Source organism: Notolabrus celidotus, chromosome 5 (assembly GCF_009762535.1).
Source record: "Notolabrus celidotus isolate fNotCel1 chromosome 5, fNotCel1.pri, whole genome shotgun sequence".
In the NCBI taxonomy this organism is placed as follows: domain Eukaryota; kingdom Metazoa; phylum Chordata; class Actinopteri; order Labriformes; family Labridae; genus Notolabrus; species Notolabrus celidotus.
Genome location: NC_048276.1, coordinates 29,338,745 through 29,459,111, shown reverse-complemented (window position 1 = coordinate 29,459,111; position 120,367 = coordinate 29,338,745). Strand labels below are relative to the sequence as shown.

Genomic DNA, 120,367 nt, shown 5'->3' with positions numbered 1-120,367 from the left:
CCTCTCTCTCTCTCTCTCATTCTCTCTCTCAGATTGCCCATGAAGCATCACACAGCAGCTGAAACACAACAACAACAAAAAGGACTGCATACAAAATCATCGTCACTTTGCTAACAGCAGAGCATTGAGCAGTACAGAGAGTGTATTCTGCACACTCTGCAGAGGTGTGTTTTCACTGAGCTGCATGTTTTACCTGACCCTGGACCTGTGGGTGTTTTAGCAGGTAAGAACAATGTGGAAGCCCGAACCGGTGTGTACAGAAAGGACCAATCCCGTAAGAGAACACAGAGAGCTGCACCCTGACCTAAAGGCAGCCAATGAGAGAGAAGCTTCAGGTCAGTTGACTGCCACAAGTTTCAAGACTCAGGGTGCATCTCAAAGCTCTTAACTTCAAGCCTCGTGTCATTCACTCGCGTCGTTCACTCGTGTCTTAGCCCACCTACCAGAGATGCAAGGAAATGAAACGAGAGGAGAGGAAACGATCACATCAAACACTTTTCCATCTCAGCACATACAGACCGTTTAAAAACCGACGTATGTTTATGATCTGTTTCAGGGCACCCTTAGTGACTGTTTTAAGGTCTGTTTCAGGGCACCCTTAGTGACTGTTTTAAGGTCCGTCTTTTCACTATTATTAAACTCAGCTGCAGTTCCAGAGAAGTCTGAGCCGCTGCAGCGTCCAATCAGTGAGTAGTATTCGATAAGGGGGCGTGTCTGTCAGAGAAAAGACTTCCGCAAAGTGTGCTCTAGTGTTTCCTTGATTATGGCTCCTCCGATCAGTCTCCTCCTTCCTCTCTCCTCTCTCCTCCAGCAGTGTTCAGAGCTTTGGGACGCAACTTAAAATGGCGGGTCAGTAACTACTTCCGGTTCAGCGGAGGAGCGAGGAGAGAGGAGACTGAAGTTAAGAGCTTTGAGATGCACCCTCACACACCCTGGTGCCCTTTGACCTGAAAGTATATCACCAAATATAAACTAATAGACTGCACTGAGAAAACAATACATTTCAAAAGAAGGCTGACGGGCAAACTGTCAAAAAGTGAACTACTTTAATTGAAGCATCTCACATTCTCTGCTTAGTGTATGTTGCATCAGGCATTCTTCTTCTGTAAATGTATGGATTAATTGCTCTAATTTTACTTTAGTTTCTTATCTGTGGGTCCAAACTTTGAAATAAAAATTATCTTCAGCATCCACAGAGGACGGATATAAACTTGCAGGATGCTCCATTTATCCTAGAAGAAGAAATTTCAGTGTTGAGTCATAGAGTTACAGGAGACAATCGTCCCTCACAGAACTGTTTGTTAAAAAATAATTAATTCATTGTTCATTTATTTAGAGAGAATGTTCCCCACTATTTCCTCCAGACAGCTGCAGGATGAATGCATGACGGAGCACTTTAAAAGCAGGAGAATTTGAAGGAGAACCTCAGAGCGAGTGGTTTTCTGAGTGCTGTTTAGTCTGTTAACTTTAGTCAAACCTGATTCACAAGTTGTTCAGCAACCACAGCGCAGGACTCCTTCTCTCAGACTGAGACTCTGTGTGGTTTACATGGAAATCCACTTCCTGCTGAACTCCTGTCGGCTCCTTGTCAGTGCCCTCGCTCTCTGCTCCGACAGACGCTGCAGAAAATTCCTCTCTCGCCTCAGGAGCGGCACTTAGACCATATGACGGTAGATTTCTCCAGAGGTTTGGGTCTCATGTCGCCGGAGGGTTTGTTACATTGTGACAGCAGAAAACATGTTTTCATCACAACATGCAACAGGCTCCATCTGTCTGGATCTACAGATTCTGTTTATAAATCACAATGGAGGTTTTGCATGAAGCCTAAATTCTATATCTTTTTATTTTTTGAGATGAATAATCTCTCTTTCACTCTGTCTCTTTGTTAAATCTGACAAACCCGGGACAACCACCCTTATTGAATTCATTTTTTGTATTAAGCAGCAGTTAGAGTTTACAGAATATTTTTGCAATAATTGATAAATAACCTTTATTTGCGTTAATAAAACAAATCCATTCAAAGGTTCAGTGTGAAGTAATCAGCGGCATTAAGTAGATTAGACTTGGTAGAACAATATACATGCATGTAAGTATGTTTAGGTTTTTGGTGTCTGCAGGAAAAAAACAGTCTGTATGGAGAGCAAAAGCAGGAGGAACACAATCCAGCATTATGACGGCTCCCATGGTTGGTAATCTGAGGAGGATTTCTTTCTCTCTATAAACAGATATCTGCATGAAGAGCAGCTAACCATCTGTTCTAGATCAATCATTTACACTGAGACACAAATCTGCTTGATGCTGTGTCACTAAAGACAATCAGCGTTTAGATTTCCTGACTTCCTGGACTACAAAAGAAATGATGGATCCCAGCTCCATTCAACAAAGAAAAATTGTAGAAGTAGTTTTCTTCTCCTCTTATTAATAATAATGATAATAATAATAATAATAATAATAATAATAATAATAATAATAATAATAATAATAATAATAATAATAATGTATTTTATTTATCACGCACTTTACATTTGGAGCAAATCTCAAAGTGCTACAGGACAGAAACGTGGACAGACCTGATAAAGCTTTTTACTTTCAGCTACAACTAACCTGTAGTTGCAAGAAAAACAGTCTGTGTGGAGAGCAACAGCAGGTGTTCTAGAATTCTGAAATCAAAGACGGACTTCCAGAATTTTGTCTTTGATCTCAGAATCAGTGTCAGATCGGATCAGTGACTCTTATCCTTTTTCATAGACCTCCATTCAACAAACAAACATTGTAAAAGTAGTTTCCTTCTCTTCTTGAGGACAGACCAGACCAAGCTTGATTTTTGACTAATCTGCATCATGATGTTGTTATTTCAGCAAACTTAAGACCCATTAATTACAACACACAAGAACATCAGTTTCTGTTTCAGGTTCATACTGCTGAACGAAGCCAGAGTGAAGCCTCTGAGGAATTAAGTGTTAACAGTTAAGGCTGATTTACACTTCTGCGTCTCCCCTACGCAGCAGGGGCTGACGCGGACATGAGCACCACATACCTGTGCGTCGCTGTGTCTGTGTCGCGCAGCAATTCTCCGCCGAAACGCATGAGGGCAGTGCGGTCTCTCTGATAGCCGGCCGCCTGCTTCCGGTCCCGCTACGATCTCTGTTTACTTTTCCACAGCGATTCAGAGCGTGTTATGTTAATCTACAGCTGATACATGTTGCTGTTTATCATACAGATATGATTACATGAAGAATAGAGAGAAGGAGATGAAATACACGGCGATGTCCGGGATCCCGGAAGTATTGTAAATGCGGGAAAGACAAAGCCGCCGAGCGGACCAATCACAGGGCTTGCTGTCCGCGTCGGCTCTACGGGGAGTTACATTTTGGAGGAGGTGCACGTCAGCTACGTGTGTTGGCCTCGGCGTAGGTACGGGAGCTACACGGACCCCCGGCGTAGGGTACGCCGTTGATTCAACGCAGAAGTATAAATCAGCCTTTAAACTGAGACTCACCACAAACAGATGAACGGGTGCTCCTCTGGGGGATGGATTACTAAAGAAATGTCAGTGTTTATTTGGCAAATGTAATTTCTCATGGAAAGGGAAGTCTTGGCTGGAAGCGATTCATTAAGTAATGCCTTAAAGCTGCATTCTCACTGATTGCCAGCAGGGGTGACTCCACTGGTTGCTACAAGGAGACTGGTAGTACTGGGGTTTCGTGAAAAAGAGCCTACTGTTAACTTACTTCAGTTAACATTCCCGTTTCCCTGAACCCAAAACAACTGGAACATATTTAATCCCACTGCGACCTGTTTACCTCGATAAACGTGGTAATAAATCAACCCTCTTACTATAGGGTCACTTTTCGCTTAAAGATACAAGATGGCTATAGGGGTGAATTTCAGGCATGCTTAACACTTAAGTAAGCCAGGGTGAAGCCTTGGTGTAACTTACTATCTACAGTGAAACTGAGACTCACTAGAAACAGATGAAAGGATGCTTCTTGTGGTATATAAATCAACATTAAAACAACAGTGTTTTTGTTTTGTTTGTTGAAAGTAATTGCATCTAGCTGCTGACTTCATCTTAGGAGTATTTTCCAGTGGTGTATAATGTTTTCAGAAAACAGGTAATTGGTCCTGAGATGTTTTCATGTGTAAAAAGCAATCACCAGTCCCCATAAACTACAGTAGATTAACCCCAGAATACAGCCTGATGTGATATGACATCAACTCCCCTATCATACAGAGTCTGTTAAGAGTCTTTCAGGGTAATTAAGCAGCTGACAGCCAGTAACAAAAAATCAAGACTCAACAAGGTGTCTTTAAATTATTATTAAGGTTTACTTTTTCATGTATTTGTCCTCTCTCATGTGTAAAAGTGTGTGAATGAACGTGTTTCCAGGTCTCTGTTTACTTTCAGGTGCTTGGAAGTGTGTTAGTTTGTGAGTGTGTGTGTGTGTGTGTGTGTGTGTGTGTGTGTGTGTGTGTGTGTGTGTGTGTGTGTGTGTGTGTGTGTGCGTGCTTGCGTGCGTGCGTGCATGCGTGCGTGCGTGCGTGTGTGTGTGTGTGTGTGTGTCAAACATCTTTTCCGCTGCTCCTTAATGTTTGATAGGTGGGGAGTGGCGGGCCCTGCCTCATGTATTTTTAAAGGAAAAGTTACCCAGGCGTTCTCCAAGCTTTGTTCTGCCTTTTAGCTGGCCTACTTTAAACTTTGCCACAGCAGCAGTAGCAGAAGACGAGAATCAGATGTCAAATCCACCGGCTGCTGTAAACAACATTTTCACACCTTTGCAACAAAAAGGAGCTCCCTCACATCGCAGTAAACAACATACAGAATCTATTCTGAACATTTACTGCTGTCAGGAGATACAATAGGTGCTAAAGGGAACTGTGTTCAGGGCAAGTTAGGACCGTTCAGAGCGTCTGTGGGTGATCATAAATGTCATAAATAGAATCTTTTCAGCAGAGTGTAACAATAAAACTGTTTGTTTATTTCACTTCCTTTGTTAATGTTTACAGTTTAACATGAAGAGAGAGTCCATGATGTACAATAAAATGAAGTCCAAAACTTTGGAAGATCATTTCAACCAGGTTAAAAAAAAGAAGAGGGAGACTTGGCACTGATGAAAAAAACAAATGTTAAATCTAGATGAAGGGATAAAAAGTCAAATTATGAGGAAAAGTAATAATAATAAGATAAAGAGTCACGACTGTGAGATAAACATGTTAAATTATGGGACCGTCAGTCTTAATAATGAGATAAAAAGTTGAACTTATGAAGTAAGGTAAGTCAGTCAGTAACTTATCTCATAATTATGACTTTTTGTCTTATTGTTATTATTATTATCATTATTATTATTATTATTATTATTATTATTATTATAACTTGTTCTCATATTATTCACTTTTAACTAAAAATGATAACATTTTGATTCATATTTCTTTTAGTATTTCATAATTATGAGTAACTATCTCATAATTCCAACTTTTAATTTCATCATTAACACTTCTTGTCATTATTATGAATTTTTTTTCTCATAATTCAGACTTTTTAATCCTACAGTTATAACTTTTTAACCTAAAATATGTCTTAGTATCTCATATTTATGACTTACCGTTTCCTAACTTTGACTTTAACTCTTAATTATGACTTCTATCTGGTAATTTCAACTAATGAGCTCACAATGACGATCTAATAATTACTATACATTTTCATGGTTTCCACTTCTTATAACATAATTTGAACTTTTAATTTTATCATTTTGACTTTCAAATAATTTTGACTTTATATTGTATCATTTTAAATTTTCATCTCATAATTTCAATATCTCAAAATTTCGCCTTTTTATCTCGTTGTTATGACTCACTAGCTCATGATTTCAATTATATCTAATCATTTTAACTTTTTATCTTATAATGAGTTTTCTTACAATTTGACTTTTTTCAAAAAAAATTATAATACTCTTTTTTATTGATTTTCCAATTTTATAAACAAAAACATAATTTGACTTTTAATCCCATAACTATTCATTTTAGCTCATAACATAGTCAGAAACTGACTTTCAAGCAAAAACCTCATGGGTTAAAAAATGTAAGCCAACCTTAAAGTTCTAAAAACTGCAGTTCCGAAAGTGGCCACTTGAGGCTGGCTGCAGAAACACCTTAAACCACATACACACCAATTCAAAAAAACTATCTCTACAGCAGAAATAAACATGTTTACAGCCTGGTTCAAAAATGGTTTAGGTCTGTATAGCTCATTTCTCTATTGGCACACACTGTAAGGGAGATAATATTTTAATAACTCATTATTTTTGAAGATACTAAACGTACGAGTTTTGCCTATATAAAGGCATGCCTGACTTGACTGACAGTTAGTCACCCTGTAGCTGTTAGTGAAAAGGCTAAAGGCCTGTATCTTTACCTCACACTAGCTCGTACGTAGTTAGGTTGTGTTCAGTGTTTCCAAAATGGCACCCGCCAAGGATTGGCTTCAAAACAGCGCTTCAGGAACGTCATGAATACTACATCCATTAATTATACACATCTATAGTTTAAATACACACAATTGTGTTCATAATGAAAAGAGCTGTGTTGCACTTTTATGACGGGCCCAACTTTATCTGTGGTGGACAGACATTTGGTTCATGCATGCAGCTCTCAACTTCCATTCATATATTTTCTCTTTGAAAGGATCAAAACATTTATCAGAGTTTATATTATCAATGATGTATTTTTAGCCCTTGAACATCTTGTCTTTGTCATTGAAAAAAAGGTTGTTGATGAATATTTAAACGTCATAATCTCTGTTAACTAAATTAACAATGGTTGGTTGAGGTGGAGAGACACAGACGCCTGAACTAAAAGTTTTTTGTGTTTCATAGAAATCTTGTAGAGATGTGAAAGACACGGTCTTGTTCTTCAAACTCAACATTTGAGGAATTACAGAATGTAAACCTGTGGGAGCCTCTCTGAGAAGTGAAGCAGGGTTTGTGAGCTTGTTTTCTCATGGACTCTGGGGGCGTTTTAGAAAAACAACAAAGAACTCCTCTCCTGTAAATCTGCAGTGTGTTGAGGAGGAAACATGGACATCAGCAGGATTCTGATCGTGGAGCTTCAGATGTGATATGAATGCTGTGTCAGACATCTGTAATGCAGAAACTCAAATACACACCAAACACTGCCGAGTTGTGTACTTTCACTTGTGAGTGTATGATTAGTGTGTATAAGCACCTCTCTCTGCTCAAACCGCTAGTACAGGCAGAGATTTATTTATGAGAGTTTTTCTAACGTGTGTGTTCACTTTCTCGTGGTTAATGTGATATAAATGATTAAACCGTACACATGTATGTTCTTTAGTATACGTCTTTGTGTGTGTGTGTTTCTAAGTGAATGAGCAACATTACTGTTAATAACGTTGTGCCAGTTTTTCACCCCATGTATAAATTATTCAAGCACAAACACACACACAAATCCATGCCTGTGTATTTCAATGCATGTACAAGTCTGAGAGTGCGACAGTGTGTGTGGCCCGCCTCCTTCCATCGCTCCTGAACCTGCAGCTCTTCTGTGAAAAAACAGCCGGTTTGATCCATATAAAACTGTTATGGTTTATTGATCAGAGATATTAATTATGAACGCTGTGTTTAAAGATTCCCTGAGCTGCTGGAACTTCCTTGGATGATGAAATATTAACGTGCAGCACACAAAAGATATGTACGTTGTTTGTGTGATAAAGCAGGTTTGAATCGACTGCAGAGGTCAGCCTGAGATGTGTTTGTTAGCTCACAGGTTGGGTTTGGTCCTGATACTGCAGCAGGTCGAGCTCACAAGATCATTTTATATGTTATTCTGCATAATGACTCAAATCATCTCTCTGTATGGAGCCACTTATAGTCATAGAGAGTTTAAGTGTAAGTCAAGGCAATGCACTTGAGTCCTAAACCTGCATTTCTTTACATGACCAGCAGGGGGGCAAGCTGTAGGAAAAGTCAGATTGAATAGAAATCAACACATCGAGATATCTGTCCAACTTCTACCTTGATTTAGACATATTTTAACATATCCCAAAAGAAAAACAGCACAATGTTCAATGTGTGTCTTGTACTCTTACTTTTAGCCAAACAGAATATTAAGGAGGATCTGCGTGAAGGCTATAGATTGTATAAAACAATGGACTTAGTATCCGTGACATCACCCATCTGTTGCTGAGGAGCTGTTTTGAAGCCAATCGTCAGCAGGTGCCATATTGGAAATACTGACTCAACCTAACTTCATCGAGCTAGTGTGAGGAAAAGAGGCAGGCCTTAAGCCTTTTCGCTGATAGCTACAGGGTGCCCACCTGTCAATCAACTTCAGCAGAAGTTTGTTTTCAATTTTTTTTCTTTTTAATGTAGCTAAGTAAGCATGAAAGTTGCAAAAAAGTAATGTATAGATACTCCCAAAACCTACTTATGTACTGTTACCAAGTGCTTTTACTTTGTTCCTTTACACCACTGCCGATTAGCACCAAACACACAAAAACACCAACGACTCTGAGCTAACTCCGAACACCGCTCATTGCTACTGAAGTCTGTCCTCTATAAGGTGATGGTACGAGAGGGAGGGGCTATGACGTCATCTGACAGGGAGCCATTTTTCAACAAATACATAAACACATGTCACATGGACTTAGACTTAGTTACATGGACTTTTTTTTTATCTATTAAGGAATCCCCCTGGGCTGCATTGGCCATTTCAGGGGGAGGAAGCACCTGTGACAGGATCGACTGCAAAGAAGAGCCATCTTGTTGCTGCTTGGCCAGCTATGACAGACTTACAGCAAAGGTTGTGATTGGCTGCATCAAAATCAGGGTGGATGAAAAATTTAACAGGAGGAGGATTAGATGTTTTGTGATGAGCTTGCAGATTTATGAGTTACAAGGCTAGTTACAGAGATGGACAGAGCTAACTGATGTTCCCTGGAAAACCAAAATACTCTGTTGAAATGAAGATTCAAACTTCCAACGTCAAAAAAGTGAATCATGTTTAGTGCACAGTAACAAGAAGCCTCTTTGTTTCATCCATACATGGAGGAATGTAAAATGTCTCCTATAAGATGACCTCATCTGAAGTCTCTTTGTCTATCAGCATACATCTGCTCCCGTAAGGTCAGCAGATCATATGACGCATAAGTGTGTGCATAATGAAGCTCAAAGTAACCTTACAGGTTTTTAATAGCTTTAAAGACGTTGATCAGTGTGCTAATAAAACGCTCTGCTGCTACTGCACCTCTGAGCCCAATATTCAGAAGCACTAATAAAACTAGCCTCTCAGTGATTGGTGGAGTAGGTAGGTCACAGTAGATGCTTACTGTTCATGATGATCTCATTGATTTACTGGTTTCATTAACCGCTTATTAACAAAGCAGCTGACAGCAGAGGTGGTGCCCAACAACTGTTCCAAACTTCATAATGAAACAGAGAGTTTAGCAAAGTATTCGGATTCTATGAGTGTCATCCACCATCAGTTCAAACAAATGAACAATACTTGTAAATATTTGTGAATAACTTTGGTCAAAAGCTGCAACTGTTTGTTTTAAGACTCATAAAAACTGAAGCTGCAATATTTTGAGTGTTTGCATGTTTCAATTTGTCAAGGAAACTTCAACCAAATCCGTGTGCGGTCTGTCTTCTATCCACCATGGCAGCAAAAGTGTCAATGTGTTTGTCTGTCTCAGCTCTGATGATCCTGAGCCCTCCACAGTAGATTCGAAAGTTAGATTATTCAGATTCAACAGTAAGATTCAACTTTCCGTTGCTTAGCGCTGCTCGAGTGGCTGCTTGTTGCAGCAGCTCTCTCTTCGTTGTTCTTTTTTTCAACCTTTTTCATATCTGTTTAGTTATCTTTGTATTTGGAGCCTGTCGTGTCTTTTAATGACTCATTTGTTAGCCATAGACACCAAACTGGCTATGTTTGCAGTGGTATTTTTGCTATTTTTGTTCCTGTCTGGGTCTGGAGATCCTGCGTGTATCCATGGTAACATTGTTTACATACGAGATCAGCTATTAGCTGTCTGTAGCATGTTGATGCTAAACGATACTAGGCCAGATGTTCCCTGCAAGCTGAGGAGAAGGAGGCAAGGACGACATGCTGGTATTGAGGTGCAAGCTAAGAAAAGACGACATCGACCTGTCCTTCCACCCACCATTACGGGGAATGTAAGATCTATCTACGATAAGGTGGACGAGCTAACCCAGCACCAGAGGGAATACTGGCAGAGTAGCATCATGCTTACAGAGCTAACACTGGACATGAACGCCACATTGGAAGGATTTCACCTGCTGTGGGCGGACAGGATACAGGAGAGCAAGACTGAACACACTGGTGAAGAAGGCCAGCTCAGTCCTGGACCCTGTGGAGGTGGTGGCTGAGAGGAGGATTATGGCCAATCTGTCATCTTTGATGAACATTTCTTTTTTAGATATATATTCTGATAGATTAGATATATATTGACATAGAGTGGTCTAGACCTCCTATGTTTGTAAAAGCATCTAGAGATAACGTTTGTTGTGATTTGGCGCTATACAAATAAAGATTGATTGATTGATTGATTGATTGATTGATTGATTGATTGATTGATTGATTGATTGATTGATTGATTGATTGATTGATTGATTGATTGATTGATTGATTGAAAGACTTATATTTTTGCAGGATCCTGGAGCACTACGTATCGATTCCAGCAGGACAGGAAGTCAGACACCGAAACAACAATGAAACATCTTTTAGTTTTCGGAATTAAATGTATTTCATGTAACTACTGTACATCAACAAACCATCAGTCAGGCCTGGAGTCAACATGTCAGTAGCTCATTATGGAGGTAGAAAACCATTGATTCTGTAATTACTTTGAAAAATCCTCGGTCTTGGGACTCAAGCGATTCAGTGTTGAAGCGTACATACATGCGCTAGAAGTGCTGGGTTACCAGACGACCATATGCTAAACTGACTAATTGATCTCTATTAAGTCTTTCCTTTATGGAAACCCAAAAAGTGCTTTTAAAACAGTTCGGATAAACAATGAAGTTGAACATTTTCCTACTTTGGGAGTGTACTTGGCTCTTTGTTGCCCCCTTTTGGTAACAAAGTAGAAAAACAACCTCTGTTCCTGCTTTTGACTATCCCACATAGCAAAATTGGTCTGGCCCGGTTCTGGCCTACAATACAATTAGACTCGCCCAACATACCGCAAAGAATAACAGCCCTTTAGTGGCCCAGATATAGTTTGCCAGAGACGGCCCACGCATGGGCCAGGTTAATCACAAGCTCAACCGTGTTTTTGGCACAGAAGCTAAGCAAAGGTGTTCCTTTTCTCCCTGAATGTGCTTTTCATTGAGCTACATTTGATAGAGCTGTGAAAAACAAAACAAAGCTGAGATTCTGATTCAACAGATCTTTGTCTGCACTTGCCCTCTAACTCAACATAGGCTTATCAGGAGCCCCTGAACGTGGCTTACATGTCAGCAGGGTTTCAGACTCAGATACAGAAGCTTATTTCTGTACTACTTTGAGTTCTTTAGTTTTTTTTTGGATGGTTTCTAATGTTTGCTGACTGTATTAATGTAAGAAACGTCAGAGAAATATTTTTTACCTTTAGTTCTTTCATAAAAATAAAACACATGATCGTCAGGTAAAACACGGAGTCTGTGATGTTACCCCCAAGACTTCAAACTGAACCTCCTTCTCTTAATGCTCTAATATCCATGTCAGAGCTGGGCACACGTCCCTTAATCCGTAAATCATTAATTATTATCCTTACTAATCACCTAGCTGCGCTGAATACTTGATTGTGATTGTTCAAAACCTTTTGGCATCCCCTTGACAACAGTTATTAACTCTGCATAGCAAGGGCAACGCAAGAGACAACAAGATCCCACACGTCATACAAATCCACTGAAGAGACTTTTAGCCCATTTTACTTCTGCTTATTGAAACTGATGCAAAAACCTTATTTTTTGTTAGCATGCTAGCAAAGGCTAATTAGGCTAATGCTGCGTTCACAACAAATGAGAATAATTGCTTAATTTGCTAAATACAACCGCCAGAAGGAGGACCAGAGGATCTGCATGCTGATTGGATATCTCAACACGAAAGATTTCCTTGAGATTAGATATTTCAACTCTCGTGAATTAAAACTTGAGCCATTCATGTGTATCTTTTGCGTTCATTCACATGCAACACTCAATTTGTGCCACCCATTTGCTTCATTTGCACTGCCCGACCAGAACTAGCATCTTTACATGTAATTCACTCACAGGAACGGTGTATTTGTGTTAGGTGAGAACACCACATTAGGATTTCAATCTGTTGTTAGCACTACCAACGATGGATATGGAGAGAATATTTTTAGAATTCGTGTCTATATCATGTTTGAATCAATTAAATTGTCTATAAATCAATATTTGGAGTCAATTTGTTTACGACTTCAGTCGGTAAGTGGGTGATAAAATGGATAATGCATTGTGAACAGGTAGCTAGGTGAACTCAAATTGCTCTGAACATCGTCGTCACCCTCCCCATGCTTCTGATTGGTCACATGGCACATAATTCGAGACAGCACTCAATCAGTGTGTGGTGTGCTTGTGACCGAGCAGTGTGGACAGATGATCATCTCTTTATTCTGTCATGTTTTAAATAACAACAAGGAAAGGGAAGCAGATCTAGAACAGGAGTCGGTTCGCTGAATTAGTCGCGACACGCTCATTAAGAGTGTCGAGTTAGCATTCTTTTTAAGGAAGCAACCATTGACCTGTGGTTACTACTCTGCATGCTTGGATGTTAAACTTAAATGGTGAACATGCCAGATGTTACACTTGCTACACATCATCATGTTAGCACTGTTGATATAAGCATGTGGCAAGCTGGTGGGAGAATTTAGCTCCATTTCCATGAAGAATAAACTTCCTATGGCAGTAAAACTAATGACAGAGAGGGTGAAACAAAGCCCATGTGATTTGACTCAGGCTGCGAGAGTACGTAACGAGCTGTGTGGCATAAAGTGTCATAACCTACATCCCTGTGGGGCATTAATCCAGCTTTTACTGTTTGACTCTACTGCTTTAAGAAACCGCTGACTGCTTAAACAGGCTCGCCCCGTCATTATAACATTTTTGTTTACCTGTCAGGTGTGTGTGTGTGTGTGTGTGTGTGTGTGTGTGTGTGTGTGTGTGTGTGTGTGTGTGTGTGTGTGTGTGTGTCACAGCAGGTGAGAGCAAACCAATTACAGCTGCCCCGGCCCTCGCCTGCCTCCGTCTCCGCTCTTACGGGGTGAATTTGCAGAGAAAGCAAACGTAAAAGGGAGCAAAACTCTTCCGAAGCGAAACGATTTTGCTGATTTCAGCATCTCAGCTCCAAGCACAACAAATTGTGTATTCCCCCTCCTCTGACGGTTTCCCTGACACACATTCTTTCTGGCTTTCCCCCCCATAGAAATCTCAATGTGTGTGTGTATAACAGCGCTGTATACACACTGGATAATCTCATCTCTTCTGTTCCTTTTTTTAATCCTGATGTTAAAAATCTGCAGATTTGAGTAAAACTCTGCAGCAGCTTTGTCAATATTCTGTTGATGCAACAATAAAAGTGATCCCCAGTCTGAATATTTGCTCCTCTCTTACTCTCCACACAGTGACTCGAGTATTTCATGAGAACAAGCTAAAACTTCTGCCACCATCTGTAGGATAGGGAAACGCATTGATTGTTAAACATTTGCATGAACACCTCAAATTCTACAAAGATGTAGCTGAGGTGACACCCTGCAGACAGCAGTCAACTCTCACCCATCACTCAGAGAGGCTTAAGGGCACAACTTTAAGACTTCATAACATTTAAACATTTCCCATGAATAAGCTAAAAGAACCAGGATGCACACATGTTTATTTCTGCAGTAAAGTTGGACATTTTAACATTGGGCTCTATGGGGACTGACTCAGTTCAGCATTGTTCAGCATTATATAAGAGAGTTTTAACCAAAGGGATTTACCTTTACATACTTACCTTACAGTAATTCATGACAGCTGTAAGGGCAGTGAGTTTTACCTGCCATACAAAGACTAAAAGACTATTTTTTTTCAGAATGTAAACAGATTTATTTCTGCTGTAAAGTTGGACATTTTAACATGGGGCTCTTTGGGGACTGACTCACTTTTGGGGCCACCCTCTTGTGGACATTTGAGGAAGTACATTCTTTGGGACTTGGCCTCACTTTCCTCTTTTTAGTGGGGTCTCTGCTCGAGTCAAGTACATGTATCATCGATGAAGGTAATCAAACTTGAATATACCTTATTCGTGACAATTCATTGTAAACATTTGGGAAGAACATTCATTTCTGTTTGTTTTTCTCCCTGTCCCATTAAAGTTACTAACCATAGACCTTTCTAGAGTTCCTGAGCTCCCTTGTCTCGTAGGTTCCTCTGGATCTCTGCTGCTATGGACGTGCCAGACTCCAGCTACTACAACTACTACTATCCTTCTCATCACTATCATCTCTCTCTCTCTCTCTTCATCTCCCTCTATCCCTCTCTCTAACACAGTCTCAGCAGATGTATGTCTAACATGAGTCTGGTCCTGTTGGTTGGTTGGTTGGTTGGTTGGGTGGGTAGGCGGTTGGTTGGTTGGTTGGTTGGTTGGTTGGTTGGTTGGTTGATTGATTGATTGATTGATTGATTGATTGATTGATTGATTGATTGATTGATTGATTGATTGATTGAAATGATATTTAGAGGCCAAAACAAGGTTGTTAGTTTTTTTTACCAGAATGTAAACAACATTTCCTTACTGCTGTAAAGTTGGACATGTTAACATTGGGCTCTTTGGGGAATGACTCACTTTTGGAGCCAGCCTCAGTGGACATTTGAGGAAGTGCATATTTTGGCCTTTTTTTTCTCTGTATCTGGTCCTTAAGGTATCATACGATAGAAATAATAGTAAAACAGTACGCAAACTTATTTATTTACTGTTATTAATATTCTATTTATGTGTCTGGACTGGACCCCTCCTTTATTTGGGAGCACTTTTGGATGCTACTCCCAAGTAGCAACTTTCAGTCTTGAGGGATTCAGCCAATGCATGCCGCCAGGATCAGTCAGAATCTGATGTTAACAAATGAAATGTGTTTTCTACTCATCCAAAAGGTCCCACACAGTCAGTTCAGGTTCCAACAGTGAGAGTCTGGAGTGAAACAGCAGCCCTTCATATCAACTTTGACTTGGACTCAGGTAATGTGGACTTGACTCGGACCTGAAAACCAGGGACTCAAGGTTTGGAGAATCAGCTACAACACTGCTCACAGGCAAATCGAAACTGATGAACTATTGAGTCTTCCGAGTACCCCAGGTGAACAAAGTGCAGAAAGGCAGGTACACATCCAGGTACCGGGTTTGTGGAGGATTTCAGTGTGAGTTCATCTTCTCCAAGAACGAACAAAACATCTCTGAGTCTCGCTTTCTTTTTTCCAGTACTCCTCCTGCGTCTGAGAGACGGTGAGAGGTAAAAACAGAGAAGCAGAGGGGTAGAGAGGAAGAGAGGGGGCGGGGGCAGAGAAGCCATTTTATAACTGAATGACCTGGAAATGTCAAACATGAGGAGCTAGAGTTTACACACACTAAAACACACCCTCATTCTCTAACAGACACACTTATATGAAGTGATACAGACACGTTGATGAACATACAGTTTTCAGGGAGAGACGGCCCTGCAGGTGCTTTTTCTGCTCCCTGGTTAAAGGACTTCTGCCTTTGAAGTAAGAGAAGCACAATCACAAAAAAGCGACGCAGGAAACTTACATTACATCAGCCGAGAGGAGCGTTCGTACAGCAGCAGCTATGTGCGCTGACCAGATGTAACTGCTGGACATGGTGTCATGCACTGATACGTATACATCATGATTTAAACTCTTTTTTAAAGTGATGACATTTTGAAATGTAGAACAGAAGCTCTTTTTTTTTTTACTACTGTCTTAATATGGGACCTCGAACTTCCGCTTCTAGTACTTTCACCAATGCCAAACCCCAAAACACTGGGGGAAAATACCCAAACGCTTCCATCTTTTACAATTCAAACCTTTATTTATAAGACAGAGAGCTTGTTCAGATAACGGTAGTGAAACAACAAAGTTGAGGTCGGAAAGTAAAAATCAAATCACAGAAACTTACAGTATAAGATATAAAAACTACAAAACGCCAAATGTCAACTTGGGGTCAGATTTTAAAATGCCATCAGAAAAAAAGAACTCAGATTCAGAAGATTTTGCAAATGTTTTTGTCAAAGGATTATTTTGTTGATAGCAATTAATTGCAAGTTAATAGCACATTTTTCATCTCTTGTTAATGAACCATATATTGATATTTTCAAGTTGTTATACTCTTATCAACATGGGAGTGGACAAATATGCTTGCTATTCAAAAGTATGTCTATTTTAGCAGGTTGAGGTGGTTCAGGCATTTGATTATCCTCCTGCCCGCCTCACTTAGGAGATTTTCCAGGCACAACCGACTGGAAAGAGACCCTGGGGTCGACCCAGAGCTCACTAGATAGATTAAATATCCCATCCGGCCTGGGAACACCAAGAGGAGCTGAGGAAAAGCTGCCGGCTTGTTTAACTTGCTGCCACCACGACCCGACACACCAGGATGAGGAAGAATGATGGAAGGAGAATAAGGACTGACTTTTTGTGCATCTCTCCAGGATTTGAGACCACAGTTACTGTATGATCAATCAGAGTCAGAGGAGCTGATAATGCTGCTGGCCTTTTGGCTTCATGTGTTAAATCCCTAACGTGCCGTACGGGCAAAGACAAACAGGAGCCTCACAAACAGAATGAACACTAAATCATTTAAAAGCTTTGGCCCAGAAAAATAACCACCACCGTACCAACGTTTCTGTGCCTCAGCCTTCACAATAAGAGCTCTCTTCCTTGAATGGCACAAAGCTTTTTATGACAGCAGGGACTCTCTTCAGAACCACGTCTACAAAGACCACAAGGACCACAAACAGGAGGGGTTATGTTTTTCAGACCTTAGTGAAGCAGCAACAAAAACGGCTGAAGCTTGATGGGATTCAGTAAAAACCTTCAACTGATGAGGGCACAAATTCACTTGGAGCTGGACCGTGCTTACAGTCTCTTTTAGAGTGTGTGAGCTGCTTCTCTGAACAACTGTCACCTGTGTAGTGCCTTTCCATCCATCTCCACGCATACGTCAGCTAAATCTGGTTTACTGCTGCGCTTTAAGCCCAAGATATATAATTGTGCCGCAGTTCAAGTGCAGAAATAAATTAACAGGGGCGCTGTTGTGGCCAAGCAGTTTAAACCATAGACTGTATAAACTATGGACGTAGTATCAGTGACATCACCCATCTGTTTCTGAAACGCTATTTTGAGGCCAATCGACGGAGGCAGCCATATCGCTGCTGTCGAGCGATTGTGACGTAAAAAGGCGGGCTTTTAGCCTCCTAGCCAACAGCTACAATGTTCCTGCAGGCAGCTGTGCCTCTCATTAGAAGACTCGTAATCTCAATATCTTCTAAATTGACTCGTTGTAAAAAAATTCACTCCCCGAACAGTGTGTGCCGATCGAGAAATGAGTTATCCAGACAACACTCATCTTTTGTACCAGGCTGTAAATATGTTTATCGTCTTTTTCCCATTCATGTGTATGTGACTTACGGTACTTCTGGAGCCATTCTCAAGCGGATCCTCGATGAACTGCAGTTTTTAGCACTTCCACAATGGACTCATCTTTTTAGACCGGAGGTTGCTGCTCCGTTTAAACATGCGCCCATGTACGTAGCAATCGTTCGTTCATTCCCTTTGCTGCAAAAATGCCCCAAAAAAGAACTTAATAAATATAATAATTCAAATAAACATGATACAAATGATCAAAATGCAAAACTAATTAAATTAAGTTATAAATGTTCAAAAAGTCTGACTGTCATTGTTTTGTTGGATCGGTTTCATAGAGGAAACATGCAGATCCTTTTTAACTGCTTGTTCTGGGTTCACTAGTTTGGCTGCAATCTCAGACCTTGTCCACACGTCTGTGGGTAATTTAAAAAAAACATTTTGGTCTTACATCTACAAGTACACAGAGTTTAGGTCAATGAAAACTGAGGTTATTTTCCAGATTGTCTGTTTTCGTGTGGACAGCTGAAAGGAAAGTTTTGGGGAATGCAGACGTCCCAACCTCAACTCTTGCATGGTAATTGTTCTTTGTACGTATTGCACATGTGCCAAGATGTAATTGGGTTTGATTGCATGTTTACATCATAGACTGTATAATAAATGTACTTATTATCTGTGATGTTACCCATCTGTTTCTGAAGCCCTGTTCTGAAGCCAATCGTCAGTGGGAGCCATATTTGGAATGCTGAACGCAACCAAACTGCTGGCAAGCTAGTGTGAGGTAAAGAGACGGGTGTTTGTGCCTCCTAGCCAAGAGCTACAGCATTCCCCCCTGTCAATCAAGGCACTCATTTCCTTAAATGGGCAAAACTCTTAATCATAATATTTTTGAAACACGTAATGAAAAAATTCACCCCTGTACAGTGTGTGCCGACAGAGAAATTAGCTACTCAGACCAAAGACATTTTTGGAACCAGGCTGTAAACATGTTTATTATTGCTGCAAAGATCATCTTTTATGAATTGTTGTGTACGTGGTTTCTGGTGTTTCTGCAGCTAGCCTCGAGTGGATGCTGGATGAACTGAAATTTATAGCACTTCTGCATGGGCTTCACATTTTGAGACCTGAGGTTGCCGCTTGGTTTACATAAAAACCTAGCTTTGCTTCGTCATTATGCCACGGCGCAGGCACAAATGATTATATCACGTTCAACAGTTTTTAATTCTCAATACAGAGCTTAAAGAAGATTGATCAAGGAAACGCCCAGTATGAATGCAAAAAATGTCTTCCTTGGTGTTTGACGGGACAGACTGATAAAACATTATCACCACCTGCTGGTCTGGCAAGCTTACGTTGTCGTGTGGACAGAAATGTTCTGAAAATCTGTTTTTTAATACGGAGAGGAAAAATCAGTCTGTATATGTGCTTATGTAGCCAAATCTCAATGCTCACTGGTCTTTGCAGCTAACATGTTGTCTTAACAGCATGTCAGATATTGTGCCACATCACATAGCAATTAATGCTAGCTGTTGTCATACACAAATCACACTGCCATCAGCTGCAGGAAACAATGTGATCTAACTGATTTAGCTGCTGACCCTGACAGCACATGCTGTTCGGATACAATGCGTGAAAATGTCACCTTGTAGGATAACAAGATGAAATTCATGTTTCATAATAATCTCTTGCATTGCCTGAATTACTACCTGGAATCCTTGCTGATTTAATGTAATAAGAAGACATATGATCAAAGTCAAAACATATGATCAGAATAAGACCCCGAAAGAATAATATAATTCCACTCTGAGAAACAAACACATGACATACAGTTTTAATACTGCTATGCAAATCTGCTGTGCCATAAGTTGGTCTAAAGTGGAGTGAAATTTGACAGCAGACGCGCTAATTCAGAGGAAACATGATCAAGCAGAGAGAGGACTTTAATCAACAGGGCGGACGGTTTTTAAAAAAGAATATCTCAGACGATTAAAAAAAACACCCTGAGGGCAGAATGAAGTCACAACACAATGTTCCCTCTCTACGTTTCATTTGGAATAAACACACTCTCTCACATGTTTGTGACAGCATGCCCACTTCAGTCATATCATTTTACTTTGTATTTATTCATCTATGTTTTCCTGCGTTTCTCCTCCTCACAGAGTCCAGAAATTATCTTTCCATTCAACAGGAGGAAGAGGAGGAAGACGAGTGGGGCTCCACGAGGCTGGAGTACCTCTACTGAATGTACACAGTGGGAAACAATTCATCCATTCATTTATTACATCATTCATCTATCCATCTATCTTGATCAATCAATCCATCCTACCGACAATCCATTTTTAATCCATACATCCATCCATTAAGACCATTCCTCCATGAATCCACCAATCCATCCATTAAGACCATCCATCCATCCATCCATCCATCCATCCAGTAAGACCATTCATCCATTTATTAAGAACATTCCTCCATCCATCAACCAACCAGCTTTGATGTCTCATCCATCCATCTCTCCGTCTGTACATTAACCAGTCCACCAAGCTTTGATCATTTCCCTATCACTCTTGTATTTACTCATCATTTCATTCATCCTTTTATTTATTCATTAATCTGTACCTCCCACACTGCCCCTATCATCCATCCATCCTCAAAAAGTCTGTCAACTCATGTCGTCGTTTTCTTCTCTTTATCTAACAAACCTCCTCCTCCTTCTGTTCTTCCATTCATTCATCCATTCTGAGACAACGACCCCCAGATCGAAGCGGGGCAGATAGAGACAGAAGAAAAAAAAGGGTCTCAGACGTTGCATCATATCACATCATCACGCCAAATTACCCACGAGCCTCTGCTCATTTGTCCCCCGTTGTGTCCAATCTGTCCGTCTTGCTCCAACGCTCCGCTGGGCAGCACTGTTAGGCCTGACCGGTTTCTGGATCCTCTTCTGAGAATTGGGTAAAAAACGGCTCTTCAGGGGACAGGGAGGAAGTGACACATAGAAGAGTGTCTACTGCTAAATCCCCGTTTGGATTTGTGGCAGTGTACAAACATGGACGAGTAACGCTAAGTATAGCTGGGAGGAGGAAAGACAAAGTGTGAAGAAATAGGCCGGTTATACTTAATCTAAACACCCTAACTAGGTCACATAGATGTCCTGAGTTTCTTTCAAAATAAACAAACTAATGAAAACTTTTTACAGCCCCCAGCAGAATATGCCACCCTACCCCACCATTATTAGAACCTCCTGCAGTTTTCAACCTTATTATTCAGGCGGTGGTCACCTGAGACAAAACTTTAATACTGCTATCATCAGTGAAGCTACGAAAGTTACTTTAGCCAAGCAGTGACTTTCAGACAAAGTTTCACTTCTTAAAACTTCATGAAGTTGATTTCTCATCCACTCCACCAAAGCACAAAACCTGTCCATATATCAGCTTGAAGTTATTACCAAACTACAAAATAAACCTGGTGTTCTTTTTAAATAAATTATTGTCATTTTGAGCACTCCGGGCCTGGAGCAAAGAAGAATGGTGAAATCTTGTTTGTGCAGGTGCCAGGTAAAAAAAAAAGAGGATAACATAAAAGTCAGACAGCTCTGACTTAAGCATCTACAAATGGACGAAGCTAATGCTGGGTTCAAAAATAAACCAAGCTCCATCTGGTGTCTTCCATCTAAGGATAAGTTATTCTATTTGTGATGCTCCTGGAGATAAACGTGCCAGATTTTCCTGTGGTGTGAGGTGCGTTAAAAGTGATCCCACTTCCCAAGATCTGCTCTGGGGAACTTCTTGGCTACACCAATTGGAAATCTGAAATATAACACATGTTCATTATTTGGGATCCAACATCCTGTGGAGTGGTGGGAACCCTGAACACAGTGTAATGTGTTCTCTGGATAATCTCTAATCCTTACATTGTCCACCGTGGTTGTTTTTCTCTAAAGTAGCGTGTGACCGCAAGACATTTCGGGAGATTTAAAGTTCAGAGTGTGATGTTTCCAGTTGTTGGTGAATTAATCTATCAGACTATAAGAAAAGCTATGAGTTAAATGTGTCATTATTTATCACCATGTGTGGAGTCTCTCACATTTGTAACATCTGTGAGGATTTTAAAAACTTTTATCAGTGCTGGGCAACCGGAAGCGTCAACACTGAGGCTGGCAGGCTATTTGTCGATCTGGTGGACGTAGGGTTTGGGGACCTGTTTGGCCCCGAAAAAGTCAGTCGTTTTATCCAGTGCAGATAACAACATGAAAAAGACACAAGCATGGGGCGCCGTTGGCCCATCGGTTTAAGCACTATGTAAAGAGGCTATAGTCATTGTTGCAGCAGTCTCTGGTTCAACTTCCGGCTTTGACCATTTGCTGCATGTCTTCACCCTCTCTACTCCCCACATTTCCTGTCTCTCTTATGCTGTCCTATCCAATAAAGGTGAAAATGCCCCAAAATAATGTCCTCAGTGCAAATGAACATAATGGCGAAGCAAAAGAAGAATAAACAGAGGGAAAGTTTGTCAAGCTCTGGCAACATCATCCTCTCCTTTATGATGCGTCATCGAGAGACGACCACGAGAGACCGAAATAAGAGAAATGTTCAGGAGAAAGAGCAGATGCACTTCAGCAACCCGGTGACAAATTTCTAGCATCATCTAGCTCCGCCTCTCTTCCTTTCGATTTCATCATGTTAGTCGTGATGATTGGTCGGGTACCACCATGTAGTCTATCATTTCTGTCTGTCAAGTCTCCACACAAATTTAGCTCTGTGATCATCTTATCTGACATGGTTACCATCACCTTGCCAACATTTATGCATCATAATTCATAACTCTTAGCCTTAATATGATCAAAATTGATGTATTTTAAGGTGTTTTACCCCTGTGTGGTTTTGTGAGCTGGAATATGTATATAAAAATTATTAGCACTCAGACCAACACCTCTGATCAAACTCACTCTATTAAACTTTGAGGTTTGGCTGGAACGAGCCGACACACTGCTTATCCATGCACAGAGATAACGACTGATCAATGACTGACACATTATTTATTGAGCAACAAACTTTGGTTAACTTTTCCTGAATGAAACAAACAACATCAGTAAGAAGTTTCTAAGGTAGAGTTTTCTTTGATGACAGTGTGGTCAGAAATCTGACGCTATCCGCCGCCCCATCCCCAAACTGACTCCTGGCTGAAGCCTCCGGCTGCTTTCTGGCAGGGATGTGAAATGTCTGTTAAGCAACAAAATCCACCAGCAAGCACCTCAAAGGCATACTGAAAAAAAAGTTTAGCTATATATAATAATCATTCATCTTTTAGCAGGATTATATGACTGTTTCTTCAGGAGGAAAGGCTTCTGGACAGCTCCAGGATCCTCACGTCTGGTGAGTATAACCGGACAGATCAGATTTAATCACGTGGACTGTAGATTTTAAGAGGGATCTGTGTTAGATTTGAGGTCTTAAATGAGCGTAATTTGACAAAAACTGAGAGGAAGAGCCAGTTTATCCTGATACACAACCGTTACTACCAGAGGAATTAATCGTAGCCCCTCACACTCTCCGTTCTCTGTCTTTACCGCCTCAGGTGGTGTGTTTAGATCTTCTGGATTAATGAAGCGAGTGCAGCTGGACTCGTTTTTTACTCCGTCTGCATTCCTCATCTTTTATTTTTCTGCTCGCTCCTCTCCTCCTGTCCTTCATCGTCTCCTCTTCCTCTGCTGATCCTTTTTATTTAATCAGCTCTTTATTCTCTCCCCTCAGGTCACATGTGTTCTGCAGTTATTCCAGCCTTCGCTTTCTGTTTCATGAACCTCCACATCATCATCCCCCTTCCTCCTTCTCTTCTTCCTCCTCCTCCTCATTGCCTGAGGCAGTGCAGCTGTGAATTAATAAGCATAATGACCTTTGACCTTAGGTCACTTATCAAACAACCACCTAGGAGCACAAAATAATGACATGTTCAGGAACTACTGTTATAGATATTCTATGAGCAAGGATGTTGTTCTCTCTCTCTTTATTTCTTTTAAATTAAGGCAACAGAACACATTAAACCATCCTGACCCGTCAGACTGAGTCTGGAGATAGTGAATTCAAGGGGGCAGCATTTGAAATATGGACTTTGTAGATTGAAAAAATATAAATCAGTGTATTTTTGTTATTATGTATTGCAAATTTGAGCTAATGTCAACTGCAGCACCCAAGAAAACTTGACTAACTTGACTTTGTTGTGTAACGACTGATCCATGCTGATCAACAACTCAAGAATAATGTCATTCTCCATTCATACCCTGACATGTTTAGACTTGTTTTTTCATCTTGTGGTCTTTAAAGTTAATGTAAAGAGTCATTAACCAGAGCTCAAACCCAAAATGTAATTAAAAGTTTAAATTTTCTTTATGCTGGTTGCCACCCACCACAAACAATAGGGAAGACAGGTTAGAAGCAGTTGCTGCAGTAAGAGGAGACTCCTTAACCCACTAGCCAGCCTTTACCGCTTCTGTTGGGCTAAAACTGGCACTGAATTTTTTTTGGGTTTGCGGGTAGAGCACCTTGCTCTCATCTGTCATCTCCTCCGACATGAGATGCACAGCAAAAACTGGAAGAAGGAGCGGTTCCTGGAATAGTATGAAGTGCTTTTTGGAAAGAGATACATGCAGTCAAAGAAAACCAAGGAAAAGACCATGATTCTATTTTCATGGTATACCTACAGGCCAAGTGGAACTTTCCTCATGGTAGAGTACCCATTCAAAAGGGCTGACTGTTTTCTTACATCTGTTCGACTTCCTGTTTGAGTGTTTGAACTGGGACATGTACCATGAAAATAAAGGCACTTTAACCCTTTAAAAGAGAGCACGTTGGACTTTCTCTTGGTTTCCTCAGTATACATGCTTCTCGTTCCAAAGAACACTTAAAACATGCATCTTTTTTAGTCCAGGAAGCGCTCATTTCTTCCCCAAAAAAGTTTCAGTGCCAGTTTGGGAGTTTTTTTTATCTTGTTAAAAAAGGCCAAGCTGGTAATAGGGATGAAATATAACTTCCAACATCATTAGAAATGGATAATGCCGTTCCTGAGCCTTTTATGATTCTACATTTTTCTTAAATAATGTGGATGAAATTAGTCTAAATGAATCTCTTTTCAACAAATCGTACAGACGGGCAGATTTATGGGAGGTTTTCCTTACTAAGTAATAGGTCCACATGACTTGATTTCTGGAGATTTTAAATCGCTTCAACAATCCCAGATGTTAATGTGGGATTGAGCTCTGTGAACTAACAAACTTTACCTGATCAAACACAGAGCTAGCTTGCTCTCTTTAAAATAAAAGTTCAGGGTCTGAGTCTTGTGAGATTAAAGAAACTGAGCACAGTTTGCAGAAAAAACACAACAAAACCTTTGTAAACCGGATCACAACTTTAAAACCATATGACTTTTTTACCTGAAATGTACAGTAGAGGAGTGAGGCTGAGCCTGCTGCTTTTCACATGCAATGCCTCCTGGGAAATGTAGGAGCTTTGGCACAGCTATGCAACCAGGAAAACTGACATCTATCTATCTATTAAAACAAAGTAGCTGAAACGATTTAGACTCTCTCACTCTCTCTCTGCAGTCAGATAAGCGGTGTATCTCTCTCTCCCTCTTTGCAGCAGTCAGTTTGAATCTGCTGATTAGCCTTCAACTAACCTGTTGGACGTCAGGATCCACTGGCTCACGTCTGTCTGGATTAGGGTTGCTTGCTAATTCATCCTGTTGCTTTTAGCCAAACACCAACTCTGAGGAGAGACGGGAGAAAAAATGAGGGAGAAACTGTAACTTTCAGGGAAGAGGAGAGTCTGCTGGTCATTATTTCTAAAGTTATCTGTTTCCTGTTTTTATTACCAAGCTATGTTAAATACTCGAGTCGATGGGTCAAACCTTGTACTGGTGGACAGGAACAACCTATTCACACGTCAGCAAGGAGTCCCTAATATTCCCCCTCTGCCTGTTGACACTGTGGTAAAAACATTAGAATGAAATGGAACAGAGCACATCAAAGCAGAATAGAATGCTCCAAAGCTTGAGACGACCTGATCACCTCAAATCAACCAGCATCAAGGAGAATAGAATGGAACGGAACAGATCAAAGCAGAATAGAATGTTCCGGTTGATCAAAGCCAAATAACAGCTGTGATTAATTATAGACATGAAAAGTGACACCAGGGCCAACCTGATCACACGTCATATGAAATCAATCCACAGAAAGTAGTCTGTCTAATATCCGCTCTGCCTGTTGACACTGTGGTAAAAACGTTCCTGTGGTCTCAGGCTGGTCTTGAGAGTGGGGAAATAATGACAGTTTAACCATCTCTGATGTCTTTCTTTTACATCCTCTTGCTGTCATCCTATTTCTTTTTCTTTTCTCTTTCTTTCTTCTCTGTCTTCCCCTTTTCTCTCTTAGGCCTTGAGTAGAGTTTAAAACAAAAAAATACTTCCTTTGCATTTGAAAAACAACATGTGTTTACATGACACAGTTTGTGAAAAGGATCCTCAGAGAACTTCAAAAACAACTGAAAACACTGCAGTGTGCATGCCAGGCCGTAGATGGTGGTATAACTTTGTAATGAAACACTACCAAAGAACAACAGAGGGGTGAGCACAAACAAACAAGACAATGATGCACAATCCAACACCAGAAACTTTGGGCAGACTGGCGATGAAGTGGGGTTATTACTCCGAGTGACCATGGACTGTTGGGTATCCAAAGATCTGAGCTTGTTAGTACACCATTGTTGTTATAACAGGATTCATGTATCACCAGTTAACTCAGCGACAGAAGGGGAGGCGTTTCCAGCCGGCCAAGAAGCTGTTTCTGTGTAAATGAACAGCCAAAACACAATAATAGTTTACCTTATTGTTATTTCTTCTTGTTTCCTTTCTTTCTTACTTTTCCATCCTCTCCTCCTTTGATTTCTATCCTTTCCATCCTTCCTTTCCATCCTCCCTCTCTCTCTTTTCTATATATTTTTTTCTCTTTTCGTCCTATAATTTATCTCCTTCTGCTACTTTCCTTCTCTCCTTTCCTTCCATCCTTTCGTTTCCTAACCCCTTAGCATGCTCTTATTCAAAACTGAATTTTAATGAAAGTCATGGGTGTGTTACTTTATGGCTTAGTCTGTGCTTGAGTGTGTTCCTACAACTGAGTTTGATTGTTAACGTAAGTATGTAATCTAAATGTGTGTGTGTGTGTGTGTGTGTGTGTGTGTGCGTGTGCGTGTGCGTGTGCGTGTGCGTGCGTGCGTGCATGTGTGCGTGCGTGTGTGTGTGCTTGTGTGTGCTTGTTGGCTGGTAAAGAGCTTAGTGAGCATGAAGCAGCTGGACTGAGCTGATAACTACCCACTACCTGCCACACACACACGTACGTTCATCCCTCCATTCTGTTAGATAACGGCAGCAAACACATCTACATCTTCTCCTCTTGCTTGTCTCTCCATCACAGGTTTTCAATCTGATTTTACAAAAATAAGTCTCTCAGGTAGAGAAGTTTTATTGGTTGATTCTAATCCGAGTCTGAATCTGTGGGGTAAAGAGCAGCAGGTGTAAATTATACCACATTAAGCTGCTGACACAGCTCAGCAAAAAGTCTGTGCAAAAGAAAAGATAAAGGGAGTGAAGGTCATTTTTTACATGTAACCAACAGGCCCACTGTACAGATATTCTCTGTACATCCATTTAACCAACACAGCATGGTCAGGTGTATGTGTTTTCATTTTTCAGGACATGAACACTGTATTGAGCCAAAAACAGATTAAATGATGGTTTATTATAATGGCTGTCTTGGTTAACGAGTTAATCATGATGCAATTAGGTTTTTTTTTGTTTTATTGCATGCCTTCTGTCTTACCACTGCACTTTGAAATGGAACATTTCACCTTAAAAATCTCTGCAGCTCACTCAAATCAAAAGTAATAAGCAATCAGGCTGTCAAACAGATTTAAAACATCACCACAGTACTTTATGTTTGAGCCAACACCTTCGAGCTGAGCATGCAGCAAATCAGACTGATGTCAGTGGGGAACAGCATCACAAAAGCCAACAGAGCACTATTTTTCACACATACAATAATAATATTTTAGCATCTAGAACCTTTAAGTACCAGAGAACACAACCAAACTGGAACTCCTGAAAAGTGAAAATGCTGTCACATTAACCAGGGATCCCTGGACGCCAATGAATGAGAATTATCTCAAAACATGTGCACACCTTACTGACACTGATTGGACATTTTGTACATGCACTGCATATGTCTTAATGTGTAAGAAATAATAAACCCTGTATTTGACAGAATAAACTCTCTGAAGCTCTTTGCTCCTCTAAGTACGGAGCCCCTAAAGTGACATGTGCAGAATTTTTTTTTTGGTAAGTATCTTGTGCACATGTGAAAGTAGTATCTTGTGCGCATGAGATACTACTTTCACGTGCGCACAAGATACTTTCAGGTGCGCACGAGAAAGTTTGTTGTGCGCACAGGAAACTTTCTCATGTGCATAACATACCAAGTAAGCACTGGAGATCAACCAGTTTCGATCTAAAAATGACAGTACGGCAGTTAGTTGAGATGTATTTCAACCTTGGGCTTCCTTATGAAGATATCACAGATTTGCTTGCACATCCTCACCGCTTGATTGTCTCAGAACGGCACCTAAAACAGATTTTGAAGTCTTACGGTCTGTTCAGGCGTAAGGGATACAGTCTCATAAATCACAAATGCACACAGAAAGATTCACAAATGTATTTCAACTCACACACAAATGTTTATCATTCTATATAAATGTAAAAACAAATCCACAAATAAAAATCAAGATTCACAAACATATTTTTGATTCACACACAAATATTTATTGTTTTATATATATATATGTAATAAAAATCCACAGATATACGATACATTTGTATCTTGTTACATTTATATACAAACTGTTCAGTCTACATTTACGAACTGTTTGTAATTTGTGAACCTCACTGTATTTGTGTGTGGAATTTTTGAGACTCTCCTGCCGTGGTCAGATTCACAAATGCATTTTTTTCAGCAGGGCAATGTCTGTAGCCAGATGTCTCCCTCCTATTCAGCCAATCACAGTAGCATAGATTCAAGGGTATGTGGTTGTAAAGCGATTCCTTTAGCCATGCCCGAGACCAAGACTAGTCGATATCTTGTTATCCCGCATTTAAGCAGTTATTTAGTGAGGAGTAACTTTGTTACAATGGGTGGCCTATCTGCTGACGTCTCACCCCATTTACAAACGTTGATCCTCACCCCGTTTCTGTATTATTGACAGTCTGACGTCAATAATAAAAAAAAATTCTGCACATCTCTCTTTAGGGGCTCCGTATCTAAGTCATGGTATCAGACTGAACTTGTGTCGCAGAGTAGCATTGATTTTATAATAAATCTAAAAGGTCAAGATCATAAAGTACATTTCATTACATTTATTTGATTCCCAAATGAAGACACTGGTAGGAATTCCTTTTTATTCTTGAAATGGATTTAAAAACTGTTTGAAAAGCACAATATTGGAATGTTACACAAATTATTAAAAATCGGATTAATCAGATTTAACAAAATTAATCATTTGATAGCCCTACTTCTTCAGGTCTCTTCAAGGTGAATGACAGGTGGAAATTAAGTTAAAGTGTATTACATGAATTCAGATGACATTTGGGGAGAATTTCATCAACTTTTAGATTTTACAACGTCTTAACTGTTTGCCTTAGTTATGGGGCGTTCGTACCAAATGCAAATAAAATCATACACGCAAATAAATTACATGAAAAGTCAATGAAAAGATGCAAATAGACACGAGTTCTGGTCCGGTAGCGAGAATGATGCGACTTTGGTGATACTCGCTTCAATCGCCAAACGGAATTTCTTCTGTTCAAATCGAGTGAATTATACACAATAATAATCGCAAGAGTTAAAAAAAAATCTGAACTCCGGCGCATCTATAGCGCCACGATAGCCAATCAGCATGCAGATCCTCCAGTGACTTATGATATGACGAACGGATCGGCAGAGGGTCATTCATCTGCAATAAAACAGACACACTGATTATATCTGTGTGCGGCTTCCCCGAACTTTGTGACTACCTGTTTTTATGGGATCAGGACTAAACAGAGCTCACTGTGAGGAAAGTGAGTGAGGAGGTCGGATTATCTGGTGAGTTGTGAAAGACTTTGTCACTTGAATCAAGCTATTAGTTGAACGAGGAAATTAGCTCTGCCACCTTTAGCATAACCCCATTCAATGTAGTCGAGCTCAACCTTGTTTAATATTGAGGGACTGGTGTTGCGTGGGAACCCCCCCTCCCCTCTCACAAAGATTTGCGTTTTTTAGCACTCATGTACACGCAATTTTGACGCACAAATTAAGTGAGTAAACACAAAACATTCTGGTGTGAATGCGACACATTGTACAAACTTTTAGGAAACTGAAGGCTGAAGCCAGCACTCAAGTGCCAAATACTGCAGTTCGTCAAGTGTCCATTTGAGGCTGTCTCCAGCAGTGAGTCACTCCTCATAGAGCCCCGAGTTAAAATGTCAAACCTTATATAGGCTAAAGCAGGAGTAAACATGTTTTCAACCTGGTACAGAAAATGTTTCAGTCTACTCATGAACTCTGATTGAATTTGAATAACTCACTGGCTAAATTACACAGATATTAGACAAAGGAGGAACGTCTGTCATGTCAAGAAAAGGAAATGTTGGCTCAAAAAATATTTAGTCACTTCTAGAAGTTAAAAAGTTGTCAGATGAGAGGTGATGGGTTTTAAATTGGTCACAGAACAGTTCTATTGAAGCAATGGCATTATCTCTACCGAAAGGTCTTTGTGCGGTCAAGACACAGCTCAGTGAGCAACTATTCTGACTTGACGAACTATCGTAGCATGAAAACAACAAGTTTTGAGTCCAGGTTATTTTTCCTGGGGCGACCAAATCGTGACTGAAGTCCTGCAGGAAAAGAGAGACCTCTACTACACTTCAGGATTCAAGAGAAGTCTGTGAGAGGGGACGAACGTCACCAACCTCAGACTCAGTCATGTGAAAAACCAAGTGTTTGTTCGCATTAGTGTGTGTGTGTGTGTTTGTGTGTGTGTGTTTGTGTGTTGGCGTTCCACAGGGAAATCTTTAAACTTTCCAACACACTGTATTCCCCCATCTCTCACACTCTCTCCCTCTATTCTCAAGTGTGTGTTGTGGTGTGTTTATGTTCCCAGAGCAGATTTGCTTTCCGCATCATTCAACACCCCACAACCATCCACCACACACACAGGCACACACACAGACAAACATACACACACACACATAGACACAGACACAGACACGCGGAGCAGAATAAAAGAACAACCTGGTAACTCTGTTTTTCCTCTTAAACTCACACATGAGCTGATATTTCAGATTTAGACCAGAATAATTCACTCCAGTCCGTCTCGTGAAGTTATTTCAGGTCATCTGTGTTTAGAAGATCTGAATTTTCAGCTGAGCCGAACCTCTCTGATGTAACTGCAGAACTAGTGATGTTACTATCAGGTGTGTTCCAGAAGTGTTGCATCTGTTTAGAGCAACTTTCTGTTACGCAATAGTGAGGTATTTTGTGCAAAATGTTATTATACTTTATTACCCAGCTATATTTAGTACTTGATTCTGATTGGCTCCTACAACTGTAATGAATTATATACGGCAAAAACAACACCAAAGACAGCCTGATCACACACGTCACGTCAAAGGAGAATGGAACGGAACGGAACTGAACACATCAAAGCAGAATGGAATGATCCGACAGATCAAAGCTGAATAACAGATGTGATTCATTCAAGACAGCAAAAGTGACGCCAGGGACAACCTGATCACATGACGTATCAAATAAATCCACAGAAAGTAGTCTGTGTCATTCCCCTCTGCCTGTTGACACTGTGGTAAAAACGTCAGTGTCGTCTCAGGCTGGTCCTGAGAGTGGGAAATAATGACAGTTGGCAGGTAAAGACGTGAGAGCAGCCTGAGGAGCTACTGGACCAAACCATCTCTACAGAAGAGTATTAAGGCCAGGGATAAAAAAAACGAGAGGAGGAAGGGTTTATTTGTTAGTTGTTTTTCAGTGTGCAGAGTCAAAATTTTGAGGAAAAAAAGTCTTCTTCTTGTTCCCATCACAAGTATATAGGAAAACAAATACTAATCAGTGTCTTTTAAAGGTGCAGTGTGTAGAAATGGGAATATTAGCAACATCCAGCGGTCAGATTCTAGAATGAACATCTCCGTTTCTAACTCTCTCCGGAAAATGACAATTAGTTATCCAACAATGTGCTGCGTTTCCGTCAGACAGAAGATTAAAAGATGTTATTAAACGGTATAAGCCGTTGGTGTAACCGTCTGCTCTGTGAGCATGCGGCACAAACTGAAACATTTCTTTCCAATTACATTACAATTTCAAGCTAAAACATATGTCCATTCCGAGCTGCTGTAGAGACATGATGGCGGTTCATGATGGCAGCCTCCATGAGGAGACCCGCTCCTTATGAAAACATACATACTTATTCTAAGTTAAAAACAAAACTATAGTTGTATATAGTTTACTATACACTTATTTCAACATACTTATAAATATTAAATCCCATTTCCACCAAATCTGTTCTGCTTAATGCTGCTAACAATACACAAAAGTAGCTTTGACCCAGTTTAATGTGAAAGTGACGTTGCCATTCAGCAACCGCTTCCTTTTTTAACATTAAACCTTTTCTCAATATTTCGACTGTAATCGTGAAGTTGTTTCTCAACTTTACTCAACATTTTTCTCAAGGCCAATAATAAAAAAAAACATTATGTATGCACACAACGTATGTCTTTGTACTGCATTGCAGCACAGTGCGAATTAGGTGACGTGTCCACTCCCGCCGTTTTTTTGCGCTCTGAAAGCCCACAACCTCAATTTCAGAGCGCTTCTCACCAGCGTATACTGCTGCTGGGTAATGAAAGTTGTCTTGCGGCACTTCTTCTTCCCTAAGTCGTGACAGTTGGGTCTGTTTTAAAATGCTCTGTATGCTTCATACATACATTCATTCAACGGCATTTTAACAAGAAACTGCAAAAACTATTAATAGAAACCGTGTCGCGACTCTAAACTCAGAAATTGTACCTCGAAAAAACAAGTGTGATGACTTTTCTCCTCCGGATGGACCTCTGCCATTCTTGCTGACAAAGTTGATATCAGAAGTCCCACCCCTGCTTGATTCTGATTGGTCGATGATCAAGAAGTGACATTGATGAGTGTGGCGGTGTTCCAAAAGTTGAACTTTTTCAACTGAGAGCACTGGGACAAAAATTAGCTGACCCTGAGGGCATTGAGCGCCAAATCACATAGTTTGAATAGAATACAGGCGCAAAAAAATGGCGGCTGTGGACACGCCACATAACTTATGCCAATCATGTCTTATCTTAGGTGAGAAGACTCCTACCTGTCTGCCCCCGTTCTGAGCTCTTCAAGATGCCTCCTCTCTCTTCGATCCTTGTCTCCTCCAGGTGCATTAGTAAAACTGGACAATCCTTCATCATGGTGGAGAGGGGATGATTTGTGGGTCGGTCTAGGAGAGAGGATGTGCAAATGAATTTGATCAAAAGCACCCACAGACTGCATTAAAGATGGACATGATAGCCCCCCAAAATACTTAGAGTTCTCCCTACTGACTGGCTGCAGCATGCATTATTTGACATTACCAAAGTACTGCTGAGGAGGGACAGGTGACCTTAACAGAGGATAATCGCACCATGCACACACAATGCATGATGGTTTTATCATGTACATGATACAATAAATCTACTTTCACATGTATTTGTTTCAGACTGTCGAGTCTTGCCCCCGACCAGCAGCTGTTTATCATCCTGTTGAGCAGTCATCTTGCCCGAGGCTTCAGACCTGTGCAGGTGCTGAAGAGGCAGATGGAGAGTGATGTGCATCTGCAACTTTAAAAGCCAAACACGTCACTTTTAAAATATTTGATTTGATTTGGCTGAAATTCTTCAGGCACATTTCACCGAACCCTGTGCAAAGAAATAATGAAACTCTGAAATGAACGTCAGAGGAGTTCTATTCTGCCTGAAGGCTCGACTGAGTCAAGTCTGGATGATCTCCTCGACCCTGAAAGAAAGGAGAGGAGAGAGGAATAAATTGAGGAAAGAGAGGAAAGAAAAATAAAAGGATATAAGAGCAGAGGAATACAGGAAATATTATATAAAGGTAGAACAAGGAGGGGTATAAAAGAAAAGAGAAGAGGTGAGAATGGAAGGTAAATATGAGAAGAGGAGAAAGTTGAGGGAATGATAGGAGATATAGGGATGAGTACAAATGGTGAAAAGGAGGCTCGAGAGGATGACAGAAGTGTAATATTAAGAAAGGAAATTAAAGGAAAGGAGAGGAGAACAAGTAAATGAGAAGACATGGTACGTCGAAGAGGAAAAAAATGATGAGGAAATGAGGTGAAAGAAAGAAGAACAAAAACAGGTCAAAAAGGGAGATTAAGAAAGACAAAGTAAGATAAATCAAGGTAGGCTGGTGAGATTTTAGGGGGGCAGTAAGTAACACAGACATTTGGTGTTGTGCAACAATAACTGGTGTTGATTTAATTATCTGATTGGTAAAAAACTCACAAGTATATACTCAACAGAATAAAAGACGCAAGAGATGACCTGATCACACACGTCATATCAAATCAACCCCCAGAAATGAGTCCAGCACTTTTCCCCTCTGCCTGTTGACACTGTGGTAAAATATATTACCGACCCTGGATTTGAAGGGACTACAATTGGAGCGCTGGTGATCTAGAGGTTTAGGCCCTCGTTGCAGCGGTTTCTGGTTTAACTCCTGGCTTCGAGCATGAGCTGCATGTCTTCCCCGACTCTTCATCTGTCCTTTCAATAAAAGCAAAAACAATTTTTAAAAATGAATCATTTGAAAATCAATAGGCATATTCTCAAATCGACATTTTGTGTCTATTTATTCATGTCTTCAGTATGGAACACGACCCTCTGCTTTGCCTCCCCATCCTTTGCATAACAACCTGTTTACCACACATTGTCCCTTTTACGGGAGTACAAATTCACACTGTGGTGTCATGTTGTACATCAGAGCTTTTCTATCACAACAAAACATTGCTGGGTAAGGCAAAACACCTTTCATGTTTCTCGTGGGTTTTGAAGGGAACCCCTCCCCTCTCATGAGATTCGTGTCTTTGGGTACTCGTGAATAGAGCGACTTATTCCTGTGAACACAAGACATTCTGGTATTCATATACGCACAACTGTATACGTGTAACAAAGGGTTCCTAGAAGTGGACCAGACTGCTCTTTCTGACCAAACATATGAAGAGGAAGGGTGGGACTGAGATTACAGTTTCCTTCTTCTTATTCATGCATTATCATTTTCCCCTTACTTTTCATTTGGTGGGTAAAAGACACATTTGAGTGGGCTGATTCCAACCTCGCCCAAAGCTGGCACCAGGCTTGCGGAAGAGGAAATAAATTAGGGAGGACAAGATGAGGACAGAAACAAAGAAGGGAAGATATAAAAGAAGGGAATATGGAGGCATGAAGGGATGAAAGAACTTCTTGGTTCAGCACATGACTCACCCACTCATATCATCTTCCATAATAAGTAAGTAAGAGTAAGAGTAAGATCTCTAACGCTCAGATTTTCGTAAATGACGGACTGCTCCTATAATTCTGAGACTCAGATGAAAGATTTTCTTCTTTCTCTGTTTCGCCTGAATTCCAAGTCCAACAAATCTAAAGATTAAGATGATAACAGTAAAAGAAAAACCCTCAGCCATGGAGCCGTGGCCTCAGTAACTAGCAGCCTGAGGACACAGAGACGCAGATTTAATGAGTCGAACCGTCAGATGAAGAACACTCGGCAGTCTCCTTTTTCTCTCTGAGGTTCCTCACTCTGAAATCAGCATCTGAGCATCTCTAGGAATACAGAGCGGTGACAGACTCTGACTCCTGACCTCCTTACAGGCTGCTCGCCGTGTTGCTGATCGAGGAAATGAAGCCGTCTCTGCTCCCTCGCTGCTCTTCATGTCAGTGTGGATGTTCGGGAGCTCGTTTCTCTGCGGATAGTCTCCAGTGAGTAACTCCAGGGGTCATCTGTGGTTTTAATCTGACAGTGTCTGTCAGGGCTGAGGTTCACTACATGATTTAAAAATAAACACTAATGTCAATATGAGTACTTTCTAAGAATTCATCTATAAAGTTTTTGTTTTATTCTTCATCATATCTGTGATGGAGGAAGTGGCTGAATTCTATCGTTAGCTGTGTTCTGCTGTTCGCTAACAGGTGTCAAATATGTTTTTTAAAGCCTCTGTGCCTCGACCTCTCTTCTGATTTTCACCATCTATTGTCTTTGTGACTGCTCATCCATCAGGGAGTAAAGAAATGACCATAACGTGTCAGATTGTTGACATTTACAAGACTTATGACCTCGAACACCTGATGATATTTGAGCTTTCCACCCTCAGTGACAGTGGGGTACTCAGGCTGCTTGAGGGGCAGGGGTGAAAAAAAATTAAAAGAGAGCCTCCTTTCAAACCTCTAATACTCACAGTTTAGCATGAATTTAATCATACTGAGGAAAATGTAATAAGAGTGAGGTCTGAGGATCCTTCCCATTAAATTTTGAGCATCTAACTCTTAAATTAAACAACACTTTTTTTTCCTATTTACCACCACATTCACTAAAAAAGGTGCTTTTCGACCGCAGGAACTTTCCCCAGGAACTAGGTACCTTTTAAGGAACTATGCCCATTTCCACAGCAGGAACCAGGGTTTAAATTTAGTTAATTGGTAGTTAATCTCTCCCTGCTCCAGGGTTAGTACTTTCCAAAGGTCCAGAACTTTGGGGGCAGTGCCTGCAAGGCTGAACGTTTCTGATTGGTAGAGTACCTGAAATGTTTTTATTTCACCCTCTGTCCACAATAACATCACACACACCTGTGATTTACTTGGTTTAATAACTCCTGAACATTTGTCTTCTCTGAGCCTGATAGTGTGGCTGCGTCTCTGTCAGCTCCCGTTGTTACAGTCTTTAGAGTGACCCTGTAAACTGGAGACCTTCAGCTGAACATGTCAGTGTTTGTGGAGTTTACAACTGCTGTTTAAACACAGAAGGAGTCCTCGGGAATGCATCCTAGTTTAGTTTTTATTAAAATGTCAATCATATATTTAATGATCAATCAATCAGACTTTATTTATAAAGCGCTTTTCACACAATGATATTGTAACACAAAGTGCTGTACATAAAAGATCCAAACCTCAGCCCGACTCCTAACCCACCCCACAATCCTAAGGTTAAGAACACAATATATGCAACAATAGTAATAAAAACAATAAAAATTTTAAAAATAAAAAAATAAAAAAAAAGAAGTTGCTGAACAAACTGAGGCTCTCATGATATCTTAATGAGGAAACACTTGAGGTAAAATAAGATGTTAAATCTTATCACAGGCAATTAAACTCACCAAAATAAAATACATTTCTAAGATAATATTACACTAAAATATTAAACCATTAAAAGGAAACAAGATGCTATACTTAAAAAAATAAAAAAGAAGTACACAAATAAATAAAATAGAATAAAAGTGACTAAAATTTGAACTAGATAATAAATAAATAAATGAATAAAACTGTTATAATGTTACAATGTTACAATGTCATTTAGCAGACACTTTTATCCAAAGCGACGTACATCCAAGATATATATTATAAGAATGAAAATCAGTTAAAAGTGGGACTAAAGTCATCTAAAGACGTTTGTGAGTGATACGTCTGGAAAGTCTCCAGTTAACAGGGTTGCTCTTTAAACTGAAACACCGGTCGATCTCTGCCATTGCTTTTAAAATCCCTTTAAGTTCAGTGTATACGGCTTTGCTACTCGCACTTGTCTCTCTCCAAGTGTTGATTCAGTGAATCATAAAGCACGATCAAAAACAGCACAAGAGTAATCTCCTCCATGCTAACAGGCTAAAAGGGGTGTCACTCTTGATGATGCTTGTCCGTCTCCTTCTATGGTGTCACCTTTATTATATGACCTTCATGTCTTTCTTACTGCCCTCTACTGATCTAGTGGTGCTGTGACATTACTTTTTTTCTCTATAAGCCGAAACGCAGAAAACAACAGGCCACAGGAACCATTTAGTTCCTCGAAGGGGAACACAACTTCTGGTTGAAAGGCACATAAAGGCATCCATCCAGAGGGCACTTTTTAACTAGGGGGGCAACACGAGGGCAGTTGTCAAACATTTGTTTCACTAAAGTGCATCCAAAGGGCACTCTTTTGCACTCAATCCCCTGGAGAGGCACCCAGAGAGCACTTTATCAGATATTATCCTCATCCAGAGAAGGCATTTTGACGTCGGTCGGGTAGTTTTCTGACATGAGGGCACCATGTCGGATATTTTTAGGGTTCTTTCAAACACTTTGTTGTTGAATGAAAAGAGACGTGCTCCTTCTTCAACTGAAAATGTGTTGAAAACAAATCCTCACAAATCTCACATCACCACAAACAGAAGTCTCTTTGCAGCTTCTCATGTTCCGTGTTGTCTTGGCGAGGATCCCTCGGCTTATCCATGCTTTTTCCCTCCTCCTCAGAGTCCAGACTCACAGAGGATGAGGAGAAAATGATGAATGAAAGCTTTGATAGCGTTTTGGAAGCAGATTCAGGAGGCTCGTCTTGGTTTTGATTGGCTGTCACTGTAAACTGGGATAAAGCAATAAAGCACATGTTGACTTTCATTCACGTCTGCAGATAATTCCCGGGATTAAAGTCTGTAAATTTGAGGGAAACACAGACATGGAGGGTAAAACTCTTAAATCCTGTGAGCTTTTCATGCAGGTAGCTGCGCGGCTCTGCGGGCTGTGTGAATAAAATATTTTTATTGAAATATTAGGATGAGCAGCGCTGACAGACATTGGTCCCTGCAGATTATGTCACAGCTCTGCAGAGTCCTGAGAGTCTCTGAGCAGATTACGAATCAGGCTGAAAATAAGTGGGAGATGTGTGGGAGAGCAGCTGGAGAGGTGACGAGCGTGTGTGCGTGTGTCCATATGTCAGCGCAGATGAGGCACTCTTGGGACCATGTGTGTTTGTGTTTGTGTGTGTGTGTGTGTGTGTGTGTGTGTGTGTGTGTGTGTGTGTGTGTGTGTGTGTGTCTGTGTGTGTGTGTGTGTGTGTGTGTGTGTGTGTGTGTGTGCGCGCCTGGGGAGTCAAGTTTTCTGTTTGTCAGTTGGGCCTACAGTGCACTTATAACCTTTCACGCTTACATCAACGACACACACGCACGAATGTATCGTATTCGTCACTAGATTTCACACAGGTGAGGAGAAGCCGTCACAACCAGGTGAGGTTTTTTATATCACTCCGTTGCACAAGTTTTCAGGGGTTAAAAAAGTAGAGAGAAAAGATATTTCTGCCTCGACTATTTGAAGACGATGATTTAATATTTATCCATGATCCTGATTGGTCAAACGATCATAATAATGCTAATTATTTCTGAACAGCAAGAGCAACTTCAAATAACACCAGGCGAAGAAGTCCGGTACATTTATAAAGTTCATCACTTCACCTCTTACTGTTGACACTGTGGTAAAAACTTTAGCTTCCGACAGCATCAGTAAACAACACGGAGGAAATTTCTATTATGTCTCTCAATTTATAAGGAGAGCACGAAACTTTAGATTCAGGGTTAATGTCTGACGGTGCGAGATGTTAAAACTCTTGAGGAGCTGCGTCAGAGAGATGTTTAAAAAAGTGTAGAAAATAGACCAAAAGAAAGTAAGAGAGAGGATAATGCCAACAAAGTAAAAACAGAATAAAATGAACAGCATTAATAGAAATATGACATTAAGCATCAAAATATAAAACATTGTTCAATATAAGATCAATAAGAGAGAAAGAAATAACAGATTCTGCAAAATTGAGAAATAGAAATGTTAAAAAGAAATTGAATATCTCAAAAAGGAGTATAATTTACAATTGCTGGTTTGTTCTGAATCTGTTAAGACTGCTAATTGAAAAACGCTGATGTTGAGACTTGGCTGATAAGAACACCTTCGACATGGACGTGCCACCAAGTGTCAAAACTGGGGGACTACTTTTTGTTTGGCTCCATTAATAATTCAGTGAATTCAGTCAACATGGAGCGGAGCAACCAAGTTTGGATCTGTTTTTTTAAAGTATCCCACTTTTATTTTGTGTTTTTACACGTGCAGTGGCGGATCTTCCGTGGGGGCACAGGGGGGCACCCGCCCCCTTCTGCGATCTGATTGGCCCCCCCATGTGCCCCCCCAAATTTCATTGGATCTTCATGCTGTCAATCAATGTCGCTACCTGCCATTCTGTGATCAAGCTGAAAAACAAAACCAAAACCCTATATCTGATTTTACAATGTTCATTCCATTAAGGGGCTCTTAATTTGAAATTCAAACAGGAAATAGCAGCAGCACACCAACGCTAACTTTATAACACCAACACAGTCGTGGACTTCAGTCGCGGAGCTCAGTCTGTTCCAGGTGAGATCACTAGATCCATGAATCTTCACTCCCTAGGTTTATAAGAACTTTTGCATGTTTCTCTCACTACAACGTTTAGCTTACTACTTTTATTGTTGATTTCTGTAAGTTTGCATTAGAAACAGTGAGCTACTGGTTTAATTTTGACATGCAGAGCAGCAGACACAGACCTCCAGGTGATGTGGAGAAAATGTTATACATCTGCTCTTTATGCTTTGCTGTAAAAAGTATGATAGAAGTTTAATTTAGAAATACAGTTAACAAAGTTTTGATGATGCGATTTAATTTTGTGTCAAAGATGCGGCCAGGAAAGACACCACTGACTCTGATACGGATTCAGATGACAGCATCAGTAGAAACACAAGCACCCAGTCAGCCATGTGCTGCACCTAGAGGTCCCAAATGCAGACTATGGATTATTAACCCACCATGTAGCAATATGTTATTTGCTCTTTTGTATTTCTCACCTGATAGAATGTAGTTTATATTAGTTCAGTTTTTCTGATAAAGGATCAGACTTGGCCACCTCAGGATGTTATTACATCATTTGCATTGCTTAGAGATCTGTTCACGAAATGCTTTGTAATCTACATAAGATACTTATGCTTTGAAAATAATTTGGTCTGATATGATATCTTATTTTTAAAAAGTTTAATTTTCTCAAGTCCTTATAATTACACTCACTTCCTCTACATCACAAAAATACAAGAGCATGAACAAACCAATACTTTTAATTTCTGCTGCACAAAATGTCAAACAGGTGATCATACAGCAGAATCTTACTTAACTGGTTGCAAAAAGTAAAACATGCAAATGAATTCATAAGATTGAGTCTATTGTGCATCACAGAATATCTACTCTGGGTAAGAGAGAAATGTTTGGGTTGCTTAGCAACAGTCCAGTCCAGTTGTGGAACTACAGCTCTAAGTTGTTTATCATTACTTTTTACTAAGCAGTCATAATAAATATTATTGCTCTCTCTGTGAGAATGCAATTTGTTCTGATTATTTTGTGAGCAATAATGTTTGGTATAGAAGCTTGTGGTATGGCTGTCTGGCAAAACTGGATTTACTTCCAGTGTGCATGAAGCAGAGAATATGTCTAGCCTTCATTCATTTGTGTAATTAAAGAAAGATGAAGACATCAAAACACTGTCTTCTGTACTATCTATGACAACTGAGTGTAAGTACTTAATGGTCGATAATGTTGAAGTCAGCGCTGCCTTCATTTCTGTTGTTTTTAGATGCCCCCCCTGATTTAACTGTTGTACCCCCCTGTGCCCCCCACCTTAAAATAATCTGGATCCGCCCCTGTACACGTGGACATCATGTCGTGATTCCAGAATCAGGGATAAAGAGATTAATGAGATTTGAGAAACCTAATTTTTCTTCCCAGATAAGAGGATACAGTAGCACGTGTGCGTCTTATCCCGGTTTCTGACGGCTGCAGAATACCTGTACAGCGGAGTGACATATCAGCAGAACAAACATGGCGCCAGCTACAATCTGTCCATGCAAACGCATGTTTTTATCCAAGTATCAACTTTAATCTTCCTCTCAGCTGCTTCTAAAATGCTTAGTTATTGATATCCATCTGTGCGTGCACAAGGACTTCAATTTCCCCGTTATGAGCCTCATCCTGGATTTGATCATACTCAGGATGTGGTGTTTACATGCAAACAGACACCTGGTTCCTCATAGCCCTGTATTCATGATAAACTTGTATCCTGGTTTCTGATTAATGCTCTTATCTGTGCAGGCATCAGCGATCTTCATTTTTAACAACACAAACTGCAGCAAATTAGAAATCTGAGAGAAATGAGACAAAAGTGTCTTATTGCAGATACAGATATGTCGTAGCCACATCATTTCCAGAAACAGGAGAAGAGTGCAACAGCAAATGCTAATCATGACCTCGACTCCAACTGCTTACAACAGAGGACAAGAGAGCAATGGATGGAGATATGCAGCCATAAGGCAGATGCTGTCGTTGCTGCCGCCCTGTTTGTTTTGCTGATTTTTCACTTTGCTAGTCACGTCTGTGCAGGTGATTCTTACCGTGTTCAGAAGTAAGCGAGATCAGGTTTCTTAAGAAGTTTCTGAAAACTGGCATCATGGTGGAGTTGAAAGGTGAAGCAAGTCTGAAGGGACCTTGTAAACCTATTATCCAGGATTAAAGGATAGATAAAAACACTGAGTGGTCAGGGCCAGAGCATGGGTTAGGGTTAGATTGAGAAGAGGCTCGAAGGTTAGGGTGAGGCACAAATCCTGAGGGGTTAGGGTTAGAGCGAGATGCTTCAAAAGGTTGACGAAAAAACAGGATACTCAAGTCTGTGTGAACCAAGCAGCAACCTCCGGTCTCAAAATATGAAGCCCATGCAGAAGTGTTATAAACTGCAATTCATTGAGAATCCGCTTGAGGCTGGCTGCAGAAACACCGGAAACCACATACACACCAATTCAAAGAAGACGATCTTTACAGCAGAAATAAACATGTTTACAGCCTGATTTAAAAAACGGAGACTCAAACCCCGCCTCTTTAGCTCACACTACTTTTGGTTGAGTTCAACATTTCCAATATGGCTCCTGCCAACGATTGGCTTCAAAACAGCGCTCAGGAACAGATGGGTGATGTCACGGATACTGCGTTCATTGTTTATACAACCTATAGTGTGAACGCACTCTAATCTGCTGTACAGAGATGTGGAAGCTTTAGCTCGTTATAGAAAGGTTTCTGAATTGTTGGATCAAATGAGATTGTACCTGTTTAAGTTGCAAGTGTTTAAAATAGGTCCACAATGTTAAAAATCGGAGTAATATGATGTCACAGGTTGTTGTTGAAATGTAGTGATCATAATCATCTGAACAGAATTTCATTCAAAACTGGTATTATTTCAGATATCTGAAACAGAAACCCTCCGCCTCACAGAAAGCGTCTCGATTCCTCTCACCTGCAGTCGTAATGAGGCCGGGATTTTACAGCCAGGAATTTTCTCCCGTCAGCCATTATTTCTGTTCTGAATGTCCGGGTCTGTCAGGCGGGGGGGAGGCGTGTGGTAGAGGAATGTGGCGGAGGCTGACAGTGATGTTTCTGCATCAGGTAATAAAGGAAGAAAAAGAAGGACAGGTACTTCAATGAAATATTTATTTATTTTAACTTTCCCTTTAACTGGTTTGAGTTGGATTTATTTAATTCAGTGGTCTGAACTTGGGTTTTTAAAATTTGCAAATTCAAAACAGAATGCTTTTAAAGCTTTAACTGCATCACTGAAGTTCAGCCTGTAAAACTGCTTAAAGTTAAAGGTTTGTAATAAACTGTGAGGAAACACCAAATCCATCAGCGAGACACAAACTGTGTTAGAGCTGAAAACACCAGAAGCATCTCTGGATGTTTTCTCTGACTGCTGAGGAAGCTGAGAGTCAATAAAACAAAATGAATCCTGATAACCTCCTAAAGAGGTGGAGGAAATAACACTTACTGTGACAGAGGACAGAAGAAAGGCGATACGACACTGACGTTTGAGTACAGGATAACTAAATACACCATTACACTGCAGAATCTCCAGTTGTACCAGGTGTTTGTTTCATTTGTAGTCAAGGTATCTTATTACCTCTGTGACGGTGAAAGGAGGCAAATCCAAACAGATGCAACGACAGAATCACACTGCAAATGAAAAGAAAGAAAACGTGCCGTAAACACAAAAAACAATGCAAAATCAAACACAAACAATTAGAAAACAGCTGCAGAAGAGAAATGCTGCACATCAAGAGGTCACGACCAACGTGCTCCAAAAGAGTGATGCATCTTTCTTAATCTGAACTTTAAATTAAGTCAAGTTTACATCCACAAATCCATCCATTGAGTTTCTCCTGGGTACCCATGGTCAGGTCACGGTAGCACCAGGTCAAGGAAGTCAACTCAGACATCCCTCACTACAAGGACTCTTCCAGCTTTGCCTGAGGGACCCCAAGTATATATAATTCCTCCTATGAGCTACCACACGGTCTCTTTCTGGTTGGAAAACCTGTAAGGGGACTCACAGGTGAGGGTTTACGTCTTTTATGTTAATTCTCCTGGTTTAAAAGGACTTTAATCTGCATGTGCTGCTACTTTCACTCAAACAAACATGATTTATTCTACACAGATTGCTGTTTATCACCTAATCTTCTGCTAAACTCATCCAAAGTTGTTGAGAAACCTCTCAGGCTCTTCAGTCCAGAAGAAGACCTCTGGCTCCACCTGGTGGTTACTGGGCAGAAGATAAAAAATACTTCATTGAAGAAGAATCAGAGCACATGTTCAGGTTTTATTTTTATTTTTTTTTAGTCTGAACATGGTTCCTTAATTCATACACACATTTGATTTGGGATAAAGTGAGGCTTTAATAACTCCACTATGCCATGTGATGTCACATTTACTAAAGAAATGATCATGTACAAACTAATTAAATGTGATTATTAAAAAGAGCCTGGTTGCATTTCTTTCACTTATTGAACTAAATCATGAAATGCACACAAGAGTTCAAATTTAAACTCTTAGGCATGATATGAATCATAATAAACTGATAAAATCATAAAGACGGCTTTAAAGTAGACAGTTCAGCCATTTCTTCATTTATTAATATGAATTAAAATATTTCAGATGTGTTTGAAATATGTTTTTTAAATAAAAATTTCTGCAGGTTTTAAGAGTTTTCAATAAAAAATGAAATAAAAACATTGTGGTTACTCTACCAATCAGAAACGTTCAGCATTGCAGGCCCTCCCCCCCCCCAAAGTTCCTTGAACTTTGGAAAGTACTACCACCTAACCAGGAGCTTTTCAGGGAGAGATTAACTACTCCAGGGCTAAATTTAGACCCTGGGTCCTGCTGTCGAAATATACAGTGTTTTTTGATGACAGGAACTTCTCCAAGGAACTAGGAACCAAAATGCAAAGAGTTCCTCAAAAGGTTCCTAGTCCCTGCTAACAAAAGCAATGTATGTTTCGTTGCAGAAATTAGGGTCTAAATTTAGTCCCAGGGTAGGTGACCTACTTGTTGAGATGTCCCTGCTGAGGGGGCGGGGGGTAAATGTACCGGACTTCTTTCCCTGGCGTGATTTGACATCACTCTCACTGTTTATAATTAGTGTTATTATTATCGTTTGACCAATCAGGATCCAGGAATAAATTATTAAATAATCGTCTTAAAATAGTCGAAGCAGAAACATCTCAGCTACCTGCCTGAGGGGATCAGATGTGGAAAATCAGAGACGTCTTTTAAATCACTTCTCAAAACATACTTTTATGGACTTACTGCATTGGATGTTTGTCTTCCTACTACCTTTTGACATATTTTAGTTTTTATTGCTTGTTTTTTTCATCTTTCTTGCTTTTGGTTATTTCATCACGCACATTATCCTGAACAGTTACAATGTTTTATTCACTTCTATTGCTTAAATTTCTTCAACTACTTTTACTTCTTTTTCATCAATATGGACGCTGTGATCAAGCAACAATATAACAGCTGACATTTAGGACGCTTTTTTGCAATAATTCCTGGATTTTTATTCTCAATTTTACCAGACGTACCACATCAGTACATCGTTATTTGAAAAATCTGATATTAAAGCAAACTGAGGAGAACAAATCTGCACCAGACAAATTATAAGGATTAAGACATTTTAGTGAGCAGCAGAGAGAAAAATCCAAACCAAACATTTTAAATAAAAAACCTTTACATCCAAGATGGGTACGTTGGAATCATCCACATTAATGTTCAGACAGCTTAAAAAAACAAATGTACTGATGACTTCAGAAACTTTATATCACATTAAACAAGTAAATGCTTTGTGTGTGCTGATTAAAGTCTTTATTACCTTCCTAAATTTTTATGTATAAAAAAGATATCAATATTTAAGCTATAAATTTATTAGTACAAAGTCTAAGTTTGAGTCTGCTTATTTACAGCTTTATTGTATTATATTTATGACTTTACCACGTAAATTTACAGCTGTAATCTAAATTTATGAGTAAAATCATACATTTAGTACTTTTCTTCTCTTACGACCTTGTTCGCGTAAATTAACAACTTCATTCTTGTAACTTTACCTCAGAAATTTAGTTGTCATCTTGTAAATTTTCGAGTTTGTTCTTCTAAATTCACAAGATAAACTAATAAATGTACTGCTTATTTATCTTACGACTTTATACTCATAAATGTAAGAATAACATTTAAATATACGGCTTTAGTCTCATAAATGTACAACCTTACCTTGTAAATTACCTTTAAATTTAAAAGAATAAACTCCTAAATCTACTCCTTTTTTCTCTACTGCGTTTGTTCTCGTAAATGTACGACTTTACCTCATAAATGTATTGCTGTAATCTTGTAAATTGAGTGTTTCTTCTTCTAAATTTACGAGGATAAACTCATACATTTACTAGTTAGCAAGTAGCAACAAAAAACAACTCTTGCAAGTCACTGTACGGATATGTTTTCCTCGCTTGTCATTTCCGGCTCAAGCCTTGACCATACTGGCCTCTGCTGAGTCGTAGTTTTCTTGTTAATTTGTTATGAGTCATTAGGTTTTTATTTCCTCCATATGTTAATTAACAGTTTGAGACCTCGAGCTGAAAACGTAACCATGATTCCTATATCAAAAACTGGATTAACAGCTCTACTGTATCTCCACTTCTATGTCAACGGGCTTCAGTTCTCGGACAAACGTGACATCTAAGTTCTCACAAGAATCCAGTTCAGTGTAGTCACACTCCTCTTTGCAGACCATCTTTGAGGATTCAGGGAACTCAAAGGGCAACTCCACTGCTCCATCCAGGTAATTCCCCTTCCTGCTGACTTTACCTGCTATGCCCAACACCTGAGAAGCGATGGACCAGGCGAATTCCACCCTGCGATGGCTCTGAGAGCTCAGATCAAAATTGTACTCCAGAATCTGGTACAGAGTGGGAATGTACTGCGAGCTGTTCCTCAACGCATACTGGTGTATCTCAAAGAGAAGTCCCCTCGTGAGCACTCGTAGATCGAGTTTGGGTTTTCCTTTTGGTTTGGTTCCAACAATGAGGTCCAGTCCGATTTCCTCACAGATACAGTAACCGCTATTCTCATCCGCCACATTCCCGTTGAAAGCCGACAGTTCTTCATCAGACATTGAGTCTTCTGTGTCCGGATCCTCCAGGCAGTCTCTGAATGTTGGTTGTTGACCAAGCTGTGAGTTTACAGTCAGTGGGACACGCTTTTTCAACCATACCTTTGATTTGCTGGAGCTGCTGGGCTTTACCATGACTAATTTATGGATCCAGTACCATTGCTGGATCGCCTTTGAGTCATTGGACTCAGTGTTTTGCAGATCTAGATCAAAATTGTGCTCAAGGATGTCATTAACTGTCTCACGGACGGTTCCACACAGATATTTGACATGGCTGTAGATTTCAAACAAGCCGCCCTTGGTCAAGGAAGTCAGATCAAGCTTTCTGTCAGCGGGGCGTTGATCCGTCGACCACAGGTCCAGGCCTATCTTTCTGCAATACGGATGTGGATCTGATTCTCCCTGTTGGGTTTTTGCAGATGCCGCTGGATCAAGCTTTCCCTTCTGTTCTCCAAACATCCTTCCGGTTTGAAAATCACCGGTCCCGTCCACCATGATGAAAGACTCGAGGAACTTACAGGGACTGTCAAGAAACTCCACTGAGTGTCGGGCAGGATGGTTCTGGAGACACCTTACTTTCGACGACATGTAAACAACAAAGTAGCGCTGGCGCTGCTCATCCTGGTACAGAATGTGAAAGTTGTTCTCCAGAATTTCACACAAGAAACTGTGCACGCTTTTCTTCATGGCAGTTGCAAATTTAAGAATCTCACACAGCATACTGTTGGTGAAGAGCTGCACACACACTTTCTGTTTGCAGCCTGAACCCACGTTAAAGTCTAAACCCATCGCTCTGCAGCTGGCAAACTGATCGGTCACTCTGCTGGACCTCAGGATCTGACGTGAGCGTAGGGCACGTCTGATCCAAAGCCTCTGTTTTGGCGTTATTACATTTTGGTCCAGATTTTTGTCTGCAGAAAACAGTTCAGAGACTTCTGTGAGGGCGGTGTTCTTGTGATGGCCGTCAAAGAGTTTGGAGTCAGAGACGTTTATTTGAGGTTGCACTGAGGAAACAAAAACCTCTTCTTCTTCTTCCTTTATAACCACCGCTAAGGCCGTTTCTTCTGTGGTTGCCGATGTCTTTCCTTCAGCTGCTGTCAAGGTTTCTTCTGATTCTACCCATCTTTCTTCTACTGTGACCTGTGTCTCCTCTGCTGATGTTCCAAATGTTTCTTCTTCCGTTCCTGATGTTGCTTCCTCTGCTCTTGACGTCTCCACATCTGACATCATTTCCATTTCAAAATCCACAGGACACATGTACGACAGATCGTTATCCTGCAGAAACTCTGTCCCTTTACTTTCCCTGTCTCGCAGCGCTGACCGTCTCTTCTTGGGCAAAGCGAGTCTTTCAAGTTCTTCGTAATCTTGTTCAGGATTTTTCCTCTTCTGGTAAAGTTTTTTTCGTTTTTGGCTCAGAGATAGAAACGGCTCCTTTAGAAAAACATCCCTTTCTTCTTCTACTTGGCAGGCGCTCTTTCGCTCGATGATCTTGTTTATGTGAAAACGGAGCAGCGCTTTATTCAGCTCATGACCAAAGTTTAGCTTGACCAGGTCATAAACAATCCCAGGGAGTGTTCCACAGGTCACTCTGGAGAAGTTGAGCAGCTCTAACATCACACCTTTGGTGAGCAGATCAACGTGTAGTTTCTTTTTGGGTGTGTTTTCTGGTTGGATAAATAAAGTCACCCCTAATTCTTTACAGCACGGGAAGGCTTCACCTGTTATTTTTGACCGCGGTCTTCCACGTTTCCTCAGGAACAACTCCTCTCCGATACCCTCGTGATCTTCTGACGTCTGGCTGTTCTTGCTTCCCGCAGAGAGGACTAAGATATCAAAGGTCTTGTCCCTGTAGCTTCCCCGCCGCTCCGATCCAGTCTCTGCTGATCTTTCATCTATCAGCTCTGGTAGAATGAAGGTTTCTTTCCACCTGTCAGGTTTCAACTTGACCTGGCTCCACATCAGCTTTGTTTTATTGTGAACTCTTCTCCTGTAGTCCGAGTATTTTGCGTCATCCATCGCATCCAAGCCGAGGTCAAAGTTCAACTCAAGGACTTCAAATAAGAACAGAGCCTCAGACCTGGTGACACACCTGGCGAAGTCCCAAAGCTCCAGCATCACACCGTTCGTTAGGAGAGACACATCTAACTTCTTCTTTTCCAACGATGCGTTGTACTCTAGGCCGAGCTGGACCGACTCTGGGAACGGGACTTCACTTTTCTGGTACCTGACACCATGTTGGATGCGGCGCTGCCAGATGCTCTCTGTAATTCTGTCCATGGTGACTTCCAAAAACCAAATACACCAGTTGTTTAGAGTCCACGCCCTCGAACAAAACCGGACTGGAACGTCTTCTTTGCAGTGGACACCAAGATGCAGTCTTCACTCGTCTTCATCAGTAACTGCTTCACTGCAGCCTCTCAGTCTGATAAGACAGAACATAGAGTTTGAGTCAGTTATGTTAGATAATTCTGTAAGAGTCTGGTTTCAATTCTAGAGATCTGCTTGTGTCAAAGTTTTTAATTTGTTTGAGCAGTGATCTCACTATTTTGATGGTAACTTCTCCAGTCCCAGCTTCATCAACAGATGAACTACTTTTCTCGTTTTCATATCCAGTTATATTTTAAATATTTGGCTCTCTGGCCTTTCTGTCAAACAAAATGAGTACTTTGAGGAGAAGAAGTTGGACTTTAGGCAGCTGTGACGGCTCTCTCTTTAAATTTTACTTTGGGATTGTTTGAGAAATAGTACAAAGGATATAACAAGAGATTTTGAAGAGTGACTGTAACCCAAATTATTGAGATACTTCTTTCAATATGGAGGCAGAGTTTTAGTATTCACCCATTTCTCTTTCAAAAGACTTTCAATGATACCTTACCTTCAGAATAAAAAACAGATCACATACATTTTACAAGATGCATTAATAATTCCTGAACTGTAACTATTTGTTTTTCATGCCACTTTTTGTAAAAAGTATATTTATTATTTTATAAGTCTTTATCAATGGGAGGGGTGTAGAAGTACATGTATTTGTACCTAACCATTTCAGTATGACACTTTCGGTTCATTGCTGACGCGTACCAAAACGGCACAGAGCATGTTTAAAACCAAAACTTCAAAATCATGTACCGGTTTTGGTATTGGCAAATGTCTCTCTAGAAATACTTTACTCGACATGGGTCCAAATCCTTTCGACTAGATGCTTAACTTCAAACTAGATATGGTTTTGTTAAAGCACCAGTCAACAGCTGTAAAATAATAATAATAATAATAATAATAATAATAATAATAATAATAATAATAATAATAATAATGATAAAAAAACGACTAATTTCATGAAGGATGAGTCTTGATTTAAGAATATTGGATGAATAGTCAGCAGTGACTATCAGATAGTATTTTCACTATTGTAAATATTTGTATAAAACTTTGCCAACGCGAAAGATTGGAAAACAGTCTTTGAACTGAACTAAAGAGTGTTTAGTTTGGATTCCCTGCTTTGCTTTCTGACAGACAGAGTTAACATTATCAGGTATTAGCACTGAAATAAACTACCAGTCAAAAGTTTGGAAAGCCCTTCTCATTAAAGGGTTTGTATTTGTTTTAATTATTTGAAACAATGTAGATTAATACCAAATACATCAAACTATGAAAGAACATATATGGAATTATTGAATGAACAATAAAGTGTTAAACAAAGCAGAATATATTTTAGATTTTAGATTTTAGATTCTGTAAAGTAGCCCCCTTTTTCCTTCATGACAGCTTTGCACACTCTTGGTATTCTTTCAGTCTGCTTCATGAAGTGGTCTCCTGGAATGGTTTCTAATTAACATGAGCCTTGTCAAGTGTTCATTTGTAGAATGACTTGCCTTCTTAATGTGTTTGAGACCATCAGTTGTGTTGTTCAGAGGTAGGGTTAGTACACAATGGATAGTCTTGACTACTGTTGTAATCCATATTATGGTAAAACCAGATTATTTCATAGTTTTGATGTCTTTAGTATTATTCTACAATGTTGAAAATAATTAAAATAAATAAAAACCATTGAATGAGAAGGTGTGTCCAAACTTTTGACTGGTAGTGTAGTTTTAAAAATACTACACACTCATTGTATCTTCTTTTGCCAAACTAATGTTGTTTGGTCGCTTGTTTCAAAATCCCTGACAGAAGTCTAAACTCTGGTAGAATGTTTTTAAAATGTTCAATCATCCAATTTGGAGATGGGAGGTAGTACACCGCATTCACCAACAGATGTCAGTCAAACATAGTCTGTGGTGTTAAAGTTATGAATTACTTTTACATTACATATTTGAATTCATTTTCTGCTTTAGTTCTGTGTCCTCAAGGAATAACATGGACGCTCCAAATGTAGGTCAGTTTAACAAAATACTTTGGTTGAGTATTTTATTTTATACAAATAATTCAACTCCACTACGTATTAGAAGAAAACATTTTGTTGTTTTTTCCCACTACAATTATGTAATGTAACTGATGTTACTTTTACAAATTAATACAGGTGGTTGCATCATCAATAAAGTTGGCAGTTTCAGATTTCAACTAAAAGCTTGATAGACTAACAAAATTAAACTTTAAATACATAAATATGAGCTCCAAAAGATTAAATATTCGTACTTTTTTTTAGCAGTGCTCTAAATAATTAAAAATATACTGTATTTAATGACAAATGTGGAATCATTGTTTGTTTCAACTTTCAAAATCTGGTTTCCTTAATTGTCAACATCTTACTTTAAGAAATTTTCAATTTTATCCCAAAAATCTGTCATACTTTTTCAGAAATCTAAATTGCATGTGAAATACATATTTACTTAACACTCATTCTGGCGATTTGTAAACAGAATTTTAGCCAAGAGGGAAACCCGTAATTTATTTTTAACTGAGTTAAGTGTGACTGCAACTGGCATCAACTATTTTTATCATAAAAAATAACTTTCAGACACAATTTTCCCAAATGGTGAGTCTAGGAATGCATTGAATTTACCTCTGCTTAAAGAAACAATCTCAATAAAAGGTCATAAAAACCAACCTTTAAGTGTTTTTCTTCTTAGCACCTTTGTTTGCCAGTTCTGTCTTTCATCACCCTGAATGCTTCACAAAAGACGTTATTGTTATTATTTTCAATTTCCTTATGTAATTGAGCTCTTCTGAAGGAACTTAGATTTAGAAATGAAGTTTTAAAACGACTATTTTGACAATGTCAGCATTTGTACAATCGCTTAAAAACAAGATTTTTCGAGCGGAGCATGAACGCAACAAAATGGCCGCTACTTGCTAACAAAACTTCACTTTTTAAAGTGAATAATGCTCAAATAAAATATATAACTATGAGACCGTTAAACAGTGACTTCGTAATGGTGTTACATGCGTTAAACAAACTTAAGGTTAAGTCTATGAAGGTAAATGCACCAAAGAGACGGCCATGCTAACGTTCCTCAAAGGACAGCTAACGATACACAAACAGAAACACAGACAAATGATCCGTTTGAAGACTTACCGGAGACCGGAGGAGAGACCGGATAACCCGGGTGTTAATATGTGGAGATAAAGTATGTGATTATAATGTAATTAAGGCCAGGTATCCTCACACGAGGCTGCAGCGCTGCAACACGCTGGCCAAACAGCCGCGACACACATATACAGTCCCCCAGGAGGACGCGTTCAGGGACATCTCGGAACTTCGAGTTCTAACGTTATTGTATCGATAAGCAAAAGGAAATAGCTCATTCAAGTCCGAGTATGTGGACTTATAACATAGTCATATATCATATATTTTTTCTACCTTCCTCTTGTGTTAGCTTTCTGTTACCAACCCTTGTTTTAACGGGTCGGTTTTGACCCGTGTCTTAAATCAGCTGTAAAATACACTAAACATAATTTACTATCATCCAATTTGTTTCCCATCTCTTGGTTACCTTGTTAGGCTTCCTTATCCATGAAAACATTGGTTTTGATATTTTGGTGTGGGCCTCTGGGCCTTTTTTTGTCAGTATACCCTTCGATTTCAATTTTAAAAAATGGTAAACTGAACCTCAAGTGAATCATATAAATAAATTAAATGTTGTGTTACGTGACTATTACTGAGGGGAAATAGAAAACACCTCTGAAATTAATTTAAATTTAAATTTAAATTTTAAACATTTATTTTCCATTCCATTTTTTACATTATTAACTTTAGTAACATCTATAGATGCTACTGGTCAATTTCGACCCATATATAATTACTTCAAGAAAAAGGCAAAAAAGTAATATAAGCATCCAGGTATTCCTCATAAATGTCTTTCCACGTGTCGCCATGGACTTTTCTTCCTTCAAGGTTTGTCACAGCAATGATGACTCTTTTTGGTGACAATGGCATAAATAGTTCAAAACATGTCTTGATGTCACTGACTCTTGACTCTCATCACTGCAAACCTTGTGATTCCAGGGGTCATATTGATGACGTGCAGCAGATGCCCTGCCATGTACATCATGAGGTACTGAGCTCCAAAAGATCTTAACAGTTTTGGACTTGAATCTTTCAGAGGGAGCAGCTTCACCACCAGTGACCTCCTCATCAGACTTATCAGAGGTGTCTGTGTCTTCTGGATGATACTCCACACACTCATCCGTATCGCTATGCTGCTGTGTGTCCTCTCCCTCATTTTCACCAAAAATATTATCCAGAACTCACTGAAAATGTTCTCCTCATTGTTGCATGCTGCAAATTGGAGATGTGCACTCTGCAAGTCGAATGGGGGTCATCCCTATGTTTCCAAAGCCCTATGTTCCAACATTTAGAACATTTTCAAAATTAGGTCTTGTGTTCCTACATTTCCCTTCAATTTAAGCCCTATCCTCCCACAAGATGTTTTGCAAGCACTTTATAGTAAATGAATGAATGAGTAATTTTATTTCAATCAGCAGAAATCTTCACAATCTCAATCATTACAAGAAAAATAAAATAGGCTGATCAAAAAGGGTTTTGGCTGAAGCAGAGCTTATAGATGCCTAAATGTGGGAACATATAGAGCTGTAGGAACAAAGGGCTGTGGGAACATAGGCACGCTCCCAAAATGACCACTCAAATGAGTGAATTGACCTCACATGTCTGGATATGCCCGTCTTTTGTTTTTTGTGCAAGTATATTGGAAAACAACGCAAAATGAGATTCCCCTAAAGCTCACATGATTGGGAGATGAGCTGGCTGTCAGTGTGTTGGCTAACAGTGCATTTATGATTTCAGTTTTGGCTCTAATTATTACTTTTTAATCTTTTTTGTTATAACTGGGTTGTAACCACCCTCACAATACAAAGGTAATAATTTCAACATGAGCATATTTTGTTGAAATAGAGGTTCCTGACAAAGTCAAAAAGCCTTGATGCAATAAACACTTTTATGTGGTTATTTTACGCATTTAAAAAAAATAAAACGGGTCGGTGCGGACCCTAACACAAGAGGAAGGTAAATATGAATAAAAGTAAAGTACACAAACGAAAAACATGTTTCCGCCCGGTCTCGAACCGGGGACCTTTCGCGTGTTAGGCGAACGTGATAACCACTACACTACGGAAACTCCGTGTCTGTGATGCGTTCATGAACAGTATGTAAACTTTCATGTTTCACTCGGATGGATTGAATGAATAACATGTAGAAATGCCCTTTCAAGGTCTTTTAATATATCAATAGTTTTGTGTTTTCCATTTTCACACTTCAATTTCCAGCACGATGGGTCACAAAACTATTCACCATGATGAAGGGAATGAAGTGCTCAAAATGTTCGTTCACTTTAATCTCACTATGCTGACTCTCCTCTCAGAATAAAGAAATAGAAATTACAACTTTAAGATATTTTTTTGCTCACCCGCCCAAAAGTCCCTAATAGAAATTACAACTTTAAGATATTTTTTTGCTCACCCGCCCAAAAGTCCCTAATCCACTTGCGTTGTTCTGTGAGTTCTCTAACTCAGCTTCCACAAATGTATCTTCTTTATAAGCAGAAAGGAAGAAATTGATCACCTCTATAAATCCACTGAATCTTAAAAACATGATTAAATAAAAAATAAATAAGCTAATTGGTAAATGAATATGTATAATTCTGGATGTCACCGAGTAATATATGGAATATAAAGATGAGCCTCAGGAGAAGAAATCATGTTCCCGCCTGGTTTCAGTAACCCTAAACCTCCTTAACTTTTCCCATTCATTCTCTATGGTAGCTCTTATCACTACGGATGTGATATATTTCTGACCACTGTGGAGATTTTGGGGGCACTGTTTCGAGATGTTTCACCCTTTTGGTAGAGTTAAGAGAACCCTGTTTCTTGACGTTCTGAGTGAATGACAGGCTGGTGACAAGTCGCAGCATCATAGACTGTAAATAAAAAGCGCAGCATCGGTAAACAACACTGTTATCAGCATTTATTGTGGCTTTTTCTCACGACTTTGACAAAAAGTCCAAACCATCAAACGTAAGTGTGTCTCATTTTTACAGTATTTTACAGTCGGTGGTTGTGCGAGGTCCCGTTCATATCCGCATGCGGTTTTAATTTATATTTATAAACTTTAAACTTACACATAATAATTTAATAAACATCTGCTTATTATTCTCACTGACTTAATGGACTTTGGTAAGTGACAGTGTAGCAGTGTATTTGGTGAACCTGTCATTTTCTAGTTATCTTAAAAATGTAATCGTTTTGGTATGCACTTAGGCATGTAGTTTATCGTTATTGCTATCATTAAATTCAATTTAATCAAATCCAATCAGTAACTAGCCACATTATTGTCTAATCTTTATTTCCATCCTGTGGGATTACTTTTTTCCAAAATCAGTTCGTACCTATTTTATACAGTCTATGGTTCGTACATTTCGCCTGAAATGTGGACATCTCGCTGTGTAAGAACATATATGGATACTATGTATTATTGCTATATGTAGCGACCTATTTTATACAGTCTATGGTAGCGACACAGTCTGAGTTGTTTGTGGGACATTTTGTAAACGGCATGCTGGATTCGAACCTATACCTTTCTCCGTGGCGCTCCTCTGCGGCTGATTTGTCCTCTACAACTATCCGCGGCTGGCCCAAACCTGACAAGCGGAGATAGTAGACATATGTAAGCAGACGCCGCATTGCCTGTGCTGTCCAGCGATCGCCGTATTGAATGTGGGGGTTGTAAACTAATAGGCCTATAAATATATGCGGGAACTGTGGGTTTTATGAAAAAAAAAAAAGATTTCGTTGCTTTTAACTCATTTTCATCAACCGTCTTTACAGTAAAGGATTACAATTAATGTAAGGACTAAAAACGACAATTATTTAGAAAAAAAACGTGCAGGAGTTACTGTTATACTAGGGAGACATCAGCTAAATTGAGCCACTTTTTGGTTAATTGCTTAGGAAACTAAGAAAAAGCAATGTATGACAATGAACTGTGTTTTTATAGTAAAGAAGGACTGTTTTGAATATTTTTGTGTTGAATTGATGTAATAAAATATAATTGTTGAGGTCTTACAGCTCTTGAAACATCAGCTGTCCCACATTTTTGAGATGATCAGGTATTCATTCTTATTAAATATAAAAACACAATGAGACAGCTGATGTATGTGAAATAAAAATCACACGACTTTTAGAAGGATTACAGTACGTCTAACAGGTGTCCCGGTGTTTTACACTGTTTAAGCAGTGAATAAGTTTTTAAAAGTTAATGTTAAGGCTGTGGAAACAAAAACATTTGTTGCTTATATTTGTAAAGCTCTGCTAATGGTAATAAGTCAACAACATTCATTATCTCGCGCTCGCCCTTACCTGTCATCAGCTCATCTGTTGTTAATTTCGATGTAAGCAAATGCAACCAATCAATCTTCTGTTGAGGCTCAAGGAAAAAGGGTAACGCAAAAAATATAAATGTTTGCTTTGCAACAAATCTCTTTAAAATGTACATTAACTGAGAGAAAAGAAAGTAGACCCACCCGCCATTCCGCCCAAAACCCACAGACCTGATTGTGTTCATTGTTAAAGAGCGTATACTGCGATTACAACGAATTCCCGACTAAACAAAAGTTGCACGTCAAAATCTTGGATATCAAGACTATCAAAAGAAGGCACAAACAGACATAAATCTGATGAATGATGAAGGTTTTATCTTAAAAAAAAAAATCCTCCCCGTCGGGGAATCGAACCCCGGTCTTCCGCGTGACAGGCGGAGATACTGTCCACTATACTAACGAGGATGGAGGAAATAGAAAAGTGACCGTCTCTATCGAATCAGTGGGCTCGTTATATCTTGCGTTCTATATTCTTGTTAGATAAGTCATCAAATGTGTGAAGTTTAGGTTTTTCATACGATTCCAACTTTACAACACGTGATCCCGTCGATCTCTGAGAACCGGATATCAAACATCCCTTTGAATACTGTTCAGCTGCAGCTTCTCTGTACATAACATGAGGTTTCATCCACCCAGTCTGTAGTATCGAAGCAGCTCCTGAGATATACGTCTTTTGTTTTGTTTTTCTCGCTCAACTTTGAAAGATAGTATCATGTAACCTATATACCTTTGCATTTTTTGTTTTCTTTTCAATTGGATCTCTACTCGTGTCAGTTCACAATTATCAATTCAGACACGACAAAGCAGCCAGCAGAACCACTTGTCCCTAACTATTTTAAATGTGTCTATAAGTTCATGGTATATTAAACAGTGCAGTCAGTCCCTTTATTTAAGGTGGCCTACAGAAAGGTGGCGCCATCCACTTATGAGATGTAGGCCTTCTAACCCTAATTGGCATTTGAAAGGTAGACAGTCTAGACTCAAAATAGGACAGTTAGAAGACCCCACTGTTGCTGAAATAATTCAACTAGGCTAGAATAACGTCCCATATTCAGGTGAATACAGCCAAGTCATCATCACAGGGAAACCAGCATTGTCACCATAACATTCAAGCTTAAAACGTATTGATATTTATATTTCATACAAATAAAATACAATTCAAAGTGCTTTACAGCGATTGAAAACAAGAAAGCAGCCAAAAAATAAATAATGGCAAGAAATATTAAAAAACAAAATTTGATATTAAAATAGAGTCTAACGCACACTAACAACAATAAAATATATGTAATTAAATTGAGTTAAATTGTCACATTGTCATTTGCCCCCCAAATCTAGATGAATAACAGGTAGCATGCCTCTTTCTTTCTTTCTTTCTTACTTAATTACTTACTTGCTTGCTTACTTACTCACTCACTCACTCACTTACTCACTCACTTACTCACTTACTCAATCACTCACTCACTAACTTACTTACTCAACTCAACTCAACTCAAAAATGGCATGATTATATATGAAATACTTAAAAAGAAAAGAAAAGCAAAACAGTAAAATTAATAAAATCAGTAAGAGTGGAAAGAAAAGTTAAAAATAATGTAGAGTTAACAAGATCAGATTAAGACAAGCAATAAATAGATAAATAGATAATTACATTTTATAAATAAATGAATAATTGGTATAAATAAGATAAATCAGAAATTATTAAAATAATAATAATACTCAGTCACTTTCTTTCTTTCTTTCCTTCTTTCTTACTTCCTCACTCACTCACTCACACTCACTCACTGTCTTTTTTTCTTACTTACTCTTTCTTTCTTTCTTACTTACTCTATTTCTTTCTTACTTACTCTTTATTTATTTATTTATTTATTACTTACTTCCTTACTCACTCATTTTCTTCCTTCCTTCCTTCCTTCGTAGGCCATTGTACATTCCGTGAGGGCAACACAGAGCTGCCTTTACCCGACTGCCCCTGAAGGCGGCGTGAAGTACCCGCCTTACGTTACAGTCACGTGATTACGTAACAGCAACAAACATGGCGCCGCGAAAGTGAGGAGGATACTGCTGTGAGTGTTTGTAAACTGAAAACATGTTTAAAATGTGAATGTTTGATGCAGCTGTTTACAGATACACACACACAGGCCGGATATTTTTATTATGATGTAACTCTGGTTGAACTAAGAACAAAGAATATTAACTTTATCGGCTGTTTGAGGCGGTCGTGGGCTTAGGTTGTTTCCATGTAAACTGATGTCCTCTCCTCAGATTTAGGGTTAAGGGAACGAAGTGATCTGTGATTTCAGTCACTACGGGCTTCTCACTCAGATATTTGTTTTTATTTTGAACACAGAGGTGTTGGTTTGGGGTCCACGCTCTTATCATCACATCCCGTCGACAGCCCGGACAGATGAGAGGAAGGAGGGACAGTCTTCATCAGTCAACAAGGTAAATAGACCCGAGAGGGAGCGAGGGCGGAGCTGTGTCGCTGCTTCTCTTTAATTTTAGATCTTTAAATTTCAACTTAAATCATTATTTTAAAACACATCTCAATTTGTGAAGTAATTGATGTAATTATTTGGATTATGCACAAGAGAGACAGATAATATAGGCCTAAGTAAATGTGCATTAACTAGTCTGCATAACTTAAAGTATACTTATCAAGGCTTCAGTCTCAGGTTACTTTATTTGTACATGCAGGTGAACTTGCTTTGCAGCCAGGAAAATATTAGATCGTTATAAAGTTACAAGACAGATGTAACATGAACAAACTACTTCATGTGCTAAACACACTTACATATCCTCAAACTAGTATAACAATAAAAATGGTAAAATTATGAAAGGCTAAAAGTGCTCATGGTTCCCTTTGAACCCTGGCGTATCAGAAAAATAATCACCAATAAAAACTATAAAATCACTTGAATAAATAAGAAAATCTGGACTTAGCTCTTAAAACTAGAATCTGAGTCTGTATGTGAAAGAAAGTTCTAAGGCTTGTTCAGTTCAGTGATTGCAGCAGGAACAAAGCTGTTTTACCGCTTTGTTCTGCAGGGACCAAGCAGCAACTTCCAGTCTTAAAATATGAAGCCCATGCAGAAGTGCTGAAAACTGCAGTTCTTTGAGCATCCGCTTGAGGCTGGCTACACTAACACCAGAAACCACACACACACCCATTCAAAAAAGACAATATTTGCAGCAGAAATAAACATTTTTACAACCTGGTTCAAAAAATGGCTTCGTTCTGAATAGCTAATTTCTCTATCGGCACTTTAAGGCGGGTGAATATTTTTTACAACGCAACGGGTCAGAAGATATTAAGATTACGAGACAAAAACATCTTCTCATTCAATAGAGTCACACAGAAGACTTGTTAACGAACTGAAATGGCACTTCAAGACGATTTTATTTTGGTTACAACATTCAGAAATGTACTGACACACTCATAGTCCAGCATTAGCATAAAATCAGAAAACAAAGGCAGCTTGTTAATTTCTTGATTAAAGAAATGCTGCCATGATTAAAGAAGAGCAGCACTCTGAGTGTAGAAGCTGAAATCTGTTGGATTACATGGTTTTTTAAATGTAACACTGAAAGGATTTCGGTCTCTCTGTTTGTGGCAGTTCTTCAGCAGCAGAGCAGGATGGCTCTGAGGAAACAGATCATCAAGGATGGCGGTGACTTTCTTTCTGAAAGCCAACAGAGTGACGAAAACACGCAGGTGGACGGAGATCTGAATGACAGAGACGACAATGTAAAGACGTGGTTTGGTTTATGTCTATTTATTATATTTTAAACGGGGAAGATCAGATTTTTCAGTTCGGTTTGGACAGTAGACTCTAAGAGACAGAACAGTCCTGTTCAAACATGCACTAGACTGCTGAACATTTCCTGAAATATCTGTGTTGACTGCATGTGTGAACGCAGACTTTATGGACTTTTTCCTGGTAGAATTTCCTCAAGATGTCAGCCTCCTTGCAAAATTTCACAGATTAAAGTCAGGAAAAGACACCGCCAGTGAAAGGGGGCCTCTATTCCTCCTCACGTGGTCTTAAACATGTTGCAAATATTACACTGTGACTACTGCAGCATCCTTTTACGTCATACACGCCCATGAGACCAGCCTTTCTTTCTATCCACCAGGGGACACCTCACGCTGTGAGCGCCACGTGTAGATAACAACTTTGGAAAATTCTCAGGCAGACTGTTCTGAAGTTTTCAGGAGTGTCAGTAGTGCATTATGGGAAAAGGGCTGATGACAAGCTGAACATGTTAAACACAAGGCTTTCAAGAACCCTGGGAAAAGACAGCGCTGTGATATAGACTGTGTTTTTCTTCTTCTTTCAGGATGAGCTCTCTTCATCACTTCTGCCTCTGTCATCCTTGAGAGAGAATCGCAGGAGAGAGAGGGAGAACAAATCCAAACCTAAAGGTAAATTAAACAAGGTTTAGGAGGCTAAAATGATTACACTCACATTACGTTTAAGTTTTTTTCACAGGGCAAAAGTTTAATATGAAGATGTTTGACCAAGAAAAATTAATTAAAGCTACTCTACTCTTCAAATGTCTTGATATTGTCAAAAGTGTTAAAAATGTTCACAAAACAAGTCTGTGAATTTTAGAAATAATGTCTTTGGATCATCTCTAGTAGAGCCTGCTTTTCAAATGCTGTCATGATTAAAGAAAAGCAGCACTCTGAGTGTAGTAGCTGAAATCTGTTGAATTACATGGTTTTTTAAATGTAACACTGAAAGGATTTCTGTCTCTCTGTTTGTGGCAGTTCTTCAGCAGCAGAGCAGGATGGCTCTGAGGAAACAGATCATCAAGGATGGCGGTGACGTTCTTTCTGAAAGCCAACAGAGTGACGAAAACACGCAGGTGGACGGAGATCTGAATGACAGAGACGACAATGTAAAGACGCGGTTTGGTTTATGTTGCACTCTGGTTCTGCCCAGAGATTTATACGTGATTCTGATTTTTATTTACCCTCTTACCACAGATGGACTGTCCTTTATTGTAACAGATAGAAAAGTACAGAGAAGCCCCGTTCATACATGGACTGGATTCTGTTTTGTTTGTTTTTTCAGGATGAGCTCTCATCATCACTTCTGCCTCTGTCATCTGTGAGAGAGAAACGCAAGAGAGAGAACAAGTCCAAACCTAAAGGTAAATCAAACATTTAGGAGGCTTAAATAACTAGACACACATTCAGTTTTAGTGTTTTCGCAGGATAAACATTGTTTATTATGAAGATCTTTGACCACAAAAAATGTATAGAAGCTTCTGCAGCTACTTTTCAAATACTGAGTCCTTCATTCTGTCAAAAGTGTTCCATATATTCACAGAAAATGTTTGGAAAATGTTTGGCTTAGCACTCGTTGAGGCAGTGGTTTTCATATTTACTGCTGATCAAAGAGTGTGTGATTTGTTTTCAGAGATGACAGAAGAGGAGATGATGGACTTGGCGCTGCGTCTGAGCGAACAGGAAGCGAGCATCACGGCACTCAGGCTGCAGAAAGAGGAAGAGGCTGTAATGAAAGCCATCCAGGAGAGTGTGAGTAACCTGCTGTGGCTGTTTTTAGTTAGACTGTCTCTTCATGACGGATCAACTATAGCACCAGTTCCCCGTGATGGAATGGTTTTATGAGGTTGCCCTGTTCAGAAGAACAAATTACTGTACAGGGGAGAGTTTCTCAAAGAGCGCCTGTCGCCTCCAGCGGATAAACCAAGTCAAAGTTTAGCTTTTTATAGAGGGAAAAGTGCTTTTTTTGTAGCATCAAAATGTAGTTAAAATCAAAAAAATAAAAGTACTTAGTGAGCAGAATGATAGATTTTAGAAATGTGCATTACATCTGATCATAACTTGGAAATGACGTGCGCCAAAAAATAATCAGATTTTTAAAAGTGTGCGCACGCAAACTTTACGAAATGTTCCGTTTATAAATCACAAACCACCTTGAGATATGCGCACGTTGTTCAGCCTCGCAATCTGCCCTTTTCACGCCCACATTCAACCATATATGGTCAGTGCAAAGCACTTTATGAATGAAAATGCATACAAATGAGCCGAAAGATCAAAGGTTCTCACGATGAACCACGGCAACAACAGAGAGGAAGACAGAGAAATTAAAGTTACTGACACACAAACCGTGGTCCTCATGAATGAAGCAGAGGTCAGAGAGCACTTATTGTTTGTTTCTTACTGCAGGAGGGCCACAGTAAAAATAAAAATAAAAATATGGAGTGACTGCACGTCACTGCAGCCGTCATGTATCCGTCAGCAGTGCCTGAGCATCCATCATTCATCATTACGCACGGGTCTCACTGCAGTGTTTCATTTTTACAGGACACACTTTTATTTGACATTACAGAGAGCTCACATCCTTCAGAGAACACCTCCCTGATATTATCTGACAGAAGTTTGATCCGTGAATATAAGTTTTAATGTGCTGGTTTCATCACGGGCAGCTTGGCCTGCGCTCTGACTGATATGATTACGGATATGTAAGATAATAACTGTGAGAACCAGGCATGGCTTTACTTCCACACTTTTCTCATTAACACAGGAAACACGTGCAGGTGATGAAGATGTGATGAGAGTGTGTGAGGCAGCAGGTGTCTCTGCGCTCCGTGTGCTCCGTACAGCAGTCTTTATTAAAAGTATAACTACACTTAGTGACTCTGCACAGCACTAGAAACATTGAAAAAACGACTGACACTTTTTTTGGTATAAATCAAAAACTTGGCATGAAAACTGGCGTAGGCTAGTTTCAGGCCCTGTTTTGTGCATAAGCAACGTTTATAAATGAGACCCCAGAGCTGTATATAGGACCTTCTGCGACTGAAAACACTTCACAAAAAGACTCTGTACAGGAAAACCAGAAAAAGAACACAAAAAAGAGACACGCACATAAAACCTCATTGGATGGCCAAGCAGGGGTTTTTTTTTACTTTGTGGCATTTTTTGAACCCTGATGGTTTTTACCTTTATCAGCATCTGAGATTTTGACCGAGAAAAGTCAGTGATTTAACTTCAGACGAGCCTGTTCGAAAAAACTCCCAATGATCTTTAAAATTAAAAACAAACCATGGGAGAAGGATTTCTAAGTTCAAAAGTAATTTTCATCAGTTTTAAGAGTGATGCTTTTTCCTGAGATATCATATGTTGTAGCTTGTTAATAAATACAAGCCGTGTTCTTGTGTTACCTCTCATAGATGGTCAGCCAGACGCAGCCCTGCCCTTCTTTCCAAAGTCAAAATATGCCCTCTGATGCTGAAAGTCAACTCAGGCTCTGCTCTCGAAGGAAACTCTTGTACTCCAACAGGAAGCAGGCATCAGGGGACGGCTGCTCGCCAGAGCCAGACCTGAACGGAGGTGAGTCACTGAAGAGGACGGCTGAGGCAGTTATTGTTAGAAATCCTTTGATTCTGATGAAAATAAAGATATATCACTGTGGTATAAAATCAAACTCCTGAAATTCCCATTCCCAGGAGCAGAAGGACCTGGAGATGAGAGTCCAAAGAGGAGTAAAAAGCGTAAAAGGAGAGAAGGAAGTCCTCTGCTGGAGATGCCAGATTTATCTCAGACTCAGAAAACCTCCTGTCTGGGTTCACCTCGAAGCTCTGAGTCTCTGGTCCTGCAGCTGGACTCAACTCAGGTTCTCTGATAATGTTTCTGAATTCTCCTCCCTCTGATTTTTTTGCAGATCATGTTTTTTTATTTCATAAAACTGTTCATCTTTATTTACAAATTAAACATCAGAATGTCAAATATGTCTCGATTTTCAGCGTGGAAAGTGTTTTGACTCTTCTGAATTCAGACTCTTAGCTGAGCTCCTTTTCAAGCTTATTGTACAAAGTGTAAACTCTTGTTGAGGATACTCGTTCAGGGCGATGAGTGTCATTTAACATCCTTCAGTAAAGATGGTAATTAGCAAAGATTTGACCATATTTTGGTGTTTTTAGATTTTGCATCACTTTTTGTAAATGAGTAAAATCTGTGACAAATGTAAAGGATTAACTCAAAAGTAATGTCTGTTTTTTTGTCTCTCCAAAACACATCAGAGCTGTGACTTGACCCAGATTGAGGACCTTAAATCACCGGTCTTCCCCTCAACCGGCTGCAGAACGGAGGTCCCTCGTTTGAGCCAGAACTTGTTGGACTCCTGCCGGACCTCAGGTTTTGTTTTGTGTTCTCAGGACAGCTCCATCGTCCCTCTAAAGTCTCAGCCGGATCAACTCAAGAGCCCGACGTTCCCCCAAAGCCCCAAAAACTCCAGAGACTTCACTCTGTCCAGAAGTCCTGTGTTTTCAGAGGCAGAGCAGGGAGAGGACTCAGAGACACAGTTGGATCCAGTTGACTTTAAGAGTCCAGTATTTGGACAGACGACTCAGCATGAGAAGTCTCCGAGTGCCTGCAGACCCCCAGACTGTACCTCTGCATTTGGGCTCTCCTCTCAGGAGAGTCTATCCTCCTCTGTGATGTCCACTTCCTGTCAGCCTCAAAGTCCTGTGTTTTCTAGAAGGCGCTGCCTCCCAGAGACTGACTGCCCCCCTGATAGATCGGGAGTCTGTAGAAGTCCAGTATTCTCACGGACTGAACAGACTGAGCAGAGACATGTTGGCTGTAAGAGCCCAGTGTTTGACCGGATTGAACAAAGACCACAAACAAAGACCATTGACGTGCAGAATAGCTCGGTGAGTCCTGCAGCTGCAGAAATAAGAGGTCCTTCTCAGAATCTGAAATGGGAGAGTTAAAAACTTTTCTAAACTTCAGATCCTCATGCAGCGTGTTCTTACGATGAACAATATTAAATAAGATCCTTTAAACTGTTGTTAAAAAGATGCACTCTGCTCAGCTGCAATGTGCACAAGGAGGGATGGAATATTACTAAAAGACATGAAAACCTCTATTTGTCATTTCTGTTCTTGAGATTTTCTTTGGCTGACATATTTTCTATACTAATTTATAATTATTAAAAAACTTTCAGTCATAACACTTTTATGTTCTCCTTGTTCTGAGGGTCACATAGACCTGTCCTTTCCAAACCTCTAAAATATATCAGCTCACCTGAGGATGAGAGATCCTTTTAGCTCATATAACCCCCAGTTAGTGTTTGAGTTTGTATACAACGGCTTTGAGTACCTAGAAAAACACTTTATAAGTCTTATCTATTATTATTATTATTATTATTATTATTATTATTATTATATGATTGTATTGTTGTTATTATTGTTATTATTATTTTTTTAAATTATTATTATTGTTGTTATTCTTATTAATATTCTTTTTATTATTTTATTATTATTCTTTTGTATTTTTGTTATTATTATTATTATTATTATTATTATTATTATTATTTTTATTATTATAAAAGGTAAAGCTTTAATCAATTGAGCATGCATATGCAGGATTTTAAATTCATTGAATAGCATTTTTCTTGTTCATTTTTCTTGTACACTTTTTGTATGTTTTGGCTCCACAGAATTAATAGTTAAAATTTGTATAAATTGATTTTGTTTTGTATTATTCTTTCAGGACAAAAAGACGGATCATGTCCCAGACATCAAGTCCAAGAAGTCTCCTAAATCAGGTACTACTGCATTTATTTATTTTCTCTCTTAATTTTGATGTTTAAACCAAAATCTTATCTAAAATAATATTTTGATGTCACAAAATCATTTATTTTCACTTCTTTTGTGAAGTGTTCTGCCGTATTGACCAACAGTTTATTTTAAGCTAGGTGCAGATGTGTGTGGCAGTATTCCCCCTCTGGAACAATAAACTGATTTGTTTGTTTGTTTTTTTATTGATGAATTCGTAAACAGATGATGCAGAGGAGGAGCTGACTGAAATACCCAAAGATCAGAACACAGCAGAGATGGAGATGAGCTGCGACATGAAGCTGCTCTGGTCTGACGATGACGAGGACGACGTCACGGTACTAAATCAACAACTGTGACGCATCTGATGCAACTTATTTTATTTATTTAAAAAGTCCACATTATATCACTTTGAGTGACAGTGGGGGTCGCGAGTCTGGCACCTATATTTTGGGGTTGCGTGCTTAAATGTCTGGGAACCCCTGGTTCAGAGATTTAAGTCTGCAGTGGGAATCAAAGCTTCAAAATCACAGATAAGTTAGCATTTTGATATGAAAAAAGGCTCTATTGTTTGAATAGTTTCTGTTTAAATCTACACCTCAGGTATGTGCACATGGAGCAGCTTCAGACAAATCACTCTTTTTTCTTTTGACATCAGTTGCACTTCTAATCTGCTAGAATAGATGTATGTTAAAAATGAATAATATAAAAAATAAATGATGAATCAAACTAGTTTTTCATTCAGTTTTATTCGCCTGCAGCAGCCGACAGGTTCACCCAGCCCTGTCTTCCCCAAGGAGCGAATCGTTCTTCTGGCTGACAGTGAAACAGCCCCCATGAATCATGTGACTGCAGCCTCTTCAGGGATCAACGGTTCAAACTGCAGGTAGAGTCCTCCCTAACATGAATATCAGTATTAAGACATGGACCTGCATCTCTTTGAGAGGTTCTTTAAATAAATGTAAATGCTCTCAGTAACATCGGACCCCTCTCCCTGTACTCTCTGAACAGCAGACAGCACAGCTCCACCTCAGAGCCAGACTCTCAGCCAACCAACGAGGGGACGGTCAGCAGGTCGTCGGCCCCACCTGGAGATCCTGCATGTGAGGCGACAGTGCACTACTACTGGGGGGTTCCCTTCTGTCCACGAGGCCTGAACCCAGACTCCTACACACAGGTGGAGATGTTTCCTCTCATTATAAATAAAAAACACTAACGGCCAAATTCCACCAGATCCGTGTCCGGTCCGTGTCCAGTCTGTCTACTATCCGTCATGGCACCTGATCTGATAGGTTTCTATTCTAGTCAATGTGTTTACTTCCACTGAATCCGCTCTGTTGTGTTCCGGCTGCGTCTCTGATCCGGCAGCTCGGAGCCCTCCGGATCAGATACCCAAGACTTCTATCTTTGCCGGATGCCTGGGCATCTCAACAGAGTAGATGGAGCGGGACAGGAAGTCAGGCACGAAAACAAAATTAAAACATCCGGTTAATTTTCTGAATAAAACACTCTGTGTTATCATCAGATCGTATTTCACTTAACTACAACAACAAACCCTCATGATGAGCGGAGCCAGGCCTGAAGTCAACAGGTCAGAGGTTTTCAGAGGATGATAAAGACAACATGGATGAGGAGAGGAGGAGGAGAATCCTTGATTCAGTTATTGCTGCGGGAAAACCTTGGTCACATGACTCCAGTCTGGCGGCCCTGCTCCGTGCTGTGTTCCGAAAAATGCAACCAGTGGGTTGTATGGACGAGAGAGCACGGAGCCAGACCGCAGCGGATCGTAGACGGACCAGACATGGATCTGGTGGAAGTCCTGTGTACGTCTGTTTCCTGCTACAGTTTCCTGACATACTGATATGTGAGTCAAACTGTTGGAGGCTGGATGTAAAAGTGCACATTTAACCATATCTGATGGCAGCTTATAGCTCTACCCTTTATTTTCTCAAGAAATGATCAAATATTATTTTACAGGAAAACAGAATTATGTCATATCTCATAGCTATGACTTGTTTCTCATATTTCTGACTTTTTATCCCATCACTATCTCATAATGTTTGACTTGCTGTGTCAAAAGTAGGATTTTCTTTTTAAATAAACTTTGACTTTTCGTCAATATTCCGACATTTAATTCTGACTTCTTAACCCGTTTACTAACTCTCTGTCTGTCTCTCTGTGTCTGTTTGTTTCAGGTGATCCTGGCTCAGATGGAGGTGTATGAGAAGAGTCTGAAGCAGGCTCAGAGGTGTCTTCTCAGAAAGGCTGAGTGGGGGGAGGCCGTCCTGCCACAGGTGGAGGTAGGACGAGTTCAACACCTTACAGAGAATCTTACAGCTAAAGAGAAGGAAAGAAATCCTTGTGAATGTCACCCTCAACCTTAACCATCACACACCAGCCCTCATTTATTAATCTGGTGTAGAAACCAGAGCAGATTTTGGTGCAGAAATCAGCGTAAGACAAGGTCCACATGTGATTTATGAAACGTGCGTATCTGGGCCAAGCATGGTGTACGCCTGATCAAGTGTTGATAAATGTGGTGGCTGAAAACCATTGTCATTTAAATGTAATTTTAATTATTCACGGTTCTGCTGGGATCACCCTCAGAGTTTACGACACTGAGAGACGCTCTACGGCAAATACAGGAAACATGTCTGAGCTGGAGATCGACACCACAGCAACAGAGGTAGAGATATAAAGCTGTTTGTTCAGCAGCCTGAAAAGAGGCATTACAGGGAGTCAGAAAAAACACTTCTGGATGGAAATCACTGCAGCAGTCCACAAACTCAGGCTTAAACATTTAAGCATTTCATTCATACCTACTTCTTTAAAGCCTTTATTTATTCATCTGCGATTTGCAACGTTAAGAGGCCTGAATATAATTAATCCTTTATATTCAGGGGGAAAAATGGTCAGGCCTTCAGAAGGCTACTTGAGAAACGCTCTCAAAACAAACTGTGCTGGAGACCCCAGCCTTTAACTGTCACAGACTCAGAGCCAGCAGCAGCTCTTCCGGGTCTGCGTCGATGGGCAGGGGGCACACACAAGCCTGTGCCCATGGCAGATGCAGATGATGGCAAATATTCAATATCGTAGACCATACACTGGTTAACCTACAAATTGTTTTCAGTAAACTCCAACTGTGGTCATTTTGTCACACGTAGCCTGGGCAAGAAATTTGCGCAAACACACTCATTTGTAATCCGAAGAAATCGGCTGACAGCTCCTGCTGCTCAACGTAATTTCCAAAGCAATGTATTTTACAGGGATTGAGAGTGAGATGTAAAATACATTTTACGTGTCATATCTAACTATTTAATCTAAATATTAATCTATGAACCTCTGTTTGTCTGTCTGAAAATGCCCTGCACTTATATGACGCTGACCTTTGTGTTGAAATGGTCGTACAGCCAGTTTTCAGTCATAAACACGTTTGATAAATGAGGGCCTCTATGAGCTCACAAATGTTTGTGCTCCATCTCAATTTGACTCACAATGTAAAGTCTTTGTTATTGTTCCGCAGGTAGAAACACAAACACAATGTTTTTCTTTGCTGTGAATTTAACAAGTTTTGTTTTTATTACTTCCTCAGAAATCTCCACTACCCGAGTCACAGTCGCCTAAATCACCTCAACAGGATGTTCCTAAAAGGTACTTCCTACAACTTGGACAGAGCAGTGTCATCTTTGTGCCACTAGATGTCACTAGATGTCACCACTTCATCAGATTATCAGTGCATGGGATGTCACTGAACAGAGCTCTTAGTTTGATCTGCAGAAACACTTCATGTTCAGAACTTTTTAAGTGTTGCTGCAGTCATCTCCTCAAAATCTGAGAAATGTTTAAGCTCCAACATATCCAACCAGGGGTAGGGATCTAGAGGTCTGAGCTCAGAGTTCACCTTAAAGGAGACACTGTTTGTTTGTTTGTTTGTTTGTTACTCTTTGTAAAGAAATACAAGCAGGAGGGGAGATTGTGTGTCGCAGAAGAATTAACAATTTAAATAGCCTCATTTTTGATAACTTTGCCATTTGTAACTTTATTAACAGGCGTGGCCTCGGACTGAGAAGAAAACCACTGAGAAAAGAAGCAATGGGAGAGGAGGAGGAAGAGGAGGAGGAAGAAGAAGAGAGGGCAGAGGGAGAGGAAACACAGGAGAAGGAGCCAAAAGAAGAGGTTAAGAAGAATGAGGGAGGAGGAGAAGGACAGGTGGATTCTGATGACTGTGAGATTTGTCCAGGTACTGAAGCTCCAGGTTTTTATCTGCACTGTTTCCATAACTGTGGTTAGGTGTGAGGTGTATCTGTTTATGTTTGTTTAAAGGAGTTACTTTGGTAGAAAGAAAGGAAAGCTAAACCAATGGAGGGGGATTCACAAAGTATGGATTTCTTATCTGCACAGGTTGAGAGGATGCAACTGTAAAGATTTAATACAGACAACTGAAGTCAGTGTCTCTCTATCAACAGAGACGCAACTGAGTAATGCTGATGACGACGACAAGACGCAAGATCTGAGGATGGAGACTGATGCTGGAGAGGAGGTGAGTTTGAATTCTCTCTGAAGAGTCTGTGAGTCTAAAGGAAATGTTATTTTAGATAGTATTTTCCGTGATCGATCTTTGGAAATGTTGACAATCAATTATCGATTAATCATAAAAAAAAAAGTTAACGTTTTCCTCTATAACTAGAGAGCTGAACAGAAACACATTTCAGACTCACAGTGTCCAGTTTTCTGTCTACTCGTTCTTATTGAGAAAAATAAGCAAGTGAACGCAGTCAGGTTTCAGCCGGGAGCGCAACCAGGTCTTAATCAGTCCGGCGGCGGAGAAAAAAAAAGCCCTCATGGAGACCTGTCACTCAGCCGCAGCCCCCAGCTGAGCGTCTCCGCTGTGAGCTATACCTTTAATAATTGATACTTTATAGGCTCTTGTTTGCTTTATATATATTTTTGCACTGTTTCTTTGCTGCTGTGACACTTGAATTTCACCGTTGTGGGACAAGTAAAGGACTTCTTATCTTATCTTTAGTCAGCTGATTCACATCGAAACGTGCTTTAAACTTAAACACATCCCTGATAGCTGAACCAAATATGAGACCACATGATGTTTGTTCGACCAAAAAATGTGTTTGAGTATGTTCTTAACAATCAATTAATCAATATTCGATTAATTGTTGACATCCCTGGTGGAAGTTACGAAGCCTGCAGACAGATTGCAAACTGTGACGGTCATTTAATCCTGGACGATCTGCTGTACATACGTCATATGCGTGTACTGCACACCCTGAGGCTCCTCACATTGTTTGGATTTCTCCTCAGCCTCAATCTAAAAGCCCAGAGGAGGTTGATGTTGAGGTGCTTCTTCGAGATGATTCTCCAGCTGGGGATGAGCCACAGGAGGAGGGCGAGATGGAGGTGGACGTGGATGGTAAGACACACTGAACAGACTGAAGATTTGAAGGTTGTTTTTTTTATAAGGTCTGTGGAGTTTGAAATGAAGCTACATTACGTAGAAAAGTAACCCTCAGAGAAAATGTCTGGTGATTGTTTTCAGCTCAAGAAGACAGAACGACAAAAGTGAACATCCCTGTCAGCAGCAGTGATGCTGGAGGTCAAGACGTAAGAACAGAGGAGGATAGGAGGGAATCAGATGTGGAGGAGATGAACAGTAGCAGGCTTCAGAGGTCGACGTCTCCTGAACTGGAACCGGCAGCTGCTGCTCAGAGCTCTGAAACCAGCGTGGACTGTCCCATCTGTCAGGGGTCGTTTCCTGTGACGGAGATCGAGATGCATGCTGCCTACTGTGACGGAGAGATCGCTGTGGTGCACCAGAGGAGGCTGAAAGCCAACAGCTTACAAGGTGACGGAGACTTGCAAGTTCACACAAATAATTAACTAGTTCAAAGCTCATAGTTAATTTTTGAAAAATGTTGAACTCAGTTCATGGTCCAAAATATGAACTATTTTACGTTCATATGTTTTAACTACTGGATGTCCAATAACTTTCTAAAGCTCAACCTTGACAAATCAGAAATCATAATTTTTGATCATTCTAACTCCTCCACCCTTCTACTTAACAAACTCGGTCCCCTGTACAATAACATCACGATGAAAGTCAAAAACTTAGGGGTGACATTTGCCTCTGATCTCTGCTTTGAAAAATACAGTTAAATCCTGTTGCTTCCACGTCAAACATATTTCAGACTCAGTGTCCAGTTTTCTGTCTTCTCGTTCTTATTGAGAAAAATAAGCATGTGAACGTGGTCAGGTGTCAGCCGGGCGCTTAATCAGTCCGGCGGCGAAGAAATAAAGCGCTCGTGGAGGCCTGTCACTCAACCGCAGCCCCCAGCTGAGCGTCTCCACTGTGCACAACACCTTCAGTCAGCTGATTCACATCGAAACATGCTTTAAACTTAAAACACCTCCCTGACAGCTGAACCAAATATGAGACCACATGATGTTTGTTCCACGTGGTAGAAAATCAAAACAAAAAATGTGTTCGAGTAAGTTTTTAACAATTAATCAATTGATACTCATTGAGATTCATTGTTTACATCCCCAGTCCAAAGTCATCTATGCTTTTATTTTTTCTGGTCTAGATTATTGTAATGCACTCTTAACAGGTATCAGTCAAAGCTCCCTCCACAGACTCCAACTAGTCCAAAATGCAGCCGCTCTGGTTTTAACAGGCACAACAAAATACCAACACATCACTCCTGTCCTCTCCAGCTCACATTAGCTGCCAGTTTTTCATCGTGTCGATTTTAAGATTTTATTGATTACTTTTAGAATTTTAAATGGACAAGCTCCAGACTATCTAAGAGACCTTTTAACCCCATATGTGCCTGGGCGGCCCCTCAGGTCTGTGGATGCAGCTCTGTGCTTGGCTGTGCCAAGATCCCGGCTTAAAACAAAAGGTGACCGGGCCTTTTCAGTCAGAGCTCCAAGACTGTGGGACTCCCTGTCACTGCTGATTAGACCGTCCACAACCTTAACTACTTTTAAATCCTCACTGAAAACATTTTTATATAAGAAGGCATTTCTCCACCGTTACATTGTGAATCTTGCTCTGCATTCTGATGTCCTGTTTTGCTGCTTCTTTTTTTTCCTGTCTGCACCGTTTTATGTGCTTTGTAATTTTCTGCATTTGTTGTTGTGAAGCACTTTGTTAAGAAAAGTGCTATATAAATAAAGTTCATTATTATATTATATTATTATGTATATTCTCTTTCAGGAGAGCCTTCTTTACTTCAGTCTCCAGCCCTTAATCACTGACATTTACTAAACTACAGGAATTACTGTATTTAACTATAGAATTATAGACAGGTATTCAGTGTCAAAGACAAGAAAATCTGCAGCTATGAAAACTTAGAAACATACATCTAACTCTCCAACCTGTCCACTGAACATTTGGATAAAAAATCCGACTTTAATGCCCCGATACACGGGGAGCATCCCCTAAAATAGAAGAGGTAAGGGAAAAGAAAAACTGAACAAACAATAAAGTGAACTACTCCTCATCCTCAAAAAGCTACACCTCTCTAAAACCAGACCAGCCCATTGAGGTCTGTCCTGATTCGTTAATAATACTCCTTCAGATGTTCACAACAGCTGCTTCACAGGTACCGCTCACTACATCTGGATTAGTAGACGCATAAGCTATGCCGAATGCCTGTCAGGTGCCGTAAACCTGACTTGGCTATCGTAAACACAGCACTTGGTAACTCTTGATACCTTTTTGATGCTGCCGGAATGTGAGCGGCTGTTCCCGTTCATGAGCTGCAAACTGACCACGTTCATTTTGGCATGTTCACGCACAACACTGGTGGCTGCAAACTACAAGGCTCTGTTTTGACTTTGAACTGAGACTTTATCGAAAGTAAAATGACGAGATATCTGTGTTGTGTTTTTCCCTTTCAGTGTCTTTGAAGCCACGCAGGAAGAGAACAAGAAGAAGCGAGTCAAGAGAAGAAAAGGAAGAGACTGATGAACCCTTCAACACTGGAAAGTAAGTAGAAAGTTTGACCTGCAGTATTAGAGCCGAATAAAAATGTTTCACGCACCTTTAATTTGGATTATATTGAGATGGTTTTACTTTCACAGAAACCAGGAGAAATGTTACGTCTGCCACAAAGCCATTCCTCTGAGAGAGTACAACACACACACAGAGCTCTGCATCCAGCTGCAAACATCGAAAACTTCACGGGTGAGACTCATGATTGCTTCAGGTAGAGGGCTGCAGAAGAGTAGTTTGACAAAAGAGACCCTGAACTGTTGAGCAGCTGAAGTCTTCTATCAGGCAGGACCGGGACATTTCACTGTAAAGCTCCAGACACTGGTCTCCTCAGTTCACAGATATTCACAGTGTTGTTAAAAGAAGAGGAGATGCAACACAATCTTAAACCATCCCATGAAAGACGTTGCTGGCATCAAATTTAAAATGAGAATACTTTTTCCATAAAATAGATTTCAGATTGTTCATTGAACATTTCAAATGTTCCCTATGCACTACTTTTAACTACCTGAAGGGTTTAAATGATTCCCAAATTATCATTATCTATTTAAGTTTAGTTGGTAACTTGTTTTTTTCATATTTAACCCTCAGAAAGGAAATCTGCTCTCAGCTCTGGAGCACACAGACAGCAGGGATTCAGGTGAGTGAGATCATATCCTACATCAAAGCAGCAGAAATTAAAAAATACAAAAATTAATTACACGAAGGTGACAAAGTGTGTTCTGGAGAGATAACTCGGTGTCACTCAAGCAGCAACCTCTGGTCTTAAAATATGAAGCCCATGCGGAAGTGCTAAAAACTGCAGTTCATCGAGTGTCCAGCTGAGGCTGGCTGCACAAACACCAGAAACCACATACAGTCATGGCCAAAAGTTTTGAGAATGACACAAATATTACATTTTCACAAAGTCTGCTGCTTCAGGGTTTTTAGTTGTTTTTGTCAGATGTTTCTATGGTATAATGAAATACAATTAGAAGCATTTCATAAGTATCAAAAGCTTTTATTGAGAATTACACAGAATTCATGCAATAAGTCAATATTTGCAGTGTTGACCCTTCTTTTTCAAGACCTCGGCAATTCTCCCTGGCACGCTGTCAATCAACTTCTGGACCAAATCCTGACTGATGGCAGTCCATTCTTGCATAATCAATGCTTGGAGTTTGTCAGAATTTGTGGGTTTTTGATTGTCCACCCGCCTCTTGAGGATTGACCACAAGTTCTCAATGGGATTAAGATCTGGGGAGTTTCCTGGCCAAGGGCCCAAAATCTTAATGTTTTGTTCCCCGAGCCATTTTGTTATGACTTTTGCTTTATGGCAAGGTGCTCCATCATGCTGGAAAAGGCATTCTTCATCACCAAACTGCCCTTGGATGGTTGGGAGAAGTTGCTCTCGGAAGACGTTCTGGTACCATTCTTTATTCATGGCTGTGTTTTTAGGCAAGATTGTGAGAGAGCCCACTCCCTTGACCGAAAAGCAACCCCACACATGAATGGTCTCAGGATGCTTCACTGTTGGCAAGAAACAGGACTGATGGTAGCGCTCACCTCGTCTTCTCCGAACAAGCCTTCCTCCAGATGCCCCAAACAATCGGGAAGGGGATTCATCAGAGAAAATGACTTTACCCCAGTCCTCAGCAGTCCAGTCCCTGTACCTTCTGCAGAATATCAGTCTGTCCCTGATGTTTTTACTGGAGAGAAGTGGCTTCTTTGCTGCCCTCCTTGACACCAGGCCTTCCTCCAAAAGTCTTCGCCTCACTGTGCGTGCAGATGCACTCACACCTGCCTGCTGCCATTCCTGAGCAAGCTCTGCACTGGTGGTAGCCCGACCCCATAGCTGTAACACCTTCAGGAGACGGTCCTGGCGCTTGCTGGACTTTCTTGGGCGCCCTGGAGCCTGTTTGGCAACAATTGAACCTCTCTCCTTGAAGTTCTTGATAATTGGATAGACGGTTGACTGAGGTGCAATCTTACTGGCTGCTATAAACTTCCCTGTTAGGCCCTTTTTGTGCAATGCAATGATGGCTGCACGTGTTTCCTTGCAGGTAACCATGGCTAACAGATGAGGAACAATGGTGTCATGCACCATCTTCCTTTTAAAGTGTCCAGTCACTCAATCATGACAGATTGATCGCCAGCCTTGTCCTCATCAACACCCACACCTGTGTTAATGTCTGTGACACCTGTGTGTCATTGAAATGATGTTAGCTGGTCCTTTTGTGGCAGGGCTGAAATGCAGTGGAAATGTGATTTTGGTGATAAAGTTCATTTTCAAGGCAAAGAGGGACTTTGCAATTAATTGCAGTTGAGCTGATCACTCTTCATAACATTCTGGAGTATATGCAAATTGCCATTATAAAAACTGAAACAGCAGACTTTGTGAAAATTAATAGTTGTGTCATTCTCAAAACTTTTGGCCATGACTGTACACAGCCTTCCAAAGAAGACGATCTTTACAGCAGAAATAAACATGTTTACAGCCTGGTTCAAAAAAACAGTTTAGGTCTGAATAGCAAATTTTTCGATCAGCACACACTGTGGGGGGGGGGGGATTTTTTTGAGAACTCCGTGTATATATATCTCCTTCATTCCCAACACTTTTGTACATTGATAATTCTAACTATTCTGAACTTTTGTATATACTTTAATATTATTTTATTTTATTCTATTTTATTCTATTTGATCTTTACTTTATTTTGTTTGTATTTTTATCTTATTTTATTCCTTCTTCTATTCATATCTTGACTTTCTTACATACCGTTTATAAGTGCTCTGTAATGACGAATTTCCTTCCCCAGGTATTTCTGTTTCTGACTCTGATTTTGGAAATTTATAAAACTTACGAGTTTTGCCTAAATAAGGACATGGCTGACTTGATTGACAGGCGGGAGCAGTGTAGCTGTTAGCGAAAAGGCTAAAGGCCTGCCTCTTTACGTCACACTAGCTCGGACAAAGTTAGGTTGAGTTCAGCATTTCCAATATGGCTCCTGCGGACGATTAGCTTCAAAACAGCACTTCAAAAACAGATGGGTGATGTCACGGATACTACATCCATTTTTTATACAGTCTATGGTATCACTGTGATAAAAAGTGCAACCAACAGATTTCAAAATACACTCTCGCAACATTATCTGACCCTCAGTGAACACTTTTTCCTCTTAGTCGTCTGTTTTTTTGTTTCTTTTTGGACATTTTTTCCAGCAGCAGGAATCATGATCACAACCTTGTTATGTCTTTGATAAACTGACTTGTTGTCTGTTCAACAGAGGCTGGACCGTCTGGATCTAAACATCAAACAGGGTAAGACAACAAATGGAAAAACGTATTTAAATACGCTTTTGAAAACAGCTGACAGCCCATCTTAATATGTTATCCTTCAGAGTGTGGACTGTTGGGATTGAGTGGAAGATAATTTACATTAAAGCTTTCAGTCTAATGGATCAATAGAGGCAGCATTCATTTGTGTCTTTATTTAATTCAAGTATTATTACAGTAAACACTGACGCAGGCTGACAGAAAACAAGATCATTCAACATAAACAGGAATAAAATGACAATTTTATTCTTTTTTTAAATCAGTTTTTATGTTGAATGAAACTTGTCAAATTTTATAGGTTTGTATAGCGCCAAGTCGCAACAAACGTTCTCTCAAGACGCTTTTACAAACAGAGCAGGTCTAGATCACTCTGTTATATTATGAACAGAGATCCAACACCAAGACAGGGTAAGACTCAGTCTGACCCCACCTTAATCCACCATGAGCATTGTACTTTGCAGTATTTAGTTAGTTACAGCGTCGAGGAAAAACTTCCTTTAACAGGCAGAAACCTTGAGCAGAACCAGACTCATGTAAGACAGCCCTCTGCCTGACCGAGTTGGGTCTGGAAAGAGGGATAGAGGAGAATAAAAGAGAGAGGGAGAGGTGATAGTGATGAGACGAGTAGAAGTAGCTGTTGCCACTGGAGTCCAGCACGCCCGTATCAGCTGGGGTCTGGAACGTCCAGAGCAGGAGAATGTCTACGGCAGCTCAGAGGAACCTACAAGACAAGGGAGCTCAGGGACTCCAGAAAGGTCTATGGTTAGTAACTTTAATGGGACAAGGAGAGTTAAAGTAAGTGATGAGGGGGTTAGGGGGAAGGGAGTGAGATATGATCTAGGACTGTCAACGAATATTCTAAATTCGAATATATATTCGAATGTTTAAAAAAAACGGAGATTCGATTGTGAAAATTAATATTCGATTGTGGAAAAAAACACATCAGCGGCTGCTTTGCGAGTGGGCGCCCTGCATGACGGGTCAGGGACAGGTCACAGGAGTCACACATGCACAGCGTGAAGCAGACGGCAGACAGAAATCTTTCCGTCCCCGGATCCTCAGTGCGCTCTGAACGCGTTTTTTCCTCCGCTGTGAACAAAGCGAATAAAAAGAGATCGGGCCTCTTCACATGTGGACTGTCTTCTTCACATGTGGACTGTCTTCTTCACATGTGGACTGTCTTCTTCACATGTGGACTGTCTTGTGTTTTTGGCAAATAACCTGTCAGGCCTCAGACCCTACATTGACAGTGGACTTAAAGAGCCCGACAATCAGTGACACTGGGATAAAATGCAGTTTTTCCTCTCTTTTTTTATACAAGCACCAAGAATGTAAGTGGACTACTTTTTCGTTTTTAACTTTAACTTCAATTAATGTTAATAATATTTGCTTCAATCACTGAATGAAGCCTGCCTATATTAGGGACAAGAGTCGGGACCTTCAATTGCTCGCACAAGTCTTGTTCAGCACTCACGCAGCGCATTGCGCACAGAGAGGGGAGGGGGGGCGAGCGAGAGGTCTCCGGTCTTAAAAGTGTTACGGTATAGACCATTAGGTCATTTACTTGTTTTGTAATGTGTAGGTGTGTTTTAGCCATGTTAAATCTGAACTATAAATACATATACAAGTAGTTCTCCTTGTATTAGTTTGTCCACCTGTTATTGACATAATGCCCAAATATAGATATTCGAATGGTTCGAACCTATGGGATTTTTTTAGAGCGAATATCCGAATGTCATTTTGGAGCAATTTTGACAGCCCTAATAGGATCCCAGTGTGTCAGTATGCCAGTTCCCCTGGCAGTCTAAGCCTATAGCAGCATAACTAAGATCTGGTCCAAGCCTGAGCCAGCTCTAACTATAAGCTTTATCAAAAAGGAAAGTTTGAAGCCTACTCTTAAAAGTAGAGAGGGTGTCTGCCTCCCGGATAATGGTTATCATCATTTCACCAGGTGTGTTCTTTTTCTTTTCATAGAGAAGTTATTGAACTGCTGGATGACGACGATGATGATGACTGTGAGGAGAACACTGAGGTGAGGAAGGCTCTCACGATCAGTAACTCTCCCATCAGAGCATTCACTCCCATCTCAGAGGCCACCGACTGCCTTATCGACTTCAAAAAACAGAGACGAGTCAAGAAGCCGAGCCAAAGACGAAGATGAGGACGACGGAAAACTGAACATAACAAAGACTGAACCCAGAACCTTAAAAAAGGAGGAGTATCAGGTACTAAGTGGCATTACTGAGAGAAAGGACTCAATGTTGAATGTTTCTGCAGGTAATAGAACACAAACTGAGCACCTGAATGTTCAAAGTCTCATGTTTAGTCAACAGTTCCCGTAATGTTTGTTTTAATGTTGCAGGTGTTTCAGACTACCTCTTCCTCATGTACATTACCTTCATCACTAAAGCTTTGTTTGATGTCTGACAGTTTAGTTTTCTAGTCACACACAGCTCCATGTTTCAGCCCTCAAAGTGTGCTGCCTTTTAGCTAAAAATAAAACATAGTCGTTATATGTGGCCATATTAGCTGCAAGGCTTCAAAGGTTCTCTTCGCCATGTTTGATTGTAAAACTGTAGATTATAAAGCCATGAAATGTTACACAGACATTAATGTTCCAACACAGACAAATCTCCCTCACTCTGGTGATGCTGACCCGTTACAGTCCCCTCAGCAGGTACAAACACAGGCACCTGAGCTCACGACTGATTCACCCAGAACTCTGAACTCAGACTGAACATGCTAAAGGTTCTAACGTAGAGGGCACTGAGAGGAGTTTTCATGTTATGACTCTGTTTTGTGCAGACTAATGACTCCATTTCCCATGAGCACACTGTTGCTACAGCGTGCAGCTTTAGTGGAAGCACATTATTGGTACCCAGATTACTTTTTTAAGACATTTTTTTGCAGGATGCACAGCGATGACGTCATGTTTTGATTTGTAGCTATTTAAATGATGAACTATTTCATAACAAAGATTTAACTTTGATTTATTACCGTTAGTTAACTTAATAAAGGTGACCAGTTGGTTGAACGTTTAGCTCAAACCCCCAGTGTCATGATGTGAGCTCCAGTGTTACACTGTAAGAGCAGTGAAGCATTCACACGCCGGTGTAAATGTTAAATCCTGTTCATAGACATTTATATCTTTTACCGAGCAGAGCCCTGGTTGTAGAGTTCTCCTTCTGAAACAAAACTTCAACAGAAAACGTCTGTTTGATAATCCTGCTCCAGTTTCACACATGAGGACAAAACATGACACAGAAAGAGAATGATCGAAAGTTTATCTGCCAAACTTTACCATCAGAGCTCTGAACAGAGACACTTCAGACCTGAACACAGCCTCTAAAACTCAGTATAAAGAAACAACCACTGTCGTCACTGATGATCTGATTTTACTGCGTGAACCATGAAGAAGTGTCACAGAAGAATGACACTATGTCAACATCAGTGAATTTACATGACAGCAGCAGTGCAAACATCATAAAATGTTGAATTTAGGATGCTAACTTCACACCTGTTCACACAGACTTTTTGTCCTGTTGATCGGGATGTTGTTAAACTTCTATCTGCACAGAAGGATTCACCCTGATGCTGCTCAGAAATATCCTCACTGATAATTCATCACAGTGTATGTTCCTGATTTCTCTCCACTGTGGACCACTCAGACTGTTGCACTGTAAAGATCTCATCTGTTATATATGTTTCTGTTTTTCTAATCTGACTGTATGCTCAGAGCTTCAGCCTTGAATCTGTATCAGCACTTTAGGAAACACTTGCTAGTTTTGAAGTAAACTCTCTCCACACACTGAAAACTTTGTTGTACTAACTAAGACCTGGCGTCCACATGTCCCCACATTTTGGGTTATATGAACATAATACTTAATTCTACATAAAGTTAGGGTTAGTAGTCACGGAAAGCTAGCATGAATTTGAATGTAGCATATTTGAATGTAGCATATCCTCAGGACTCTGACTAAACCCCCCCCCCCCCCCCCCCCCCCCCCCCCACCCCTTCTTTTTTTTTTTTTTTTTTTAAAAGAGTGGGGTCTGAAAAGTCGCTAAAATAGCTCGAGACACTGCTCATGTCTCACTCAGCGGTAAGAAAACACCAAAACATTATCATAGTGAAAGTTAAAACACAAACAAACATGAAGGCAGAACAGCAGGACGGGATTTGATTGGTTTTATAATTTGGCTCCTAATGGCAGGGATTGGTTGGTGTTTTCCCAGGTTTACTCCAGCTGTAGATAGCGGCTTTTTTTTTTTACCTCTTTTACTTCTTTTTTTAAGAACACAATATGTATTGATTACCATCGGGAAATAAAGATAATTTTAACCAGTATAACAAAAAGTTTATCTAAATCGGACTACCAACCCGAGCTTTAACTGGGGCCCAATGTACACGAACGAGGACACCTTCACTGCCATCTAGTGGTGTCAGAAGAGTACAACAAACTCCTGGTAAATTTCAGCATGGCAGCAAGCACAAGGGGAAGTTCGAGTGGCCACTCCAAACCCAAACATTGACAAGGTAAGAAGTCCAATCAAATTTCAAGGTTTATTCCATAGACTGTATAAAATATGGACGTTGTATCCGTGACGTCACCCATCTGTTCCTGAGGGCTGTTTTGAAGCCAATCGACGGCGGCAGCCATATTGGAAATGCAGAACTCAACCAGGCAGATAGTGACATAGTGTGAGCCTCCTAGCCAACAGCTGTGTTCCCAACCAGTCACGTCAGTCATGTCCTTATTTGGGCAAAAACTCGTAATCTTAATCTCTTCTGAACCGTCATGTTAGAAAAAAACAGTGTGTGCCATTAGAGAGATTAGCTTCATAGGGCCAAGCCGTTTTTTGAACCAGGCTGTAAACATGTTTATTAATGCTGCAAAGATCGCCTTTTTCCCATTCATTTGTATGTGGTTTCCGGTGTTTCAGCAGCCAGCCTCAAGCGGATTCTCGATGTATTGAAGTTTATAACACTTCCGCATTGGCTTCATCGTTTGAGACCGGAGGTTGCCACTTGGTTTATCTTGTTTAGAAATGCATAAAAGCATTGTGTGCCATGACATGCAAATTTGACAAAAGTTAGCAACAGTAACGATCTACTATGCTGCTAAACATGATGTACACCAAGCACAAAAACATTTCACAGAACGATATAAATTTAACTGAATGTTTTGTGAAATTATTTTTGTTTTGTGAAATTTGTTTTTGTGTTCTGTGAAATATATTTTGCCCTTATGAAATATTTATTATGTTGAAATGCTGAGCATTTCAACATATTGTTAGCATTTCATCATATTGTTATTCCTAAACTTTAAACTTATTATTCCACTTTCCGTTACCGCTTTCAAAGCCTTCAAATTTTGACCGATTTTAACCGTTCAACTTTTCAACTATTCAGCTCCTTCACCTCTTTCAGGCTATATCTTTTCACATATTCAACCCTTACACTTTTTGAATTATTCAACTTTATTTAAACTTTATTTTAACATTGAAACAGATGGGGCAGAATCTTCAAATCCACTTCAACTTATTCAACATCTACAGCTCATAGCTTCAGCATACTTTCACTTATAGACTCCATTCAAACTTTAAACTGTTCACAAGACTTTCAGCTATCTACACTTGTTTCACTTTTTTGATACCTTTCACAGTTTCACAGATTTCACTGTTCAAAATACATAAAATTTCAGCTCTTCCCTCACTTTAACATTGGTGTGTGTGGGGTGGAACTCTGGTGGGCAGAGTGAGAGGTTCAAAACTTAGAGTGGGCAGGCTGGGAAAACAATGGGACATGGCCTCTGAAAAAATTGCCAGAAAATCCACAAATTTCACTTCACATACACAAATAAGACATCAAAGAAAGTCTCTCTGCTCGGCCATCTGCCGTAATGTTAACAATTTCTGGAGGGCAGCAAAAGTTTCACCTTACTTAACTCGCTGCCCTGACTACATTTCTGACTGTACAGACATGAAAAACACATCACTGTGTTCATCAGAGTCTTTGGATGCTCACGGTTTGATCCTTTTTCTGCTATTACGGTTATCGCATAGTGTCGGCATATGTAGACCCTAAATTCCCCAAGAATCCCATTCTTAATCAACTGTCACACAGCAGTTACACAGCTGGTCCTATCACCATGGCAACAATTAGTGACAGTTGGAGACAATGCTGACTCAGATGACCTCATCAGTTCCGACTGACACAAAGACACACGCACACACACACATACACACACATACACACACACACACACACACACACACACACACAGGTGATTCAGATGACCTCATCAGTGAGTGATAAACACAAGCACGCATGCACACACAAACACACACACAGACACGCATGCACACACACACACACAGGTTAGACATTTCCTTAGTTTGTCAAGCAGTTTTATAGGTGTTACTACTTCTACCACTTCTACTTTTTCCACTTCTACATTTTCCACTTCTACTTTTTCCACTCCTTCTACATTTTCCACTTCTACTTTTTCCACTCCTTCTACATTTTCCACTTTCTTTCTTTTTTCCACTCCTTTCACTTCTTCCACTTTTTCCACTTCTTCTACTTCTTCTACTTCTTCTACGTCCACTAATTCAACTACTTCTACTACTCTTCCACATGTTCAGCTGTGTTTCACAGCTTTCAGCCTTCAGCTTCAGCATTTCAACACATTTGCTTTCAGGAAATGCTACCTTTCTAGTTACTATTGGCCTTCAGGGCCACCGTAGAAGGACTTAGTTTTGCTGAAAATGTTAGCAAAAGTGTTAATGTTAGCATGTTTAGAAAATTAGCTTATAGCTAACTATGGTGCAGCTAAAAAGCTGTACATTGTCCCTGTCAAATAAATAACCGATTGATTGATTGATTGATTGATTGATTGATTGATTGATTGATTGATTGATTGATTGATTGATTGATTGATTGATTGATTGATTGATTGAATGAATGGATAAATGAGTGGATAACTGAATGGATAAATGAATAAATCTACATGGAGGTTTGTATTTGATTTTTTTTATGTAGGGTGTTTTACTTTGGGCTTAAATGGTGGAGACAACTCAGACTGGGAAGATTTTTCTACAATGATGATGCCATCCAGCAGGGCCGGCCCGTGGCATAGGCAGTACAGGCAAATGCTAGGGGCACCGGTTGTCCATAGGGGGCACTGCTTGCACCCTAAATGAGTGAGGAAGAAAATTTGAAGATAACAGGAAAAACAATATTGTTTTCTCTAATTTAATTTTGGGTTAAATTGAGGAATGATACCAGTAAACATTTAAAAGCGTGATTCACCATTGGGTTTGTAAAAAAAAAAAAAAAAAAGATTTCCAAATCAGTTTTTGAAGTCCATAAATGTTCATGATTTACTTGTTTTTGTTTTGTTTTTGTTGTTTTCTTTACATTTTGGAAGCTGTCAGCTTAATTAGATAGAAAATGTAGGCTAGGCTTAAATAAGCATTTTACTTCTGGCTATGCATTTTCAGTCATCACTTAATACATTACTGTTGCTTTGTTGAAAGTGTCTGTACTTTGAAAATTTTTGTTTTACATAATGACTGAATAAATGCTAAGACTATTACATTATGTATTTTGAAATTGTATTTTTTCCTGCTTAATATCAGCGTTGTTACCATTTTATTAGTGTTCTTTTAAAATAAGAAAACGTGTAAAACATAAAGCTGTATGTTAGTTGTCTTTAAGTGTATATGTGATGTGATTGTTGGTGGAGTTGGTTACAATACAAGGGGCACCAGTTAAAATCTTGCCAAGGGCACCAAGTCGGTTAGGGCCAACTCTGCCATCCAGGATGCTGAGCCCCCACCACCCGAGCAAAGCAGCAGCGAGGATGACAGAAGTGGGGATGAGGACCCTATACCTCAGCCCACTGAGCACAGCAGGGGATGTAAACCCCTGCGTTGTGAAAATGATGGTGAGCCAAGACCCAGTGTATATTTGCTTTGTTTAGGCAGTTAGGGCTTCAGGGAAATACATAGACTTATAGACACGGCACCATTCAATGTTTGTAGCAAGATGATAATTTACAACACCTGTCAACAGCTTCAGGAACAGGTACAGGTTCAGACTATGACATTGCCAGATCACACACTCCCAGACGCCGCCATCGGACTCAGCAGATTGAAGCTGATGCCTCCAACGATAGCCCTGAAGAGCCCACACCTGGTCCAAGCCCTCAAGGACAGTCCAAGACAGGTACTTTTATTATTTTGACAGGCATTGAAGGTATTTCTTCAAATTTTATATAACCGTCCACTCAGATTCAACAATGTTATGCACCAATACATCTCAGTGAATTCCTTGCATGGGTAAATGAGTAACTTACTTTGCAATAAGGACTATTTTTATTCTGATTCTGATGTGGAATGCGCTGGAGGGCTACTACAATGACACCAAACCTAGCCGAGCATGAAGAGGAAACTGAGCAGGACAGAGAAGGCTGGACTCCACTGAACTATGTAGAACAGTATATATAAAAAGAATTGATCAGGATGTACTGGTCCAAAGCCGGCACATCCTGATTCAATAAATGCAAAGCAGTCAGGAAAAGTAATGCTGTGTTCAGGGTGGAAATAAAGAGTTTTGCACATTATTACATAATGGTGATTTTATTGTGTTTTATGGAAAATCAGACCGCGTGTCCTGTACGTGCACATAATTTTTCTCTAAAACTACATCATGTCAGAAGATGATGCTTAGTTTTTATACTTATCAGCAAAGGGACATCAAAAATGCATATGAAAAAAGAGCTTGGGTCTTAGGAGGTTAATTTGTTGGAGGCTCTTTGAAACATTGATCTTTAGTTTGATCTCATCTCTGTTTTCTTCCTCAGTAATGTTGGTTCTTAAACATTTCTTTCAAACGGCTGCTCTGAGGTTAGTGTTTCCTGTGAGGCCCGAGCAGACTGTGGTTTTGTAAGAATCTGTCACAATATGTTTCACACTGTTTCACCAACAGGAACAAAGTTTAGAAGAACACATTGTTGCTGAAGTTCAAACTTTTCTCAGAGCTGATTGTCAAATCCTGCAGAGTGGGCATTAATATGGAGACAATAAGAGGCATTACTTGAGAACACCAATACCACACAGTAAGAATAGTTACAGCTGAAATTATTACACAGTGAGAATTATTTAATGAACTATTAGTTTTGCATTATTTTTTTCATCAATAGAAGGGGAAATCCCCCATTCCTGGTACTAAGAGGCTTCAAATACAACAAAGAAATCCTTTATATTTAATAGAATTTAATTAATATTTTAAATATGCTAAGCATTTCACAATATAGATAGACATTTTGTGAACATATATGTTCTAATGTTATTTTTTTGCATTTTTTGACATTTTGTGAGGGAGAGGTTTTTTTTAAATAGCATATTTTATGCTTTCTAACTGCTTTTATTTTATTTTATTTTTGCAATTAATGATATACAGTGGGTACGGAAAGTATTCAGACCCCTTCACTTTTTCTACATTTTGTTATGTTACAGCCTTATTCCTAAATGGATTAAATTCATTTTTTCCTTCAACATTCTACACACAATACTCCATAATGACAAAGTGAAAAATGTTTTGTAGAAATGTTTGCAAATTAATTAAAAATAGAAAACTCAAATATTGCATGTGCATAAGTATTCAGACCCTTTGCTTTAAAACTCAAAATAGAGATCAGATGCATCCTGTTTCCTCTGACCATCCTTGAAATGTTTCTACAACTTGGTTTGAGTCCACCTGTGGTAAATTCAATTGATTGGACATGATTTGGAAAGGCACACACCTGTCTATATAAGATCCTACAGTTGACAGTGCATGTCAGAGCACAAACCAAACCATGAAGTCAAAGGAATTGTCTGTAGACCTCCGAGACAGGATTGTATTGAGGAGCACAGTGGTGTCCATCATACGTAAATGAAAGAAGTTGAAATCACCAGGACTCTCCCTAGAGCTGGCCGCCTGGCCAAAATGAACAATTGTGGGAGAAGGGCCTTAGTCAGGGAAGTGACCAAGAACCCAACAGTCACTCCGACAGAGCTCCAGCGTTCCTCTGTGGAGATGGGAGAACCTTCCAGAAGGACAACCATCTCTGCAGCACTCCACAAATCAGACCTTTATGATAGAGTGGCCAGACGGAAGCCACTCCTCGGTACAAAGCACATGAAAGTTTGCCAGTAGGGACCTAAAGGACTCTCAGACCATGAGAAACAACATTCTCTGATCTGATGAAACCAAAGTTGAACTCTTTGGCCTGAATGTCTGGAGGAAACCAGGCACCGCTTATCATCTAGCCAATACCATCCCTACAGTGAAGCATGGTGGTGGCAGTGTCATGCTGTTGGATGTTTTTCAGCAGCAGGAGCTGGGAGACCAGTCGGGATCAAGGGAAGGATGAACGCAGCAAAGTACAGAGAGATTCTTGATGAAAACCTGCTCCAGAGTGCTCTGGACCTCAAACTGCAGCAAAGGTTCACCTTCCAATAGGACAACGATCCTCATCACACAGCCAAGATAACAAAGGAGTGACTTCAGGACAAGTCTCTGAATGTCCTTGAGTAGCTCAGCCAGAGCCCGGACTTAAACCTGATTGAACATCTCTGGAAAGACCTGAAAATAGCTGTGCACAGACGCTCCCCATCCAACCTCATTGAATTTGAGAGGATGTGCTAAGAAGAATTGGAGAAACTCCCCAAATCCAGGTGTGCTAAGCTTGTAGCATCATAGCTGAGAAGACTGGAGGCTTTAATCCCTGCCAAAGGTGCTTCAACAGAGTATTGAGTAAAGGGTCCGAATACTTATGCACATGTGATATTTGAGTGTTTTATTTTTAATTAATTTGCAAAAATTTCTACAAAACATTTTTCACTTTGTCATTATGGAGTATTGTGTGGAGAATGTTGAGGGCAAAAAAGAGTTTAATCCATTTTGGAATAAGGCTGTAACATAACAAAATGTAGAAAAAGTGAAGGGGTCTGAATACTTTCCGTACCAACTGTATATATATATATTTTTTTGTGAATATCTCCTTCAGTGAAAAGTCCAATCTTAAAATATACTGTATTTGCAGTTGACCTTCAGGGCCACCGTACTATATAGAAATGGGCTATTAATTTTCTTTCTCATTGTATGTTTGAACACAGATCAAAAATAGCTTGAATTCCTCTGCTTGTGCAGGGTGATCTGCTGCAGGAAAAAAGGAGACAAACTGGCACGACCTGTTTGTTCAGGGCTGATTTAAATACACTTGGCACACAATAGTACTTAAACATTCATGACGTTTACTGTTGTACAGGTGTAGTGAACATGAAGGCATCCACGTGTAGTCCAATCATTCGTTAAAGACTATTTATGGTTTTAGTTCATTAAAGCTGAAGACATTTTCTTGAGGAGAAGCAGAATGGACATACTCAGTTACAAGAAAAAAATCAAAATGACATCTCCACAATACAACTACATGACATAACATCAAATGATTGTCAATAAAACCCTGTGGACAGGCTTGATGTCTTGTCCTGTACCTGTCAGGTAAGTTAATTGTCAGATTTTTACACACTGTAAGAGTCGCAGTGGAGAAAGTGCAAACGTCGGATTCTTCAACCCACAGGTGCCATCAGGGATTTTGGGCCCCTGGAAGGAATTTGGAAGAAACCCCTATCCCAAATGTTTTCATATTTTTGGAACCCTGTCAGGTCATGGTCCCAGTCATCCTAACTTTTCCCCATACCACGCCCCTGTTGACACCTAACCCATGTCAGTGATTTCAGGCAAAAAAAAAAGTATAACATTGAAATTGCCCTCTGTTAGAATCTGGTTTTCTTTTGTAGCTCTCAGAGAGCCGTCAGTTTAAATTTTAGTCTCTTTCATAACCAGCTAAAAGCTACTCAAGAAGAGACAACGCAGTAGATTCTCACAACCACGAAGCTGGAATCATATTTTTTTTACTCTTTTCATTCTTTAAAATGTCTCCAGACATGAACAGGATCGTCAGTTATCATCGTATTGTTTTATCTGTAGTTAAATAACCTGTCTGGTAGGTTACATGATACGATATATCAGATTTTATACTTGAATTACCAAAAATAATCCTTGTGAAGAAGTAGACAGCAGCTCAAAAAGAAAAGACTCGAGAAGTACCTCACAGTTGTACTTTTGTAGCAGTTATTGCAGTAATTGTGTTTTTATCTTGAACTGATCCCAAACTTGTCGCGCGCCTTTACGCACAGAGACACACCTCCACCATCAAACCAAACAAACCCTCCTTCAGCGTCTTTCACCCCTCATCTCTATCAAACACAGTATCCTCTCCCCTCCTCTCGGCTCGGCTGTGTTTCCCAGTGTCGGCTCGTTCCGTGGATCAGCTGTTTTGGAATTGCGCGTAAAATACGCCAGACCTCACGCGTCAAACATCCTCCACCTTAGTCAAAAACCAAACAGACGCAGCTTCTCTTCGGGTTGCGACATGACTTCTCTACTTGATGAAGTGGGTGTAAACTCTCACAGACTGCTCTCACACTCCTTCTTCTTCATTGAGGAAGTTCACTCCTGTCAGAGAGAGAAAGCGACGCAACGCACGACGCAAAGGTCAGACTCTTAAATTCACTATGCTAAAAAAACAAAATGATTCTACCTGTGAAATTATCTGTTCAGAGAGATGTTGTCAGCTGAATTTTAAGTTTTCAAAGCTCTTTAGAACATGTTTGGGTTTTTTTGTACTTTATTTAAAGATTTAAGTTGTATCCCCATTTTTTAACTTTAGCTCCTTAATTCCTTTTAGGGGCAATCTGCCTACTTTAAGGTACCCTGATACCCCGAATTTAATCATTGACCTGTCTCTACCTGATATTTTTTTATTTTAATTCAAGTCATTGAACTGGGTGATCCATTGTCATTTCCAGGGGGTTAAGATGTACTTCTTAAACCCTTTAAATATAGTTAAATGAGTCTGAAAGCCTCTGCTGGTGCTGCTGTAGGCTGCTGGGACAGCTAAGTTTGGACAACCTTACACCTTACAAAGCTGTTTTTAATCAAGAAATAAAAGCTGTTCCAAATCGGTCTGATATTAAAATGTTCATAGAGTGTTGGATGGATCTGACCAGAAAGAAAAGAAGCAGCAACAACAGAAACATTTCTTATTCTAGTCTCTGTTCAGTTGTGGGTCTACGGGGCGTGACTTTGTAACGGTCTGCAAAAAATACCATCAGTCAGTTTAAGTTAGTGTTACAAGTTGTGACTCCTTTTCGGGACAGTGACAGTTTCCGTAGTTTTAAAAAGTAGGAGTATTTTTTCAGCTTTAAAAGTTTTTAAAGATATTTTAAAGTTAAAGAGTTTTAAGTGAAACTTCCAAGTTTTCCAGAGCTGCTTGATGCTAAAATTTCCACAGACTGTTTGTCAGATCTGAAAAGAAGAGAGCAACAGAAACAGGCGGAAGTTTAGACCCTGCTCAGGTGTGACTGAGATGGGGCGTGGCTTAATAACAGCGTATAAAAACAAACCTCACTCAGGTAGGGGTTGGCATTCATGCTTATGTTCTCTTTGCGATGACGTGTGCAGGTTAAGCCACAAAAACTTGCCTCTGACATCATCAGTAGGTGCAGTAGAAGAGCCTCAGGGGTCTATATTGTACACTCCACCCAAAAACAGCAAAATGTAATGCAGTATTGTCGTCAGGTGGAGCTCCCGTGAAGTCTAAGATGTCATAACTTCTTGATTTCTTCAGGGGAGTACGATGAGGATGATGATGATGATGATGATGATGACAGTTAATGTGACTTGTTTTTTTCATCACTGCTGCTCCATTTGCAACATAAAAATTGTAAGACAGGACAAGAGGATACTTAATGTGACTTGAAATTCAATCACAGAACAAATATTTCACAGCCTTTAAAGAATAACTAAACCACACACCACTTTTTGTAGCTAAAGACTTATTTATATGGATATTAAGTAGTGCTGTTAATCAATGTCAGTCTTGATCCCACCAGTTGAGAATAAAGTATTAAAATTCCTCAGTTTTTGTTTAAAATGTACATAATGACTGCCATCTACAGGTAAAAACCCCTCTAATGAAATGTAGTTTTTTAACAGCTTGACATGTTTGGTACATGCGTTCGTCATAGGACTCTATTAAAACACTTCACCCGGCTCAGTCTGATGATAGAAAACAGGTGGAAGTGAAATAGGCTTGTTCCCCTTTAGTTTGTCACTGGACTTTCCTGTTTTTAGACTCTAAATGACCAATAACAAAACAAAAACTTGTGATCCTGCAGAAAGAAGAGGTACCTCTTTTACAGAAGATACTCTTGTTTTCCTTCAGAATAACTTTGAGGATGTGGTGAAGTGGACAACTTTGCTGAATGCTTCACTCAGACCTCTTGTAATGTAGCATGGAAGTTATCATTTATCATAAGGAAGATGAATGACCTGAACCAAACTGTCTGTTGCAAATACATCCAATAGTTGCAAAACATTGCAATCCTTAAGTGAGCTAGGGTTTTAGCTAATATTGATTAAGCTATGAGTTCATGCATCTACGTAATCATCTTCAGTAATGTTGGCTTTTACCATCTTTCAAAATAAGGGGTTAGTAATCCCTAACTTTCTTGTGGCACAAGAGGAAAAGTGAGACGGTCACCATTTTTGGTAGGCTCCATCATGTCGGCGTCCTGAGTACCTGTATTAAGCTTGGTTCCATCCAGTTGTTGTTAAGATATTACATTGTTTATTACTATTTTGTCAAAATTGAGGGGGCAAAGGGAACTTATTAAACACTTGTTCAGATTTATCCTCTTGACAAGACGATCTCTATCAGTTTGATCAGTTTCAAGATATGTGTGGACTTAAGTGGTAAACCAGACATTGCTAACCGCTAACATGGCTAACAGAAATACAGATGACATAACACTAGTGAGTGTGTTAAAAGGAGACTAGGAACAGGAATGTAGTCCGGTCCAGCAGGTTCATACCAAATATACAACACTTTAAAGCTTTAAAGGGATCGGCCCCAAGCTACAAAGCCAATATTGAGTTATGGTGGGTCCAAACACAGCTGGTGGAGTGCCGCAAATATTTGAGTGCCGTCATATAAGACCATATTAGCTGATTGAAGTGACGGATGCATCACTAAACCGAGTCATTGGATCGTACTCACTCAGGATCCAGAGCTCTTTGTTAATCTGTTTTATGAGTTTATAGAAAGTACCTGTCTTGGTGTTTGATGGTTTACAAGGAAGTTATTTCACTGTGGGAGGTCAGTGTTACTTTCAGATGAGAATCACACAGCATGTCTTTAATAAGAGAAGTATTTGGTGATATTAAATATATTATTATAACATATTTTGAAGGTGTATTTTAGCCAGATGATTACAACCTTATGTGGTTGATTGTGGGGTTTTTTTCTTCAGTGATGTTCCTCAAAAATGCAGAAACATGGTGTCTTTGAATTTTGTGCACAAAATTATTAGATCTTTCAAGACATTATACTCCAGTTTAGCAGATAAAACAAGAACTGGGAAGAGTCTTCAACATGTTTTCATTTTCGTTTTTGTTGATGTTTGTGAAACAGAACTGAAAGTTTTAGTGTTCAAGAGACCAAAAATAAAAATAAACCTGGCTAACCACAGCGGATCAAAAACACTGTGTATTTAAAATAATATAGCATAAAAAAGAGATTCTATTGGTTTGAGTGTTGTTGCATTTGTATTTGACCAGTTTGTTAAACAGTATTCTATATGAGAAAAAAATCATAGAATGAAGAAACATCCTGGCAGCACTTTCAGGTAATGCAGGTCTAACTTGCCTGAAGTTATGCAGATTAAATTTGATTGTTTTTTAAATGTTTTTAACATGGTTCTTAAAAGACAGAGTGGAATCCAGTGTGACACAGAGGTACTTAAATTCCTGCACAATATCCAGTTCTTCTCCTTTTAGGAACACATCTGAGTGTGTCCTTTGAGTCTTTTTGTAAACATCATACAAACAGTTTTTTTAGAGTTCAAAAGCAGACATGACATTGTGAGCCATTCTTGCACATCAGTTCGAGTTGATGAGAGAGTCTTTGCGACTTCCTGATCAGTTTTTGCATGACTAAAGATTACAGCATCATTCGCGTACAATTGAACATTCACATTTTTGCATACATTGGGTAGATCATTAATAGATGTAAAACAAGATTGGTCCAAGTATGGAGCCTTGCGGGCTTGAATGCTTTGTTTAAAGAATTTAGCTCGGAAAAATGTTAAGGTACTCAAATATAAATAAATGTAATCACTAAAGATAAAAAGAAAGTTATTCCGCCCAGTTGTTGTTCAAACTTTGAATCAGCCATGCTAGCTGAAAGCTAACAAAGCTAGTTAGTTAGTTTACTTACGGGTTAGGGATAACTCTTCATGTAGTTTTGTTTAATCCCAGTTCCTTATTCCTCTTGTGTTAGATAGTTTTCATTTAGCAGCTAAGTTCCACCCTCCTTCAGGTTTTGATGACATGGCCTATTTTGGTAGCACTGTTGGAAGCTAACGATAATTGCTAGTTGACAACTTTTGCCACATAGCGTAAAGGCATTATCTTAACAATAAACAGTAAACATAAACTAAAAGCCATGACATCAAGTTCCAGTTTTGGAAGTTTGAGGTTGTTAATATCTATTTCAATCAATTTTAGATGCATGCTTCCAAAGTCAGACCACATTTTCGAGGCTTAACTAACTGTTATTACTTAAAACGAGACCTTTTCTCCTCCAGTGTGTAGCTCTGGTTACAGAAGTCTTTGTGTGACTCTGTCTTGATAAGATTCAGACAATCTGTTATGCACTTTTGGGGAACTAACTCTTTAACCTCCTCTGTGCAGATGAGCAACAGAGAAGCAAACGGTGGCAGCATCACACAGGCGTCCAAGAAGGCCAAAATGAGCGGAGACACAGCACACCTGCACCTGGACGGCATCCCTCCGGACACCCTCACTGAGGTATGTGCACCAAGGGAGGAAGCTTCGTCATAAATAACCCTACATTTTCCACTACAAGGGGTCATCATTCCCTCCAGTGAGTGCTAGTTGAGTAAACTTTAGGTATTTCGGATGTTGCCTGAGTAACAGATTGGGACCATTATTGCACCACTGAACGAAAAAGGAAACTTTGATGAGAGGAATACGATTAAAAAGGGAAAAACAAAAATGTTGCTGTCAAAGGGTATTCAAGGTTTCAGCTGAGTCTTCAACTTTGCAACTTTAAATATTTATCAGGATGCCTAAGTGACTGCAGTCGTGTTATTATGCAACCTTTGTGTCACTGTGATTAATATCTTCCACGCTGTGTGAAGAAACTGTGTGTTTAAGGGAGTTACAGCTGATGCTGGGAGGATTCTCAGATTAGGAAACCACTGAGTTTATTTATTTATGACTCCTTCATGAGGATCATCAAACAATCATTACATTTACAGTAACAGACTTCCCATTTTCAGAGTGCTTAAAAGTTCCCCAAGTTGAAATCTCACAGGGTCAGGTGGGGGAAATTTATTTCTGTGAAACTTCTGCAGACTTTTGTATGATCACTTACGTGCTACACTTATGATGTTTTTTCTTAGTATTCTTCTTTCTTCTTAGAATAAAAAATGACCCTAATGCTGGAGGCATGTTACTTATTCAGTGCAGGTGGTAAACATCTTTTTTGAATTGCAGTTCCTCGAAAGCCAAAGTGAAGCTTTTCATAATTAAATACATGTTTTCCTCAGCCCCCAAAAAACCATAACACTCTTTTGATTATGTTTTACTACAAAATACTAAAATGTAATGCTTACATTTACTTAAGTAACAGACTTAAGTTCTTCTCCACTGCTGGTTTGATGCCACTGTACATGCCAAAGGCTGTCCTAAGCCAATAAACAAATCATGCATTTGAATCAGAGTCATGATGGAGGAATGAAGTCAGCCCTGCCTTCGCTTAAGTACATGAGCGTGTAGAGACAAGAGACAAAAAAAAGAGGAAATAATGAGAAGAAAAAGTTTAACAACATAGAGAGAAACAGCGAGACGAGGCCTGAGCGAACACGTCTCTGGAAATTTACAGCAACTTATGAGAAAGAGAGACAAAAAGAGGAGCGGTGTTTATTTGGATAATGGCTCGATTCCAAAACCCAATCCTGATCCTTAGTCTGGAACCAAGATTAACTCTTGGAAAATTGTGAAATAATTGTGCAAACTGTGTAGAACCAAAATAATTACCTGTCTGACTTTTGTCTTTAATGAATGCATCTAACAGAGCAAACACAACTGTTTAAACCATCCTAATGCATTACCTATTTTGGTCAAAGAGTTGTCGGTAGAGCTGTCGTAATAAAAACTATATAAAGCTTTTTCTCTCAGGATCCCTTGGTTTAAGAACGACCTCCCCTGAGGAGATGAGGCTCGCACCTTTACAGATTACTTTGTGTGATTTCACTTTTCAATTGCATTTTAACTCAACTTAACGTTTATTTGTATTATTCTTGTTGACCTTTTGTGCAGCATTTCGTTACACTGTTTGAATTTCCTGGAAGACTCTGTGTGTAGCCTGACTGTCCAATGTTTATTCTGTCATCCTCCTGAGTTCCTACCTAGCTCTGTCCGTCAACACACTTTGTAAACATTTGGTTTTAAAAGTGATATATAAATAAAGTAATTATTACAATTATCATCTAACATGATATCAAGACCCCAGACTCTTTAGCTTCTGTCCCTGCACTGTTAAAACTAAAAAGCTGTGAAAACTCAAAATTTCAAGGCACCTGTCGGCACTAGATTTTTGAGTTTTGAGGCTAACTAGAAATCTTACATTTGAGCCAACTGATGAGTTTTTGTTGAGATAACTTATCATTCATATGTAGTGTCACTTAAAGTTTTGAGTTCTACATACTACGAAATGAAAGTTGTGCCAACTTATTATTGTTTGTTCAGAAAATGTTCCTTTGTTACTGCACGTTACTGCACCGTTTTTACACCTGCAAAGTAGCTAGCTAATGTTCAAGGCGGCTAACTGTTGGTAATGACCACGCCTTATTAAACGAACTAACTAAACAAATTAAAGTTACATTAACCGGTAATCAATTCACCATCACTTGACCAACTGGAGAGCTAGAGTTTCAATACAATACTCAAAGAAAATACTCACCTTTAGGGTGATCAAATCCTCACAGGACAGGAGAGATGGTGCCACATGTGGGGAATTGAAAGTGTGGAAGACCCCTGTAGATTTGAGTTGGAGACCCTGTACTTTGCCTGAAGCATACTCAAATAGCCTATAGCCTATAGCCTCAAACCCATAATTTACAGTTTTGCCAACCTAACTTATGAAATTAGACAAACTTTGTACAACAAACTTCATACAGGTAGCTGAGATAATTACTTTGATGTTGTTTGAAACAAAATGGAACATGTTTGGTTTACTTAACCAAAAAATCATTTCAGGCCAACAATTTTAAGTTTTCATTTTTACAGTGTGTCAGTTTGACCTTTCAGTGTTAGCCTGCAATGTTTAGTGTCATAGCATCATAACCTTGGACCTGTTACCTTAAGGTACCATTATATTATTAACTAGGAACTCAGCCTCAGTTCTTGTATGATACCATGACCAGGCACACATTAGTACTGGCCCCAGTTGTTCAAGATATATAATAACCATGGGTTCTTTAGCCTCAGGCTGTTAGCACTATAGTGTTACCTGTTACACATTAGCCTTGTTCTCAATCTGATAGCATGACATCATTGGGACTTGTTAGCATTAGGCTAAATCAGTTAGCATGATATTATTAACTTAAGCTGGTTTCCCTCATCCATTATCAGTCAGTATGATATCATAACTTGGGTCCTGTTACATTTTGCCGTGCTTTGTTAGCATGATAGTATCAGATAGTACCAGGACTTAGGCCTTAATCCTTTAGTATTATAACCTGGGACTTGCTAGCTTTGGCCTAAGTTAGTTAGCCTAATACAATCACATATATGATGCAGACAAAAATATCTGAATGAGTTTGACTTAAATAGCTTTGCAAAACCCACCATTTCAGCCGTTTTTGGCTAACACTGGCTTCAAATGAGATGCCTGGTTTTACTTGCTGCTATTTGAAGTAAAAAGACAGTTTTTTTTAAACAAAGTACAAAACATAACAGAGCCTTAAACCTCACTGTGTTTGAATAGGAAGCTTTATTCATAAGAGTTCCTCCCTGTTATCACCCTTTGAATCAGGTCGTTCGGGGATGGCAGCAGCAGGGCTGTTGAAACTTGTCTGGGTTTTTAGATCCATGTGTGGTGTTAGAAAAACTGTGCAGACTGCCAAGCAATACATAATCCAAGATACCGTCACACTAAACAACAACTGTGATGAAACTGGTCCTTGGTGATCCAGTCTGAGCCTCCATGTTGAAACTTGGCGTCTCACTGCAAAATGCAGACGCACCTACATTTCCCAGACTTATTATATTATATATATAGTATATTATATTATACCTTCACAGTTTGAAGGGTGTGCTATTTCCAGGTGTGTCTGTAACTACTTATATTGGATTTATGGTTTAATTCAGCTCATTTGGATGGGAACACTGAAATCACTAGCACATCAGGATAGCTAGATTTCTGAAGCTTACAACAGGGGACAGGAGAACACAACAATGTGCTTACATACTTAAAAAAATTAAAATAAATTAAACTAAATTAAATAATAACAATAGCAATAATGATTATGGGAATATAAAATTAAATACAATTAAATATAGTAAATATAAGAGAGATATATACACTATGTACACTTCTACACTTCTATCTTATGAATCGATAGTAAGGTATGTTATTGCACGGATAAAATGGCACCAGGTTTTTATGAGCATACTCAGTATGAAAAGCACACACGGAGTGATAGTAAAATTCAAATGCAGTCTGGAAGGTTGAAGCTGCCCAGTCCAGCATTTAAATACTGAACAGTGTTTTTCCAGCTTCAAAGGAAGCGGAAAACAGGAAGAGCAAAGTGAATTGTTACTGCCATCTCCAGAGGATCATTACATGTCGTACGAGCCTGGCCTCTTCCTGCTGAATACACCAGAGAAACTCCTAAATTTAACAGAAACACAGAAGCTTTCCACTCTGTTGTTGTGTAACTGAACATCATACATGTTAACATTTAGATTTTTTTCCACCAAACTACATAGTAAACCTGATAACAGTTGAGCCTGGTGCATTTTTCTCCAGGGGGGGCTGCAATAAAATACAAACACATGACATATGTACAGTGTTATGGAATTAAAATAATTAAGATAAAAGAATAATTTAAAACTGAAATAAAATAAAATATTTATTGAATTAAAATGCCTTTATTGAGACATGCTTAGCTGAGCAGGCATTTCTATTTGTGTTTGTGGAGAGTGATCAAAGTGTGAAATAACAGTAAAGATTGTCACAACATGAGTTAGCTACTAACAGGTGACCCTGTGTTTTTTACAGATAGACTGGACACTGCATGACCCGCTCTTTATGGCTGTTTTCAAAACTGTCTACTTTACTAGTACGTACTGATTTGGCGTAAATACAGTATGTAGAATGTGAAAAAGAGCAAAATCTGCAGTATGCCAAAACTACCCTGATGTACTGATTCAGGAAAATGTCTCAGTATGCATCAGACCAGTCTGCCTCACGTATGTTTCCCACAATGCACAGCGCTAACTTTACACTTCTTCTTTTTTCTAAATATGATGGGGGCACTCAGTTTTTAGGTACAAGGAAAATTATTAAATTCCACATAAACCACTTCTGAACTTTTAAAATCAGAAGTGATGCTAAAGAAGCAGTTTATCTATCAGCTTGGTCGTTGTTTACTTCCGCTTTCCAAAACCGGAAATCCAGTGACGCCTAATCCAGCATCCTGCAGAACAGATCCAACACAACAGTCCTACTACATACATTTGGGGGCATTGTTTTTGTACCCCAAAATACTTCCATCTCTAATCTCTTGTAAAACTTCTACCAGAGCCAAGGAAAGCTGGAAAAAAATTAGCAGTTAATTTGACTCACTAACTTTTTAACATTTGACTTGATCTTTATCAATTTAAATATATATTTTAAACTCATCTCTAAAGCAACCACTGCTTTGTACTGAGTTATAGAAACCAACGTACACATTTAAAATGAGGGGCATAAAGTCTGTAGAATTTATTCATAAAATCTTTGTTATCCATTTATATGTTATCTGATTTGCAGAATTACATTAGTCATACTTCTGTCAGAGAGCTGATAAATATCCAACTTTCATTCGCAGGATTTGCGTCAGCATTTTTCTGTAAATCCGACTATCAGCCATGTTGAACTGACAGGATATGCTCTGTGATGGACATGAATGTTAAGCAGGAAAAATTAAACAATAGCCTCTCAGGTGGATTGCTAAAAGGCTAGTTCAACATATCTCAAATGGTGCTTTTTTATTTATTGATCTAATTGAATTAATTCATTTTGCTCCTGTTCCTAAATACTCTATCATTAACACTGACACAGACCTGCCAGCCAGTCACTGCAGACTCAGTACTTCTCTTAGGTGTTTTAAGTTTCTCTTAAAACACGTAGAGTGAACCCTCAGTAATGTCAAGCAGAAGAACTCCTGGTGTTGAGATACAATCATCCTCAGCTTTGTTCTCTTAGAGGATGCAGATTCCTAAAATACTACAAGCTGCTTCATAACTGGATTACTGGATGGACAACATCCTGACTCAGCCTATTAAGGTTTTATACAAATTATTTTTTTTTTTACTGGTATGACATCATGCAGCGTTTAGGTAATGATTATTATAACCAGAGCTCTAGTGGTTAAACTGGGCTGGTGTTGTGTTTGACTTTGTTTGCAATTAACCAAACATTCATCCCCAAAAACTTGTCCTAAAGGCGACACAAAAGAAACAGACCAACTTTTAATTTAATTTCTTTTGTCCCCAGTTTTTAATTCAGTTCGTACAGCTGCTGTGGACTTTCTGATGATTTTGGCAACATGCTGCCATCTTGTGGATGATTCAATTACAATCCCTTGTCTGTTTTTTGTGTTTTTTTGAAATTTTTTATCCCAGGTTCAAACACTGCAAACTTTGACTTTGCTTTTCAAAGTGATGCATTAATTTAGTTATTCTGTTCATTGATGAAATATTTGTCACTGCAAGGCTTTGACTCTAAAACAGACAATCTGTAAAAAAAAAAAAAAGATTTATCAGTGTTTATAATAATGCTCTGCAAAATATATATTTTGGATTTTATTAACATGAAAATATTTGTGTGATTGAAATAAACAACAATAAGGAATTAAAAGTCAAATAGAACAGCTTCAAAGATTTTAAATATACGTTCACCTGACACTGAAAAGTTGCATGAACATATAAAGCTATCAATCATCAAGCACCCTCATATATCTCTGACCTGCTCCGCCCTTACATCCCAAGTAGACTTCTCAGATCCTCAGACCATGGTCTGCTTGCTGTGCCTCGTGTGAGGCTGAAAACTAAAGGTGACCGTGCCTTTGAGCATGTGGCTCCATCTCTGTGGAACAATCTTCCACCCCAAGTGTGCTGTGCTGATTCGACTGAGACTTTTAAAACGCAGCTAGACTAATTTGTTTGTCATGGCTTTCGACCATCTTTTGTAATTTCTTGTTATTTTGTATACTTTCATTATCGTCTTATTTATTGCTAACTTTATTGTCTTGTCGATTTTGATACTCTGTGAAGCACTTCTTGACTATGCTCTGTGAAAGGTGCTATACTAAATAAACTTTACTTACTTTCTTACTTGAAACTGAGACTCCTCAAACATTAACTATGATAAGATATATATGATAAACTTTAGTTCTTTCTTCGTTTTTTATAAATTCTTTGTGTACCTGTCCTCACAGGTGGACGTGTACCTGACCCCCTTCCGTCTGTCTCTGGAGAAGCTGCAGAAGGTGTCTGCTCAGCTGAAGAAGGACATGAACCGAGGTTTGGGCAAACACTCGCACCACAGAGCGCCTGTTAAGATGCTGCCCACCTTTGTCAGGGCCACACCTGACGGGACAGGTGAGAATTATTATTACAAAATTCCTACCTTTGTAGGAGGTTAAAAATATAGACTGACCAAAAACTGTTTTTGTTCCACACTGAGAACATGTTTGTTTCTGCTGTAAAAATTGACAATCTCACATGGGACTTTATGGGGGTTGGCTCACATTATCGTGGGCCATGTATCAGGTGTTGTACCGTACCGTGAGTTACTCTGGGACTTCCTCCTTTTAATGTATGTACTAAAGTTTTAATACCCTTTGTTAACTTTCCCTTTGATCCCCCCTGCAGAAAAGGGGGACTTCTTAGCGTTGGATCTTGGTGGAACAAACTTTCGGGTTCTCCATGTCCGCGTGGTGGAGGAGCAGCAGAAGGTGCTGAAGATGGACAGTCAGATCTGTGCCATCCCAAAGGAAATGATGCTGGGGACTGGAGAGCAGGTAACACACATGCAGATGTTTTTCCTTTGAATCTGTCTTTTTTTTTTGTTTCAGTAACCAGAATTCAAGATCATTTCTGTCCTCCATTATCTTTTAGAAGCTCATTTTATCCACAGCGCTATTAATACTGCATGTTATCTTACAATCCCTATATCTAAATCTACAGTATGAATATGATGGGATTAATCCTCTGTCTTTCTCTCTGTGTAGCTGTTCAACCACATCGCTGCGTGTCTCAGTGATTTCCTCGTCTCTCAGGATCTGAAGGGACAAACTCTTCCTCTGGGCTTCACCTTCTCCTTCCCCTGTGAACAGAAGGAAATTGACAAGGTCTCACACACAACCACACACTTATGGTGTTGAACCAGTATCACTGTTATAATAAAAACATGTTACTCCAAATTTGTACATTTGATTTTGTCTCTCATGCACAATAATGAATTTAACAAGTGCTTCTTTTCAGCTCATTTTTGACATGTCAAAACATTTTAATCTAGATTTTTGGATTAATTGAATTTCTTTCCTAATTGAATTTCTTTCCTACTCAGAGCATCCTGATTCGCTGGACCAAAGGCTTTAACTGCTCTGGAGTGGAGGGTAAAGACGTGGTGAAGTTACTGAAAGAGGCGATCCAAAGGAGAGGGGTGAGATGAACAATGCCATTTAACACACTGCTATGATAAATATAAATTATTTCAGTCAGGAACACTCATCAATGAGAATTATTATTATCATGCAGTAAGTTACATTTGTTGGTAGAGCTCTGTTCTTAGCTAAAGTTTGAAGCAGGGAGAGCACACTTCCCCTCCCTTTCATGCACATACATGAAAAGCCAAGGCAGGGAGAGCAGCAGCAAAGACAGAGGGAGCATCAGTAATCAGTGGTGAACAAAGTACACAGATTCCTTACTTAAGTCAAAGTATAGATCCTCTTGGTCAAATATTACTCCAATACAAGTGAAAGTTGTTCAGTCAGATTATTACTCGAGTTAAAGTACTGGAGCACTTGCTTTTAAAAATACTTAAGTATTCAAAGTACTTTTTAAAGTATCTCTAAACATTGTATTTTCACAATACATAAATTCAGTCGGGAATAACTAGGAGTACATTCTCTTACATTATGTTTATCTAGAAGACATTACTTGAAATCTCTAAAAATTATACCATGTAATAAAAACAGCAACTAAGTTACTCCAAGCACAGACAACTTACGTAGCTCAACACGCTTTCTCAGGTTGGACAGTGCATTTTTGTATGTTTGGGCAGAGTGAGAACAGGGAGAACATTTCAAACGATACGTATCATTCTTCATTTCAAAAACCTCTAACACGGGCTGAAGATATGGCCATGGGTGCTCAGGTGGAGAATTATAGCCATCATTACCACCTCTAAATGAACTGCCTGATCTGAGTGAAAGTTGCTCTGTTTGCTCCATCTTCAACCGTGGAGATGCACGATATACAGGTACGACTAAACCACTGAGACAAGCAGAACTACACAAACACAGTTTACTGTCTTAGGATCAGATTTCAGAAAAGAGAAGGAAATTAATGAGCTGACATCAAAGCTAAAGTAGTGAGTAACTAGAGCATTGATAGAAATGTAGTGGAGTAAAAAGTACAATAATTGTCTTCTGAATGTATTGGAGGAAAAGTAATAAGTTCCTCCAAAAAATAATACTCAAGTAAATTACATATACTCAAAAAATGTAATTAAGTACATTTACTTTGTTACTGTCCATCACTGTCAGTAATACAATACATATGACACTGATAAAATCAGACACAGCACAAAGAAGAGGAGCTGGGGTTGAGGCAGGTTAAAGCAGTTTTGATAGAACGCCCATCATGACATTAACCAGTTGGATATGTAGGTGTGATCAGCTGAGCTGTTGGCTGAGATGGACTGATGTTAAGAACAGCTGATGTACCATGGGCTGAATTTGACTTTGTGGCCTGCCTGAACTAACGCTATGCTGAGTACCTGCTCTGAATGACTCTTTTCGGGCTGTTCTTTTACCTGCAGTGATGTATTTTTAGATATATACTACTATAAAGCATTGAAGCACATTTTCTAACACTGCTCTTCTCTGATGTATTCATTTTGACTGACAAACCTCAGAATAAAATATCTATCAGAAATATATATATTTAAAAGTTACATGACTTTTCCTTAATGCAGTCTTCTGCTGTTTATGGTGTTTTAAAGCTCACTGGATGTTTACTGTCTTATTTCTGTAACGTCAGGGTGCAGCTCAGACTTTCTTTAAGAACACTGTGACTCTCTGCAGTTTCTCTAATGTGTGTGTAGGCAGGTTATTTGGCTTACAGATTATAAATAGGACATAAACACACCTGTCCCTCTCTCTCTCTCTCTCTCTCTCTCTCTCTCTCTCTCTCTCTCTCTCTCTCTCTCTCTCTCTCTCTCTCTCTTCCTGTCTCTCTCTGCAGGACTTTGATATCGGCTCTGTTGCCATGGTGAACGACACGGTGGGTACCATGATGAGCTGTGGCTACAGAGACCAGAGCTGTGAGATCGGCATGATCATTGGTAAACATTCAATCATTTGAACTACTTCAGGATGCGCAGAGATAATCCTGACAGGATTAGAGTAAATTATCTGTGTAAAATGTTGATGGAAACAGATTTCTATGGTTTACAAATCATTCAAACCCCATTTATTTGCAACAGGTTAGTAACATAACTTGGTATATAAAGGGCACTCCAGAGAGGCTGAGTCTCTCAGGAGTAAAGTTGGGAAGAGGTTCTGTGAGAGACTGGGTGAGGAAAAGCTCAACAGTTTCAGAATAATATTCCTCAGGGAATAATGACAAAGAGTTAGTGGATTTCATCATCTACAGTTCATAATATCATTAAAAGATCAGAGAATCTGGAGACAGCTCTGTACAAAAGGGACAAGGACCAAAACCAAGACTGGTTGGACTTGATCTTCAGGCCATCAGGCAGCACTGCATTAAAAACAGACATGACTCTGAAATGGCTGAAGGGGGTTGGGTACTCCGAATGGACCATGTTCAAAGCCTCCATTGTGAAAGCAGTTGCTAGAAATTGTGGCCTGAAGGCCATTGGTTCCTGTCATGGCGGTAACCCTTAAACCCTAGGAGGGCTGCAGCGTCGGTGGTCATGAAAGCAAAAACCAGAGTGTGGGGGGAGTTCAAGAGGCTATGGAGAAAGACTTTCGGTTGGCGTCAAGGATGTTCTAGCAAACCGTCTGGCAGCTCAGGAAGGGAAAGCAGGGCTGGACCCAGGAGGAACTATGCAGTTTTGTCCTGTACCAGCTCTTAGCCCTTGCAAGGCTCCTGGAGGTACGGGTGAACTGGGAACATCTGGTGGAGGCCTCTGCTTAGGAGGTCTTCAACTCCTACCTCCTGAAGGACTTCTCATGCATCCTAGGGAGGTTGGGGACATGGAATCTGAATGGACCATGTTCAAAGACTCTATTGTGAAAGTGGCTGCTGGAAGTTGTGGCCTGAAGGCCATCGATGCCTGTGTAGCGGTCACCCTCGAACCCGGTGGTGGTGTGGAAGGAGTTTGGGTAGGCTATTTCGGTTTGCCTCAAAGAGGTTCTGGCAAACCGGCAGGCGGCTCAGGAAGGGAAATCAATGCTGGACCCAGGCTGTTTTCAGCACGAGTAGAGAACTGCTGACCCAGACTGGGGAGATCATCGGGCGGTGGAAGGAAAGAATAAGATTGCACACAAGTGGCTGAAGTGAGTTTCCTCCAAAGGGTGGCTGGACTCATCCTTAGAGATAGGGTTTGGATTGTAAATGTTTGTCTTTTGTAAGTCAAGTTATGGTGAAGGCTGATGCCCCACAAGCATTGAGATGTGTACTGCAGTTGTCTTAATAGCCATAAGTGTACAAAGTCGTACAGACTTTATTATGGATATTTGTTTATTATCGATACTGAAAGTACCAGAATAATATGAGGAGTGGCCACCAAATAAAAAAAACAAGTATAACAAAATCATATAAAAGGTTGTATTCATTTATTTCAAGGTACGGGAACCAACGCCTGCTACATGGAGGAGATGAAGAACGTGAAGCGGGTGGAGGGTGAGGATGGGCGGATGTGCATCAACACAGAGTGGGGCGGCTTCGGAGACGACGGATCCCTCAAACATGTCCTGACGGAGTTTGACGTTGAGGTGGACAAGACATCTATAAATGAAGGCGTCCACACGTATGTATGATTAAAAAAGTCAAGAGAAAATGCTAAAATGCTTAAGTTTATTTGTCTAAACTTCTTCTTTTAAACTACAACGTGTTTTCACTATCTTTAAACATCTTGATTTTACCCAATTTTTGGTGCTTCATAAATATATTTTCAGCCTCTCTCTTTCTTGTTATTTGTCCTCTCCTGTAGTTTTGAGAAGATGATCAGCGGCATGTATTTGGGAGAAGTCGTTCGGCTGGTGCTGCTGAAGCTGACCAAAGAGAAGCTGCTGTTTAAAGGAGAAATATCAGAGGCGCTGAAGACACCGGAAAAATTTGAGACAAAGTTCATCTCTGAGATTGAAGAGTGAGTGTTCGAGAGAGCTTCTAAAATCAATCATACATGCTTTGTAAAAAGGCTGGGGGGATTATCTGTTGTTGTTGTGCAGTTTGGTTGTTTTAATTGGAACTGAACATTCCCTCTGCTCCCTTTGTTTCATATAACGAGGTTCCCAGTCAAAAGTTTAAACCTGCAGGGGATGATGAAATTTAAGTAGTTTATAATAATGCAAGGCAGGAGCAATGCCTTCATTTAATGCAGGATAAATGGGCAAAGATCTGTTCATATGAGACATCTGAGACATGTTAACAAAGACTGCAGTCTGCCTTCTAGTCCTTTCTTTTCTCTGATAAACCCGTCTGACTGGATGGTCTGCACCTCGAGGCCTTCGCTGACCTTGATTCAACTCATGAGCTCTGCAGAGTCCCTCTACAGCCAGGGTCCATTTACATTTCATTCAAACTTAAGATGTGATTTCTCTTGCAAGTTTCCATTTTATCACTGGAGCAGATCATAAGAGGACAAAGTTAAAAGAGCTCACGTCTGTTTTCCTTTGTACCAACTCAGTGACAGGTTACCATGAATTCTATTTGTCGAGCTGAACAGAGCTTTGGTTGTTTTTGTTTTTACTGCTGAGGAAAAAGATACATTTTTCCTTAATCTGGACTTTTTCGCTTTGACAATTTTCAGTAAACTGATATAAAGCCCATTTATGAGAGCCATTTATCTCTTTAAGACTTCTAACACTATACCAGTTTTGAATCACCTGACTGTTGGTGTCCATATTTGATCCTCCATGCTGTTTTGACATCCTCAATGTGTCTCTGTTTCAGGCCAGACAGCGGCCTGGAAAACACCCAGAGAATTCTCACAACATTGGGTCTGAAGTGGGACGAGGTCGACTCCCGCATTGTACGTCTGGTCTGCGACACCATCTCCTCTCGCTCTGCCCGTCTCTGTGGCGCCGCCCTTGCCACCATCGCCAACCACATGAGGGTCTGCCGTGGGCTGGACCACTTGAAGACCACCGTGGGGGTGGATGGGACAGTTTACAGGAAACATCCAAAGTAAGAAAGAAGAGCTTGTTTTCAATGAAAATATTTTATTAGGTATAACCCCTAAAGATATATCCTCCTGTTTTCAAGGGGGTCCTACAATATGAACATATAGTACACACACAGGTAACCAATACACACATAAAAAAAGAAAAAGAACAGGTGAACTAAACAAAGTTTGACAGCATTACATTACAAATAATGTTTAGGTTAAAAAAAATAATTGGAAAAGTATATATGTAGAAAGAAAAGTCATAGTGAGAAAAAATAATATGTATACATATATGCACACATACACATACAACTGGAAATCAGGAGATCTCGTTCACAACAAAGCAAACTGAAGAGTGGCTCAACCACTCCTATATCAACAGTCAATGTTAAGTGGTCGGGTCAGTGGTCATAGTAGTAAGAGTGATAGGTTGTATGATTGAATCAATTGGTATTATGATGGGGTTTTAGTATGTTATTATGGACAGGTGCAGCTTTTTCTATAGTAGGAGGACAGGGCATTTTTAAACAGAGGAAAGTATGATATGGACCGAATATTTACAGGGAGGATGTTCCAATCTGAGGGAGCTTTGAACATGAACGCTTTCTGAGCCGTCAACTTGGAGACAGCAGGAACAGAAAAGAAAAGTTGTGTCGTGTGTCTCAGTTGGTAATTTGAGGAGAATGGTATCATGAACTGTTTTAAATAGCCAGAGTAATCAAAGTGTATACATTTATATATGAACTGTAACCAATGCTGCTGCCTTCTTATTGGGGGAGAGGGTAAGTCGAGCTCATCATACATAATACAGTGATGGGTTGTGAATGGACAGCCAAGTGTGAATCTGCAGAGTCTGTTATAAATTCAGAGGTAGAAGATTTGTGTTGGCTGCAATCTGATTTACAATGTCAGCATAATCCATGATTGGGAGCATAAGTTGTTGTACAAGTTGTTTTCTGATCGTGCATGTAAAACAATTGCTGGAACGATAAAGAGCACCAATACCAAAGTTCATTTTCTGAACAATATGATTGATATCATATTTTAAATGAAAGTTCAGAGTCTAGCCAGAGTCCAAGGTATTTGGTGTATTCAACCTTTTGCAGTAATGTACCGTCAAAACATATTAAAAAAAAGACAGTTTAAACAGTTGAAAGTTTTACGTGCTGGTCTGCAGACACAGGAAGTCTCTAAAAACAAACTCAGTTATTTTTTTGTGGGCTGATTCAAAACTCTACCAGTTCTGTCATTTGAGAAGGTATCAACTGTGCACGTGAACCTTTTTTAAGTTTATGTTTCAGTTTTTGGGCAGCTGTGAAATAAAATTCATGCGTCTCTGTGTGACCATGTCAGCAGGCAGCTCCAGGTTGACACATGAACTCACTTCCTGTCTCTTAAAGTAACAGCGTGTTGAGAAAATGTCATGAATCCGTGTTTAGAAGCCGTCACTTCTGTTATCTTTGGTGTTGTTTCCTTTCGGACATATCTGCAGCGGGTGTTGCATCTAAACTGAACCTGCAGTTTATACTCTGTCATCTGTAACAGCAGCACGTGCTCACAATGGAAATACATGAGATTTTGCTGACGATATATTTCATAAAATGTGTTTTTACCCACATTTATCTCCTTATCTCCTTGCATCCTTTCCTTATCTTTCTTCTCCTAATTTTCTCTGTCATCTCTTGTATCGTATTTTCCTCCTCTCCTCTTCCGTCTCTCCTCCTCTACAGTTTCAGCGAGGAGCTCAAGGAGACGGTGCACCTCCTCGCCCCCAACTGTGACATCACCTTCCTCGTCTCCGAGGACGGCAGCGGGAAGGGCGCTGCCATGGTAACGGCTGTGGCGCAGCGGCTGGCTCTACAGTCGCGGCTGTTGGACGACAGTGAGGGAGACGATGAAGAGGAGGAGGAGGAGGTAGAAGATGTATAAAAGAAGAAGATGTAGATGATTTACAACAACACTGGAGTCTGACACTGTCTGTTCTTAAAGCTGCAATATTTGAATACAAAAGAATTACAGCCTAATAATATAACACAGATGTCTTCACTCATTTCAGGTGTAATCTCAGAGATTTCATTGCTTTCAGATGTTGTATTAGGGTGTGTTCATGCTCTGATTATTTATATTATTTTGCAAAGATTGTCGTTTAATGTGCAAATGCCAAAGAGAAAAAATTCAGGGAAGAAATAAATAACAAGATCAATAAGTCTTCAGAGAGACACAGGGCTCATATTCACCTCTTTTCATGCTTCTTTACATTAAGACCAACACATAATACTGCTCAGTCACTGTGTCCAAAGATGGGAGGTGTGTCTCCAGCCAGAGACTGTTAAGTAACACATAGACATTAATCAGCAGAAGAGCTAACTTTAATAAAAAACCTTAATTTGACAATTATTTTACTATTTAAAGTTTGACCATAGCCTGACCATAGCCTGTATAAATAATGGACGTAGTGTCAGTGGCGTCACCTGTCTGTTCCTACGCGCTGTTTTGAACCCAATCGGTGGTGGGAGCCATATTGGTAAGGCTGAACTCAACCAGGCATAGTGTGAGGTAAAGAGGCAGGTTTGAGCCTCCTAGCAAACAGCTATGTGTTCCCACCTGTAAGTCAATTCAGTCATGTCCTTAAATGGGAAAAAAAACTCCTAATCTTAATATTTTCTGAACTGTCGCTTTAGAAAAAACTTCACCCCCCGAAATCAGCTCTTCAGACTGAAGCCGTTTTTTGTACCAGGCTGTAAACATGTTAATTTCTGCTGCAAAGATCATCTGCTTTGATTTGGTGTGTATGTGGTTTCCGGTGTTTCTGCAGCCAGCCTCAAGCGGATTCTCGATGAATTGCAGTTTATAACACTTCCACATGGGCTTCATATTTTGCGACCTGAGGTTGCCGCTTGAGTTTGACCCGTGTCCCACTTGTTTACATACAGGAGGCAGGCTCTATGACCTATACGGCAACCAATCAGTAGGGAGAGCTCCAACTGTTTGGCTTCATTTTTATGGAGCTGTGATGTTAATCTCTTAGACAATCTGGCTTCACATTCATATTTAGTCAGATGCATTCTTTTTCAAGTAGATTCAGGGCAATCACATATCATTGTTTTCAGAGCAGCCATTACAGAGTAGGGTTATTTATGCTCTTGCAGCAGTCCACATTCAGCCACGAACAGAGACATCTGCCATTTCTGCCGTTTTTCTTCATATTTTCTGGAAGCTTACGGATATGTGTGAAACGTTGTAGTACCATTGGTAATGGGGGGGGCAGTGTTGAGCAGTCTGACCAACAGACCAGCGAAAAACAACAAAGAAGAATACTTTGGAAAATGGTGGAACTTTTGAGGACAGATTGTACGAGTTGTGAAAGACAAGTACGACAGAGCAGCTGGGTGGTGCTCAGGTGGGAACTGAATGTTAGTGGACAGCAGTGAAGAGGAGGTTTGTGTGTTTGTTTGAGGCGCCCTCTAGTGGATGCATTGTTTAACGTCCATCCTATCGTATGTAGGAGTATAATGATGGTTATACTGTTTAAAACTTACATATCTATTTTCATACATGAAGAACAAATGAACCTAAAGTGTAACCTCCAGATCTAAAGAAACGTAAGCCAAGCATTCATTTGTGTGAAAATTCTTCTCAAACTTAATCACAGTTTGAATCTACTTGTTTCACAGTGATAAAGAATAAGTCACATCGAAGCAGAAGAGGAAACATTGGAGATAAAATGCAAACTTGATAAATACTTGAAATCAACCAGAGATGTGTTTGAGTCTTTTTGATGAGGTGCTGAAAATCTACCTGCTGTTTATGTATAGAATGAGAAATAAAAAAGGGACATGTTTTCTCACATATGACTCTGAGAGTTATTTGTATGGAAGAAATATTAAACATCAAATCCATAAAATCAACCAAAATATATTCACAGAAGAAGAGTTGAATGTCTTTTTGTTTTGTTTTCTGAACATTTTCAGGACTTCAAGCAGAATGTCATCTGATTTCAAACACACTTATGACACACTCACAAACACACAGTTCACATTTTCAAATTAAGACTTTAGACTTTTTCCACAGCCCCTGGTTCCACAGAACATAGACAGCACAGAACAGAACCTGACATACACTACAAGACCAGAAAACTAAAACAGCATCAACATTCAAACAAACAAAGTCCATACTCTGGACTGTTCAACAAGGCCTTTTGTTCAGGGCCACTATAGAAACAGAGATCAAGCTTTTCCCAAGGCGAGCCCTTCTACACCTCGGTGCCCTGAATCTGTGTCCTGCGGGGAGTGGGAGGAGGAAGGTGTTTAGTGGATGTGTGATGTCCTGCTCTATTGAGGTTGCGATGCTTGTAATGGCCCTGTTGTTTAGATTTCACATTGTTTGATGTTATTTTCTGGTAACATAGTAAGCCTGGTCAGAATTGATTGTAGGATTTTAAAAAATACACTCTTTTCAAATTAAATCACAAAAACATCGCCCTTCTTTTCTTATTTTCTCAGATAAAAGGTCCAAACTGGAGAAATAGCAGCATTGGATCTTTTCCCATTTCCCTTTTCATGGATTAATTTTTTATTTTATATCTATTAAACCTTTATTTAACCAGATGAGAAACCATTGAGATCAAGAACTCTTATACATTTTTTTATGTTGGGTTTTGTGGATTCATTTCACATTTTTACACATAATACACATGGTAAAATGAATCCACAAAACCCAACAGAAACCTGTTTTATGCAAATGTGTCAATTTTGTACATTAAATGTATTGTTCTTCCATATTTTTACTCTGGAGGTATTATTCAAGGCTTTCTTAGTAACATACTGAAGTGTTTTTATTGTTGTAGTGTATTTTTTCCAGGATGGTTTCAACACTTTGACTTTGATAAAAGATTACAATACTACTACAATACTACTGTGAGAAACAAAGAAAAACCAAAAGACTGAAGAGACATTCAGCTCTTGATTTTATGATATCCAATAGATAAATAAATATGATATCCAATGTATTTGTATCTGGATCCCTTTATTATGATTGTATCTATGCTCTTCCACTGTGATTTTGCATCTACAGCTTTTTATTTTGTTTCTGCCTCGCTGCAGAATAATTGAATGGCTGCAGAGTGCAGCAGTGCAGCGTCTGCTGCTGCTTCTGCTGCAGCATCTCACTGACACTCAGAGGACAAACTGTAGCCTGTGTGTTCCTGCAGAGCGTCTGCTGCAGACTCTCCATGTTCACGGAGGAGATGCAGCGTCTTTGATCGAAAAACCACAAATGATTGAAAATACCTTATGTGGTTGTTCATATCACCCAATCCAAAACAAACAAACTCAAGCCAGCCGCTCAGGCACATTGGAAGTAGGTTGTATGTAAGAAACAAAAATTTAATTGAATGCCCAGGTCAAGGAAATGTTTTTAGATGTGTTCTAACCAGATTTCTCCAAACTAAGGAAAAGCAAAGGTGTCCTTGTATGACTTCATGTCCTTTCATACCTGCTTTTTACAGTTAAAAAAAAAAAAGAATTACAATTAACACCCTTCTCTTGCCCTAACAACCTGTTTTACCCTCCACGTCCCAAAATAACTAAATATCAATATCAATCATATATATAGAAACAGATAATGAATAAATACACATTCACACACACACCCACAACATGCCATCATTAAACCATACACACATTGCCAACATATGCAGTTAAAAAAGGATAAACAAATAAGAGGGTGCATGTTGCACATGGTTAAACACATAGTTATTGCACATTGTTGCTGTGTTTTATTGAGGGAGTGTGTTTTCAGCTCGGAGTTGAGTGTGATGAAGGCATAGAAACTGTTCATAAATCTTGTGTTTTGTGTTTTGATGGACCACATGAAACACATTATATAAATGATGTACAGTAGACCTTATGACACTCATTTTAGTTAAAGGCTCCAATTGAAGCCAAATGGGAGTCTTCTGTTCTTCTGCAAGTCACACCTGCACAGGTGAGAGTGGTACCCGTGTGTTTGCAGGAGGAATTACAGGAGGTGATGGGGCTCTGATATGGTAATAATATTGTTAAGATCATAACGCAGTTACATGTAAAACATTACACCATGATTGGATCAAAGTTTTAATGAATAAAATTAAACTGAATGCAAAATAATACACATCCATAGATTTGTGAATTTGTTTCAGCATCCTGTCATTGACAACAGCAATTACCTATTTGAGATTTCAGTCCGGTACTTGTACAGTTACAGGGATGAATGAATGAATGAATGAATGAATATAGGAGTAAATGATTGAACAAACGAATGAATGATTGATTGATGTGTGAGTGAATGAATGAACAATTGACTGAATGAATGAACAAACGAATGTGTGAATGAATGAATGAACGAATGAGAGAACAAATGAGTGAACGAATGAATGAGAGGATGGCCCAATCTCAATGTCCACCCTCAAGCACTCGCTGACTTTGAGGCGCGTTCCCGCTAAGTCAGTGAGGGTTTAGGGCTGTCCCTCTGTCAAATCATCAACTGTGTGAGGGATCTCTCACTGACTTTTTGAGCCCTTTATGCCCCCTTTCCGTAAGTGGACATTTTTGCAGACTTAGCGTAAGGGAATTACCCAGAGTTCATAGCATTGTGATGTGAAACACGGGATTCCCAGGGGAAGCTTGTGAGCATGGAAAGATAAACGAACGCTGTAACATGGAATTAAAAAAAGTGTGACAGTAAAAAAGAAGTATGAAAGTTGCAATGAAATTTACAGGTAAAAAAAGTTTGCCTGTAAGTATAAATATAGAAAACAACCTTAATCTATCTATCTTCACCCATATACAATACAATTTATATATTTATAGTTATATAGCCTATTTATATATGCTAAATGTTGTGGTTAAGCAGTCTGTACAGTAAGAGACTGGATCACATTGCAGTCAGTCATTCAGTCCCTTAAGCATATTGAATTTGAGGAAAGTAAAAATTGTGTAATAAAAATTCCTAATGAAACTAAGGTGAGCTGGTGACGTCATGTAGGTTACATGAGGAGTCTCTAAGTGCTGTCCCATTCGAAGTTCTACAGTTTGAGCCCTTACAGCCTTCTGCCCTCAAACACTTTACAGGTGACTTCAGTTAAGTCAAGAAGGGCTCAGGGCTTAGGGAGGACATTGAGATTGGGCCATATAATGCGTGAATGAATGAATGAATGAATGAATGAATGAATGAATGAATGAATGAATGAATGAATGAACGATTTATGAATGGCGTGCTTTTCAACAAGCAATGATAATTTGAAAAGTGATTGTCACAAGCACCCTTCCTCGTTAGTATAGTGGACAGTATCTCCGCCTGTCACGCGAAGGGAGACTGGGGTTCGATTCTCCGACGGGGAGTAACTTTTATGCTGGTGCTCCTGTGTAGTACATGCTAATGACCACAGCAGCTTTGGTAGCGCTGTTTCCTGCTTTTCTCTGTCTTTATCTGCTTTCTCATTCATTATATCCCTTAATGCTGAATTACCCATTCCACGTGAAAATGCACGAGACAACAACTGAGATATGCAGAATATTTTTTTGCTGATGTAAAATTTACACTTTCAGGTAAAAAGTTTTGGACATTAGTGGTGGAGTAACATTTTCTTTGTTTTGATTGTGAGGCTCGTGTGATTGTTCCTCTATTTTCTCAAAGTACGCCATATTTGGAGACACGTCATCGCTTGATGAAGAGTGATTCATGTGTTCTTAAAGTTTTCATTGCATTGATTTATAAAACTGAATTTTATTAACAATAGCCTTGTATAAAGGCTGTATCATAAATATAAGCCTGATCTTAAGACTATCTTTACTACACACAAATCCTTTATAAATAATAACCATATTCATATCAAATTATAGTCTTTTTATAGATATAAAGCCGTCATTTATTTATTTATTTGCTGACATCACTATTAATGATGTCTTTATTAAAAGCTTGGAGAGGCTACATTACCTGAAACCTGTGACTACAGAGTCCTTAACTTTATTAACATGCCCGGCTTTGCATCATAACAACAGTGCCTGATACATAACAACGCAAAGACATTCCTGTGCCTATTTCACCCGATACTTTGCCTGCAGGCTTTCCCCTCAACAAACTCAAGCCATAACACAAGGCACACTGTCGCCTGAGAGGCAAACTCTGGGCGAAAAACCTGCGAACCTCCCCTCCCCTTCCCCCACCGGCGAAACAACACCCTTTATAACATCTATACATCTGAAATCCCCCCTCTTTAGCAGGTTTATCTCACAGAACATGTGGAGCGAAACACTAACCTTTAACTACCTGCTGTGAAGGAGGAAATAGCTGTGCATTTGGATTAATATTTAACTTTTAAGCAGTTTTTAAATACTTGTAGCAGATGTATTTCCAATGTATTAAACTTTATTCTTCCACTTTACAGCATCAGGGTATTTTTTTCTAATTCATGTATTTTCTGAATTAAATATAGTTGTATCAGCATATATCATATTTCACCTATTTGATTTATTTAATATTTCATTTCAGGGCTTTAAACAGTAATGCAGAACTTTTAAACTGTGATACTTCTACTCATACTCGGTCTAAGGCTCGTGGAAACTTATGTTTCTGTTGGTTTCCAAATGGAAGTGTCACAAAAGTCAAAACTGAAAATGGCACAGCTTGATTTGAGGCCTGTTTCTACATGAGAGTCATTCTGGAGCCTCATGGTGGGGGATGTTAAAGCAGGACACGTGCCTCCTCCCCCTGCTGGTCACAGATGGAACCTGCAGCCTGTGTGTGTTCACTGTGGCGAGCATGAGGGCTGAGAGAGATCACGTTTCAGTGAAAAATCAGATATCAGTGCTGCCAATCACCCCGATGACTGAGTTTATATTTTTCATCTGTCTAATATTTCCATCATGAAGCTTTAGTTCATTAGTTTGTATGTTTACTGTGATTACAGATATGTTTGCAAAAAACATTTCCACTTCAATTTGCAGCTCAATATGGATATATTTAACCCTTTACAGGGACTCATTATGTCTAACATTAGCCTCAAACTTTGGCAGAAGACTTTCAGACTGTATTTTATCATTTTTATCATTCCATAACTTGCACTTGCACTAACTACATGCTTCATGTGTTTCACTGTTTACATGTGGACTGTTCCATTGTTTATTATTGGCTTATTTAGAATACTGTGAAGGCAGTTTACAATAATTATCTTACAGTGATCTAAAGACAACTCAAGATTTCAAGTCATGAAAGACAAAAGAACACATTTTACTTGTTTGATACAACAACAGTTAAAATTAATTTTTTATAAATTTAATAATGTGAATATTTCATGCCTCCTTTTTTAGTCTTCTGTACTGTCCTGACTGGATTTCAAAAGTCATCAGAGTTCATAAACTCTGCCTCTTCTTTTTGAGCATATTCCTTGTAGTTTGATCTCCCTGCATTTAATCTTGGGTTTCTTCAATAAAATTCACATCAATTAACATGAACATGTGGGTGGTTTGATAGAAAGAGGATTGTATACGCTACTTTTTTAAGGGCTGATAAGTTCAGAAGTTAGGTTGTTTTCAATAGTTAGAGGTGATATTTGAAAAGAATCCAAACTGTCAAATCAGCAGATTTATTCTTTTTTTTAAAAATTACTTTTCTCACCTCAGCAATCTCCACATAAACTTATCTCACGGTCCTTTACAAGGTTCCCTGGTTGGCAGATATAGTTGAAGATACTGTCTGGTTTCACATTTAATGCAAGGTAACACAAGTTCAGTGTTTTAAATAGAAAATAGTAAATTAGCTGAGCCTTAAGTCCCAAATTTACCAAAAGTAATTTAGAAACACTATGTTTGATTCTCAAGTAAATACATGCCTCTCTTCATGGGGTTCAATAGTGTCCAGCTCCTTATTTTTGATTAATCTTACAACAATGACCTTTATAGGCACACATTCCTACCTCACCTATGTTTATTACTTTGAATAAGAAACAGACTGATTTTGTATCAGACAACCTGATCGCACATGTCGTATCAAATAGTTTCTGTCTCAGGCTGATTATGTAAGTTAGCATCCCTCCAGGGAGAGACACCATGTGCAGATTCCTATCCATTAAAACCACCAAATCACTCATCTCACTTATTACCAGTCTACCAACTAAAGAAATATACAAGTTGACATAGCATAAATAAAAAGTAATATTCAAGAAAAAAAAAAAGTTTTTGCCACAGTGTCAGCAGGCAGAAGTGTAATGTGCTAAATTTCTTTCTGGTGATTGATTTGACGTGTAGGATCAGGCTGTCCCTGTCACTTTGCTGTTGAGAGATAACACATTGTTTTTTAGGGGTATTGACAAATTAGAAGTCAGTGTTTCACATAGCTGGATAATAACTTAGCATAATGTAGCCGCTCCAACAGTAATGAGCTGCTTTAATATTGATGCACGAGACTTTACCATCATTTACTTTCAAAGGGGCTTTCATTATTTTTAAAGCTTTGTCATTCCTGTAGTTTATTTATTTATTATAGGATAGGAACCCTTTGTGTTGATACTTCAACTTTTAACAGAGTATTTTCCATTTTCATTTTACAGCTTCACTAAGGGAACTAAATGTATGGCACACATGGATTAGAGCTTGATATCTTGTTGCAATCTCAAGTTTTTTGTTTCAATGATATCCGCTGTGATTAAGTTTAATGAACTTGTACTGTGTGAATATTACTATTTAACACGTAATCCCAGTTATGGAGTTATACAGTGCGTATAGGCTGTGTGTTATCAGAGTTTTACAATGACTGTATGCGGCGGCTATAAAAAGAGATGTATATTTTTAGTGTTTGGATGCTGTCATTACAGGGTGATATGTGTCTCTAGTATTTTTAACCCAAGCAGTGCAGACTAAATGTGCTCCCACTGGAAATACATACCTGCTCCTCATCACTCATGTAAAAGTAACATTTAATTATTGGTTATATGGTTGGTTATACGTCAGTCTGGTATTGTTTCATTGCAGCTATAATGAACAGTTCATGTGTACATCAAATATATATTGACAACAAAGAGTTTTAGCGAGCCTAAAATAATTTCTCAGCCCTAACTGAGAGCACGTAGCTGTTTAAAAAAAGAAATATCTGCATGTTGTGGTGTTTTCTTAACAGAGAGGTCACGGACAAGACTACTATTAAAAACAATACTTGATTCACATTATTTAGACCTTATTTAGCTGACTATTTGACAACTCTAGACGTGCAGTCCCTTTTATGGTTTGGTAATTCCAACTGATCTACTCATCCTAGCCTAGAAGATGGTGGTTACAAGAAAGATTAGTTTTCTGCATCTTTATAACAAACAAAAGCATGACTGAAAAAACACAACTGGCTTGCTGTAGTTGAGAAGTTGGCAATATGTGACCTGATTTAAAAAAAAAAAAAGCATTCTGGCTGTTTATTTCAAAATCGTGTTTTGGGTATAAGAATATAATGTTGGTAAATAAAGTATAATATTACAGCTAAATTGAGTGGCTCTAGTTAACTTGGTATTGGTAAGTCCTTTCTCAGTTCCTACTTCATCCTCTTGTACTAATATGATCATTTCTGGCTCCAAGTAGGAGTGAGGCTGGCAGAAGTTCTAAAAGAAGGCTTCAAAATATAGAATACACCCTCTTTAGTGGACGTTCAAGTGAAAAGTGTTTTCAATGAGCAACCTCTTGACAGCGGAATTAACATCCACTTACATGAGCAACACCAGAGTCAAACTGATCGCATGCATTCATGTCAAAACAATCCACTGAAAAGAGTTCCGTCACATTTAACAGGCAGATAAGAATCCATCACCATGGAATGCTAATTGACGTGGAATCACTAGGATTATTCTTTTAAAACTGTAAACATAAATCATTTTAAATCAATAAAATACTATTTTAATCAATGTCTTTGACAACGTGTTTGTATTTTAAGTTAGTGGCGGGGTAATAAGCGGGATAATGTTAGCAGGTTGTTATGGGATGGTCTTGACCACCTTGAAGGGGTTCTTTTCCCATAACAACCTCCTAACCATACATTATCCCTTACATTATCAATTGGCCACGCCTGTTTTTATAGTGATTTAAATATTTTTTATATTTATCAGCAGACTTTCTATAAGAAATAACAATCACAAGTTGTTTTCTTGTATGAAAAAACTCAAAAAGGGCTTCACCTCAACCAAATACA

General features: G+C 39.5%; 3 protein-coding genes, 1 long non-coding RNA gene and 2 other non-coding genes across 14 annotated transcripts; 2 read left to right on the top strand and 4 right to left on the bottom strand.

Moving 5' to 3' along the window:
• Nucleotides 1-22,663: 22,663 nt before the first annotated feature.
• LOC117812602 lies at nucleotides 22,664-33,452 on the bottom strand. Its single transcript, XR_004631258.1, has 3 exons — nucleotides 33,118-33,452; nucleotides 25,319-25,407; nucleotides 22,664-23,515 (listed from the first exon to the last, which is right to left on the bottom strand). It is a non-coding gene; the product is annotated as an uncharacterized LOC117812602 (long non-coding RNA).
• Nucleotides 33,453-45,865: 12,413 nt separating this feature from the next.
• Nucleotides 45,866-53,055, bottom strand: LOC117812601. 2 transcript variants are annotated; one of them, XM_034683487.1, is made up of 3 exons: nucleotides 52,879-53,055; nucleotides 52,411-52,472; nucleotides 45,866-49,788 (listed from the first exon to the last, which is right to left on the bottom strand). In XM_034683487.1, exon 3 carries the CDS (start codon nucleotides 49,641-49,643, stop codon nucleotides 46,878-46,880), a length of 2,766 nt encoding a protein of 921 aa, XP_034539378.1. In that variant the 5' UTR covers nucleotides 49,644-49,788; nucleotides 52,411-52,472; nucleotides 52,879-53,055; the 3' UTR covers nucleotides 45,866-46,877. The 2 variants fall into 2 exon arrangements, with proteins under 2 accessions (XP_034539378.1, XP_034539377.1); XM_034683486.1 differs by lacking the exon at nucleotides 52,411-52,472.
• Nucleotides 53,056-54,864: 1,809 nt separating this feature from the next.
• On the bottom strand, nucleotides 54,865-54,937 carry trnav-aac. Its single transcript has one exon. It is a non-coding gene; the product is annotated as a tRNA-Val (tRNA).
• A 681-nt stretch (nucleotides 54,938-55,618) lies between these two features.
• On the top strand, nucleotides 55,619-81,925 carry uimc1 (ubiquitin interaction motif containing 1). 5 transcript variants are annotated; one of them, XM_034683365.1, is made up of 26 exons: nucleotides 55,619-55,832; nucleotides 59,111-59,256; nucleotides 59,541-59,635; nucleotides 60,808-60,938; nucleotides 61,532-61,616; nucleotides 61,965-62,095; nucleotides 62,272-62,350; nucleotides 62,620-62,738; nucleotides 64,400-64,559; nucleotides 64,676-64,842; nucleotides 65,249-65,881; nucleotides 66,723-66,777; nucleotides 67,013-67,125; nucleotides 67,549-67,673; nucleotides 67,799-67,964; nucleotides 68,983-69,087; nucleotides 70,380-70,438; nucleotides 70,837-71,027; nucleotides 71,254-71,327; nucleotides 72,104-72,212; nucleotides 72,339-72,644; nucleotides 74,705-74,792; nucleotides 74,888-74,990; nucleotides 75,390-75,438; nucleotides 78,062-78,095; nucleotides 80,085-81,925. In XM_034683365.1, exons 4-26 carry the CDS (start codon nucleotides 60,828-60,830, stop codon nucleotides 80,269-80,271), a joined length of 3,249 nt encoding a protein of 1,082 aa, XP_034539256.1. In that variant the 5' UTR covers nucleotides 55,619-55,832; nucleotides 59,111-59,256; nucleotides 59,541-59,635; nucleotides 60,808-60,827; the 3' UTR covers nucleotides 80,272-81,925. The 5 variants fall into 5 exon arrangements, with proteins under 5 accessions (XP_034539256.1, XP_034539259.1, XP_034539258.1 ...); XM_034683368.1 differs by lacking the exon at nucleotides 55,619-55,832 and having other exon boundaries at nucleotides 59,105-59,256; nucleotides 67,552-67,673; XM_034683367.1 differs by lacking the exon at nucleotides 55,619-55,832 and having other exon boundaries at nucleotides 59,105-59,256; nucleotides 67,802-67,964.
• Nucleotides 57,527-57,598, bottom strand: trnad-guc. Its single transcript has one exon. It is a non-coding gene; the product is annotated as a tRNA-Asp (tRNA).
• A 3,923-nt stretch (nucleotides 81,926-85,848) lies between the features above and the next one.
• Nucleotides 85,849-112,012, top strand: LOC117812530 (hexokinase-2-like). 4 transcript variants are annotated; one of them, XM_034683370.1, is made up of 12 exons: nucleotides 85,849-86,059; nucleotides 86,188-86,340; nucleotides 94,978-95,094; nucleotides 102,018-102,180; nucleotides 102,454-102,602; nucleotides 102,813-102,932; nucleotides 103,151-103,246; nucleotides 105,052-105,151; nucleotides 106,621-106,804; nucleotides 106,988-107,143; nucleotides 107,950-108,183; nucleotides 109,894-110,382. In XM_034683370.1, exons 1-12 carry the CDS (start codon nucleotides 85,937-85,939, stop codon nucleotides 110,090-110,092), a joined length of 1,794 nt encoding a protein of 597 aa, XP_034539261.1. In that variant the 5' UTR covers nucleotides 85,849-85,936; the 3' UTR covers nucleotides 110,093-110,382. The 4 variants fall into 4 exon arrangements, with proteins under 4 accessions (XP_034539261.1, XP_034539263.1, XP_034539264.1 ...); XM_034683372.1 differs by lacking the exons at nucleotides 85,849-86,059; nucleotides 86,188-86,340 and adding an exon at nucleotides 90,414-90,717 and having other exon boundaries at nucleotides 109,894-112,012; XM_034683373.1 differs by lacking the exons at nucleotides 85,849-86,059; nucleotides 86,188-86,340 and adding an exon at nucleotides 93,829-93,911.
• The last annotated feature ends 8,355 nt before the right edge of the window (nucleotides 112,013-120,367 follow it).

Coding starts and splice junctions, on each gene's coding strand:
- LOC117812601 (XM_034683487.1), bottom strand. CDS start 49,643: ATGGACAGAATTACAGAGAGCATCTGGCAGCGCCGCATCCAACATGGT.
- uimc1 (XM_034683365.1), top strand. CDS start 60,828: ATGGCTCTGAGGAAACAGATCATCAAGGATGGCGGTGACTTTCTTTCT. Junction 67,674..67,798: donor ATCAACGGTTCAAACTGCAG/GTAGAGTCCTCC, acceptor CTCTCTGAACAG/CAGACAGCACAGCTCCACCT. Junction 69,088..70,379: donor CCGTCCTGCCACAGGTGGAG/GTAGGACGAGTT, acceptor TTACTTCCTCAG/AAATCTCCACTACCCGAGTC.
- LOC117812530 (XM_034683370.1), top strand. CDS start 85,937: ATGCTGAGCCCCCACCACCCGAGCAAAGCAGCAGCGAGGATGACAGAA. Junction 102,181..102,453: donor GGCCACACCTGACGGGACAG/GTGAGAATTATT, acceptor TCCCCCCTGCAG/AAAAGGGGGACTTCTTAGCG. Junction 108,184..109,893: donor GTTTACAGGAAACATCCAAA/GTAAGAAAGAAG, acceptor CCTCCTCTACAG/TTTCAGCGAGGAGCTCAAGG.